Source organism: Myotis nattereri, assembly GCF_964212035.1.
Source record: "Myotis nattereri genome assembly, chromosome: 4".
In the NCBI taxonomy this organism is placed as follows: domain Eukaryota; kingdom Metazoa; phylum Chordata; class Mammalia; order Chiroptera; family Vespertilionidae; genus Myotis; species Myotis nattereri.
The window spans coordinates 4474602-4591662 of record NC_138079.1 but is presented as its reverse complement, the minus strand read 5'-3'; the positions used below and the strand labels follow the sequence as shown (position 1 = coordinate 4591662).

Below are 117061 nucleotides of genomic sequence, written 5' to 3'. Positions count from 1 at the left end.
GTAATGATGTTTACTTTGAATTTATATTAGTTCACACAAACACTCCATCCATGCTTTTGTTCCGGCCCTCCGGTCCAGTTTAAGAACCCATTGTGGCCCTCGAGTCAAAAAGTTTGCCCACCCCTGCCCTAGCCCTTGCCAAGATCAGGAGGCCACTCTAATCAAGGGCCCACTGCCACCTGGACCCTCCCTGGGCCGGCTGCAATCAGCACCACTACATGAATCCACAGCACCAACAAGGAGCACAAACAGTGGACTCAGGGAAGCCTCATTCTGACTGGTCCTCCTTCTAACAGGTGCGGGGCGCTGCCCCAAAGTGTAGACGGAGGGCCACTTGCCAGACACCTTAAGCGCTGAGTTACAATCAAGCTGTGGATTTAATCCGCTCTCGCTTCTATGCGTCATCTGTAAAAAGAGGATAACAGGCTCACCTGCCAGCCTCACAGGGTTCTGTGGGAGGTGCGAGTGAGATCATGTTTGTAAAAACACCATCAGTTGGGAGTGCTGCCTAAGTGCAAGGGGCTGGTTATGAGCAGGTGGTATTTGGCCGGTTTGTACTTGACGAGGAGGAAGAGCCACGTCAGTGAGAGTTCTGGTCTGCTTCTGCCCGCGTCATCCCAGCCTGACTCTGCATCCGCCTTCAGTTTCGGAGGGCTGATCTACTGGAAGCGAGCCTGGTCAGGCAGAAAGATCTGGTATCTAATACGAGACGCTGTCTCATTTACTGACTGCATGCTTTAGGTCAGGTTTCATAGCCCCTGTGAGCTGCTGTTTCTTCATATGTAACATGGAGATTGGATAAAGATAATGACGTGTGTCTCAACCGTCTCTAGGGCGGTTGTATGGTGAAGACAATCCACATGAAAGTGCTGGGGAAACTCCAAGTGTGAATGGTGATGGTCCTTTACTATGATCGGAGCCAAATGAAGCCTCACCTTACAAACTCTGCCTGCTTCACCCTCCTCCCCGCCCGGATCCCTAAGCAGCCTCCATATTCTCGTCCTATCCTTGGTCTAAATTGGGGCACAGCCTCCATGAGCTCAGTCAGTATCAATGCTGGGGTGCCAACGGCAAAGTCAGGACTGGGCCAGAATTGGAGGTGGGGAGAACATGAAATGGAAGTTAAAGATGAGTCTACAAAACAGGGGTGGAGTGGGGCTGTGACCGGGTTGAGTAGAGGAGATACTGGAAAGGTCCAAGGTCAGACCCCAAACCCACAAGGAGAAAGGGGAGAGTTGCAAAGTCAGTGGAGCACATATGAGGTCAGAGTCAGCCAACATTGATAAATGGGTTGGCCCCAAGTCTCCAGCCCTAGGAGTTCCCCAAGCCATGCCTCCAACTGTAATGAATGCTGTAATCTAGTTCAAATGCTTAGGTGGCCCCAGAGCGAGGCCAAGAGTAGAGATTTGGGGCCCTGGGCTAGCTTCACGTCTCAGCCTAAAGCTCTGCCACTTGGCTGGCTGTTTGTTCCTCCTACAGGGACGGCTGTCTTTCCATCTTCACATCAACTCTCCCATCCTTCGGAGACAAGAGAGTCCTGGTGGAAAGCCAGGCGGTGCCAATTCTGACCTCACACTGAGCTGCCCGTTCTCATTCCCAGTCCCTCCTTGCCCCAGCAGTTTCATGGGGGCGGAACAGTTGCTGCAGTCTACGGGCAGGTGAGGTCATTGCCTGCTTCACGTGCTTTGTTTGCACAATGGCCAGGCCAAGTGAGGGGCAAGGTGTGGGCTAGCAGTCACCCTTAGAGGCGTGTACAGTTTACCACGTTCTGGGAGAAGGCTGGTGGGAGCTCCAACAGCCACCTGTGCCACCCAACCAGCCCCACTGATGCTGTTGAGGGGGCCTCTCATGGTTTGTTGTCTGCCCGGTTTACTTGCCACGGTGCCTGATGCAAAAGGCTCAGTGTGCATTTGTAAAGCCTAAACTGCCATCAAGCTGCTGAGTCGAATAAGTAAAAACCAACCGACCAGCCAAACTGACGGGGGCGGGCGAACATTCCCATTATGGTTACCAGATTCAACAAATAAAAATACAGGCCGTCCAGTTAAATTCAAATATCAGATAAACGATAAATAACTTTTTTAGTAAAAGTATACCCTGTGCTATATTTGGCTAAAACTATTAGATGTTCATTTGTGTCTGAAACTCACATTTCCCGGGTTTCCTCTGACAGCTGCAGTTCCTGTGGAATTCCGTGGCCGGGGACCCTTGAAACGCACCGGGACTCTTCACTCTTGGAACGAAGCCCGGGACCCTCCAGTCCTGACGCCAGCAGCTCCACTCCTAGCGCTGGGCCAGGGGCCTAGGGGAGTTCCACAGGAAGGGCCAAGCGTGCTGCATGCTCCTGGGAGCGCCCTGGGCCGCGAGGTGCAGAGCCAGCTCCTGGGAAATACACCTGCAACTGAAGTCAGCCAGCGCATCTGTATGTGGGCGCTGTAGCTACCGAGAGCTTCCTAGAACAGCGGTTCTCAACCTGTGGGTCGCGAACCCTTTGGGAGTGGAACGACCCTTTCACAGGGGTCGCTTAAGACCATCGGAAAACACATATATAATTACATATTGTTTTTGTGATCAATCACTATGCTTTAATTATGTTCAATTTGTAACAATGAAAATACATCCTGCATATCAGATATGTACATGCCGATTCATAACAGTAGCAAAATTACAGTTATGAAGTAGCCACAAAAATAATTTTATGGCTGGAGGTCACCACCACATGAGGAACTGTATTAAAGGGTTGCGGCATTAGGAAGGTTGAGAACCACTGTCCTAGAACCTTCGAATTTGTCTTCGCATTTGATTCCTCCGCATCCCCGAGTAGGGCCAGGCACCTGTGCTGAAGATGGTAAACACTCAGTGACATGGCTGAGTCAGTGCCCGGTAAGCAGAGACCTGAGTGGCGTCCTGGCTGCCAGGCTCTGAGACCAATTGCATCTTTCCTGTTCTTATTAGCACACACTGCTTTATTATCACGGTTGAATATGTTTTCCCAAAAGCCATTGCGTTATGTTTTTTCTATCTATAACAGTATATTAGATTATTGCAGCAAACTTGAAAAGCACAGGTGAAAAAGGAAGAGGAATCGGCAAAGGACGCAATCCCACAGTTGTGTGATAGCTACTACTGACGTGTAGGTGTATGGTATTCCGTTCTTCACATGTATATTGACATGTTATGTTTCAGTCAGCGTGGGCTGCTATAATAAGATGCTATAGGAAGACGTTGGAAAGCTTGTTTTTAAACCTACCAAACAAGAAAACCACAGCCATACAAAACACATTCCAACAGACAATTGTTTCAGACCCATGACCTCTGCTTTACTTGTTCTTTCTGGAAGAAACACTCTCCCGGGACATCATTTCTAATCATTGCTAAGGCCGAAGTAGTGTCAACTTCCTGAGGAGAAAAATATAGGAGCAAACTCCAAGAGTAAATTCCTAAACCATGGAAGAACCACACGCCCGCGACCTCAACAACAGGGACTGCTTTGGGCCTCGATGTTGACCAGCCGTAATGAGAACTGACAAATTGCACGAATAGTAAAACGTATCCAAAGCAAAGCCTGAAATTGGAATTCACTCGTGCTGGGGGACTGAGGAAGCACACCATAAGCCTAATTATTCTAGACGTGTGGCTGCCACCTAGCGGCAGCCATGAACTCTACTCAGGGTGGAAGAATTCCGAGCTCACCTTGCCCAATGGCAAGCACCATTCTCTGCTAGTGCTGACCTCAATTCAAAATCTTTTCCCATTTCTCTGTTAGGGTACCTCCCCCTAGTTCTGCCTTTCAATCAATACAAGGTCACCCATTTACTCTTTCTAATGCCAAACATTTTCCTCCACTTCTCCATGCCACTCACTAGTCCAAGAGAGCCAAGCTCGCTGTGTATCCCAGCGATCTGCACTGTCTCTTTCTGTTTCCTGGCACGGGGTGCAAGGGCTCCTTAGGAGAGAAGCTGCTGGAAGACAGCTGAGAACAGCAGCACGGCCGTTACTTAATGGTGGGATTAATGAGCTAAGCGTCTCTACATTACTATTTCAAGGTTCGCAAATAATAATGCTGGTAATAGCAGCGGTTTGTGGTAAGAATCTATGTAAAAATATTATGTATGTTTTTAATATTTTCAATTAAGGGCGGATATGTATACATGTATATGATATGGGGGGAAGCAAAATGGCCAACAGATAGTTGAGTTGATACAAAACAAATATAAGGACAAAATGACGAGACAGTGGCGAAGCGATGTGGCATATGTCAACATGAGAACCGCTCATTGAAATGTTTAAAGATTGGGCCAGGGGCCAATCCCTCTGGCAGGTCATGTGACTGTCTCTTGGGACGTACCCTCATCAACGTTGAGCATGAACAGATTTTTTTGAGTCTTGACATGTGAAACATGGCAACTCTGATTAGCTGGCATGTATTCCACTCCTATTACAATGCAACATTTTTAACGTTTATTTTCCACAGGTCATTGATCTTACATGTGTAAATTATTCATGTCGGTCCTCTGACAGCTGTCTGCACACATTTAGAAGAAACAGATTTTAATCCAGTTCAAATAAAGAACAGAAACAGTGGGAGCTCTGTGTCCCTGGAAACGATGACTACTAAAGTATGACCTTCACAAACTGGAAACAGAGGAAACGGCTCCCCTTAAAAGTGAAGATTGTGTGTTTGTCTATAAAGTCTACATTGTTCTGTGCACACACACACACACACCCCGCATACACACATACACGCATACAAACACAGGCACCCATGACGCACATGCAGCTCGTCTAGGTCAGTGTTCTGACGGGACTCACAGGCACAGTGACTGACACACTCAGGAAACAGCTGTCCGACACCGGGGGGCTGCATCAGGTCCATTTCCTGCCCCTGACATTTTCACGATAACCCCAGAACTTCTGGAAAACACCAAGGACAGTGCTCACTTTAATACTTTATCACCAGTGGCCTTGGAAAGTGTGCTCCCAAGCGTGTCACCCAAACTGACTCTGCACCTAGTCTCTGACCCAGCATCACCTCAGTGACCTCAGGGATCCTTGCAGAAAGCAGTGGGGCAGACACCTCCGATACCAGCAGTGCCTCACCAGATGCCTGTGCCGCCGGCCACGGACAGGCCACCCACCACCTCGCGTGTATTTAGTACTTGACAGTTTTCTAAGAGGCTTAACAGGATGCAGGAGCCCAGTCACATACATTCCTTTGCTGTTTTAGGAGGCAGGGCCACGATGGTCTCATTTGGTCCTCTAGCACAGTGGTTCTCAACCTGTGGGTCGCGATGCCTTTGGCGGTCGAACCACCCTTTCACAGGGGTCGCCTAAGACCATCCTGCCTATCAGATATTTACACGACGATTCATAACAGTAGCAACATGACAGTTATGAAGTAGCAACGGAAATAATGTTATGGTTGGGTCACCACATGAGGAGCTGTATTTAAAGGGCCAGAAGGTTGAGAACCGCTGCTCCAGCCCATTGCTCCACGGACACAAGTGCCCGGCTGAGAGCTGGGTCAATGCTTGCCAAGTTGAATGAACCTCAAACACTGGCAGAAAGAGGAAAGCTGGTAAGTTGAACACACAAAGCTCTGATTTCTTCTCTAATGAAATCACTTTGAAAAAGAGAAGTGTGGACTCCCAGTCTCATGAACCAGGTCCATCCAGGCAAAGTCTGCAGGAACTGACCGCTGCTTCTGTGAGGCAATGACTTGGGTGGGGGTCATGCCTGCAAGGGCGACAGTGGGGACTTCTGAGGCTCTGCTCATGCCCTTTTTTTGTTCCTGGGGCTGGTTAGATGGGCGTGTTCGGTTTGTGAAAGTTTATAGTTGTACACTTATGTGCGTTTTTCTGTATGTGTATTAGACATAAAAAAAGTTTAGAGAAAAGCAATTCTTTATAGGCAATCCAACCTCAACTAAAAGACCCTCTGAAGCTCATAACAGTTGTGTTTACCCTTGAACATGAATTAATTGCGAGTCTGGGCTGTGGACCAGATATCCTGGCCCTGCCCCTCACTCACTGGGAGAGCTTGGCTGCATTATGTAATATCTCCAAGATTCTGTTCCCTCATCCATGAAGCAGGCAATTAACGCCAACATAACTGAGGTGTTGAGAAGACCAGGCAAGACTGTTCACGCCCAAGGTCTGGCACCTGGCCGGCTCTCAGCAAATGACGGCAGCCCTCTTATGATTGTTGTGATGTACACAGATCTCAGATTCAAGTGTGCAGGACATTCGACTCTTCAGCTGTACCCGGCCTTATTTTTTTAAAAAAAATCCTCATTCCATTGGGTAGCAGAAACTTTCTCTGTCATTTCAGATTTCCTACCCTCATCCAAAATTCAGGTGGCTCACATACACTTTCCCAAACTCTACCTGCTCGACTGTTCCTGCTCCATCTTATGTTGGGCGGCCGTCAGCAGATCCTACCCGCCAGGCTCCTGGGAGTTCTTCAGCGACCCCTGGGTTCCTCTGGGGACCGTGGGGTGCTGTGCGGCTCCTCGCCAGGGTGACGATGCAATGTGAGCCTGTCTAGAGGTGTGCGCACTTCCTGCTCTGGGATCGCCACCACCAGCATTGTATCTGGTCTTCCCCCAGCCCCGCCCCTGCCCACCCTGCCTCAGCCCATGGAAGGGTCAGGAATCCCTGTGTGAGCAGAACAGCCAGGCTGGTGTCTCTCAGACTCCGAAAACCAGAGAGAAGTTTCTCTCTCTCATGTGGTCGTCTAGCCCAGGGGTGGGCAAACTTTTTAACTCAAGGGCCCCAATGGGTTCTTAAACTGGACCGGAGGGCCGGAACAAAAGCATGGATGGAGTGTTTGTGTGAACTAATATAAATTCAAAGTAAACATCATTACATAAACGGGTACGGTCTTTTTTTTTTTTTTAGTTTTATTCATTTCAAACAGACCGGATCTGGCCCGCGGGCTGTAGTTTGCCCACGGCTGGTCTAGCCTGTCACACTGGTGGGCAGCCTGCTGACCAGGACGTTGTGAACATATATATCTGGCCTTGTACTTTTTTAAAAAATATGTTTTTATTAATTGCAGAGGGAGGGAGGGAGGGTGGGGGGGGTGGGGGGAGAGAAACATGGATGGACTGCCTCCTGCATAAATATCGCCTGGTTGATCTTCAGTAAGACATGTAGTCTGCGGTGTGGAAGATTTCATCTGCTTCGCAGAAGGAAAACCTGGAGCTTGCACATACGAACACGGTGCTCTTTCCACCATCCAGGCTTTGTACAATTCAAGACACCTGCTCTTCGGTTCCCCGCAAACATATGGATTGGGATCCGAGGGTTGGACACAACCCCCCCCCCGTAGCATGTTTTACCTTCCTTCCGCCTCAACAAATCTGGAGACTCCTCGGTTCATACACTTTTTTTAATTTTAAATTTTAAAAAGCAGATGCTCACTTAGTCTTATACGTAAACACATTCACATGATAAAATTTAATGAGATTCATTTTTCTTTGAAAAACTAAGAGGAGAATTCAGACATTTGAATTTGAACGTTGTTCTGACTCTTAAATCTCATCATTATTAATCGTGAATGTGAGTCCATCATTTTCTCCTTGGTGAATAATGGAAAAAGTGCTTATTTCCAATGAAGCCCTAGCTGGTTTGGTTCAGTGGATAGAGCATTGGCCTGTGGACTGAAGGCTCCTGGGTTCGATTCTAGTCAAGGGCACATGCTCGGGCTTCGGGCTTGATCCCCAGGAGGGGGCCTGCAGAAGGTTTTCTCTCACCATTGATGTCTCTCTGTCTCCCTCTCCCTTCCTCTCAGAAATCAATAAAAAAAAAATTGAGTAAAAAAGAAGATTCAGAGAATTTCTCAGTAAATGCCTTACTTTAAAATATTCTCTTTACCCTTTTTCCCAAATTGTCTTGATTTTTCAGTCATTTTTGAAATTTTTATAAATGGAATACAAGTTCATTTTTTAAATATTTCTTTTAATGTATTTAGTCTAGATATGTGTCAACAGTAATATCCTGGTGCAGAAGACTGACGCAGACTAGTCAGAGAGAGGTGCCCGCTTGTTCGGTTCTTGAAGAAAACTGGTGTGTGTATTTCTTTTAAGTTTAATCTGTGTAGAAGAGCCAACTAATACTCAAAATTAAAATGTCAAATGGTAGGGGAGAAAGGGGGGGGGATAAAACATTTGCCCCTTTGATTAAAAAATAAATAAAACTGGGTAAAAAAAAAAGTCAAATGGTTAACTCTAAGACTTTTTCCCCCAAGAAAATCTTTTCTTAGTTAAATATATTTAACTCTGTGTTTTTGATAGCTTTATGATTAAAAATAACTTTTATTTAATCAAATATCTAATTTATTATATTTTTTTGTTTAAAATTCTAACCTTTGTGAAAACAGTCAAGTATGCTTATTTGAAATATTGTGTATAAAAAAGAATCAGATGACTAGCATGAACTCACTTTTCTTTTCCCCACAGGCGTGTGGCTTCTGAACTTGAAAAGATACAGAAGTTTAACTGTATCCTTTAAACATAATGTATTGTCCTACATAATTACTTCCTTTCCATTCCAGGTTTAATTCATGACCCTATAGATTATATTAATCCACACCTATATTGTGGAGCTTCAATGAATACTTAAGACATTTGAGAAGTAGCTTGTCTGTAGAAGGTACATGATACTGAATATTTTTGCATGTTCATTGGTGATATTCACGTGTATTTTTGTTTTCTTGTAGTGTCCTTGTCTGGTTATGGTTGTCAGGGTAATGCTGGCCTTATACTTTGAAAGTGTTCCCTCCTTGTATTTTTTGAAAGAGTTTGAGAAGGATTGGTATTAATTCTTCCTTAAATATTTGGTATAATTCACCATTAAAACTGTCTGATCCGGGGCTCTTGTTTGTTGGGAGGTTTTGATTCCTGACTCAATCTCCTTCTTACTAGTATTCCATCTGTTCAGGCTTTGTTTGATTCAGTCTTGGTAGATTGTATGTTTTTGGAATTTATCCATTTCTTCTAGATTGTCCAATATATTGGTATGTAATTATAGTAGTCTCTCACGATCCTTTGTATTGTGTTGTACCACTTGTTCTTTCCTCTTTCATTTATAATTTTATTTATTTGACTTCTCTTTTTTTCTTGGTAAATCTAGCTTAAAGTTTTACTGAGATTTTTATTTCCTCCCTTTCACCAAACCTCCATTCGAACACACACCCACATACTCTTCCCCTCCCCCCTTTTACTCTGGTTTCTTCATCTGTGAGGAACAGACTTGATAAGGCCTGAAGTACCAACTCTATTATGAATCCAAAAGATATTCCCCCCAATGGAGAAATCCTATTTTAATATGAAGTCAGGCTTTCTGAAATTAAAAACACTTGCATAATGAAAAATGTGGGCAAAAACTCCTTGACTAAGCAACTTAGTGTTACTGGAGAATAGTGGTGTCCTAAACCAGATTTATAACAAGAAAAATGAACAGTCTTTTGACTGTAAACCAAACTATTCAGAAAGCTTGCTAGAAGAAGTTAATGAAAAGAGAGTATCAGTGGCATTGAAAAGAACCTCTGAAATTATTCGGGATGTTGATTGTCTTCTATCAAGCTCTAAAAAGTGAAAAATGAAATTATTATAATATATTATTAAATCTTAAGGATGTTTCGAATCACTGGTATAAGAATACTAGAAAACAAAAGAATTGTATATATGACTTCTTGTACAATAATCTGAGAAGTGACATTTAACTTTGGATGTATTTTACCTAACATGTAAATTTAAAATGTGTATTTATAAAATGCTTTATTAATAAAGAACTATTTTGAAATTTTGAACTGTTTCTTATTTCAGGTTTATGAGAAAAAAATTATAAACTTATAGTTTTATCTTGTGAAGCATTGACTATTAATCAAGGATTTTTTTTTAAAATATATTTTATTGAGTTTTTACAGAGAGGAAGGGAGAGAGATAGAGAGTCAGAAACATCAATGAGAGAGAAACATCGACCAGCCGCCTTCTGCACACTCCCCACCGGGGATGCGCCCGCAACCAAGGTACATGCCCTTGACCGGAATCGAACCTGGGACCCCTCAGTCCGCAGGCCGACGCTCCATCCACTGAGCCAAACCGGTTTCGGCTAATCAAGGATTTTTTTAAAAAAATGCAGTATTGTGTGTATTTGTCATTTCCTATTTAGTCTCTCTATTCCAAACATTTTTTTCAAAAAAACTATGAGAAGAGAATTAGATCTTAAAAAAGAAAAGTAGGTAATATTGCTCCAAGCTAAGAACCAATACTTCAGCAATGACTAAATTTCATCTGAACTGTTGTGAACCAGATATGTTCATGTCTTTTGAACAGCTGAAAAGACTTATTTTACTAAGTGTGTGAAACTAAATGAGAAGTGAGCTCACCAAAAGTGATATTATTATACCTTGTCTATTGGGAAAGAATAAAATCATACATCTAAAAAGACTTCAAGAGCCTGGCCAGTGTGATACAATGGATAGTGTCCACCTATGAACCAGGAGGTCACGGTTCAATTCCTGTCAGGTCACATACCCAGGTTGCAGGCTCAATCAATCCCCAGTAGGGAGTGTGCAAGAGGCAGCCAATTAATGATTCTCTCTCATCATTGATGTTTCTCTCCCTCTCCCTTCCTCTCTGAGATCAATAAAAACATTAAACAAATAAAACTAAAAAGATTGGTTCCATCTACTCTAGGGACAACCCTACCTTTGCCTTTTCTCTGTCCGATTACATGAACCTATAAATTCCTCTTTGGACTACACAAGTTTAAGTATATTCCTATTACCAGAAATCAAAGAGTCCTAAAATAAAAGTGACGTGATCACAACTACCAGACTGTTTATCTATGAATCTTAGCCCCAGCGGCACCCCAACTATCAATTGTTATAAAAGTTATTTTCCCTAATATACCTCTAGAAAAGAATGGCTTTGTAATAATTGAAAATGGTTGACTCTAATAGTTGCTGTATGACAATGGTATAATTCACTAGTTTGCAAGTAACTGGGTGATAATATTTGTTCCAAATTTTTTCAGGCATAAAATGTATACATTAGTTTAGTAACATATGTGCAATGAAGATCTAACATTTTGTTTTTTTTTAAAGGAGCTTCCTCTTATCAGGAGCTGACCATTACATTTGTCCCTTAACCCCTATCATGTACAGTTCTGGCAGGAGCTCTGGTTTGCCTTGGTATGTAAAGAAATTGGGAACTAGCAATATTGCATTTCTAACAGTGACCTTGACATTTCTCTCTCTCTGGAACCGAACCTGGGACCCTTCGGTCTGCAGGCCAAAGCTCTATCCGCTCAGCCAAACCAGTCAAGACTCTTTAGATGGAAGTGAAAACAACCTCAAAAAGAATGAGGGAGAGGATTCATTTCCAGAGCATTCACAGATGCCATTTATGCTGCAAGTCTTCCTTCCTGAATTGTTTTCCATTTTCAACTGAGGCGTTATTTTAAAGCAAATAGATGAACTTGGTGAAAGGGAGAAAGAGAGTGAGGAGGGAGCTTGAGAAAGAGAGGCTTTGTAATGACTTCCATGTGAGGACAGCCTGGGACCCCTTTCTCCAACTTCATCTCCTTCCATCCTTTCTGTCCCTTTATGGTTGGAACACATCATAATTCCCCAACTTGTACACTATTTCAAGCCTCTGGGGTCTTGCCCTAACCGGTTTGGCTCAGTGGATAGAGCATTGGCCTGCGGACTGAAGGGTCCTGGGTTCGATTCCGGTCAAGGGCATGTGCCTTGGTTGCGGGCACATCCCCAGTAGGGGGTGTGCAGGAGGCAGTGGATCGATGTTTCTCTCTCATTGATGTTTCTAACTCTCTATCCCTCTCCCTTCCTCTCTGTAAAAAATCAATAAAATATATTAAAAAAAAAAAACCTCTGGGGTCTTACTTGGACTGCTCTGTGTCCATGTAGAGTTCTTTTTTCCTCTTTTTGGTACGGATTCCAAAGCCTCTGCCTTTCTCCTTTCCTTCTTCAAGGGAAAAAGAAGAGAGGAGAAGAGCCCTGGCTGGTTTGGCTCAGTGGATAGAGCGTCAGCCTGCGGACTGAAGGGTCCCAGGTTCGATTCTGGTCAAGGGCATGTACTCTAGGAGAGTCTTTCTAATTACCTTTTCCTGTCTGTGTGAGGTACCCTCCCCTGGGGCCCAGTGCTATCCTGTGCTTATCTCTGTCATGGTTCTAGCCATATTGGATGGAAATAATCACTCTGATCCTCTTTTCTAATTAGAGCGGTTTTCAACCTTCCTAATGCCTCAACCCTTTCATATGGTTCCTCATGTTGTGGTGACAGCAACCATAAAATTATTTTCGTTGCTACTTCATAACTGTAATTTTGCTACTGTAATTTTATGATTATGAATCGTAATGTAAATATCTGATATGCAGGATGTATTTTCATTGTTTGCAACCCACAGGTTGAGAACCACTGGTCAATAGAGGATCCAGAAATTGACCCAAGCCATTATACTTAATTAATATTTGACAAAAGTGGCAAGAACATACAATGGAGTCAAGACAGTCTCTTCAATAAGTGGTGTTGGGAAAATTGGACAGATACATGCAAAAAAATGAAACTAGACCACCAACTTACACCATACACAAAAATAAACTCAAAATGGATAAAGGACTTAAATGTAAGACGGGAAACCATAAAAATACTAGAGGAATCCAAAGGCAACAAAATCTCGGACATATGCCGAAGCAATTTCTTCACTGATACAGCTCCTAGGGCATTGGAAACTAAAGAGAAAATAATTAATTCATTTTCAATGTGCATGAATTCATGCACCAGCCCACTAGTCTCAAATAATAGGCTATAGGGACCTATGAACTAAAAAGGCTAGTTAGTTGCCTCACATACACAAAGATTAGAGGTGAAGGATAATCAGAATAAATATTCCCATTTCCACAGAGGAAGACTGTCAGGCACATAGCAGTTCCTGGTCCGTAGCAATTCTGAAGCCGCCTGGGCAAATGCCGCCAGATCTCCCCACTCTGGACATAGGCAATGTTCCTTGTATAGACCACAGTTCTTTCTCTGGGAGTAGTTCCCAAGTCTATTCCCCGCCCCGAGAAACCTCTGTGGGTTTTGGAATGAATAGGGTTTTTATATTTGATTTCATTCCATCCCATGTGCCAAAAGTCACACCCGTAATTCTTTCAAGCTACGTTCCTCTCTCCAGACAGAATTACTGCTAATTTGGGCATACCAGGCTGCTGTGTGGACATGCCCGTGAGCTTCCCTGGAGCCGTTTGCCAGGCAGTGTGAATTGCTTAGGTGGGCATGCTGCTGGGAGGCAGAGGGTGGACTTCCCGACCTCTCAAGTTCTCCGTTAAGAATGCAGCCCTCGTGAAGGAGTTGCCTGGAGCCTGTTGCTGGCGTTGTGTTGTTCTGCTCTCTGGCCAGAGTCAGACAGAGCAGCTTGAGAAGCAAAGGAGGGTCCTGGTACCTGCCAGCCGTCAGTACCATAAACTCTCATTCTTTGCCACAGCATCAAGCCTCCCAGCCAGGCCCTGCCTCTTCCTCACTCTCTTGCAGGCTGTCACTTGAGTTCAGAAAATCTTGCCAATTGGCCTGGGAACCAAAGGCAGTGGGAGACCCCAAGGGAAGCTGGCTGTCACCAAGCACATACCTTCATGACCGCTGTTACCTGCAAGCAGCCGTCAGAACCAAAGCAAGTGTGTGCACCCAGGAGAGCCTGGGAAGCGGTGTCGGACCCTCTCTCTCTCGGGTCTCTCTCGGACCCGAGTCCCCAGGTTCTCTGGGTCACGGAGTCCCAGCAACTGTCCCTATTGTATGATGTGCCTAGTGCCGTGGTCGGCAAACTCATTAGTCAACAGAGCCAAATATCAACAGTACTTCTTCAAAATAGACTCGCCCAGGCCGAAAACCGACTTCTGCGCATGGGCCACAAAGTTTCAATTGCACTGTACACGCACCCGCACGTGGTATTTTGTGGAAGAGCCACACTCAAGGGGCCAAAGAGCCGCAGTTTGCCGACCATGGGCCTAGCGTCTGCCAGGCACCTGGCAAAAGCTCTGGTTTTCGTGGGCAGCTACGGCTGGCAGGCTATCGGTGTGTCTGAAAGCCCTTTCCTACTGGGAGTGGCCGATGCCTCCACGGCTCACTTCATGCTGATCTCTGAACTGAGTCTCTTAGTGTGAACTTCCTTATAAAGTACAGGATTGATCCTGGGAATACAGGTGAACTCCTTCTAAGTACCACACCTATAACGTGGTCAGTTCCTGCTTGATGAGTGCTCACATAAGGCGATCCCTTGTAAGGGTGATTTAGGCTTTGCTCCCCAAACCAGGCTGAAGAGCATTTTAAAATGATCGATTTCCAGAAGCAGTGCTAGATGTCCCTCATCTCGTAGGTTTGGGATGGAGTCTAGAGCATGTGTCTTAAGCTCTTCAGGCATAACGGTTAGGTCTAGTTAGTCACTGTAAGAAATAATCCCCACAGTTTAGCGGCTTTACACAATGGAAGGGCCTTTTTTTGCTTAAATAACAGCGTGGAGCATGCACACTTGGTTGACAGAGAGCTTTCCTCCACGTGGTGATTCAGGGACCCAGGCTCACTCATCCGTGCCAAAGAGGGAACACAGAACATTGTGACCACGAGGACCGCAGAGCGAACCCATTTCAACAGAAAGCAAACACGAAGGAGCCCGTTTCTTCGTCCTTCCCACACGCCCCACCCGCCTGCAGAGCTCCCATCGCAGGGCCTCCGAGGAAGCCAGTTGACAACGCACGAGCCCTAGCCCAGTCCCAGCATCACAGAGCAGAGACCAGGAGAGAATACAAGCAATAGAACCCCATTTCCCTAAAGGAAATGCTGGAACCAAGAAGAACCTGTCCGCCCCCCACCCCCACCCCACCCCCACCATAACCAGCCGTCTAACCGTGGGTGCCCGGGGCCCCGGCTCAGGGCCAGCCTCTCAGGCTCCAGCTCTCCTCCTGTGTCTGTTGCATCACAGTTGCATGAGGCTCTTGCAGCTACAGGCCTCCTGTCCCTCCCAGGACTGAGAGGAAGGGAATACGGTGAAGGCCCAAGTCCACGCCTCTTACTGGGAAAAGTAAAGGGCTTCCCAGAGCCCCCCAGCAGGTTTCCATGAGTGTCTCCCTGGCCAAGATGGGGTGCTTGGCTTCCCTGGGCCATGGGGTGAGCTAGGACAGGCCTGTGTGCCCGGGGCTGGACCGGGGCTGCCCGGAGCAGCACGGAGGCCCTGCTAGCAGAAGCAGGGGAGGAGCATGGGTGGCGGGGTCACACAGGGGCCAATTTGATCTGATCTGTTTCCTTGCGAAGTTGACAGGATGAAACTGATGTGTGAACTGTGCCAGGGGGCCCTTTTCAAACTGAAAACGTGCAACTTCCCTGCATCATCATTCTATTTCATACGCCTGTTTTCTTAAAGATAGATCCCCTCTCCCCTCCCACCCCACCTTGAGAACTACCAAAGGAAACGGACTATGGTCCGACTCTACTTACCCTCCAACCTCCTCCCTCCCCACGGTCCCCTCTGCTGCTCAGCTCACCACCTCCTGTGACAGCAGCAACCTCCTTCCAAGGGCCGTGAATTCACCAGGACTTTTCTCACCAAGACCTTCGTCACCCAAGGCCTTCTGCTTTTGCAAATTCTCCTTACTAGGAACAGGCTTCCTCCTTTCTGTCACCTCCTCCAAGACGTCCACCCTGACTCCCAACCTATGTGAAAAGTCCCCCCTGCTCCCCCCAGCACACCCTTCACTCCCGTATAGTTTATCGATTTGCATTTATCTGCGAAAGAGTCAGCCTGGTGTCACCTTCAAGGTGTGGGCGTCAGAGCCAGACTCCCCGGATTTAAGCCCTTCCTAGCTGTGTGATCTTGGGCAGGTTACTCTAATGACTTGGTGCCTCCGTTTCCTCGTCTTTAAAATGGAGATATTGATATTTCCTACCTCAGGGGACTGTGAGGAGAGTCACTGTGTGTGAGTATTTGTAACAGTGCCCTGTGCATAGCAGGGGCTACACGAGGGTCCGATATAAAAAGGAAGAGCATCTATTCCCCCAAGTCCCCCCTCTCCATGGAGACACTGGCCTCGCTGTCTCAGGCTGTGGCCGGCACGGTCCCAGGCCCCCTCCTCTCTGAGTGGTCCTGGCTGTGGTTTTGCACCTGTGGGCACTGAGTCTTTGTCGGATGAACGAGGACTTAATGACTCACCGAGCGATGTTCTAAGTGGGCGGGTGGGGGGTCGGGGGGGAGAGAATAACCTGGTGATCAAAGCCAGCACATTGCCAGAGCTGGCCCTTAAAACCCGGACCAGCCTCTGGGGTCTGGAGCACCGCAGCCTCCATGACCAACTGTGGGACCTGCAGGGGCCATCGAGGATTGGGGCTGTCCCCCTCCTGCCTCCCAGCTACCGATCGGCCATCGGCGATGCTGCTCTGGGCGTAGGCGAGGGCCCAGGTGGCCCAGGAAAGGGCAGGGAGGCCCTGGGAGGGAGGGCGCCAGGCCCGGGCTCCAGCCAGGGGAAGGGGACACGCCATGGGGACGGCTGCTCCCTCAGTGGCCTTAGCTCGGTCCTGGGTGCACCCCGGGGGCTGCGGCACCTCTGAAGGGCTTTTCCCGGCCCCACAGGAGGGTGGCCTGGCCAGCTGCACAGCTCTCTCAGACGCCCCGGCTCTTCAGCCATCGGAAAGCTCTTCCACGGGCCGTGGGAGCTTCCTCAGGCCACCGGCTGCTCTGCCTTATCGTCCGGGGCTGGGTCTCGGGGGCCATCGGAAACCCAGTGGCTGGGCCAGGCCCTGGCGGCCCCCCAAGGCCTGCGCCCCCTGCTGCGAGGACTTGCCTCGGCTCCCACAAGCAGGCTGGCATCGGCTCAGCCCCCCGGGCCCACTGGCTTTTCTGGGTCTGTGTGGAGACGGCCTGGGTCCCTCTTCCTGCTCCAGCTGGCAGGGCCCCCCCCTTCCTGCTCCAGCCGGGGGAGGCCCCCCATTCCTGCTACAGCCGGGGGAGGCCCCCTCCCTGCGCAGCTGGGCTGGAGCATCAGGTGGTCTGGGAGCTGCGGGCCTGACATTTCCCAGGAGGGAAACCGCTGGGTCCCGAACCCTGTCCCGTGGAAGGCAGTTCCCGCTGAGCTGTCTGACCGGCTGCCACTCTCCCGCCCACCCACCCCCCCCCCCCGGACCCACACGTGCTCACCCTGTGAAACGTCCTCAGGTGTCAGAACCTTCCAGGGGCCCTGACCTCAGGGAGCGGACTCTGCCCCAACCCAGACCAGGACCACGGGGCCTGCACAGAGGGATGCTGCCCGCATCACGCCCCTTAGGGAGACACCGGCCGGCCGGCCTCTCAGAAGCCATTGCTGCTTGTCTGCTCCTTAGAGGAGAGCTCCTGCCCCCGGGGGTCTGTGCAGAGCCCAGCCACTGGCCGAGAAGGCGGGAGAAGAGCAACAAGCACAAAGGTTTGCCCTGAAGGAGCCCCTCCATCACTCGGAGCTCTTCCCCGAGGCCACCCAGAGCGGAGCCAGCTCCTGGGCCTGCCCCACCCAGCTTCCTGGGGGCCGTCCTCAGCGGGAGCACCCACTCCCCAGGCCCACCCTGAGGGAAGGAGCACCCACTCCCCAGGCCCACCCTGAGGGAAGGAGCACCCACACCCCAGGCCCACCCTGAGGGAAGGGGCACCCACTCCCCAGGCCCACCCTGAGAGAAGGGGCACCCACTCCCCAGGCCCACCCTGAGGGAAGGGGCACCCACTCCCTAGGCCCACCCTGAGGGAAGGAGCACCCACACCCCAGGCCTACCCTGAGGGAAGGGGAACCCTCTCCCCAGGCCCACCCTGAGGGAAGGGGAACCCTCTCCCCAGGCCCACCCTGAGGGAAGGGGCACCCTCTTCCCAGGCCCACCCTGAGGGAAGGGGCACCCACTCCCCCAGGCCCACCCTGAGAGAAGGGGCACCCACTCCCCAGACCCACCCTGAGGGAAGTAGCACCCACTCCCCCAGGCCCACCCTGAGGGAAGGGGCACCCACTCCCCAGGCCTACCCTGAGGGAAGGAGCGCATGGCTTATGGCTGCAGGAGTGGGTCTAGTGCAGTGATGGCGAACCTTTTGAGCTCGGCGTGTCAGCATTTTGAAAACCCTAACTTAACTCTGGTGCCGTGTTCATATAGAAATTTTTTGATATTTGCAACCATAGTAAAACAAAGAGTTATGTTTTTGATATTTATTTTATATATTTAAATGCCATTTAACAAAGAAAAATCAACCCAAAAAATGAGTTCGCGTGTCACCTCTGACACGCGTGTCATAGGTTCGCCATCACTGGTCTAGGCTGAGAGCATGAATGGTCACACCCCCACCTGCAGCCAAATCCCATACAAATGATCGTGTCCTCGCATTAAAAATAAAAGATGAAGGGGTTGAACCAGCCCTCACGATGCTACAGCTTTCTGCGTGGAAGGGAACGCAGAAGCGATCCGGATCCCTGGTGTCCGGGCATCTTTGGTGGCGGGACTCCCTCTGGCCTCTGCTGGAACCTTAAGGAGACGCCCAAGGGGCTGCTGTGAAGTGAGAGAGGGCCCAGAACCCACAGACCCACCTCCTCACCCTCCCCACCGTGCCCGAGGCTCCTACCCCAGAGTCTAGGATCCTCTAAAGCCACCTGAGCGCCACTCACCACCGGGAGCAGTGTGGCCCCGGAGCCGGCGGGCTGGCTCGCACCGCGGCTCGGGGGCCTGGGCACAGCTGAACCCGGGCCTTTTACAGCGGGATTCACACACGGAACAAACGTCCTGCCGGCGCACAGCGTTACCCTCCCTGCCTTAGCTGTAGGCCTGTGGCTCACTGCTCGCCCATTTCTGTCTCCGTGCACGTCAGTCATTTCTCCTGGTTGTGGTGTAGTCCAGCCACACAGCCTGGGGTGGGGACTAAACAGCAGAAATGTGTTGCCGCACCATCTGGAGCACGGAAGTCCAAGGGCAAGATGAGGGTAGGGCTGGTTCCTCCTGAGGCCTCTCTCCTTGGCTTCTAGAGGCCCCTACCCCCCACCCCACCCTGCGTCTTACATGGTCTTCCCTCTGTGCATGTCTGTGTCCAATGTCCTCTTTTTTTTTTAAAAAAAAATATATTTTATTGGTTTTTTTTTTTTTACAGAGAGGAAGAGAGAGGGCTAGAGAGAAACATTGATCAGCCGCCTCCTGCATACCCCCTGCTGGGGATGTGCCTGCAACCAAGGTACATGCCCTTGACCGGAATCGAACCCGGGACCCTTCAGTCCGCAGGCCGACGCTCTATCCACTGAGCCAGACCGGTCAGGGCCAATGTCCTCTTCTTATAAGGACACCAGTCGTGTTGAGATGGGGCCCCCCGGATGACCTCGTTGTAACGTAGCTGCCTCTTTAAAGACCTTATTTCCAAAACACCGTCAGGTGCCCAGGCGCTGGGGACTGGGGCGTCCACACAGGACACTCAGGAGGGCGGGCACCATCCCCCCATAACAAGCGGCCAAACTGCACCCTCAGTGGTTCATTCAAGGCAGGTAGGACGCCATGTGCCTCAGTCCTTATGCCTTTAAAAGCGTTCTCGGGAGCCTTGTTTTTGTTCATTTTCCCTCTGAAACTAGGAAGGCCCTGCTCCTTTGACGTCTCACCCTGCGCGTTGTTGTGGAGAAAGCTTGAGGCCGCCGGACTCCTCTCCAGCTCTCACTGGGACACGGGTGGGGGGGTTGGGGGGGGGGGAGGCCTCTTGGGGCAGCGCCAGCCGGGGGGGGGGGGGGGGGTGCCTCTTGGGGCAGCGCCAGCCAAGCAGCAGGAAGCCTTGCGCCCCGCGAGCGGCCCCAGGCGAGACCCCCCGCAGAACCGTCCACCGGGCCAGCGCAAGGCTGACCCCGCATCTCCAGGAAATAGCATAGTTCTGCTTTTCAGCCGTGAGGTTCCGGTGGCTTGATCCCCAGCAACTGAGGGCTGAGCCGCAGAACCGGCAGATGTGGGCCCCGGGCCACAGTGCAGGTTCCTGGGGTCATCTTAGGACTCAAGGCCATGGGGGGGGGGCGTGACCGGGCGGGCCTGGCTCCTCTCCAGCCGCAGACCCAGCAGCTGGGGGCAGCTCCCGCCAGGCGGGCCTCTCCCCTCCTGCGGCTCAGCAGCAGGCGGCTTCCTGGGGATCCGGGCCCGTGCAGCCTCTCTCAGCTGCAGGTTCTCAACTTCGTTTGCCCCTCAGCTTCCTGGAGGCCCCGAGCTGGCTCTGCGGCTCTGGAACCCTCTCTGAGCACGGAGCGCTGCGCTCCTGTGTGGCTGGCAGTGGACTCGGCAGCCTTTCCCTGGATCCTGCAATCACGGTCGCTTGGGGTCACAGCGGTTTTATTTTACTGCCCAATCCCATCACAGGCGAAGTTGTTGTTTCTCCATTTTTTAATTTTTTATTTTTGGAGGGGGGCGATTTCCTGTAGGAAAAAGAGGTATGTAAATGTTCATGAAATAAACTTTCTTTTTTAAAAAAAAATATATTTTATTGATTTTTTTACAGAGACGAAGGGAGAGAAATAGAGAGTTAGAAACATCGATGAGAGAGAAACATCGATCAGCTGCCTCCTGCATACTCCCCACTGGGAATGTGCCCCCAACCAAGGTACATGCCCTTGACCGGAATCGAACCTGGGACCCTTCAGTCCGCAGGCCGACGCTCTATCCACTGAGCCAAACCGGTCAGGGCTAAACTTTCTTTTTAAAAAAAACTTTCTATCACAGAAGAGATACATCCTCATTCTAAAAATAAAAAAATAGAAAAGTATAAAAAAGAAAAGAACATCACCAAAATATCATGACCCGGAGATAAGACACAATTAATGTTTGGGGTTTCTCTTTCTTTTTAATAGAAAAGAAACTGAAAGAAATACACCAAAACATTAATGACAACACGTAGGTTTCTGCTAAATCTATATAAATGATATACAGAGTACATGATACATGTGTTCCTCTATCTTGAAGTCTTTGTAAATAAATTTTTATTGGTGGCAAAAATATATCATTGAATGATTATGTCAAAATTTATTTAAACATTTCCACACTGCTGGATGGTAAACGAGTTTGTAATGCTTTCTCTTTTGGCAATTATAAATAATGAGAAGAACATCTATTCAAATCTGTGTTTATAGCTCTGAGAATTTCTGCATGATAAATTCCTAGAAGTGGTATTTCTAGGTCTCTTACATATTCCTACAATTTCTCTGGGTATTTCAGTGATTGTATCATCTCACTCTCCTGCCAACTCAGTTTCTTAAACAAAACAAAACTTTTCTAAATTAGTCGCCAAAAATAGTATCGGCAAAGCTCCCTCTTAAAAGTGGGAAACAGAATAAAAATGAACAGATCTTGGCAGGTTGGGACCATAGCTCAGATGTTACAAAAGAAAGCTCTTGGTTTAATGAGTGGCTGACATACAAGATTGAGGTGATGCAACGTAGCCAAAAAGCACAACGGGAATCAAAAAAAAGCTCCCTAACTTAGGTCATAATACTGGAAGTATGGTGTCCAGAAATGGAGGGTGCTAGCGCTCTGCTTGGAGCCAGCACCCGGCCCCACACTGGAAAGGGAACATTGACAGTTGGCCCAGGTTCACAGGGCGATCAGAGCAACCAGACTAGAGCCTGTGTTTCCTTGCTTCTCTCTGCTGGCCTCAGTAGCCACGTGTACATTACGTGACACATCCCCTTGCCCAGAGCTGCCTGAGTGGGGTGGACAGCGGATCCCAGGAGGGTCTTCCAAACCCCTGCGGGGGGATGATGCTGGGAATCGAGAGTCACAGAGCTAAGAGCCACCGTGTGAACTGCAGGCCATAGTGAGGGGGCCTCGGACTCCTCTCCTGATACCCAGCGGCTGCTGCCCCATCCAGGGCTCTGGGAAGGCAGTTCCTCGGACTTTGGTGCGCCCTGGTGGTTGAGGACAAAAACTTCACCTATTCCCCCAAAACCGTCCCTCAGAGCTTCAGGAACAGAGCAAGCAGTTATTACGTACCCCTAAGCATCCTGTCAGTTCAGGCTGTGTTTATACTTCAAGAAACAAGCCATGTGGCTTTATGGCATTTGGAGAAGTTCGTTTTGCCAGCTCCAGGCTTTGGTTTTCTTTGGTGTCGGGAGCGTTGATAAAGTGTTGGCTTTATCCCTCCTCCACTCCCCCAGTTAGTGCATCTACCCCATCCTCCCACGTGCCCTTCCCAATCACATTCGTTTGTTCCCCACAGCAGATCTGACTTGCACCTGATGGAAGGAGAGTCCTCCCTCGCCAGCTCCACGGCCTGTGTGTGCTCCTGGGGCAAGGGACAGCGCCACCTACTGGACAAGAACTCCCGGGCTTGTCTGTCCTACTTAACCCTGTTCTCTGGGCCTAACCTGCCTAGTTGTTCGGAAGTCACATCCCAGAACCTCGCTGACACCCCCTGCATGCCCACTGACATCCCCTAGGAGGCCGGAGGATTAAAACTTCCACCTTCACCTGGATGGGGCTTCTGAGGATTGTTTCCAAAGGGCCCGAAGGCTTTTAATAACACTAGTTGTGATGTGATGACCCACGTCCTGTGTGGTTCAGGGTTTGGGATCTGGAGAAGGGCCGTGCACAAATGACAGAGACGAGACAAGAAATAATAATTTGGAAATATTGGGGGCCAGGCGGGAAGCCCATCGCAAGGGGAAGGACTTCCACTCGTGCCCGGGCCTTGCCAACCTTTTATTCAATGTTGGATACACATCGAGCCCTTAGTCAGGCAGGTAACTGTGGTAACAGACAGACTATCTTAAAAGTCAGTAAATATTAGAAAGATTTACTCTGAGACTATTTGGTCAGGAAATTTCTTGAGCCCCCATTGTCTGGACTAAACAATCGGTGCATAGCTCTGGCCCTGCCAGGGCTCAAGGTTCATCAGCGTTCCAGGCTCCTTGTTTACACTTCTCCGATAGTGAAGACAATGGGTGGCTTCCCACAACTAGTTTCTTAGACAAGACTTTATCCTCCAGGTTTACAAAGGCCATGCCTTTCCATTCGTCCATGTTGGGGCATTTTGAGCGGCCCCCGAGTTTTTCTGAATAGGGCATTATCTTAAAACTAGAGGCCTGGTGCATGAATTCGTGCATGGGTGGGGTCTGGCCAGCCTGCCCAGATAGGGGCCAATCGGGGACAGCCAGCTGGGGGGAGGGGACATGGGAGGTTGGCCAGCCCACCCCTCCCCAGATCGGGGTGGGGGACTGATCGAGCCAGGGTTGGCTGGGGGGAGAGGCCGCAGGAGGTTGGCTGGCTGGCCCCACCCCCAAATGGGGGGGCGGCTATAGGGGCTGGGGCTGGCTGGGGAGAGGGGCCACCGGAGGTTGGCCAGCTGGCCCTGCCCCCATTGAGCCAGTTGGCCAGCCACAGTGCACATCATGGCGACCGGTCATTCTGGTCGTTCCGGTTGTTTCGGTCACTTGGCTTTTATATATATAGATACCTGTGACCCTATGTAGAGCATCTTGAAGAAACACACAGTAAAGCCCGTGGCGATGGCTTTACTTACCCAGGTGCTTCCTGAAACCCCAGGAAGCGAGCCTGGGCTGCTGGGGACCTTGCTGGGCTACAGAGCTGTTCCCTGTGCTCAGCCCACAAGTGAGGGGAGAGGCACACATGGGTCTCTTGTCCCCAGCAGTTGCCTGCTAGCAGGTTGAGGGGTTCCCCACCATCTGCCACAGCCCAGGAGCTGGTAGCTCACGGAGCGGGCAACTCAGTCACTAGGGAGAGAACTAGGCTGTGTCTCATGCAGCAGCAACTGCTCCAAAGGGGATGTTCTCATGCGGGGTGTGTGTACAGATTTGGGGAGACTCACTGAAGTGCCCCAAAGCCTGACTCACAGGAAGAACTCACTAAATATTTGCAGAGTGAATCCAGGGGCAGAGATGGGGGTCAGGGGGCTGGGGTAGGGTGGGGTGGGGGCAGGAATCACGCACTCTCAGACCATAACACACCTTAGAGAACACCTCGCCCGCTGGATGGCAGGTGCTCTGTGAAGCCCGAGTTCTGCAGGGGGGCTGTCAGGGCTGTTCAAATATTTTGTTCCAATTTCATAAAAAAACATTTAAATTGATGATAAAAAGTGTTATTAAAATGCATGTCAAAATTATGGGCATGCTCATATGCATTAACTTATGCTGGCTGGTTAGCTAGCTTCGGGGCTTGTTTTGTTTGATGAGGACCTCAAATTTAAACCGGTTCTGCCCTAATTAAGGAGTGCCCTGCATTGATTAGGGCCATGGTCAGCAAACTGCGGCTCGCGAGCCACATGCAGCTCTTTGGCCCCTTCAGTGTGGCCACGAAGTTTCAATCGCACTGTACGTGTGTGCCCACACATGGCATTTTGTGGAAGAGCCACACTCAAGGGGCCGCAGTTTGCCGACCACTGGGTTAGGCAATTATTGGAAACAAACAACCAAAAATAGAAAAATCAAGAAAGTAAAAGACTGCTAGTATTTGCAAGCATTGACTTGTGCCGATGAGGAACTTTGTGCTATGGTGTGACCAAGATAAATAGGCAGACAGCCTGGCTTCATTTCTCTGTAATAATCCCGGATGCACGTGAAGTTGTTTATACTGTCATGTACATCTTCTTTTGTATTAGAGCTCGAGGGGAAATGGGTGCTGCTAACACATAAATAGAAAAGCCCTCTGCTTTGACCCTCTCGGACCGGGTCAGGTCCTGCTCTCACTCGCCTCCTGCCTCCACTCCCCTCAGGACCAGTCCTCGCAGGGGAGGATGGACGACAGCGAGAGGCGTGAGGAAGGCAGCAGCGGGGAAGGGAGGAGGCGAGGGAAGCATCTGGCCGGGAGCTCTGGGCAGCTCGGGAGCAGCAGGCTGGGCGGCGGGCCCTGAGACATGTGGCTGCCGCAGGTGCTGGGGGGAATGGAGGGCACCTGGGGACAGACACCTGAGAAACGCCTTCAAACAAACGGGGGTTTCCCACCAGGACTTGGGTGTATAGCTCTCCCCTAACACCCAGGTCTCAAGGCTAACGCTGCCTGTTTTCCTCAAAGGGACCAACAGAGGGCGCTGTCACCCAACAAAAACTGCATTCAAGTACCTCTCATGGTTTTCCAACTGCTTAAGGCGCCCCTCCGCCCCCATTCAGTCTATGAAGATTCATCTTTTTGAACAATCCCCGTCCGATTTTATTTTTTAGCTTCATGCTCAGCTGCGATGGAGATGTGTGTTTGTTTTTTACAGCAGGATCTGTGCTGAACAAGTGCGGTGTGGATGAGGTAAGTGGGAAGCATACGCTGACAGTGGGGCAGCGTGGTTTGGCTGCACACAGAATGCACGTGGCTCTGGTGTTCGGGAGGCGACAGAGGCAACACTTCAAGGGTGCAAGGGGATGGGGCGATGGAGGGAGCAGAGCAGCGAGGGCTGTCCGTCCTACGAAACAGAGGGAGTACACACACACACACACAGACATGCACACACGCATACTAGTACATACACGCACACACGCACGCACATACCCCCCACACACGTGCACACACATACACACACCTAAACACACACGTGTGTGCGTGCACACACATACACACCTGCACACACACCCGCGCACACATACACATGCACACGCACATCCGCATACACATACACACACATGCACATGCGCACTCACATACACAAACGCACGCACACATGCACACATACACGCACGCACACACAAATACTCACGTGTGATTTTTCATTTGGACAAAATGGGCAGGGACTTTGGCTCACCACTGCTTTCCTGGGGCTTGCCACGGAGTGGGCACCTATAAATATCTCCAAATCGCAAGGGACACATTTAATATCAAACTTTGTAGAGGCGTTCATTCCACGAGAGGTTCCGTTGATGCAGCACTAAATAATATTTAACTATTTTAATTGCGTTTTTAAAATAAACAGCTCCCTGAGTTGGCGCTCTGTTTGAGGATCACGTAAATGCAGGGGTAAGTCAATAATTCATCGGCCCAGCACCGCCATTCCCCTCAGCTCGCCTGAAAGCCCCATTCATTCTCCGGACCCGCTTCCTTCCTCCTGGGTGTCTGGGCGACTGGTTAGCAGGAGCCTCCTCTGAGCAGAGACGGAGACGGGCCAGCATTTCCTCCTCCGATGGGGTGGGGCCACGCGGGCAAGGGTCCCGCCTTCCGGGGAAGGGGGTTGAGGCACAGTCCCCTCCTCCGATTAGGCCTTGTCCTCCCGGGCCCTCTCCTCCAGGGCAGGCCCCACGGAGGTGGCCGGGTGACCTCCTCTGCCGGGAGCCCATCGCCCCTTTTGGTTCCATGCTCAGAACTGCAGAAGTGACCTTGGCCACCTCGCGTAGCCGCCTGGACTTGGTTTCCCCATCGGGGACCTGAGGTCCAGTTCTGGGAACTCTGCCCCCTCCCATCGCCAGCTTGCTCTGCTCCTGAGACCCACACACGGGGGTGGGGGGGGGGGCGCGGGGTCAGGGGACAGCAGCCCTGAGTGGCGGGCAGTGGCGCTCAGCACAGGGCCTCACCCGCAGGGGCATCACCCAGGCACTGGGCAGAAATGCAGATCCTCAGACCCTGCCTAGGCCTTGGAGCCCCAAGTGGTGGGGCAGGGCCTGCAGGCAGTGATGGTGGAGCCCAGGTCTGCCGCCTGCAATGCTGAGCCCAGCAGCTGCCCTGTGTAGGGGGAAGGCAGAGTCCAGAGACGGGGAGCTCTCGGAGCTTGGGGCACCGGAGGCCAGAGGAGTGTGGTCAGGGCAGGGTGGGAGGCCGGAGAGGAAAGCCTGTGAGATTCCTGGGCAGGGATGAAGCCGGGGCAATGGGGCAGGTGACAGGGTGGGACTGCAGCTAGTGGCAGCAAGTGCAGGCTCTCACCAGGCTTTTATACCCCGCTCTGTTGTTTGTGACCCTGGGCACGTGGCTAAAACTCGTGGCAGTTCAGTGGCAGGCACTGCCGGCCTCGGCCACATGCCCTCCCGCTCCTCCCCCCAACAATGGCTGCTCTTGCCCCTTGGCGAATAAACCTGCTGTGGGTTCTACACTATTCTAGACTGTCCTCGCAGGAATAGACTGTACTTATCCCACGGTGAGCGGCACCGCTGATCAGCACCCTTTCCTGGTCTCCTGTCCCTCACTCCCCAAGTCCGCTTTCTGAGGTCACCTTCCAGCTACACAACTCGCCTCGAGTCCTCAGCTCAAGGTCTTCCTTCAAGCTTTTCCAAGAACGTACCTTCTAGGGTTGACATGAGGGTGAGGGAGTCAGTGCCGAGAGCTGTGCTGGGCCCACAGTAAGAGTGACACGGATTGCCGAAACCGGTTTGGCTCAGTGGATAGAGCGTCGGCCTGCAACTGAGGGGTCCCGGGTTCAATTCCGGTCAAGGGCATGTACCTGGGTTGCGGGCACTTCCCCAGTGGGGGATGTGCAGGAGGCAGCTGATCGATGTTTCTCTCTCATCGATGTTTCTAACTCTCTATCTCTCTCCCTTCTCTCTGTAAAAAATCAATAAAATATATTAAAAAAAAAAAAGAGTGACACGGATTGACGTTGCTGCTGGCGCCCGAGCACCGAGTGTGGAGGCAGGAGCCTGGATTCCAGCCTCATTTGTAGCCAATGGGCGGGGATGAACTCTGACTCCCCTGACTCACACCTCCGAGGGGACCTGAAGGACTCAATCCAAAGTTCCCGTTTCCAGATCTAAGCTCTTTGGGTTCTTGTATGGCCCTCGGAAGGGGGAGAGAGCTGCCTTTCAACAGATGAGGGAACATGATGTTGAATTTCACATTGGTGTCGTGGGACTAAATTCATACCTGAAATATTAGCAATGCTCATGGAGTCTGAAGCTGGAAAAATATACAAAACCCTCTCTAAGAAGAAGAATACTGGCTATGAATGCACAATTAAGTATGGAAGTAATTATTTATTCAGATGAGAGCAGAACTAGCACATTACAACATTTAAAAAACTGACCCTATTGGATTCCTGTGGCTGCCACAAACTGAAAGCAGCAGAAACGTATGTTCTCACAGTTCTGGAGGCCAGAAGTCTGAAATCAGGTGTCAGCAGGGCCGCACCCCACCGGGGGCACCGGGAAAATCCTTTCCTGTGGCTTCCCAGCATGCCTTGGTGCTCCTTGGCCTGTGGCCGCATCACTCCAGTCTCTGCCTCGTGGTCACATTGCCTCCTCTTGTTCTGTTTGACGCCCCCCCCCCCATGTGTCTCTTATACTGATATTTGTCATTGATTAACGCAGGAGAACCTCATCCCCAAATCCTTAACTTTTTCCTACCATGTTTGGTAGGAGAAAGTATGTAAGTATGGCCTCATTTTGACTGACATCTTAATTATGACTGCCAAGACCCTATTTCCACACAAGGTCACATTTGCCTGTCTTTTTCAGGGACACAATTCAGGTGCAGTTGTAATTGTTCATGACACATGATTCAGTATACACCAGGAGAGCCTTCGTTTTGAACTATGAGTCAATGAGAATTGAATCCTCCACTTACGTGTTACCCATCGGGTGACTGCAACCATTCTCTGTGGTCTGACTTCCGGCTCTGGGTATATATTAGGATTGTGATGATTTTCAGGAAGGACGGGCATGTATAATAACATTTAGAAACCCAAATAAACCCCGCCCCTCTGAGAAGGACCACAGAAGAAGGCTGTGATGTCGAAATGAATGTCTCAGGTGGACTCATGCTGCCTCTGAATGGAGGACAAAGAGTGGGTCCTTTATTGTTTTTTTAAAAAAACAACAACATATTTTTATTGATTACAGAGAGAAAAGGAGAGGGAGAGAGAGACAGAAACATCAATGATGAGAGAGTATCATTGATTGATGGGCTGCCTCCTGCACACCCCACACTGGAGATCAAGCCCACAACCCCGGGCACGTGCCCTGACCGGGAATCAAACCTTGACCTCCTGGTTCATAGGTCGACGCTCAACCACAGCTATGCCGACTGGGCCTTGAAGACGTGAAGCAGGGTCAGGATCTTATCACCTTCCTGACTTGCCGTCCATGCTGGGGGTTCAGTCTAGGAGTCCTCAGACCCCCCATCGCTCCTGCTTTACTTTCACGCCCTTTTCTGTGTTTAGGGTCTGGGAACAGACAGGGACTGTTCCACGCGCTGCCCTGACACCCTCCCAGCTGCCAGGATGGGACCCGGCAGAGGCCTGGCCTCGGATCCCAGACCCCTCCTGGCGGCAGGCACTCCAGCTGCCTGGTGATTTCATCTGCATCGCTATTCAGGAGCAAATGGCCCCGCTCCAGGGAAAGTCTTTCCTTTCTGACCAGTGCGCCTGGACGGGCCTTTTTCTCTTCCATACTCGGCGGGAGAAATGAACCTCGCAGATGTTCCTGAAATTCCGGGAGAGTCAGACTCACAGAGGAGATGAGCGAGCGCCTTGGCTTCCCTGCTGGGTTAGCCGTTGCCATGTGGCCTGTGGTCCCGGCGGAGGGAGCAGCTGGGAAACGCATTTGGGAACTGACTTCATGGCTGTGGTCAGAGTTAGAAAGTCCATTTCTACAGCGCCTTCCCTCCCAACTGCGAGGGGGGCTCCCCCACACAAGGGCCCGAAGTAAGAGCATCTCAGTGTCCTCATAAAGTCTGGGGCTTGGCCTCCGGCTCTGGTGGTGGTGGACAGTGGCAGTTCATGGGTGCTCCCTGGGCAAAGAAATCTGTGGAAGTCACTGAGGGACGAAGAAGGCAGGACACTAGCCCTTAAGGACTCGACGAGGGGGATCGAGACAAATAAAAGTTAGTCACAATGGGTCCATGATGACTCTGGGGTCCATCGCCTCGATAGCAGAGGTGATAGAGGCTGGGATTGTGTATTTTGTGGCCGACCCATTTTACCAAACTGGGGTCAAAGGAACTGTCAGACCAGCCAAACAGCGGCCGCCTGTACCCAGGGCGGCGAGGTCACGTCAGCCCCAGGCTCCAGCTCCCGCCTGTGAGTCCCTGGAAGATAAGAGTCCAGAGTCCCCTCTGGTGATGCAGGTGATGCTGCCCTTCCAGGTACGAGCCAGGGGAGGGCGCACCTCCTCAGAGGGAGACTCCGGCCTGCTTGTAGGCAAACAGGAAGAGGAAGAGAGGGCTTGTCTGTTCTCATGAAAGAAAAATCAGAGCTGGACAGTAAAGTGGCCAGAAGAGATTATATTCAGGAAAACTGCCACAGGGGAGAGAGCCCTCAGGATAGAGTAGAGCTCAATTCTGAAAGAAGTGGACTTCATGGCCAGGAAGCAGGGTGGGGGCACTGGATGGGAGATTCCGAACAATGAAACTCAGGGGTCAGGGGGTCCTTGCTGCACTGACCTAAGGCTCCTTGCTGAAGGTGATCAGACCTCCCTGGGGGATTAGGAACCGGATTGGGTACAAGGGGGACCTGATAGTTGAGGCACAGACTCTGAGTAAATGGACTTCGCAGCATTCTAGCCAAAGTTGGACAACGTTGGGACAAACATGGAAGTAACAGAGTCTAGGCCGACGTGAGCAGAGTTCTCACGTTTGCTAACTAACCTTAGGTCAAGGAGAGCCTCTTTGTCAGTCTGCTGTTTCAATTGCCTTCAGCCTGAAATAAGCCTTATGCCCCAGGGCGCACTGGGGGTGGCATATTCAGATCCCTTCATGCTGTCCTCACAGCGGCCTCACAGGTGGGGTCACAGGACGGCTAGCGCTCGAGCTGGGCAACAGACACACTTTAAATAATGTCCTGGCCACAGAGGTGTTCGATTGTCATCCTCGCCAGCACTCCCACTTATATAGACAAAAGTCCACCACCACTTAAAGGATTCAATACAAAGATGTATAGAAAGTGACTAATACATGGCCCCATTTATCTTTAAAATGTACGTGCATGTGCACATATAAAGATATTTGCAATAAATTACACATTTGAAAATGATTAATACCTCTCTCCCCACCCAAGTGTAAACTGTTTGAGTTCAAGGGATAGTGTCAGCTGCAGCCTGGAGACAGGAATGGTGTTCTGGCCAAGTGAACAAAAGAAGAATTTCCAGCAACCAAAGGTATTATATTCCGTCTCCTAACCAGGCCTCGGCTGTACGTGGCTTTCTCAAAAAACCCGACCTCTCTTTCAATCTGGATGATGTAATGCTTTGGAAATGTTTTCAATCTTGTTATTTATAAGTGACCAAGGCCGCAGCTGCTGTGCTGGGAGATCCATCGCTGGGTTCCCATGGAGACCAGTCTTTCTTCGGACAGCTCCCAGCTGATGAGTGCGTGTGGCAGGGACATGGCAGGCAGGCCAGATGCTGGGATGGGGGACTTTGCTTTGAGGACTCCCCATCGGCCTTGCCAAATTTCCCTAGAACTGAACAGCAGTCCTGAACTCTCCCACCCAACCTTCCTTTCCCCCTGCGCTCCTTTTGAAAGCAGAGAGGTCCTCTGTCGGCTTCCAGAGTGAACTAAAGGAGAAGAATCAGTGGGTAGAAATGGAAACAACTGCCAGGCATGTGCACGCAGCCGAGCCTGGGGGAGCCCCCTGAGCCTCCGTGGCCCCAGCGCAGCACGGAACCCCCAAGTGCTCTCTATGTCCCCAAGGGCGCTCGCCAGCTACAGCCTCCGGGGCGAACTTTCTCCCAAGAACTTAGTTGCCATCCACCTTGGAAAAAAGATGGGGAAAGACAGCCACCTGAAACTGAAATTTTTCCGACATGAAAGATGCAATTATTAAGAAAACTGGAAGCCCAGCACACGAAATCACACAGCCCCGCCCACCCGTGCCGGTCTTTGGTTGTTACGGCATCACGGTGTTATGGTCACAGGCCTTTTATTAATATAGATAACCAAATATGTCTTGTACTGGCAATACTGCGTCCAGTTCCAAGGGGAACGGCAGCTCAAGGTACAGATTTAGTTTAGGTTTGGAACAGATTTAAAAAGGGAGGTTTCACAGATTCGTGCTGTGACTTAATGTTATTCTGTAGACACACGTATGCTTATCGTATAAGTCCTTTTTTCACTGAACATGTAACACGAAATATTATGAGCATCTTTCCATGTCAGTAAAAACGCGTCCCATTTTTAATGGTCATGTAGCAGTCTGTTGAGTGGCTGCACCTTCATTTACTCAACACTCCTGCTCCTTGCTGGCTGTCCGTTGGGACTGCTCTTAGCTGGGGGCTGCCTCAGCCCCGCAGGTCTGCCTGTGTGCCTTGGTACATGGCCCCCTCCAGCTTCAGACCAGCCACGGCATGTTCATCCTGCTCACAGTTGGAATGTTTCCTACGTCGCCTCCTGCTGCCAGGTGACAGAAAAGTTAATTTTTGGTCAAGTGTCTTCAACAGGATTGCAGTTTGCTTGCTTTATATAAATGAAGTTCAGAATTAAGCAAGAGCTGGTACATTAGCTCCACCATAGTCACGGACCCAGCTTCTTCTTATTTAATTGCTTCGTTTTCCTTCATCTCCTGGGACAAAGTGGCTGCTTGAGCTCCAGCGGTGACATCCACGTTCTAATCAGCCAGGAAGAGAAAAATGAAGGCCTCAAACATAAGACTCCCTCTTACATCCTGTTGGCCAAACGTTGGTCATAAGGCTACCCCTAGCTACAAGGGAACCTGGGAATGTAATCTATATCTAAGTAGGGGTTATGCCCTGTATGTGTTCTTATGAATAAGGAAGTAGAAGTAGGGGAGAATGGGTACTGGGGGGAGGGGACTAGCAGGCAGCCATAGATCTCAACCTAAACCTGTTTTCTGGTTTCCCGTCTGAGTCCTCCTGCCCCCTGGCTAGTAGTGATCACCAACGTGACTGCTTGTGGGCTGCACATGTGTCTAGGAGGGTGCAAAGAAACTACAGAGGAGTATTATTATCCAGATGTTCATTATTTAAGTCCATAGACAAGGAACTACAGGTCCCTAATAGACTGACCACGTGTGACATTCATCCCCACCCGTCTCTCCTGCCTCACTTTACACCAGCGTGCGTCACTGCCCACTTCCTCCCGCAAGCTGCATTCATGGTCAAAACAGCTTTTATTCAGGACTATTTCAATAGAGGTAAAGAGACCCCAGTAGAGAATCGAGCTCAATTCTGAATATGGACAAGTGGGCTCTATGGCCAAGAAGTGGGGTGGGGGTGGTCAGTGGACCCAGCACATGTTGGATGCTGGGATGCTGGGGCCCAGGGTGTGGTCCAGGCTCCTCTTGGGCCATAAGTCTTATTATGGGCTGAACTGTGTTCCCCCAAAGGTCATGTATTGAAGCTCTAACCCCCCAGTACTTCAGAATGTGACTATTTGGAGAAAGGGCCTTTAAAGAGGTAATTAAATTACAGCAAGGCCTCTAGTGTGGGCCCCAATCTAATCTGACTTATAAAAAGGGGACATTTGGATGTGTACCTATGACTACGAGGGGACACATCAAGAAGGCAGCCACCCACAAACCAAGGAGAGAGGCCTCAGGAAAAACCAGACCTCCCACGCCTTGATCGCAGACGTCAGCATTGTGAGAAAATGAATTTCTGTGTTTTAAGCCACCCAGCCTGTGGCGTCTTGTCTTGGGGGCCCGAGCAGACTAATGCAGCTATTAAGAAGGGAGACCTGCTTGGCATCTCCTGCTTCCCCACTGCTTTCCTGCACCCAGTTCAAACTTTCATCGTCCCCTTTCCTGTGGCTGCAATTCGGTGTTCTCCTGTCGGCCTCCTCCTCTTGGCCGTGAGTCCCTGCAGGGGAGAGACTACGTTTTGGTTACCTTGTGTTTTGAACGCCTGGCACTTGGGCTCCGCTGTGAAGGTTTGGGGGCAGAGCGTCACCAGGCGCCTGTGTGGCCATCTTGCTGAAGGTCCGATCATTCATCCCTTTGCTCAGTCACTCAAAGCGTATTTATTAAAAGACTGCTTGGTGCTCATAAATATTTGTCCGTTCAAAGAATAACTATCGCAACCTAAATTACAGGAATGGGCTACATTCTAGGGAACAAAACACAAAGCATGGCGTTCTTGACCTCTGATTTCCTAAGCTCTTTGTTCCTTGAACTTAGGGAATCAGAGTAGCAAATACATATTGAACTGCAATATGGTAACGCTCTTATGGAGAGAACAAACTACTGTGACCACACAGGCAAGGAGAGTGAATTATGACCATCTGCCACCCCAAGGAGAGTGAGCGAACACGCCTGTGTGTGCCCCATCAGGGTCTTCTCTCAGACTGACGGCTGGGAGTAGGGCTGTTGACTGTACGTCAGGCACAGGGGCAGACTGCATGGCAAGGACTTTGGTGATTCCAACAGGGGGCTTTGAAAGTCTACTTTCTGCAACTTAGTCCATTGCCTAAGGCTAAGCCTTTGAACTGGGCCACGTCCTAGAGAAAGGGAAAAGCAGAGCCAGCTTGCTGGTGACATTTCTATCTCCTCCTTGCTCCAGCATGCGCTGCGAGCCTGCCCAGCTTCTCTTGCCAACCCACCATTTGTCTTCCTTAGGCTTTTGCGTGGGTTGAAGGCTAGCGTATTCTGATGAGGGTGACATTTCTCTGAGCCCCTGGGGTGTGTGAAGGTGTGCAGAATATCTGCCCAATGATCCATGGAAACAAGGTGTGGCTAAGTACAGAGACTTCTGTAGGAAAGCGGTTAAGTAGGTCTTCACCTTGCTCCTTGCCCCTTCCTCTCTCTCTCTCTCTCTCTCTCTCTCTCTCTCTCTCTCCCTCTCCTTTGCTACACCCCCACTCTCCACCCCAAATCAGCAACTTTCACCTGTTGGTGACAGAACCAGAACTGAGGAAGGACACATGGCCCTTACATCACTTCAGGGAAAGCGGGAAAAGGTAAAGGGGTACGAACCCTCTGCCCTCGGCCCAGAGCCCACAGCAGCCGCCACACGCCTCTGTCTCATCCTCCTCTCCTCAGACAGCCGGCCCTCAGGGCTCTCACGAGGACAGAGAGGAGTCCCTGGGCTCTAGGAAGAAAAGTCTGCCTCACCTCTCAGGCCCCACCCGCCCTTGACCTGAGCCAACACTCACCCACATTCCATTGCCCGGGTGGAGGCGACCTCCAGCCTCCTCCACACGCTCCAGCCTTCCTGGGCCCTGGTGTTTTCCATGATTCCCCATGACCTGCTCCTCACCTAACTCAGAACCACCAGGGTAGGTGGTTAAAACCCACTTTCCAGGGCACCACCCCATATCTTCCAGAAGTCAGCATGGAGCCACCCACCAGGTGGGGACCAGATCCCCCAGGCCAGGCTCAGCTGAACCCAGTCTTGTGCCCCCTCAAAACAGTTACAGCCTTCACCCTCGTCAATAGCACTCCCCATGGTGGGCCATCTCAGAGCTCCTTGTACCTTAAACATACACCTAATCCTAACCCTAACCCTAGAACTAACCCTACCCTAGCCCTAAACCTAGCCCTAGCCCTAAGGCTAACCCTAACCCTTATGCTAGCCCTAAACCTAACCCTAAACCTACCACTAGCCCTAACCCTAACTGTAGCCTTAACCCTGACCCTAACATCGTGCCCCAACTGTAGCCCTAACACTAACCCTAACCCTAGCCCTAGCCCTAACCCTAGCCTTAACTCTAACCTTGTGCCCTAGCCCTAGCCCTAACCCTAGCCTTAACTCTAACCTTGTGCCCTAACCTTAGACCTAACCCTAACCCTAACCCTAGCCCTAACCCTAACCCTAACCCTGTGCCCTAGCCCTAACCTTGTGCCAAAGGAATCTCATGTGATCTCCAGTGTTCTCATGCTGTGAGAGTGTCTGGAAACTCACAGACATGCTCTGGAGCAGACTGAACCCTCTGAGAGGCCAGGTCAGGGTGATCCTCTTCATTCTCATTAAAAACTCTCATTATTGCATGTTCTCAGGCACCTTTCTCCTCTGCTTGACTCGGGTTCACACATTCATCCTTAGTCATTGAATTTGGGTCCTCTAGAGAAACAGAACCAATATGGGGTGGGGGAGAGAGATATCAAGAAATTGGCTCATGTAATTATGGTTGTCAGTCTAGAGACTCAGGGAAGAGTCAATGTTGAGGTTCAAGTCCAAAGGCTGTCTGTTGGTAGAATTGGGGGAGGTCAGACTTTGTTTCACTAAGGCCTTCAACGGACTGGGTAAGGCCGTAACCCTAACCCTAACCCCAATCCTAACCCTACCCACCCACATTATTGAGAGCAACCTGCTTTACTCAAAGTCCACTGATGTTAATGTTAATCTGATTTTTTTAAAAACAACCCACACAGATACATCCAGAATGTTTGACCTTGTTTCTGGGCACCATGGCCCAGACAAACTGATAATAAAATTAACCATTCACATGGCCCAGATGTTTGAAAATTATTGTAGATGATTCCTAGAGTTTCTTTTAAGCAAAAAGTCAGTGATTCTAGGGATATTGACATGAAGGCTGACTACTTTTCAAAGTGTGGTCTTTGGACCACTGCTTGTCACAGGTCAACCAAGTGGTCGGGAGATGGTGTGGCAGTTTCAGAAAAAAATAAGTTGATGTACATAAATGTAACAAATTTTGATATGCGAGATAAAATATTATTCCAGGAACACCAGGGCATTTTAATAAGTGTTATACTTTTTAAGGGATCCCAAGGTTTATATTGGTCAGTTGGGCTCATATTCAGTTAAGGATATGGTTGAAGTCAGCTGATGGGCATTAATAAGTTATTTCTTGTGCTTGTTAAACTTGCATTTTTTGTTGTTACTTTTTTGTACGCCATACATCCCAGTTCATAAAATGCATTTAACTCTATAGGCTGGTTCATTAGAACATAAAAGTCATGATAAAAATTAATAAGTAATGTTCTACAACCCAGAATGATGTCAAAAATAACAAAAGGTGAACTCCAGTGCAACTATTGGATTTAATGTGTGTGTTTTCGGACAGGTAAAACCGGTGACAAATATGTACAAGCAACTGTAAGAGAAAGTGCAAAGAGGATGTAGCATGATCAATACCTGAAATTACACTTTATCGATTCTGTATTAGTTCACTCTCCTCCTTCCCATGAGTAGTCTGCTGTGAAACCATCAAATAATGGTTTGGGACTCATCAAAGCCTTGCATAACCTTCAATCAATGCAGAGGACCCTTCCTGGGAGAGTAATTAAACTTTCTAGAACAAGTGTGAAATCATGCATTTCTGGGGAAAATGGATGGTGGTGCTCCTGAATTGAGCAGTCCCTGAAATTCTAGTGACAATGGCCAGGTTAAGTGATACGCCCAGAACTGGAAGCACTTGAACAGAATGGCCAGGGGTGGATGCAAGGAACCAATGGCCTCCATTACCCCAGGACCGAGCAGCTGTCCCCCAGCTGCTGCTGTTTCAAACTGAAGGCAGATGCGTGCCGAGTTCCCTCTGTATGTTGGAAAACATGAGATTTTTGTGGGTACAGCTGCCAGAACATCGCAACTCTCCCCGGAGCTTCGGCTTACTGGTAAAGCCCCCATGGACCTAGAAAACAGATTGCAGACTGCCCAGCAGCAGCAGGAGTGGAAATCCATGCCAGTGATTGGTCTGAAGGCTTCTGCTCCCTTCTGTGAATTGAAAAAATCCTATGCTTTTATCAGGTGAGTCTGATTATGCTGACAATCTACACCTCCCTCTCACAGAAGAGACTGCTGACCCCAGAATAGACACCTGGATGGCTAAGAACTGAGGTGCAGAAATACATTTTCCTCTTATTTTTCACTCCTCTCCTAGGGGCCCTTCCTTTCCCAGCTACACTGTCTGCGCATTGAGGGGAATACATGAGGTTTGCATCCCTTTGCACCTATTTCAGAGGGCACTTCCCCAGGGGATAGGAACAAGCCAGGGAGAGAGGATGGAAGCCGCTCACCATGGCTCCTCGCTCCCCGGAGGGTCTGCGCAGAGGGCCGTGTGGGGAAGCCAGGTGCTCACGGCCACGCATAGGGAAGGCGAGCTGAGACTCAAAGCCAGGTCCTCCCCGACGGGGCCTGGTGCTCTCCGCTGTCGCTCTACCTGGTCAGGGAAGTCCTAGCAGAGGTGGTGGGTTGGAGTTTGCCTGGAAGCCTGAGTGAGATCTGGCCAAGCAAAGACCATTAGTGAATTTTCCTTCAGTGCCTGTGCACTGAGGAGCAGCATTCGCTGCAGTGGATACGTAATGAATCATTCATTGCGAAGCATGCAGATCACTGGTCGAGAAGTCCGCAGAGCAAAGGGGGGGCCTTGACTTACGAGTGTCCCGACTAACGAGTTTTTCGAGATACCAGCTGTCTCTCCGCCGATTTTTTGCATTGAGTTGATAGAGTAATTTGAGTTAACGAGCTCCTTAACGAGCTCGGTCTCAGAACAAATTAAACTTGTAAGTCAAGGCCCCACTGTACTAGTATGTTTTAGCTCTGGCGCTGCCGCCAGCTAGGTGGGTTCCCTTGGGCAGGCTCCGTCTCCTTCCTGGGCCATTCTTTGCTCACACCTAACAGGGCAAAGGACGAGATTATATGGACTGCAGCAGGCTCTGCTTTTCTTAAAATCCTGGGGTGCTCTTGTTGCTCATGGGACCTCTGACACACGTTCCAGCCAGGTGCCTGAAGTCTGGCTGATTTTGCACCCAAATCAATCCCAAATGGGGCCGGCCAAGGATGCGGCCATGGAGCAGGAGCCTCTGGCTGGATTAGTGGGAAGGCGCACAGACAAATGCGGCAAAGGGCCCTGAAAGACAGAGCAGCGTGTCACACCAACTGACGGGAGCCAACGGGCCGAGTGAAGTCATGAGGCGACGCGGCTGGCGGGACTGCAGGTTTGGAATTCAATGCCGTTCGGGCCCGGCCCAGTTTAAGGCTGGGAATAAAGAAATGCATTCGGGACGCCAAGCCCCGATCCGCTCCCTCTGTGGTTCGGGTGGAGTGTCTGGGATGGGCATGACTCATGTGGAAACATTCTGCTCTCATGCCTCCAGAGCTCCTGGAGCAGCCTGTGGCAACCACGAAAGCAGGCAGGACAGGGCTTCTTTGCTGAAACAAATGATTAATTTTCAAGGTGGATGAAAAGTTTCATCAGAGTTATTCATAAATCTGCAGAGCTGTATGCCTTCAGGAATTTCTTCTGTTTCTGCAATCTAGCCTTATTTTCTCAAATGCATCTCCGGGAAATAAAAGAAATTAATGAAATATTTTTTTAAAAATCACTCAAACTCCTAGACTACTCACTGAACACCAACCCCCTGTAGTACCTGCAGCTGAATTCACTGGAGGGAATAGTTTCCCAGCACTTAAAGAGGGAAACTGATTGTTTTCACTGAGCTGAAACCTCTTAATGGGCTTAATGATTCAAATGCTATTTTAATTGCTTAATCGCTAGCAGGAAGCATAATAACGTTTATATTGACCTGATGTTTTCTTTTTTCTAATGATTTTCTCCAGTTCCACTGTGGTTTGGTTTGGTTTTTTTCTATCCCTGCACTCCAGTAGGTAGTGAGTGCCACATGCTGTGCTGGGAAGAGTAAACCATCTCTTTTCATTTTCTCAACCACCATGTGAAACAGGTACCATTAGCCTCATTTTACTAAGCAGGAAACGGAGTCTTAGAATGGTCAAGGTAACATGGCTCGAAAGTTGAGGAGTTGGGACTCAGACTGAGTTTGGGTCTGGAGCCAACGCCAAAATCCATCTGTCCATCCTTCCATCTGTCACCCATTTATCTGACATCCATCCATCCACCCACTCTCCTTCTATTCGTCACCCGCCTATCCATCTGCCTGGCCCCCCAGGAACTGCAAAGGGGGCTGGGACGTGTCTAGGAAGAGAGTCGTGAAATGGGCACACAGGGCACTGTTTCTGCTATGCAAAGTCCTGGAAGCTTCGCTGGGGAGAGAGTGCCTGACAGTGGAGGAGGGATACTGCCTCCTCAGGAAGTACTGGGACCCCCAAATGCAGGAAGGACTTCTAGCCCCTAAATCCCTGAGCCCAGGCAGGCTTTAACTCATTAGTCCCTACAATCCATTAATTGGGTGCATGTTTTCCATTTGCTTATTCTACTGCCAGAAGGCCTCTGTGGAGTGTTTACTATGTGAAAGCTCTAGAATAAGGCTCCGCACAGTAATACACACAGCACTGCTGATCCCCTCAGGGCCTGCAATCTAGCTGAAAAGGCAAGACAAATACGTAGAGAGAATCAAGTCATAACACAATAAAGGCAGTATTGTGAATCACAGGCATAAGCAACACAAATGTCTCATCTCACAGAGCAGGACTGTTGAGCGATTTGAAACTTGAAACTCAGTGGATCATGGATGCCAGTCCAGGACCAGGCTCTTTACATCTTTCTAGAAGTTCTGCCATCTGCATATGTAAACAGGGCAATATTGAGCGGGAGAAAAGACAGGGAAGGTACATTTCCTCTTTTGTATGTCCCTTTCTAAGAGTGAGAAGTCCTTTCCCAAGTACTGCAGAAGGTGTCTCCTCCATTGTGTTACGTCTGTGCCCAAAACAATCTCTGGCAAAAGACGACACCCGCCCTGAGTTAATCCTGCAACTGGGACTCGCTTCCTTGGAAAGAAGAGCGAAAGCAAATCTGTTCCAGGAAGACAGGGAGTAAAGTTGTTACGGTGTCTGCCGTGGAGCTGGTGCTCAGCTCTAAATGCATAGTTCGCACGTGTGGTAGAACAGCAAGAACCTGCTGCAGTGGCATCTGAATAGGCCTGGCAACCCGTCATGAGGAAAGGCTCCTAGCGTCAGAGAGAGCTTTTCAGGGCGACAGTGACCCGCAGGGAGAAACATTTGAGGATGGGTGGGCAATGGAAGGGAGTGTCTGACCGGGGCAGGGAAGTCTACGGGAGCCTGAGGAGGGCTGAGCTCAGGGACACTGGGCGTAGGGATAGTGAGGCCCATCCCAACGTGCGTATCCCATCCTCCCCGGAGTATTTCCGGATGAGGAAAGTAACTTCTGGTCTCCAGGACTCTTGAATTATTCCTTGTGGTTACCCAATGTTCCCAGCTCTCCTGGGATATCTGTTCACATTTCACAGTGAGACCTGGGGCGCAGTTGCTTGGTCGAACACCAGTCTTGATGTTGCTGTGAAGGCATTTTTAAAGATGTAGCTAACTTTCTAATCGGTAGACGTTGAGTGAAGCAGGTTATCCTCCATCATGTGGGTGAGCCTCGTCCAATCAGTTGAAGGCCTGAAGAGAAAAGACTGAGGTCCCTGAAGAGGAAAGAATTCTGCCTCCACAACACCTTCAGACTCATGACTGTCACGCCAGCTCCTGTTGGAATTCCCAGCCTGCTGGGTTACCTGGTTGGTTTCATACTTGTCAGCCTCTGCAATCTCATGAGGAAATTCCTTAAAGTAACACCTCCCTCCCCCCTCTCTCTAGCTGTTATACTACAAGTCTATTGATTTAGAGCTTAGCATCAGCTCCACCCTAATAATGCACCTCTGCTTAACAACAGTCTCCCACTTTGAGGATGCGCTTGGATGTTAGGACCTTGCTTTATAGCTCGGCAAGCTCTTTGAGAAAGCAACACTTGTCTGGCCTCCGTGGTGTGGATGCCGTTTGCCTTGACAGATGACCAGGAGGCCAGCATGGAGACAGGCTCCTGAGTGTCAGAGCTTGCTTCTGCCTTGGGCTTCTTCAGGGTCTGGTTTAAGCTCGTTTGGCCTGCATTGCAGGGTGAACCTCGGTTTCTGAATGAGGAATATGGGTTTGGGCAGACTCGTCCTGGGGAAGTCTTTATGTTAGCGGCTGATGTGTAATTGGCAAGTCACCTGAAAGGGAAAGACTCAGAAGCTTGTCTGTGAATGCTCCAAATCCAATCCAGGTGTCCTGGGTGCCCTCTCCAGGGGGAATGGGAACGCTTTTGTGCAATTGCATTGCCCTCTGTCTGAAGAAAGAAATTATTAGGAAAAACGGAGATGAACTGCATACAGTTTATAAAAGGAGGATTCAGACAGACTCACCTGGATGATGTAACTCTGGTGCTTCCCCAGGAACTTGAGTACCTGCTCCCAGTGGCAGGAACACGCCCAGGGAGCAGTTGGTGCATCACGTTGGAAAGCCATGCAGTAGTCCCTCAGCCCCCCACCCCCATCCCCCACCCCCCACCCCCCACCCCCAGCCTTTAAAGCTCTGCCTGGTGATGCTGGGACTGGGACTCTGCAAATTGCTGTTCTCTTTGTCAACCAGTAGGGGGTGCTGGAAGGCGGGAGGATCCTGGAAGACACTGGTCATTCCTTCTGTTTGCTGTGTTTGTGTCCGCTGAGCAATGGCCTTTAACTAGTTGGTTCCAGGCCAGCATCTTTCTGTCAGCCTCGCTGCACCCTGGCCAAGGTGCCAGCATCAGTTGGCAGTGACCTGTCCTCGGTCATCTGAATCCCAGCTCTGCGGGGTCCCTCCTTCCAGCTTCTAAATTCTAATAACACCAGCCTCTCCCCTTCCAACTCCCAGCTTGCTTCCTGCAGTTACTATCTCTGTGCTCAACCCATTCCTTAGATTAAATTCTCTCAGCTGAAATACCTGGGGTGGTTTCTGTTTCTACTCTGACTACTGACACAAAGGCTTAATTACCAGCCATTAATCCCCTATTACCCAACAAATTCTGTTACACACACACACACACACACACACACACACACACACACTCTTTCCTGTTTATCACACATCTCTGATTAGAATTGTCTTCTCAAGTAGAGCTCCTACAGGGGAACTTGCTGTTCAGTAAACATACACTTACAGTTTTCATTTCGACGCTGTGTTCGTGCCTCAGTCCGACGGCCTTCTTTGGGCCATGGTGACGGACCCCTTCCAGGGACACTGGCACGTAGTTTCCTGCGCTTGCCTAACGAGGGTCAGACCCGAAACTGTGTCATTCCACCACAGCCATGGCGCCCTCACTCTCCCACCATCCTTCTCTGGGGTTCTGCCTCCAGTTCTGCCTCCTATTGGTGCCCAGCATGAAAACAATGTTCTTTAAATGGCAACAGCTAATACTGAATGACCATGTCCCCTTTCTGAAAACACGTGTTCCTTTCTTTTCCTTCTTCTCCAAATAAAACTCACCCGAGAAGGATCTGAGAAAGCCTTCGACATCAGGACATAAATGCCCAATACGGCTACCCTACCTCAAGTCAGGGAGCATTTTTATTTTATTTGCATTTTAAGAAACTTCTAACTTGTTTAGATCAAGGGGATCGAGCCTTGATTTTAGAATCTCACCGCGCTGAGCACAGGGAGGACTTTTCAGTGGGGAGGGGCGGAGAGAGGTGGGTCTCACACCCCACTACGGAGCCTCCTGCTCAGCTCCCTTTACGTTGGCGTGGAGATAAAGACACGTTCAGCCTCACACAGTCCTTCACTGTCCCCTGCCAGACCACAGCTGATCTCCTTTCTGCCAAAGCGCAGCGAGCGCCCCGGGGAGACCGCAGGGCACCTCCACACCTCAGAACAGCTGTCTTTGTAAGGAGGGCCAAGCAAACATTTGCCTCCGGCTGGCAGCCGGTTCCCAGAGCTGACTGCACACGTATTCACATCCTGCTGGACTTTGGGGGCCGCTGAACAAGCAAGCGTCCCCCCACATCTTAGCACATGGGTGTCCCCAGGCATCCTTTGTGAGCTTTCAGAGACAGGCCGTGTGCTAGTGAGACTCCGATCCGAGATGTCTTCCATACTCAGCCCACAGGCGAGAAGTTATGCCCAATCCTAACTCACTCCTTTGAATGAAGGGCATTGCCAGCGCGGGTACAGGATGCCAACCCCAAGGAGGATTTAACCAGGAGCCACGGTTAAAATGCAGGCAATGGGGAGGCACTGAGGGGATAGAAAGGGTCTGTGTTGGGAGGCTGGGGGTCTTGCCTGGGGCCATGCTACAAGCCATTCCTGAACTTGAACAATTGGCTAAATCTTCTCGCACTGTTGTTTCCTCAGCTGGAGTTTTTCAGGTTTCCCTACATGCTCTGTATGGTTTGCTGGGGCCGCCCTCCCAGCGGCACAAATCAGGTGGCTTAACTATAGGAATGTATCGTCTCATAGCTCTGGAGGCTGGATGTCTGAGGTGTGGGTGTCCGCAGAGCTGGCTCCTTCTGAAGACAGGGGTGGGGAGGGGGAAGGGGGGTGAGAGGTGAGGAGGGGGAGGAGGGAGGGGGGAGACTGTACCATGCCTGCTCCTGGCTTCTGGTGGTTTGCCGGCAGCCTTTGGCGATCCCTGACTGGTGCATGCATCACCCCGATCTCTGCCTTCGTCTTCACATGGCATTCTCCCCATGTGCGTGCGTGTCTGTCTCTGTGTCCAAATGTTTCCTCTTTGTAACAACACAGTCGTATCTGGTTAGGGCTCATCCTAATGATCTCATCTTAACATGCTCATCTGCAAGGACTTTATTTCCAAATAAAGTCATCCTCATGGGGGCTGGGGGTTAGGCCTTCAATATCTCTTTGGGGTGGTACATTTCAACTCGTAACTCTCTGACCTCAGATTCCTGCGGGCAGGCCCCGTGAGCCATGAGCTGGCCTCCTGTCTGCGGGCAGCCTGCCGTGAGTCTCCCCCTGCTTCTTTGGAGGGAGGCAGGGGAGCAGATGGAGGCAAATCCCAACGACCCCTTCCAGCTGTGTGACGCCAGGCAAGTCACGTTACCTCTCTGAGCCTCTGTTTCTGCATCTGGGGGTGAGAGGGTTACTGAGAAAAGTAATGAGCTGAATGAAGCAAAGAAGTACTGGGCTGGCACATGGTAAGTGCTGAAAAAATGATAGCTCTTATGTATTCTCCTGGAGTCAAGGAGAGGGCGGGCCAGTGACTTCTAACCCTGGCTGCACATTCGAGTCTTCTCGGTGAGCTTTGTAAATGCTGTTGGTGCCCAGGCCCCACGAGATTTTCTGACTCAATTGGTCTGGGACGGGGCCCAGGCACGGATATATTTAGAAGTTCCCTGGTTGATTTTATTATGCGGCCAAGACTGAGAACCACTAGAATAGATGGAAGGATTGAAAACACCCATGGAAAGTCTCAATGCAGTTGAAAGTCAGAAGAGGTTGACTTGTAGCCACTTGGCCAGAGGGTCCAGGCCGGGGAGCTGCCAGGGAGCGCTTAGAAAACTGGCAAATGGGTGACCTGGATTCAGAGCCATTCCTCGCCTCGGGGTCTCCCTGGTGAGGAGCATCCCCCTGGGACATGCTCAGAACCTTTCCTCCCACGGCTACCTTCCACCACCCGTCTGTCCGCAGGGCCCGGGGACTACCCTTCCTGCCTCAGCTCCAGGTCTGTCAAACAAGCCCCAGTTAGAGTTAGTGTCAGATAACGGCTTGATGTGCTGTCCTCCCAGGGGCGTTTGCCTGGTGCTCAGCACAGAAGCAGAGATCCTCCGGGGCAGAGATTGTGGACAACACGGGGTAGACTTGTAGAATGGGGCTGGCTGAGCATCTCACACCCACCACATGGGAACTGCCTGCTTTGGATAAGCATGGCTCCCAAGCCCTGCAGTCGTCAACTGGAAAGCTTCTATGTTACAGCATAACTCTCACTCCTCCCATCCCCAGCACCAGGTCCTTCCCATGCCTGGACGTGGCCGTGGAGGCAGCTGTCTGGCAGGTGCAGGGGGATAAAGCCCTCTGCTGAGTGAGGAGGCAGCTGGGAGAGGAGGACCACCCCCCCCCCACACCCCCACTCTCTCCAGCTGCTCCGTCACATCAGCTTTATCGTCAGGCCCGGCCTCGCTGAGCTGTGGCCTTCTAACGGGGCCCCTTGTCCGCTTGGCATCAGACACTTGCACTCACCCACCTCCTGCAGGTCCCGGGGTCTCTCACTCCTGCTGGACTCCAGTCCTCCAGTGACTTCTTACTATGCGAGCGAATGAGGAATAGTAAGTGACGTATGTAAATAGAAGCCACCTTAAATGCAAAATCTATAGAACTTAATTTATTATCGCGAAGAGGTGAGGCATGTCCATTGGCTCTTCAGCAGAATTAGTCACAGCGTAGTGAGCAGAGCAAAGGACACGAGGACCCCCTCCACCCTGATCTGCTCCGAGTCCTGCGTTTGGCTCCGCGCCGTCCATGTGTTTGATTTCAACCAATAACAGGTCAGAAGAGTAGCCAGAGACGCTATTCTCTTCGTGCAAAGGAGGATGTCCTGGTTCCATCCGACCATAGCAACTTGGTGGCCTTGGACTTAACTTTGGCTCTTGGAAACGGGGAAATGTGTTTGCTGGATGCTTGTAATTCAGGGAAAGAGCATTTGCTGGACAGGGAAGCGCAGTTGCTCACCCCAGAGTCTCTGAGTCCAGCCTGGTGTTGAGGACCCCGCGGCCTTCTGCTCCTGGTGCCGGGGAGGGGAATGAGTTCCTCTAAGCCGACCACTGGGGTGCAGGGGGTGGGGGGTGGGGATGGTGACTTTTCCGAGCGAGGGCAGGAGCTTTCTGGGTCGGCCTGGCGGGTTCCCACTGCCTCTCAGACAGACTGGATGCCGTTAAGCCCGGATTTCCTGGCAGGCCCGCTGGAGGCTTTTCCAAAAGGCATCCCAGCCTGCGGGGCACAGCCTTTCCCTGTCTCATCTCGACAGGGAGCCCCTGGACACACGCCCCCTGTTTCCAGCTGGTCGCACATGCTTTTTTTTTCACGCTGCAACCAGAAAGCCGGGCCAAGGTGTGACATTTATGAACCCCAGCAACTGGGAGCTGTGCGCGCACGCCGTGCTGCCTGTGATGTGGGGAGTGATGAATGGGCCGTTCTGCTTCCCCTCTGGCATGCCTGCAGCCTATTTACTGCCCGGCCAAGTATAAAACCGCGGGCCCGCTGCGCTCCGTCTCCAGCCCGGCGTCCCCCGAGGAGACCACGCGCCGGAGCCCGGCCATCTTCCCCAGGAGGCTCCTGGCTTGCTGAGAACCATGGTCCGTGGGCACCTGCTGGCTCTGTTTGTCCTCCCTTTTTGCCTGTGTCAAGATGAATACATGGAGGTGAGCGGAAGAGCTAATACCGTGGTGGCCAGAATAGTGCAGAGCCACCAGCAGACCGTCCGTGGTGGCTCCAGGAGGGAGACAGTGAGAGAGCGGAGCCACCCGAGAGCGGGGACTGTGGCTAATAACGCGTCTGCAGACCTAAAGCCCCCGAGGCCAGATGAGCTCCCGCACCCCGAGGTAGATGGCCTAGCCCCGATCACCCCGTTCTGGGGCCAGGTACTCAGCATTCTCTTCTAAGGCTTTCCTGGGAGGGGCTGTCCTGGCTGTGGCTTCAGCTGCGATTCTGAAGGGGGGTGCTTCTGAGACATCTGCTGAGCTGCTGGCGGGTGTCTTTCTGGGGTGCTCTGTGCTCGAGGGAGGCTGTGGGTCTCTGAGAAAGCCAGCCGGGGTTGGTGTGCTGGGACAGAGAGACTGCTTGGTGCCCCGCCAAATAGGACACTGGGGGCCGCCGGCTCCCTGCTCTGCTGTGACCTGGTGTCCCCCTCCCCTGGGTGTGGAAAGAGGAGGCTGACCATGCGGTAGCCACATGGCTGTCCCGCTCATTCGCCGATCATAAGGGAGTTGGGCTTTCTGAATCTGTGCCCAGCAGGGAGAAGCTGCCCTGGAGGTTTTCGCTTTGCTTTGAGAGTTTACGGCGGCCTTTTATGCCGGGCGTGTGATCTGCTTGCTAGCTTTCTAGGTCGCTAAGTTTCTATGTTCAGTCTGTTTCAAAAAGGACCAAAGAGTTAAAATAAACCAAGAGTTAAATCAACAAAAAGGCTACATATTTAAAATGTAAACCTCTTTGTATGAGTGAATGCCTGATAATCGCAGAGGATGGGGTTAATGTCTCAGCGTAAGAGCTCGGCAATAAAGGAACGTCTTTAACTCTTTTTTATTGAATCTTTATTGCTGAGTATTACAGGCAAACCCCTTTTCTCCCTCCAATGGCCCCCTCCACCGGGCTCTCGTCCCACCCCAGGCCTTCACCACCCTATTGTCTGTGTCCATAGGTGATGAATGCATCTGCGCATATAAATTCTTTGGTTAATCTCGTCCCATCCCTCCTCTCCCCCTTCCCTCTGAGATTCGTCAGTCTGTTCCATGTTTCCATACCTCTGGTTCTATTTTATTCATCAGTTTATTTTGTTCATTAGATTCATCTTTAACCCTTTCAGGGTAGTATGGGAGTGAGCTAAATTTTCAGTGTAGTGAATGGCAAATTGGTGGGACTCAATTTATTTTAAACATTAAGGACAGCAAGATTTTAACATTAAGGACAACAGATTTTCAAATGTCTATTTAAAACTATTTAACATATTTTTAACTGAAGTATAATCTATAAAAATAAAAGCATAATATGATAATTAGACCGGCCATCCTTCCAGACGAAGCTGGGGCTGCAAGGAAAGCCCAGGTCCCAGGTACCAGAGGGAAGCCGGTGCCAGCAGTCAGGGGAAGGAAAGCCTACTCTTGCATGAATTTCGTGCATCGGGCCTCTAGTGGATATAGAACATTGTATTTGTTTTAGGTGAACAACATAGGGAAATTTTTATTTACTATCTAAGCACCAAGCTTGCTGAAATCAGATGAGGGGGCAAGGAGAGTTACTTTGAATTATGTGATCTTTGAACAAATAGGTTTCACTACAAGAATTGACTGCTTTGATGCATTTAAATAGGCCCCGAAAGGGACATGCAGTTGCAATCTGATCCCCTCCTACCACAGGTGGAGAAGTTTGGGTTGAGACACCTTATCTGATCAGGGACCAAGTTCACACACAGAACCACCTGCAGACCTAGGACTAACCTGGGACCTTTAACCACACGATTCCGTGGGGCCGTGTCAAGGAAAAATTGCGTTTTTAAGGAGCCGCAGAAGAAACGATGACCTTTAAATACAACCTCTTTTTAAAGGCGTTTTAGAGTTTGTCTCTTGTCTGACAGTCTTTTGGCTGCAGGGTGAGCGATGCTCAGCTGTGTTTTCCATTGTGGGGAAGATATTTTCCCTTTGTCCAAGCCTTGATCTGGACTTTCTATTTCAGTCGATGGGATCTTTGCTGGATTCTTCCTGGCTCTGGCAGGGTGAGCCCCTCGCAGCAGTAGAAAGCAGATGGAGACTGTCATCAGTCATTATTTCTTGGTAACTGATACCCAGCAGGCCACTGAAGTCCAAATTAATTTCTACCCACCCCACCTTCTACCCCCCTGGGCATTTAGCAGGCTGAAATCAGATCAGTCACTTTCTGCCTGTTTTTGAAATCAGGGGCTTTCAAACTCCCCTGCCTCTCCAATATATTTCCAAACAAACCACTAACAGGAGATACTGAGGAGATCTAGTCATTGATATTCTAGACGTTTTCAAAGCAACTCTTCTGCTCATGGATATGGAAACCCACCTGAATTTAGGATTGTCCTGTGTTCTTCTTGTATTTTAATTTTTCTGTCTCCTCATTCATTCTTTCACCAGTCATTTCCTGTGCCTCTACTGTGTGCCAAGCTTTAGGATGGGCATAAACACGCCCGAGGTTCTACTTCTGATCACTTCTGAAGCATTCTAGTGGCGATAAATGAATAGATAATTAAATACCGTGTGGCCAACTCAATGCACAAGAGACAGTTGGGGGAAAAGTGTCGGAGTGGTGGGCACTGAACTGGATCTCAGAGATGAAACAAAAGGATGGCTGTCCATGGGCAAAGAGGGAGGAAGACATGGGATGGTTTCAGAGCCAGGCTGGGGGATGCTGTTGGCCGGCTGAGGAGCTTAGATCATACTTTGCCAGCAAAAGTTTGTTTTTTTTGTTCATAGCAGGGCAGTAAGGTGTCAGGTTTGGGCTCTAGGAAATGACTGTGCCCAAAGGGTCCATGGATGGGAGTGTGCAGAGATGAGGGTGAGCAGACCTGGACTCTTTCCCTGGCATTTGCTTCTCTGCAGCTCTTCCCCATTCACCCGTATCAGTCTCCCCTCCTCGTTCTAGACCTCGCTCCCTCTCCCTCTCTCTCTTCCTACTTCCCCTCTCCTTCTTTCTCGCTCCTCTTACTTGGGTTAAAGAGGAAGCTATGGTCTCCCTTTCCCAGAAGTCACTTACTGTTGGTTGAGTTGACTTCTGAAGAGCTGCTCTGGGGCCTCCACCTTCAAAATGGACAGAACTTGTCTCAGGGACACCTTCCTCCCCTACTGCCCATTTGCATGTGCTTGGTGTTCAAATTGGACCTAATTTTTGGGAAAAGGATTGATAAGCTTAAGAGGGTGATAGACAGTAACTACCTAATTCGCCCTTGCCTAGGAGGAAACATCTTCATTAACATGTTCTGTCCACCTTATTCTACAAGTCCATCGAAAGACTCATGATCATTGCTCCATTTGACTGAGCTTTGAAAGCCAGCCAGCGGGAGGGACATGTGCAATGCTGCAGGAGGGCTCTTCGAATGGTGCCCAAGAGGTAGTGACCGGAAGTCCCGCCCTGTTTTGGTGGCGGCTCTTTGCTCTCAAAGCACCCCAAGCAGCGTAGGCATGCACCCCAGTTTAGTTAGCTCTGATACTGAACAACCCCATCTCCTGGACTTAACTTCTCTTGCCTAGATACTAGACTTTAAAAGCAAAATCTTTCTAAGTCATTATTTCAGGTTTTGAAAAATACTTTTGTATCTTTGTTTGCATCTTAGAGCTGGAAAAAAAACTCATGACCATCTTACTCAATCTTCTAATGTAGTAGAGAGGAAAAATGATGACTGGGGGATAGTGACTTCCCTGAAGTCACACAGAACTGAGATGGGACTTCCAGGCTCCAGTCCAGTCTCCTTTCTGACACTCCCTTTCTGACATTCTCAGTATTTCGATTCTATTCATAAACAAATTGTTCCACATCAGGATTTTACCTCCTTCCACTCCCTTCTTTTCCAAAATCCATTATTGGCACCGGATTTCTTGGAGCTCAAAGAGCCGTATTTTCCCATTAGCAAGATCATAGCAAGAAATGAAGGAATACTTTCTCCTCAGAGTGCATCTCTGGGTTGGAAGGTGGGTGGTGCTGTGGTGTCTGACTTTCCAAGTGTCTGACAGCCCTGGTCTCAGACCAATTACTTTTGCTGATTACCTTTTTCGCCACCAGTTTTACAACAGGTTTTCATGGATTCTCATACCTGTCCATAGTTGGGTCTGGTCGACTGAAAAGTAGACTGAGAGTTAGTTCCAAATGGTAGCGCCTGATCACTCAAGACTTGGGCTCTGAGCTGTTGTGGGGAATTCCTGGGCTACATAAACTGTTCTGCATCGGCCAGGAGTAGCTTGGTGGAAACCTTTAGGAAAAGGAATGAGAGAGTAAGAGAAAAGTCCAAGCCCATTTAAAAAATATTTTTTTTTATTGATTTCAGACAAGAAGGGAAAGGGAGAGAGAGATAGAAACATCAGTGATAAGAGGGAATCATCGATTGGCTCCCTCCTGCATGCCCCACACTGGGGATGGAGCCTGCAATCCAGCATGTGCCCTGACCATGACCTCCTGGTTCATAGGTCAATGCTCAACTACCTTGCCACACCGGGCTAGCATCCAAGCCCATTTTTTATTTAAAAAAAAAAAGTGAAGTCTAAATGTACAGCATTGTGAAGACTTTATCCACTTTTCTGCTTGAATTTCTAATTATAAAATGTGAATTTTACATTTTTCCCCTCCTTCTGTCTCGCCCTCTTTATCTCCCTCTCTCTTCTTTTGAAATTCCTCTTTTTTTATAATGAATCCCTTAGCAACAATATGCTGTTTTCAAGAAACCACTGAATTACAATTGGTGTCTAGGAAAGTTTCCACAAGTATTTGTATGACATAATTAAAAGGCAAGATTCCAGTTTAGATGAGACTCCAGTTTTATAAGCAACTCAAACTCTTTTGCCGATCAATTTCCCCTCGATCTCTAGCTCCTTGAAGTGAAAACACACATTTTAGAAATTTATCTTTAAATAAATAGGCATTTAACTCAGTGTCACATTTGAACACATTTACTCTTCATTAAGAACTCATTAAATATTTGTTCAAGCAATGTGATAATCATTTTAAAGTTCGAAGTGGAATACAAAACAGAACATCATGTTAAATTCTGGAATACAAAACAGAACATCATGTTAAATACTTATTAAGAGGAAGTTAAAGTTGTTTCAAGACAGAGAAATGACTTCTCTGACTTATCTCTATTGATGTTAATATTTACCAACCGAAGTTTAATTTTTTGAAATAAAACTTTGAGTGGTTTCTCAAATGAAACTAAACTTAAAATGAGGTAATTCATAAAAATGTATTGGACTAACGGATACTTCATTTCTGTGATTCCCTGAGGCAATGCAAGTGTGTTCTGGCTGTTTGAAAAGCTAGAGTTACAATTGAGAATTTCTAAGAACTCTTAACCCAATATTACGAACATAGTCTTAATAACTATGTAAAGTTGATAATTCTTTTCTAAAAAATGACTTTATCTGAGGCTAACTGAGGACACCATCAGGCAGCAAGATCCAAACGATCCTGGGAATAACCGGTTTGCAGCGTCTTTTACGCACTTGAAATTAAGGACAGGACATAAGGCAGATTGGAAAGAGCAAGGTGGGGATTGGATTTCAGGATAGTTAATAAGATTACATGCTCTCTTGAGGGTTAATATCCCCTTGGTATTTCGAAGGTACTAGTATGTTAACCTAGTTGCACAAGAACAATCAAGAGGGCTCCCTTAAAACCTTCCACTAAAGAAGTTATAGGCCTGGGGTGTGACTACCCCCCATGACCTGCCCAGTTAGGAATTTAGAGTTTATGATCAGATCACTCTGTGAAGTTACTTTCTAAAGCACCCCTCCACCCTTTTTTGTGCACAGTTTCCCCTTTTGGTCATAAATTAATCCAAAGTATGCTTTGATGGCAACCTTTTGGTCAGCCAATGTGGTCTCACGGAGCAAGGAAGGCTAATTCCTAGGCAGTCTCCGTATCAATGTTGTCTTGTTGACCACTGGGGAGGGGCCAATGCCATAACCACGGGATCTGAGTTGAGGCTGATTTTTTTCGCCCAAAAAAGGGAAGGGGAGGTAAATGGAAGACAGTCAGGTCTGACGGTTTTCATTGGAGGAAAAAGAGCCACTCTGAATCTTCTACCCTGTGAGCTATCATGATCTGAGCGTTGCCTCTGCCTCATTCTTCCGTGTTTGTCATCTAGTATATTTGCACAAACCATGAATAAAAAGGAGTATTAGCAGTTTTCTTACACATGTTCTGTAAAAAGTTGATAATTCTCGTTTGGGACTCATGGACTCAATCTAGCTGCATCCGAGGCTCCTGGGGGAAAAGGGGGGTTTCTGGAGTTTCCTCGTTTGCTGTCATGAGTAGCAGCGAAAGTGTACTTCTAGGGATACTGCCCAACACCCCACCCTCAGCCACCCTCACACTCCTTTTCAAAGAGTGAGTTCTTCTATTGATTCTCTTGGTTCCTTTGCCCTTTGATCTTTGATTCATCTTAGCTACCCCTGACTCCTTTGCCATTGACATCCCCACCCCACCCCATCTTTTCTGATGTTGTTGTGGGTTGTTTGGGGTTAAAATTGCCTAGGGAGCAAGGCCAGAGGAAATTCAAAAGTCCTATTACTTTGCTCTGAAGCTTCTCTTTGTCTCTTTTTAAAGTCTCCATCGCCAGGAGGGCTGCCCCCAGACTGCAGCAAGTGTTGCCATGGAGATTACAGCTTCCGGGGCTACCAAGGGCCGCCTGGACCTCCTGGCCCCCCTGGCATTCCAGGTAAGGATGGGAGAGATGCACCGTGCAGCCCTAATTGCTGACTTTGCCAGAATGGGAGCCAGGGGGTGAACCCAACTAACCGGAGATTGCTCGGGTGTGATCCAAAGTGTGTGCATGGAAAATCCAAAAGAGAGTGGGTAGACTGGGCTTATAGAGACAGTTTAGCTGGAGCAGCATAACCTGTATCCTATTTATGATTCCATTTGAAGCCTGGCGTAGGGAACTACCTGATTTTAATGAGGACAGGCCCTGGCTTCAGATCGCTGCCACAGGGCGGTTCATGTGATGCACTGTATCTAACTTTCAGGGGACTTATGCAGTGAGAGTATGAAGGAGAGGAGATTTCCTGGTCTAGGCTACAGGTATCTCCATGAGGCCATTCACTGAGCTACTCATCCTTCTGTCAGATTCTTAATTCAGTTCAATTCCTCTTCCCCTGGCCTTCAGCCACCCTCAGTTGCCTTTTATGGCTCTCTTGGTCTCAGGGGAACATTTTTGCACTATGTGGAGGCATGGGGAATGCTGTCGAACTCCACCGTGCCTCTCTAGACCCACCATTCATCCACCCCGACTCTACTGAGTGGTGTCCCAGGCATGTGGGGTTTGGATAACTTGCTGGTATCCTCGGCCAGACAGGGAAAGCCCAGGTCCTCTCCATCCTAGAACTTCTAACCCTCTCTGCGGGTTTAGTTGTCTTCCTTCTCTCCAGGTTAATTCCTGGGGTTGGACCTTTCCTCAGGGTTTGGCAAACGTCCTCTTGCTCTTCCCTGATGTACTCCATTGATGCTATCACTATGAAATTAGGGTTAATTTTTTAAAGACGATTGAATGGCTTCTTGAATGTAACCAAATTTAAAATGAGAAAATATCTGCCTGGCCGGCATGGCTAGTTGTTGAGCATCGACCTATGAACCAGGAGGTCACGTTTGGATTCCCAGTCAGGGCACCTGCCCAGGTTGTGGGCTCGACCCCCCAGTGTGGGGCATCCAGGAGGCAGCCGATTGATTATCCTCTCTCATCATTGATGTTTCTATCTCTCTCTTCCTCTCCCTTCCTCTCTGAAATCAATAAAAATATATGTAAAAAATAAAATGAAATGAGAAAATGCCCCGTTAGAATTTAAACTGTGATTCCTGGCATTGAATCACCGTCATTGACCGTCAACGACATCAGGCAGCAGGTACAGCAGTTCGAGGTGAGATATTCAGACTCTTCTAAAATCTTCTCAGGTAAACTCATCTCAGGTGACAGGACAGGCTGGCCTTGGCTAAATGCTCCCCATCAGGAGCAGTTTAGTCATTAACTCACTAAACTATAAACACACTCAAAGTTCATCCATCTGGGAGAATTGCAAGCCTGCTGTGATACCCGGCCAAAGGTCGCAGGCAGAGTCAACAGCAAAAGGGCCCGAAATTCAACAAACGTAAAAAGAAAAGAGCTACAGACATTGTCCCATGGTGGCAAAATAGCGTGAAGAGCTGAAGTTGTTAGCCAAGACTTGCTTTCAAAATTATTCCAATTTTTTATCCAAGATTTTATTTTTTCCCAGTTGTAAAAGAGGTATGTGTCCTTTGAAGAAAACTTAAAAACACACAGAAAGAAATCAGAAAAGTATGTAGAATGACACAAAAATCACTCATGTTCTGTCCATTTAGAAAAAATCACTATAAATATTTTTATGTAATTTGTTCTAGTCTTTTCCCCCTTCAGGTATAACACACATACACATATGTGATATATATTCACACACACACATAGTATCATGTTATCTCTATTATGGATAACCTTTCTACCTAAAAATATAATGAATATTACTAAAGTTACTACTTTTGTTCGTGTTCAGCATTCTTTTTTATGACTATAAAACATCATCTCCCAGTTGTATTTTTTTTTTTAGTTTAGCCCTTCCAGTATTGGGGGACATTTAGGTGGTTTCTAGTCTTTGCTACCATAAATGATGCTTTGGTAATCAGTCTTCTACACATTTTTTTTTTCATAAAAAATGTTTTATAAGAAAAACAGGCTTTGGAGCCTTAAGAGTGTCCTGTTTAAAGGAGACCCCATTTGATGGTGCCTCTACGGCTGTGTCTGGGATTGTTTCAAATGGGGCCCCTTTACAACTGAGTTTGTACATTTGGGGGCTGTGTTTGTATGAGAATAGATGGTGAGCATGCGTGATGGGGCTTTCTCATGTGACGATGTCTGATTGTTTAAGGAAACCATGGAAACAATGGCAATAACGGAGCCACTGGCCATGAAGGGGCCAAAGGCGAGAAAGGAGACAAAGGAGACCTAGGGCCACGAGGGGAGCGAGGACAGCACGGCCCCAAAGGAGAAAAGGGCTACCCGGGGGTTCCACCGGAACTGCAGGTACGTGCCCGGTGCGCCTCCAGGTGACTTCTGCATTGTCTTGGGCCTCCTGGTCCTGGGCAGAAGGCTCAGGCACCAGCGTGGAGGAAATCTAAGTCTCAGTTCGCTCATCTCTCGCGTAGGAGATTTGCGCTGTTCAGAGCGCTTTGCAGCCATTCTTAGGGAGCAGGAAATGTGTGAAGGGTGAAACCCAACTCCCTCAATAGACCAAACTCAAGGCAATCCTGAATGTCAGCTCATCTCCCACTTTCCAAATTTGAAGCTATCCTATATAATAAAAGGCTAATATGCAAATTGACCAAACGGCAGAATGACTGGTCACTATGATGCGCACTGACCACCAGGGGGCAGATGCTCAACGCAGGAGCTGCCCCCTGGTGGTCAGTGCACTCCCACAGGGGGAGCACCACTCAGCCAGAAGCCGGGCTCATGGCTGGTGAGCACAGCGGCGGTGGTAGGAGCCTCTCCCGCCTCCGTGGCAGCACAAAGGAATGTCCAACTGATGGCAGGGAGCAGGCCTAAGCCATCAGTCGAACATCCCCCAAGGGCTCCTGGACTGCGAGAGGGCGCAGGCCAGGGTGAGGGACCCTACCCCCAAGTGCATGAATTTTGTGCACTGGGCCTCTAGTGCTAAATAAAAAGGGTTTTGACAACTCGAATATATAAACTGTCTGAAAGATCAATGGGGGAAAACTTTGCCTTTTATTTGGGCATAGATAGTGGTTGTTTGACCGTGGATAAATTCCATCATTTTTCTGGGCTTTGTAAACTAAGAGGTCTTGTGTGTTACTCTAACTGCTTTTGTGGTTTTGTAACGTTTTAACGAATGTTGCTGAATAATTTTAGCAACCTGGGAGCCACGTGCCAGTAGACATTTACCAATAAAAGGAGTCAGGTGCCACTTGGCAAGATTAAAGTTAACTAATAAGATGGATGTTCTCAAAGCCAACTCTAACCCCAAAGCTGTGAGTGTTTATACCCTGGCTAAGGGCTTCTCAAATCTTTAATATACTAAGGTATATGTAGTATATTTCATCCAAATTTTCTCAATATGATTTGATAATAGAATTTTAACATTTCAAGCAGCATTTTGAAGTCTAACGTTCCTTGAAATGCATGATCAGACTGTTGATATTTACCATCATTTTAGTGGCTACATAGCATAAAAATGTTAGCAATGACCATGATTTATTGAATTCATTTGCCACAGATTAATGTTTGAGTGATTTCCCATCTTGCTGTTACGGATACTGCTGGACTAAACTGACATGTATAAAAACCTACTTCTTTGAAATAAACTGTCTGTTAAGTAACCACCAACCTTCTCCTTAGATCGCCTTCATGGCTTCCCTGGCCACTCACTTCAGCAACCAGAACAGTGGCATCATCTTCAGCAGCGTTGAGACCAACATTGGAAACTTCTTTGATGTCATGACTGGTAGATTTGGGGCCCCAGTGTCAGGTGAGATGTAAAAGTAAATGAATGACTGAATTAATCCCTCCACCAATCAAAAAAAAAGGAAGGGAGAGAGGGAGGAAGGGAGGCAGGGAGGCTGGGAGGGAGGGAGGGTTACATTTTAGATTAGTGCCTCCCAATCCGAGGTTATTGGTTTAGCGTGATCATGTAATTGATTATATTCAATGTTCACTATCAGTTATTTCCCCAGAGTTTCCCAGGCATCTCTTACCAGCTAAACTTTAGCCTCTAACTATTTTCTTGAGACTTATGGCATCAATATTCCCGGGACTTCACATGTTCTGTACTCTGTGGTAACTTGAGCTGCATGCAAAAACCATGGCTTACAGCTCTTTCCCCCCTGTCTCCTGGCATTTGGCCTGAAGAACTCTGTAATAAGTCTGAATTTTTTTTCTCTTATAAGTAACTTAATCATTTTGTTTGACTTACCAAAGAATTCTTGCTTTAACTTCAAAGTCCAATATTTTTCTAGAATAAGTGTTGGTCATTCTGAGTTAACTTCTCCTGCTCTGCATTGTGCCCCTTTGATATGTGGGTTGAAGCCTTCTTTTTGTCCAGAAAAGTTTCTTTGAGTTACTTTTTAAAACATAAATACTGGTTTTTCTTCTCACTGTTGTAGTAAGGCGGGGTGGCAGTGGGAGCAGTCAGACTTGTGTTAAGAAACCTGGTTATAAGGGGTAGATGGTCTAGAGAATATTTTAAAACTATAATGAAGCCAATAAAAAGTCGGTTAGAGTTTATTATAGTCACAGGCCAGCCATTTTAAACAATGTCAGTGATAAAATACTCCCTTTAGGAGTATTTTACAAGCATTCCCCTCCCTGACCCCTCGCAGGGCACCTTAGCACACCACTGGTTGACTTCTTTAAAGGACCCCAATTATGCCTTGCTTGCTTTGTTTTTAACTTTTCTTTGTCTTCTGTGTCTATTATTTTCTGTAATCTTTCAGTGCTCTTCATTTCCATTTCATGTTGCTTGCTTCTTCTCTTTCTATCCTGCATGTTCTTAATTGTATCTTCTTTTTACTTCTTCCAGTTTCTTCTGTCTTGTTTCCATGATTTTTTTTGAAATGTCTTAATGTTAGTCATGATGTCGCGATTTTCAGTTCCCTCTTTTGTCTGGCCATTTATTTCTACCATGAATTCCTGCATAGCTCCATGATCCCTTCATATTTACTTCATTGCTCTATTTTACACTCATGATGGAATAGTTGGTTACATTTTTCATCGACTGCGTAACAACATCTCCTCTCGGTGAGTATTCTTCACCTGTTGGTAATGGTGGCTGCGCTTTTCTAGTTTTTAAAGTGAGCTGGTGGTTGAATGAGTTGGGTTTTCCTAGACCCACTCACTATGTGCAGTCATTTCTGGGTGAGGATGAGCCCAGCAGCCCTCCGGGCTTGGTCCCGCAGTGCTCCCTGCCCTGCTGTCAAGGGACTCACTGCTTTTCTTGTTTCAGTCCCCCTGTGTCTCCTCCGTGTGGCCACACTTCCTCTGCCTCCCGAGTCTGCTCTGCGTCCAGCAAGACTTGGGAACCCAGCCTGGCACTTGCCGCTTCTCCTGTGCGTGGACATCTTACGTTTGCTGGCGGGTTCTAGGATCGGCCACTGCAGGGCTGCTTTCCACACCTTCTGTACCTTATTTAGCAACCTTCCCCCAAAACAGAACTTTTGCTTCATCTCAGCTCTGCTCACCGGAGGAGCTTGTCAGCCTCTGTCCTGCAGAGCGGCCTTTCTCCACCAGGGAGTGTGTTTTTCTTGGCACTGATGGCGATCTGCTGCTATATGGCCTCCGCAAACCCCCTTGCCCCACCCCCTTGACACCTCCATGGGACTTTTAAAGTTTATTGTTTTGTTGTTTTTATTTATTTGTTTTTGTCTCTTGGCTTTGCGAGAAATGGATACCTCTAGGTGTTTCTTTTCAATCCCTTTTGTTTCTCTATATGGTATCCAGAAGGAAAAGACGAAAATTCGGATTGATGCAGTGACCATGTTAGACTTGTTGCAAATGCTTTTAATGTGCGCCTCGATTTATTTTTCTACCCAGCTAAAGTCAGATGTGAATGTCATAGGAAGTGATAGAAGCAATTTTTCAACATGCTTCCATCGGCTTTAAAACGTTTTTTGTGATGTTTCTGCTCTGAAGGTTCAGTTTATAATTTTCCTAGAACTGTTTGTAGCACTATCCGTGCCACAGTTTATATAAATACCCAGATAAGCCCAGTCCATGGTTGCATTGTTTGCAATGGCTTTGTAATGGCAGCTCAAGGGCTTAGTAGTTCTTCAGAACTCTAGTTATCAGATATGATTCTGATAATAGCAGCTGTCATCTGACTCCCATGTTACTGTTCAAGCCTCATTCAATAGATTGCAAAAGACTGTTTTATGATTTTCGTCTTTGGGAGTGATGAGACAAAGAAGGTTGATTTCTGCAGTTACAGTAACATCTGAAACCAGAGTACAAGTGTGTTCTCGGAGGAAACACCATGTGTGGATATAATATATATATTCATTTTTGTATTTTCAACTCTGGGGATTTTATTATTTACCATCCGGTTCCTCAGTCTGCTTTCTCTGAAATGCTTCTGCCATTTATTTATTACAGTAGTCATCATTTTTTTTTCATGAAAACGAAGATCTTTTCCTGTCCTTTGATTCCAGCTTTATCTTCTTAAGGCATTGAAAATTGGTGTGTGTGTGGGGGGGGGGGGGTGTGCGTGTGTGTAATAAGTTTTGTAAAATGTAAAAAACTGGACACATGTACACAACTTTCTTTGAGTTCTCCGCTTTTCACCTGCGGACCACCTGGGAGTATGAATGGACATGGCTGATGAGTATGCTACTTCCTTTAATCCCAGCGCCTTGAGTATGCGAGCCTGCACTAAGTAAAGCATAATCAGACGTCTTTATTTGGTTCCACTTGACTCAGAAGCAGGTGCACCAGCCTGTACCCTTCCAGCTTCCAGCTTTCTTGATTGCACCTTTGGAAAAGAGCCTAAAACGATGCAGGGCTGGTTTTAGATGTCTCCGGGGCTTTCTCTTCCAGAGCCTGCTGTGGGCTGAGTGCTGCATCCCTTCAAAATCCCTCCATTGAACATCCAATGCCCAAAGGGATCACTTTCGGAGGTAGGGCCTTTGGGGTGTGATTAGATCCTGAGGGTGGAGCCCTCCTGAACGAGATTAGTGCCTTCCTGAAACAGGCCCCTCTGCCGAAAGACGATACAAGCAGAAGTCCATGGCTTGGAAGAGGGCTCTCGTCTGACCAGGCGGGCACTGTGGTTGCAGACTTCCGACCTCTGGAACTACGGGAAATAAATGCCTGTGGTTTATAAGCTACTCAGTCTGTGGTATTTTATCACAGCAGTTCGAATAAACTAACATGTGGCCATGAGTTTAAAAATGTAACATGGACATCAGAGAGAGCCCGGTGCTTGACCTTCAGTCATCTTTCCAGAATGCACTCTCAAACCTAGGGCGCTTTGGGGTTGAGATTTTCCTTTTCTCCCTTCTCCCTATGATTGGATTCTCCTTAATTGCCCAGTAAAGGTACTGTGTGTCTACACTGGCATTTCGGCTGTATCAGGTTAAATTAAGGTGCGTTCGATGAGCAGCCCTGAAATCTTACAAAGACATTCGTATCTTTTAAAATATGTTTGCCTTTTCCAGATGAGAAGGATTCCTATTGAGAGGAGCACGGTTATGCTGCTGAGTCCACGTTGCATCTTTCTGCGTATTGTGCATAATTTCACCTACTTACAATGTCTGTTGTGAGAAGTTGTTGGGAGTGTTTCTTTAGGGCTAATGCACATTGATCTGTGTTACAGTATTTCTTACCTTTGGCTAAATCTGTGGCGAGTGTGCTCATCCGCTGTGCTGTTTATTACACGCGTTTATTTTCCTGGGCCACGGAGGCCACGTGTCTGTTGTTCAGGGCTCTGTGCCTTGGCCATGTGAGTCCTGAGGAGGGTGTTGAAGATGGCTAACCTGTACCCGGGAACTTTGTGCTCTGTACTCTGTAACTTTGCCTTAAGCACTTGGTCAGGGGTAAGAGGAGGCAGTGACATACAGCCAAAATGAGGTCAACTCTTTCCTTGAACACACACTGTACACATTGGGAAAGTCTGAAAAAAAAAATTAAAGCAGTTTGAAGCTGAGAGCAGATAAAGAAGCCCGCATGCAAATAAGGGCCCAGAGGAACCCACAGACCACATAGACTACCAACAAAAGAAGTGGGAAGTCATGGGGCATATCTCCCTGCTGTCTCGTGGTCATCCATGTACCATATATTAACATAAATGTGATTCAACACCTGCCTTTTTCAGGCGTGTATTTCTTCACCTTCAGCATGATGAAGCACGAAGACGTTGAGGAAGTGTATGTGTACCTCATGCACAACGGCAACACGGTCTTCAGCATGTACAGGTGGGTGGCATTCTCGATCGTAGGTAATGTCCACGCCACCACTGTTTGCTCAAAGGATGGCCAAGGCCAGGGACTAGATAGGAATCAATAGACCCTGATGTGGACCCTGCCATCACTGAGCGCTCCCACGCACCAGTATACGGCCAGATTCTAACTACTAATTGGAATAAACAAACCTGATGGACTTGGGCATAAACAGGTTAAGAGGCCATGAATTAATTACTAGCAATGCTCGCCATAGCCAGTCATTGGTATTCTTTTCTTAACGCATCATCTCTTTCCTTCCCTCTCATTCTTTCCTTCTGCTTTCCCACTCTCCCACCCCTTTTGCTTAGAGTTTAGCCCCATGGATGGCCTTGTCTACCGTCCCTGTGGGCTGATGGATTGAGAGCTTGGAGTAGGTTTTCTCTCCTGGCCGTGCTGTTGCTCTGATATCTATCTTAGCAACCTGGCACTAGGGCTCCTTGAGGAGGAAATTATTTTTAAAAGAAATATTTCAACTTGCTGTGGTGTAAGCATAGGATGTGGGAAAGAGGCAAAGAGCTAGCATCTTCCCCACATTTAAATTGTTGGTTAGTTATCTACGGAAAACTTTGGGGCTGTTATCATTTCTCTGTTATTTTTTTTTTTAAATATTGATTTCAGAGAGGAAGGGAGAGGGAGAGAGAGATAGAAACATCAACGATGAGAGAGAATCATTGATTGGCTGCCTCCTGCATGCCCCACACTGGGGATCGAGCCCACAACCTGGGCATGTGCCCTGACCGGCAATCGAACTGTAACCTCCTGGTTCATAGGTTGATGCTCAACCACTGAGCCACACCGGCCGTGCTTCCCTGTTATTTTTGATGACTTGTGAGGATTGCACATTTTCTTCTGGAGCCTGGCCACCAGTGGGAGGAGATATCTGAAATGCCAAAAGATAAAAAGATGAGTCATTTAGGTGAAGGTGCTGTAACAAAGAGATACAGCCTATAGTGGCTTGAACACCTTAGGACTCTATTCTTCTTGACCAGGTCCAGAAAGGGAGAAGGAAGGGGTGCGTGGAGGTTGGGAGGTGGGTGTGGGCTCTGCCTGGTTTTTGAAAACATACTCTAGTGAAAGCAGTTCTGCCTTCCATAAAACTGACTTCCAAATTCTCGCGGGTCATTGTTTTTGTCACGGTCCGAAGGAGGAAGGCGCAGCAAGCTTGTGGGAATGTTTAGGCATTCTATTCGGAGACCTGTGCCACATGGTTCCCCGCCTAACTTTACCCAACCAGAGACAGTGAGGATGTCAGCAGCTCCTATGGAGGAGGGGACGTGAAGTCTGGTGAACAGCCAGGCTTCTCTGCCTCTCTGGCTATGAATGATCTGTTGAACCCTTCTTCCCTCCCACGTTTAGAATACATGTCTCCCCCTCCCTCTGCCCCCATGGGAAGTACCCTAAACTGCAGTTAATATATCCAGCTAAGAGCCCACAATCTCAGAAGATGAAGAGTCCTTTTGTTCAAGCTAGTCTCTGGGCTGTTTGTCCCTTTGGGCCCTGATGCTGTCCTCTGGGAGGGTAGTCCTTGTTTGTGTGTCTCCAGAGCCATATCTAAGAGGTGAGTAGGTTCCCCGTGGGGGTCTTTCACAGCCCGTTTCCTGCTCGTGCCAATTTGAAGGCTAAGAGGACTTAGTTGAACATCCCAAAATCTTTTTAGGCCAGTTTTTTGTTCCTTTTTGTGTGTGTGTGTTCAGTAATACCATTTTCTCAGAAAGGTAGGTTTCTGATCTATTTGCTACCAGTCAGTTATCTGTGTTAATAAACCACATCCAATGTTATTTTCTTGACAGTTTTTCAGCCTGTTATTTCCTTGATGTCTTGTTTTCATACCCTTTTCTCTCAACTTAATGGTGGCTACCAGAAGACCTTCAAAAACAATCCATTTAGGTAGAACAGCTAATTTTTTAAAACTTTTTCTATTAAGGTATAATTGACATACAAATTATATTCATTGCAGGTGTACAACATAATGATTCGACTTATGGTATTTCAACTTACGATGGGTTTATTTGGACATAATCTCATCGTGAGTCAAGGAGCATCTGTATTTTAGTTTGGCAGCCCTCCCTCTAATACCAAATTCTAAATTAGCCAGGGTGGACTACACTACTGCAATGTTGGCCCAATGTAAAGGCTTGGCCACTGCGGAAACCCCTTTTTTCCTCATGGGACAGTCCAGAGTGGTTGCTCCAGGTGTGGCAGACGATAGAGAGCTTTCCTCTACCCAGTCTTCAAGCACTCAGGCCTCAACACACAACTTCCAAGGTCATTCTGGTCATTGTCCTCAGCATCCCACACAATCATAATGAGGAAGGATCAAGCAGGGGTGTTCCTGAGAGTTGCACTGGCCAAGTCTAGCGGTGGCACCTGCCATTTCTGTTCCCATGTCCGTGAAAGGACTTACTCCCAGGACTATCCCTAAACGCACGAGAGCTGAGAGAGAAGGGGAGGGCAGGTTTTGGTAAAGAGCAGGCTGCCCACTGCAAAGCCTAAGTAGATGGTGCCTTTTTTCTTTCCAGCTATGAGACAAAGGGGAAATCAGACACGTCCAGCAATCACGCGGTGCTGAAGCTGGCCAAAGGAGATGAGGTTTGGCTGAGGATGGGCAATGGCGCTCTTCACGGGGACCACCAACGCTTCTCCACCTTCGCAGGCTTCCTGCTCTTTGAAACTAAGTGAATAGAGGACTAGACCAGCTCCACTTTGGGGAAAACTTGTAGCTGAGCTGGTATTGTTATGATGTGAGGAACATTAGAGTTAAGGGTTCTACATGTTGTATGTTTATTTTTAAAAAAATTTATTGGTCACATTGTTAATCATGCTACAGATACAGCAATAATGTGGGATGACTCAGGGGTTCAGAAGAATCAAACACAAAACAGTTTTCCCAAGTGACCTTGTCTAAAACACTCACCACCTTTCTCTCTCTTCCCCAGGCATCTAAAAGAGAGTTCCCCTCTTGGTACAGGTTGGAAATACTGGTTCCCATCAGAGAGGTCATTTGCAAAGAGTTTGGGCAGCTCTGTTTTTAATTTAATAGCAGCTGTCAGGAACCCCTGAAGCTTTGATTTCATCATTATAACTTTTCAGCAAATAGGATGCAGTGATTAAGATGGGGCTGAGGCAAGAGCAGGGGCACTTGCTAGGATCGAGGTACCAGAAACACGTGTAAAACCTAGACTGGGAAGCAGCACTTTGATCCAGTGGGTCAGCACTCATGAATAAAGCACAGATCTTTTTTCGTCATTCCTGATAGCTTTTCGATCGCAAAAGTATTCACAATGCCCACACATTCTTGACTCATCCTTTTTTAAAAAAAAACAAAACAAGGATGTTACTGTAACTAAACCCTAACTTCTAATAGTTTGTATTTTTCAAAATAGAATTTTTTCATGATCCAGAGTTGGGTTGACAAGATCTGGTTTATCAGGTTGCCTCTTTTCCACTGTGTTGCTTAGATTACAATAAATCTTTGTAATGCAGTGTAGGTCCACACTGTACCCACATAATCACCTTTTCTCTAGAAATTACCCTCATGAACTTTACACACACTCACAAGTCATGTTGAAGGAGCTGTAGACTTAGTTATATATAGTCAAACTAGTGGATTCAAGATAGGAGACATACACTAAAATCTCTTAGCCTTTTTAAAATAAAAACGCTATGACTTTTTTGATTGCCACGTTTAGCCAATATTCACAGAGCAGCTGTGCCACTTGACTTCCCTAAAAATCTGTTTTCCAAGGATTAAATGAGTCACCAAACCAACATTCATGAGGATGCACCATAGACACATCTGAATATAATACCCAAAGATAGAACCTAAAATTGGTCTATTGCAAGCAAAGACATTATCACTAGAATATGTGTTTACCCTGATGTCGAATCACACTTAAAGTGCACTAGAGAAATGCTATCTGACAGATATCATACAATGAATTCCCTTATAAGTAACGGGCCCTTAATTTATTTTCTGTTACAAATTGGGTTTCCACAGAGGCTTAAACTATGGATTTGCTTTCTATTGATTACCCATCTACAGCTGGAGGTGGAGAAAATTAATTAGGGCTGCTCTGTTAGCTGACAGTGTATTTCATGCTCAGTTCAGCCTTTGACCCTTTTCTTCCCATTTGCAAATATTTTAAAACTCTTCCTGAATCCTCATGTAATGCTACTTAAAATGGAATGGATAGTAGCTAAAATGTGCTTGACTGGAAATGTTTTTGTGATTTTGTATATGTCCCCAATACCTCACCCTTTCCCATGGAATGAGGTTGAAGTTTACTATGAGCCAATGTCATAAATGCCCTGTAACAGTGCACTGGCAACAGATATTCAGATGTTGCCAGCTAAGGGAAGTCCATACCTAAAGCACATACAGTACAAGCCAAGTGCCTGTAGGAAGATACTGGACTGGCTTTCAGTCAAATCGAGGCAAGAAAAATGTAATATGCATTATGTGAATCATAAACACACCTTTGTTAAATGTACTGTTTTATAATGTTCTTAATAAAGTTGAATAGTCATACATTGTAAGTCACCATGATTTGTTAACACAAAGTTAAAATATTTTCATGCAGATGATGTGAAGGGTCGTACAATCACTTCTGTGGGCACAGATCTGGGTCCCTTGTCTACTCCAAACTCCACTTTTCAGTTAGTCCATTGTTACAACTTCAACCTTTTTAAGACATTGCTGTTTAGAGGACCCTTTAATGAAATCTGAATATCTTGAAGGGGAAAGGCTCTTCATCACAACCCAAAGTCTGTCTATGTTGATCCCAGAATTCTAGTCTTCACCTTAGTAGAGACAGACACCTCAGGTTTGGATGTGGCCCAGCAGAAAGCACTTTCAAATAAGTCCCGGGTGTGAAGAAGAGTGATTAGTAAGGAAGGTAGAAGAAAGTGAGGATAATTATCAATGTTTCCCAATTTTACCGACTTCCAGAATTTGAAAGACTGATTTTACAAATCTTCCTGAAACTGAGGCTCTGTAGAGGAGATAGTAGGCAGGTGCCATGGGGAATGTAAAGGTATCACCTAAACAACCAACTTTTAAATATATATATTTTTTATTGATTTCAGAGAGGAAGGGAGAGGGAGAGAGAGATAGAAACATCAATGATGAGGGAGAATCATTGATTGGCTGCCTCCTATACACCCCATTCTGGGGATTAAGGGAATGGAGCCATGACCTCCTGGTTCATAGGTCGATGCTCAACCACTGAGCCACGACGGCTGGGCTAAGCAACCAACTTTTAAATTCTAAAACCCAAGTGAAGGTAAAGTCCATAAATGAAGCATGTGGGTTTCTGCTCGCTGCAGAAATGCGGTCGGTTCAGTGTAGCTGCTCCACAAAGTGGTCAGGTGGGTGATTTCCAGTGTCGAAAGGGCTGCATTTGAACTTTAAACAAGTAGATTATATTGAAGGAATAGTATTGAGCAAACTGCAAACAAAAGCTGAAGTAAAAAAATATTCAAGCAAAGAATAGAATAATTTTATATAATAAAAGCCTAACATGTTAAGTGTCCAGTGGTCTGATCATCCATTCAACCAATCAAAGCATAAAATGCTAATGATATGCTAAGGCCGCTCAACCACTTGCTATGACGTACACTGACCACCAGGGGCAGACGCTCTGACTGGTAGGTTAGCTTGCTGCTGGGGTCTGGCCAATCAGGACTGAGGGAGACAGGCAGGACACGCCCTGGAGTCCTCCCTCAGTCCCTCCCCAGCTGGCCAACCTCCTGCGTCCCTCCCCAGCCCCGATTGTGCACTGTTGGGGTCCCTTGGCCTGGCCTGTGCCCCCTGCAATCTGGGACCCCTCGGGGGATGTCGGAGAGCCGGTTTCAGCCCAATCCTGCAGGCCAAGGCCAAGGGACCCCACTGGTGCATGAATTCATGCACCAGGCCTCTAATCAAATATAAACTGCAAAGGGCATGGCTGGAATTGATAAACATCTACTTTGTGCAAAGATACTGGGCTATTCCAGGAGCTACTCAGCATTTTTTCACCTCCCGTGAGTCTTTAACCTGAGAAGAGAAATATTCTGAGATGCCCTAACTGAAATGACAGCAGGCTGGAGGGTGGGAGGAAGAGGCAAGGAAGGTTCACCAGTGAACAGTCGGGGCTGAAACCAACAGCCTTCCTGAATGCAATGAAACCTTAAATGGACTTCAAGCAGCTATCTGGAAAGAACAGCTGCCCCCAGATGCCACAGCATCCTGCTTACACGCGAACTTTCTGGCCTGTTTCCCACAACCGACACAGAAGCATCAAATACTTCCTCCTTACAAACGACTCCCCTATCCCAGAACTTTCTTTGATTTACCTCTTCCCTGCCACCCCCTTACCTAGAGACAATGTTAATCCTTTCAAAGCAACTTACATCTTTCTTCCTCAAACACGTGGTATAACAGAGCCCTGGCCACCCCAGGACGATGGGCATGTTTGCCTTCTCCATCCAGCCGGCTGCTGATCTAGACTGTGTGATCAGAACCTGGCCCTTTTCTGGCTGGTAAGTAGCTCAGTAAATCCGCTCTTTCAGGAAAACTTTCTGTCTCAAAGCTTTTTGTTAAACAAACCTAATGGAGGAAGATAGGCAAAGGAGAGTAAGTGCCTGGATGACATCATGTAAAGCGTGTTTTAGGAGCCACAGACGGCAACAGGCTAGGGGTTGACAGGAGAGAGAAACAACACCCCACTCACAGCATGACACAGCCGTGGAAAAGGTAGTGTTTTATGGCCAGAGACAAGTTCACTATGTTTGGAGTGTTACTTTTAAAAATATCTTTTTGTTCTTTCCTGACTATAAAGCCTACTGCAGAAATTTTATAAAATACAGAAAAGCATTTACTATAAAAATCATCACACCAAACATAATACTAGTATTTTGAAGTATTTATGTCATTCTTTTCCTGCACATCTTTATGCTTTTTATTTTTTAGGAACACAGTAATAAAACAAATCATTTGACATTATACTTTTTATATATTTTTATATCTTGCTATGGTTTGCCCTAACATCCTGAGAGCTCTCTCAAATGCTATTAAGGAACATTGGATAGAGAGGGACAAGGAAGTGTTAAGTTAGTTAAGCAAGGAAGCCACGAGACCGAGGTGGCTCTAATCCTGTGACATCCTAGGAAGCAAACCAAAATCTAAGCCTGAACTGCCTTTAAGATTACAAAATCCAAACCTGAGAACAGCCAATCACAAACAGCCAAATACGCTTTAAGCCACAGCCCATCAATAATTTCCTTGTTTTGCTTCCACCTTTTTTTTTTTTCTATGAAAGTCTCTCCTCATTGCATGCTGGTAGAGCACGCCTAACCACTTTCAGTTTGACACTCAGGTTGGAATAGACTTCTGCTCTTCTAAATTCTTAAAGCTTTTCATATGCCTCAGGACGTCTTTTAAAGAGGCTATTCTCAGATGAAGGCAACGGGAAGGTGTCTGGGTCAAGGAGGAGGCAACAAAGAGAAAGCTACAAGAACCCCCAAATCATTCCAAAGCTGGTTAAGACGATTTCAAGCTGGCCTAAAAGATCTTGATTACCATTGTGCCAAATCTGGCCTCCACTTCAATCACCTGCCTCAGCGTATATGAGCCCATACTTCGGAAAGGACAAGAGCAGGTTGATTGTGCTGGCATCCACTCCTGGTTCTATTAAAATTCCAGAACAGTCCAATGACCAAGCCGCCTACACACAGGCCATACAGCAGTGGTTCTCAACCTTGGCTGCACATTAGAATCACCTGGGAATCTTTTTAAAATCCTGATTTCTGGGCCTCATCCTCCGGAAATTCTGTTTCTTTGTGATGGGGTGGGGCCACAACATTAGTCACAAAGAAACAGAATTTCCGGAGGATGGGGCCCAGAAATCAGGATTTTAAAAAGATTCCCAGATGATTCTAATGTGCAGCCAAGGTTGAGAACCACTGCCATGCAGAGATGAGAGAAGACCATCTGTAAACGCAGTAGGGCTATTTGCGATGACTTATTTTATTGTACTTTAAAAAGAAAAAAAAGGTTGTGCATTAAAATGAAAAACTCGGATCTGTCATTATCCATAAAAATGGCAGGTGGCAAATCCAAAATATTTTTAGACCTCTCTCATTTGGCCCTGATGAGCACCCCCTTCTGATGTTCTTCTGGTATTACACTTTATACATATTCTGTAGTGTAGTGTGAACTTTTTTTTTTTTGGAAGGCATGTAATCCACAGTTTATAACTCAAAATCGAGCGCATCTAGAAGGGACCTCAAGCCCTTTGTGGATTCAGTCATTCGTGGCTAAGAAGCACAGACAGCGAAGGAGACAATCTGCAGGCCACAGGCGGAAACAGCATCCCTTTTGTTGTTGGTGGTCCTCACCCAGGGTATTTTCCCGTTGATTTTTAGGGGGGGGGGGGGGGGAGAGACAGAGAGGAACATGGTGTGAGACACATGGATTGCTTGCCTCCTGCACACGCTGACCAGGACGGGGATTGAGCCTGCAAACTAGGTCTGCGCCCTGGATCAGAACTGAACTTAGTCCGCGGGCCGAGCTACAGCCACTGAGCAAAACCTGCTAAGGCTTTTTTTTTTTAATTATTATTAATTTACAGCATCGTTCTTAAATAGGTATTCCCTTTTTATTGCTTCAGGAACGGGCAGATATAGGGGCTCAAGTGGCCAAAGGCTGGGTCAGGAAGATGAGCGTAAAAGCGTCCTAAGAGGACAGTGACAGGCCAGAGACCTCAAGGTCAAGCCTGGGGGTCACTTCGGACGTGACTGCGGGACGAAAAGGACAGAGGCTCGGTGGACGCCACGCCCATCCCTCCCGGCGGCGGGGCCCGGGCGCGCCCACTGCGCAGACTCCGGGCCGCGCGCATGCGCAGGGGGCGGCGGCGCACTCGGGGCGGCGCGCCCGGGCCTGGATGTAGAGCCCCCAGGGCCTGTGCTCTCCACCTTCGGAGAGAAACGCGGGTTGTCATGGCGCTGCGGGGCGTCTCGGTGGTGGAGCTGGCGGGCCTGGCCCCCGGCCCGTTCTGCGGGATGGTCCTGGCGGACTTCGGGGCGCAGGTGGTGCGCGTGGACCGGCCGGGCGCCGCGGGCGACGTGAGCCGCCTGTCGCGGGGCAAGCGCTCGCTGGCCGTGGACCTGAAGCGGCGGCGCGGAGCGGCCGTGGTGCGGCGCCTGTGCGCCCGCGCGGACGTGGTGCTGGAGCCCTTCCGCCACGGTGAGCGCCGAGGGCTCCGGCCGGGCCGGGCCAAGCTGAGCTGATGGAGGCTGCGCCCTCGCGCCGTGGCCGCAGGAACCCTCCCGCCCAGCCTCCTGGACCTTCCTGGGGACCGGGTGTCCTTGGTCCCGGGCCCCTTGAGAACCTCTTCGAGACTTGAACCCGGGGGCCTGCCGGGGCCCGCGTCCCCCTACTCCCCTCCCCGACTTCCTCCCGTGTCTCTTCCCGGTCACCCATGTCTGCCGGCCTAGGTCCTGGAGGGTGGGGAGCCCTCTGGGCATCTAACGCAAGTCCTAGGCCCCTCTACCAGGACGGCGGCATAACGGGACATGGCCGTCGGCTGCATTTCGGGGAGACGAGGTGGGGTTGTACCCCCACAGCCCTCCCCTGACCTGGCTGGCCCCCCTGCTGCGGTGCAAGTGCTCCCAGGGCCAGGTCAGCTCCAGTTCATGCTCATTCTCCCCGAGCCGCCTTCTCCATCCCCATCAGTCTCCCGTTCCACCGGCAGGGGGCGCCCCGGTCTCTCACTGCGCACCCCTCTTTCAGAGCCGGGACTGCGGGAAGACAGGTGGTGTGGAGAGGCACTGCCGCCCCACAGGACCCAGCCCAGCCCCCTCCCTGCTATCATGGCATCATCTCCTTCTGCATTATTTTTTAAAAATGTATTTTATTGATTTTTTACAGAGAGGAAAGGAGAGGGATAGAGAGAGTCAGAAACATCGATGAGAGAAACATCGATCACCTGCCTCCTGCACACTCCCCACTGGGGATGTGCCCGCAACCAAGGTGCATGCCCTTGACCGGAATCGAACCTGGGACCCTTCAATCCGCAGGCCTTCGCGCTATCCACTGAGCCAAACCGGTCAGGGCTCCTTCTGCATTATTTATCCCAGTGCATGGGACCGATGTCCACCCACCCAGCTGCCTGCATCAGAAGCCTGTGCTTCACCCGGGACCCCCCATCTCCCTTTCACTGCCCCCATTTTCAGTGAGAGGAACCCGCCGTTGTCCCTCTGGGATGCGTTCTGTCCGCACCTGCTGCAGCCCCCGTGGCGCTGCTGTGACAATCTGCGGAAGGTGCTTCTTGGGTCAGCACCGCTGGGGCCGTTCCAAGTCAGCAATCAGAGTGCTCTTGCTCGAGGACAAACCCGGAGCTGTGCCTGGTGTAGAGCAGGAGGTCGGCGAATGGATGGAATGTCTGTGAGACGCCAGGCACATGGAGATGTGTTAACGCATCTCCCCCACAGCCGGCTTTGAGGATAGCGTCATTAGGGTTATATCACAATTTATAACGCCCCGTCTGAAGATGAAGGGAGTTCAGACTGCTTAAGTAATGTGGCCGGGGCCTGGCAGCTAGGAGGAAAATTGAGCCAGGAGACTTTAGGTGCCAGTTACCTGCATTTTGTGCAGTGGATGTTGTACTTGCTGATTACATAAGAGCTTGGGTGCTCGTGTCGCCAGCCTTTCTTTCCACGGGCATGCACGGAGCCTTTTTGTGAAGGCACCGATGCTAGGAGCTTTAGAGGCCCGGCCGCTGAGCTAACAGGGAAGATGGCATATGCACATGCCCAAAGACACCCCGAGGCCGCAGGTGGCAGGCACCGATGCTGGCATTGAAAAAGAAAAGGTCCTAAAAGGAATAGCAGTGCCCCAAAGGGAGTTGGGGCCCAAACAAAGGCCCAGGGTAACCGTTCGGAGAGAACAAACCACTTCTCGTCACTTGCCGAGGAGAGGATTTGAAATGCTCACTGGAGGCACTGAAGACCCTTGGCTAGGCCCGGAGGGAAATAAGGAAGGAGACAGCATTCTGGGGCAGAAGCCACACATCCCAGAAGTGCTGGCTTCACTCTGGGTTCCAGACTCCTGGTTGCTGTGTAGTTTGGAAATGCTCATGGGGTTTGATTCTGACACCGCTCTCTCTTCCTCCACCTTCATTGAGAATCATTGCCTGAGTCACCATTTTAGACTTATGTGGATATTTGCAAGTAACGCTAATAACATTTGTTGTTAAACCCACAACAAATGTTATTCGTACTACTTGCAAGCATGCTGTCTTATGTTTGCCACAGAAAAGGGAGTACACGCGTCCTCAATCCATGCGCCCTTAAAAAAAAAAGTTGCTTTTAGCCCTAACTGGTTTGGCTCAGCGGATAGAGCGTCGGCCTTCGGACTGAGGGGTCCTGGGTTCGATTCCGGTCAAGAGCATGTGCCTGGGTTGCGGGCACATCCCTAGTCGGGGGTGTGCAGGAAGCAGCTGATTGATGTTTCTCATCGATGTTTCTAACTCTCCCTTTCCCTTCCTCTCTGTAAAAAATCAATTAAAAAAATTATATATATAAAGTTGCTTTTCTCGCCAGGCGTCATGGAGAAGCTCCAGCTGGGCCCCGAGATCCTGCAGAAGGAGAACCCCAGGCTCATCTATGCCAGGCTGAGCGGGTTTGGCCAGTCAGGAAGGTTCGCCACGGCAGCAGGCCATGACATCAACTACTTGGCTCTGTCAGGTATGCTGGGAAACAGGATCGCTCTACACTTTCCATTTTGTTTCCAGACAAGTTCTAAAGTGACACTGATTAATGCAAAGGAGTCTCTAAAGGTGAGCATTTAAATCAGGAAGGACAGTGGTGGTTTCCAAAGCGCTGGCTTGTCTTGGAACAGTCACTCTCAGCCCTTTCCTCTGTCTTCACACATCTGATGGATAATATTCTCTCATTCTGACTGCGCATGTGGAGTCACTTCTCAGGCAAGGCCCTGCCAGGGAGTCAGGGACCGGGTGGTGACAGGGATGGCTGCTCTGTCATTAGAAAATGCTGATGCGGTTTGATTCTGACAGCCCTCTTCCTCCGCCTTCATGGAGAATCATTGCCTGAGTCACCGTTTTAGATTTTTGTAGATGCTGCTCAACTGTTGTTTTCAGGTCGTCATTCCCCTTTATTAGAAATTTTACCCGTGAGAGCATGTCTTAGAATGGCCTGATTCTAGAACAGCCATGGGCAAACTACGGCCCGTTTGAAATGAATAAAACTAAAAACAAAAAGACCGTACCCTTTTATGTAATGATGTTTACTTTGAATTTATATTAGTTCACACAAACACTCCATCCATGCTTTTGTTCCGGCCCTCCGGTCCAGTTTCAGAACCCATTGTGGCCCTCGAGTCAAAAAGTTTGCCCACCCCTGTTCTAGAATGTTAGGATTGTGGGTTGTTGAGTAAATTGTCTCAGAATCTGTGAGTGCACATTTAAAGGTTGAGGAGAGAGTGAGTACAGAATTGGTTTTTCAAGTCTAATTAAGCCCTTTCTTTTTCTAATAAGAATGGAAGTGCGTTATACTTTTGTGAAATCATAAACTAAATTGATAACAATCTTTTTTTTTCTTCTGGAATCATTTTTCTCATTTTGCTCAATAAGTAAAAACTTACAAATAAAATTTTGAAAATGTTCGGTGGAATAAAGTTTTGGAGAAGAAAAAAAACACAAAAGGAGGAACCAGTTGGAGGGAAAGCCTGTTAACTAGTAGGCTGAATATGTTTAGAATTGGAAAAGCATCATGTCCTGGTTTCCACTGACGTCAGCGACTGGAGAGACCGTTACTCCTCCTTTATGTATTTATTTAAAAGGGACATTAACTTTATGGTTAATGCTCTCCGATTTTTTTGTAGGTGTCCTGTCCAGACTTGGCAGCAGCGGTGAGAACCCCTCTGCTCCCCTGAACCTGCTGGCTGACTTTGCTGGTGGCGGCCTCATGTGCGCCCTGGGCATCGTGATGGCTCTCTTTGAACGCACGCGCTCCGGCAGAGGCCAGGTCCTCGACGCCAGCATGGTGAGTGTTCACTGGGGAAATGACAGCCCTGCCAGTTCCCCTAAGTGTGAAATATGGCTGCCTCGCACGTTTTTCTGAACAAGACAAGAGATCAATGAGATCTGAAGATTGAATCCAAGTTACCAAGGACATCTTTAAAAAAAAAAAAATAGCCTCCTATCCTTTACATGAGTCAGAACGTTGTATCTTGGTCATGTGTCTATGGAGTCCAAGTCCATTTTATACAGTTTTCACGACTCACCTGATTCTTGTGTTTTATTAATTTTCCCCGAGCTGTTTCTTGGGATTAGAATATAGTTTTTAAGAAACCCTCATTCAAAACGGGGCTCAGGAAGTCTTCCCTAGCAGAGAAGATTCTTAAGGATGCAAAGGTCAAACGGAGCAGACTGGGCCTTCTTGCGGCACTTTGTAGGGGAGACATTGGCATCATACTGCTTCGGTTTTATGCCGTCTTACCTTGGTCATGTGCCTTGTGCGGCGGTAAGCGAGGCACTGTCTCGTGTGATTCCTTCTACTGCAGTTGCATTTGGAACACGTTGTTATTTTAAAGAGCGGAAAACAGAAGCATGGAAATGTGCCCCAGGTCTCACAGCTGGTTGGTAAGAGCCCAATCAGTGCCACCACATTTGCATCTGGACCAATCTTTAGAGGGAGGATGGGGGATGGACTTGGGGGAGATAAGGCTGGAGGCAGAGAGGTGGTTGCTGGGTTATTGCCAAGAGATGAGAGCAGGTACTAAGTAGCTAGTGGTAGAATGGGTCTGGATTGAAGGGGTATCTGAGATGTGAAATAGCTGGGATTTGGCAGTGCATTGGCAGTGAGGGGAGCGGGAGGAATCGAGGATGGCCCCTTATTTCTGGCATGGGTGACCTGGTGCATGGTGTCACTGGCACCCCGGGGGAGGATTACTGAAGGAAGAGGCAGTGTGGCTCAGTGGTCAGGAGCGCTGAATCTGATGGCTGCCTCCCTCCATCCTGGTGCTGCCATTTCCTAGCTCTGTGATCTTGGGAGAGGGACTTAAGCTCCCGGTGCCTCAGCTCTCTGTAACAATGGCATCTACCACAGAGCAGGTAGAGAATTGAGTGAGTAGCATGTGCAGTGAGTGGACAGCGGCTGGCACTCTGTAAGGATTTTTTGTTGTTATTAAAAAGGAAGGGAATTTGTTTTTGGTGACTTCGGGTTTGCAGTGCCTTGAGATATCCAGATGGCGTATTGAAGTCAGAGACTAGAAACAGGTTTCAGTCATTCGGGAGCACGCGGGGCTGATCTGCTCGGGAGGGGGCAGAGCAGCAGCCAGGGCTAAGTGGGAGGACGGGAGGGAGTGTTGTCATGGAAACAAAGGAAAGAGAAACCTCCAAGAAAAAGGAATGGTCAGGGGCCATATTTGGTGGTAATCGCACGCGTTAGAAGAATCTCATAAATTGCATTTGTCATCGGGTACCTTGTGAAAGCTGTTTCCTCCCAGGACCCCTCATCTCTGGAGCCTTTGCCGCACTTTCTTCTCCTCTCAGGCTCATCACCGGCAGCGCAGCTCTGTAACGGCCTCTGTGCCTTGCGATGCTGCCCTCAGGTGCAGCTCTCATGCCGTTGTGCCCATTGTCCTGTCTCAGCTCCTCGCCCAGTCCAGCGGGCACTAGGAGCAGCAGCCGTGCCAGGCTCACTTTCATGAGGCAAGCGGGAGGCTGGGCGCTTGCTGGGTGTCTGCCCTCCGCAGATGCCCACGGCCCCGGAGTGGGCGTGCTCATCTCATCTGGCACTGGAAGAGCTTCAGGCTCGGAGAGGATGCCTGGGAAGAAGCAAAGGGTCAGAAGCAGCGGGCAGCCTGACACAGAAGCCCCTGCTTTCAGGTGTTGCCCTCTGCTGCCCTCTACTGGTCCGTGTGGCCCAAAAGGCCTGAACTAAGGGTAAACATGGGCCTTGGAAGTTTGTTTTTTTTAATATATTCTATTGATTTTTTTTACAGAGAGGGAGGGAGAGGGATAGAGAGTTAGAAACATCGATGAGAGAGAGACATCGATCAGCTGCCTCCTGCACACCCCCCACTGGGGACACACCCGCAGCCAAGGTACATGCCCTTGACTGGAATTGAACCTGGGACCCTTCAGTCTATAGGCCGACGCTCCATCCACTCAGCCAAACCGGTCAGGGCAAGGGCCTTGGGAGTTTTAAGGAGAATTTTAGGCTAAGTACTTATTTCATAATAATTTAAATAATTTATTAATGACATTTAATTGCTTATTTAATAGTACGTAAATGTGTGTATATATATATGTGTATGTATGTATGTATATATATATGTGTGTGTATATATATATATATATATATATATATATATATATATAATTGTGTGTATCATTGTACGTGTGATATCTAAGATATGTGTAATACAGATTCAAAAAATTGCACTGCCATAGGCTCCTTATACAAACTCCACTATTTGGTGATGTCAAATATCAGAGCCATAAATTCAGGTGTACGTGAGGCGTCAGGTTAAAAAGGAAAACAGATGCATCCTAGTGATAATTGGCATTTGTTTCACAGCTAGTAACTGTGAGAAATTCCATGCTAACAGCTGGAATTGGCCCTTCTGTGGGTAGCTCAGCTCTCAGCTGGAATTGGCCCCTCTCTTGCTACCCTCAGCTCACAGCTGGAATTGGTCCCTCTATTGGTACCCTCAGCTCACAGCTGGAATTGCCCCCCTGTTTGTACCCTCAGCTCACATCTGGAATTGGCCCCCCTGTTGGTACCCTGAGCTCTCAGCTGGAATTGGCCCCCTCCCCTGTTTGTACCCTCAGCTCACAGCTGGAATTGGCCCCCTATTGGTACCCTCAGCTCTCAGCTGGAATTGGTCCCTCTGTTGGTACCCTGAGCTCTCAGCTGGAATTGGCCCCGCTATTGGCAACCTGAGAGGAGGACTCTTTGATGGCTTTCTTCTGGGCAGCCGGAAGCATCAGGGTTGTAAAAGCCACAAGGCTAGGGAAGTATCTTCTCTAAATAGTGCCGTGCATGAAGCCCATGGTAGCCATAACTGAGCACGTGGACCCATTTCTTCTACCCCAGGACTCGGTGGGAAGTGGCATTCCTGAACTAGTTTGCCTGGACTCGGAAAACCCATGTATGTGCCACCCACATTATTGTTAGCAGGCAAACCTGGGAGATATTGCGGGCTTAGTTCCAGACCACTGCAATAAAGTGAATATTAAAATTGAGTCACACGAATTTTTGGTTTCCCAGTTCATATAAAAGATGTTTACACAATACTGTAATCTATTAAGTGTGCAATAGCATTATGTCTAAAAAACAATGTATATACCTTAACTTTTTAAAAAATATATTTTTATTGATTTCAGAGAGGAAGGTAGAGGGAGAGAGAGAAACATCAATGATGAGAGAGAATCAGTGATTGGCTGCCTCCAGCATGCCCCCCACTGAGGATCGAGCCCACAACCCAGGCATGTGCCCTTGACTGGAATTGAACCCGGGACCCTCCAGTCTGCAGGCTGATGCTCTATCCACTGAGCCAAACCAGCTAGGGCCATGCCTTAACTTTTTAATTAAAAAATACTGTATTTGCTAAAAATGCTAACCATCATCTAAGTTTGTTGGGAAAATGGTAACAGTAGCTTTCCCTGATTCTAGGTTGCCACAAATTTTCAGTTTATAAAAACTGCAATACCTAGAACATACAATGGAGTCAAGACAGTCTCTTTAATAAATGGTGCTGGGAAAATTGGACAGATACATGGAAAAAAATGAAACTAGACCACCAACTTACACCATACACAAAAATAAACCCCAAATGGATAAAGGACTTAAACGTAAGATGGGAAACCATAAAAATACTAGCGGAACCCATAGACAGCAAAATCTCAGACATATGCTGAAGCAATTTCTTCACTGATACAGCTACTAAGGCAATGGAAACTAAGGAGAAAATAAACAAATGGGACTACATCAAAATAAAAAGCTTCTGCACAGCAAAAGAAACCATCAACAAAACAACGAGAAAACCCACTGTGTGGGAAAACATATTTGCCAATGTCATATCTGATAAGGGCCTAATCTCCAAAATTTATAGGGAACTCATACAACTTAACAAAAGGAAGATAAACAATCCAATCAAAAAATGGGCAAAGGACCTAAATAGACACCTTTCAAAAGAGGACATTCAGAAAGCCAAGAGACATATGAAAACATGCTCAAAGTCACTAATCATACGAGAGATGCAAATCAAAACGACAATGCGGACCCATCTCACACCTGTCTGAATGGCTATCATCAACAGATCAACAAACGACAAGTGCTGGCGAGGATGCAGATAAAAAGGAACCCTCGTGCACTGCTGGTGGGAATGCAGACTGGTACAGCCACTGTGGAGAACAGTATGGAGTTTCCTCAAAAAACTACAAATGGAACTCCCATTTGACCCAGTGATCCCACTTCTAGGAATATATCCCAAGAAACTAGAAACACCAATCAGAAAGGATATATGCACCCCTATGTTCATAGCAGCTCAATTCACCATAGCTAAGATTTGGAAACAGCCTAAGTGCCCATCAGCAGATGAGTGGATTAAAAAACAGTGGTACATCTACATAATGGAATACTATGCTACGATAAAAAAGAAGGAATTCTTACCATTTGCAACAGCGTGGATGGAACAGGAGAACTTTATACTAAGCAAAATAAGCAAGTCAGAGAAAGATAAATATCACATGATCTCACTCATTTGTGGAATATAATGAACAACATAAACTGATGAACAAAAACAGATCCAGAGACAGAGAAACATGGATCAGACCATCAAACCTCAGAGGGAAGGTAGGGGTGGGCGGGGGTAAGGGGGAGAGATGAACCAAAGGACTTGTATGCATGCATATGAGCCTAACCAATGGACACAGACACCGGGGGGGGGGAGGGGGCATGAGTCGGGGGCTGGGGGGCCTTGGGGGTATAAGGACACATATGTAATACCTTAATCAATAAAGAAATGAAAATCAAATAAATAAAAACTACAATACCTGCGGGGTGCAATACAGTGAGGTGTGCCTGTACTTTGAGACTTTCTAGTGATCATTAAAGGTGAGATAGTAAAAACATAAGTACAGTTCTCTTGGGCTTGGAGTCAAACTAGAATAAGCTAAGTTTTACTTAATGTGATTTATCTTTAGAATGTGATATGTGTTATATATCTGTGTGTATGTGTTTATAGATATTGAGATCAGAAAATGGACTTTAAAAAGTCTTTGTGCTTTCTTTTAGCTTTCTATCCTGATGGTTTTAACATATACCAAAAAGTAGAGAGAATATTCTGTAAATGAACTTCTATGTACCCTCACCCAACTTCAAAAATTATCCGTATTCTGCCAGGCTTATTTGAAAGGGAGAACAAGGTAATAACCTTCTAGTTTTCTGAACAGTATTTTCTGAACTGAATAGTGTAGAAACCCACTGTACCGTAACTTAGATACCAAGGAAGTTGTATAATTAGATATAACCTTGTTAGACCCTTAAGATAAACATTCTTTGCACAACAATTAAAGAACAACCTAAGTAGAAAGTAGCCGTGCTTTACAGTTTATTTACCTGGATTGGTCTTGTGTTCTGTTTCTTTAAAGGTGGAAGGCACGGCATATCTAAGTTCTTTTCTGTGGAAAACTAAAAACCTCGGGCTGTGGGAACAGCCTCGAGGGGAGAACCTGCTAGATGGTGGGGCCCCTTTCTACACAACGTACAGGACGGCCGATGGGGAGTTCATGGCTGTTGGCGCGTTGGAACCCCAGTTCTACCAGCTGCTGGTCAAGGGTGGGTAACTGTCCTGTGCCTCCCGCCCCTTATGGCTGCACTTCAGCCACTCTCTCAGGGCCTTCTGAAGTTCATGATGTCTTTTTACTACATACTCACTTTATGATTAACCTAATCACAGCCATCACTCTACTGTGGGGTATTTCCCCCATCTTTTAAATTGACAGGTAATTTTACAATTTTGTAAAATAGCTCAGATTTAAAAAAATAATGCCCTCTGTTGTGGGAGTTCGGTGTGTTTCTTACATTTTGTGCTCTGTAGTGTTAGATATTTATCTTGCCCTTGTGTGCTGTTATCTAATCTTATCTAGAAATGACCTGCTAGCCATCCTGTCCCTGGATAGATGTCCCTCATGACACCTCAGTGGAGGGTCACCAGAGCACGGAGAGACTGGTGACTGAGATGTGTTGGAATACGTTGCTAGCACTTGATGCTTCTGCAGCTTAACTGTCGTGCAGATTCTTGTCTTGTTGGCATGCTACCACAAGTTAGCAGGAAAATTTGTGATCTCTTCTTTCCTGGTTAAATAATTGAACTGAAGGTTTTTTTTTTGTTCCTGTGCAATGTTTGAATTTAAAGTTTACAGGTAATTTAGGATCTAAGAAGCTTTAGAATATACTCTGAAGTGACGTGACAAACTGGTCACAGTGCATTTCTCCCAACTTTAGAGTCTCACTGTTATGTGTAGCAGCTTTTCAGATGCAATGTCTACTCAAAGTTACTTGTATATAGCTGCAATGACTGTTTTTGCCAGCATTAGAGAGCAATTTATGATCAACTACATTAACTTCACCAACTTAAATATAGTTGAAAAAAACTGTAGAACCGTTTTTAAGCATTACAGAATTTATAAAGTAAGAAATAAAAAAATTCTTTCTTGTCTTTCCACTTGGGGTTAGTTTGGGATGTGGCCTTCTAGTCCTTTTTTTGTGTACATACAAACAAAACTATTTTCTTTTCAATTTATAATGTACATATAATATATGCAATTATATAAAATTATAATTAATAGCCATGTCCTTTTATTCAACAACTAGAGGCCCAATGCACAAAATTCATGCAAGAGTAGGCCTTCCTTTCCCCAGGGGCCGGCACTGGCTTCCCTCTGGCACCTGGGACCTGAGCTGCCCTCTCAGCCCTGGCTTTGTCCGGAAGGTCGTCCGGAAGGACATCTGGTCTAATTAGCATATTACACTTTCATTATAGACATAACAAAGGCATCATTTCTTGTCAATATGAAAGTTCTTCATCCTGCATTTTCAGAGCAGCTTACAGTTAGTTGTTCTTCAACATGGAGAAGGAAAGGGTTATGAAAATTAGAATTATTTGATTAACGTGGCTAAATTTACACAAAATATGCAGAAGAAGAAGGGGCTTTTATTATTATTTCACCCTTAAACTTCCACACTAAAAAACCCTATTTTGTGAGGGCATAAATGACATTTACACCAAACCCTGGTCAAGTGGCGCTTTTGGGTATAATTTAATGAGCACTGGAGTCCTGCGGGGTAGGAGCTTGTCAGTGAAGGAAGCGTGAGCCAGAGGAGCCATCCTTCCTGTGCCTCCCCAGCAGGCGCCTTCATCCTTTCTGCCTGCGCGGGTGGGCCCTCCACGGCCCTTTATGCTCAAGAGCAAAGTCTGCGTGCCCCACCGGTGACCGGCCGGCGGTAACCCCTGTCCTATTTGCTGAAGGAACAGCGCAGTGAGCCTTGGATACTTTACAACTTTTTGGTTCCTTGTTCACAGTGTTTTTCAGGGGATAATGAATCAACTCTCACTGTCCTCCCAGAACTCTTTCATTTGATTACATACAGAGAAATGAATACTATTCATAAAATTGCGATCTTGAATTTGATCATTTATTGTCAGGCCTCTTCCTGGAAAACAGGTGGACAGGTGTAAATTGTCTAAATTTTATCTTCTGTAGGGTTGGGAGCATCATGTACATTACGAGGTTACCGTGGTTCAATCTGACAGATAATAACATCATGAGGAAATTTCTTCTTGAAATTATTGTTGAACGTGACCCCCCCCCCCCCCCCGCCTTACCTCCCTAGGCTACTTTTGATGGAGTGTAAATAGTAAATCCCTGGCGCGGAAAGTCTGTTCTGATTCCTGCCGCTCCTACTGCTTCTGTCCTCTCCAGCCTTGGGCTCCAGCTGCGGGCGGAGTTTGAATTTCCTCTCTTGGCCCATTTGAGAAACCTTTATAGAACATCCTGTTTGGGCATGTAAGCTTAAAGCTCTTTTTTGTTTTTTATAATCGTCCCACCCAAAGCATCATAATTTATGAAATTGTGTTTTTCCTCTCAGGTCTCGGGCTAAAATCCGACGAACTTCCCAATCAGATGAGCATGGCTGACTGGCCAGAGATGAAGAAGAAATTTGCAGCCGCATTTGCCACCAAGACAAAGGCGGAGTGGTGCCGGGTCTTTGATGGCACAGACGCGTGCGTGACTCCGGTTCTGACTTTCGAAGAGGTTGCCCATCATGCTCACAACAAGGAGCGGGGCTCGTTCATCACGGATGGGGAGCAGGGCGTGAGTCCCCGCCCCGCGCCTCTGCTGTCACACACCCCAGCCACCCCTTGTTTGGACAGGGATCCACTGATAGGAGAACACACTGAAGAGATACTTAAAGAGTTTGGGTTCAGCCAGGAAGAGATCGATCAGCTTTACTCAGATAAAGTTATTGAAGGTCATAAGCTGAGAGCTAGCCTCTAAAGTCCCTCAGCGCAAGTGAGTCTGAATACTGGTATATAGAATGATACCTACAGATGTGTGCGTGGGAACATGAGCGGACAGGCCCGCAGCGTTCCAGCTGTTCTGATTCAGAAACAGTAATGATCCGTCCTGAAAATGACTACCACCAAGTGGCTTTTGATTTAGGAATGTTTTTAATTTACCTATACTAATTATGGCACTTTCTACCTTGACAGATTATATTTGTTGATATTAAAACACTTAAATATTTATAATATACTTTAGAATTTTTTATTAAATAAAGCTTTTCTGCCCTAAATTTTACTTGTGAACTTTTAAGTCTGAAAAACTTTCAAGAAAGTCCTATGAAGTAGCACTTAAATAGCTTATTGTGACTCACTGAAATGTTTTTGGTTCTGTTTACCAAAACGAACGTCTTTAGGTAGAAAAGTCTGATCCTTCTAATCTGATAAGGAAGCTATTCAGCCAGCCTTGAAACATCCTTCGGCTCGCCCACCCCTGCCTCTAGACCACCCTCCCGAGAGCCTGCTTCCCCGCGTGGTCGCGTCAGCGTCAGCCACCCGTGGCCTGACTCAGTCACCGGCACTGCCATCCACCTGCCGGGCCTCGCAGACTTCTTCCTTTCACCCGTTTCTGGCTCCCAGTCCCATCGCGTCTCCCTCTGCCCCTGTAGGTCCTGGCTAACCCCTCACTTCCCTTAGGCCACTGCCCAGATGCCACTTTACAGGAGTCCTTTCCTGACCCCTGTCTGAAGTCACAGTCACGTTATCCCTCACTGCCCGCCCCCCCCCCACCCCGCCCCAGTTTGACTTTTCTTCACAGCACACATCACTGCTAATCCCAGCCCTCACTCCCTCTGAAGCACTGCATGCTAGACGGGAAGCTCTATACGGGATCTGTAGGGTTTATTCATGCTAAACCCCCTGCTCCTAGGACGGTGCCCAGCCCATGGTGGACACAGGGAATATGTATTAAAGGAATGCAAGTCAGTAGCGATGTGCAGCCAGTCCCACCTCCACAGCCCTGGTGCCCGGCGCCCTGCCCACTGCTTACTCAGTCCCGCCCTGTCACTGCTCCCCTGGACTGGGGCACAGCTTCCTATTCACTTCGACTTCCAGTGTCATTGCCTTCGTTTATTTCCATCGTGGTTTTGACGCCAGGCTGGTCTTCTCAGGCCTGGAAAAGTAGTCTTCAGTGATCCTTTTTTCTTATGGGATAAAATACGAACTCATTCATATAGCACATCAACCCTTTATTTGTCATAAGACTTCTACCTAGTTGTCCGGTCCCATCCATGCCCCTCCCCTCCCCAGCACTTTATCTTGGACTGCCCAGCGTTTCTGAATGTGCTTCATTCCTTTCCATCGCTGCACCATTTTCTAGGACTCAACAATGCTCCTGCTCCCTTTTGCTCCAGCACGATGGCCTAGCAAACTCAGACTTGGCTCAGACACAGTCTTCCTAGTGCAGCTTCCTTCATTTCTCAACCCTACGGTGGTTTTGTATAGTGATTATGAACTTTGGAGCAGAAAGGCCTTGGGTTCGAATCTCACTCTATCAGTTGTGATGTCGGAGACGATGACTTTGCCGTGCCTGGAACACCCTAGGTGCTAGGTGTTAGCTCCTAGTCTTAGGAACTCCGGTGACGTTCCCACTACACGTTGTACATATCTCCAAAGATAGTATTTGTTTTTAGTGTAGTTTACATACCTCTTCACTAGGCCACGAACTCCTAGCATACCAAGGAATCATATGGAGATACTGTTAAAACAGATATCTGGATCCCAACCCTAGAGATTGGAATGCAGTGGGTCCAGGGCGGGACCCAAGAACTTGCATTTTTCCGAACTTTCTTATATTGCTTCCAAGTCAAAGGCCACACTTTGAGTAGCACCGTTCTAATGGATATGAACCAAGTAATTTTTACCTTTTTACTGTCATAAGGTGCTAAAAAACCTGTTGAATAGATTAGTGAGGAAAAGGATAAAAATAAGTTGGCAAAAACTTGTAAATAAACAGATGGGCTGGCTTAGAGTATTGATTTCTGTGATTGATTAACTTTGTATAAAATGTTGAATGAAAAGTTTCTTGTAGGGTGTGAACTTTTAGTGAATAAATGTATATAAATAAAGTCACTAGCTTTTGTTAGTGACCCATACTTTTCTTCTGAAGAGTATAAGGCCTTGTGCAGAAAATGCTATACTTTCTCTTTTTTCTAGTCATCTTTTGGCAAACTGTAAATTTAGAAATAGGCAAGGGGGCAGGTAAGAGGATGGAAATTCTAGTGAAAGAGGGATTACATTTGTTTTACTTAATTTGAAAAATTAAATTTATTGGGTACATTGGTTAATATTATATAAATTCAGGTTACAAGATCATAATTGGACATCTGTGTACTCTACTGTGTGCTCCCCACCCGAAGTCTAGTTTCCTTCCATTGCCATACATCTGACCCTCTTACCACTTCACCTTCCCCTCCCCCCTTTCCCCTGGGATAACCGTCATTCTGTTGTCTGAATCCGAGTTTGTTTTTGTTTTATTAGTTGGTTACTTTTTGTTTTATATGTCACATATGAGTGAATCATAAAGTTTTTGTTCTTTTTCATCTGACGTATTTTACTTAGCATAATCGTCTCAAGATCCATCCATGTTGTTGCAAATGGCAATATTTTGTCTTTTTATGACTGAGTAGTATCCCATTGTGCATATGTACCACATCTTCTTTCTCTAATCATCCCTCAGTTGACACTTAGGTTGTTTCCCTGTCTTGGCTATTGTAAATAATGCTGCAGTGAACAGAGGGGTATATTTACAAATAAGTGTTTTCACATTTTGGGGCAAATACTAGAAGAGGAATTACTGGGTCATATGATAGTTCTATTACTAATTTTTGAGAGGCCTTTATACTGTTTTCTATAGTGGCTGTACAAATTTACATTCCCATAGGCAGTGGTTCTCAACCTTCCTAATGCCGCCACCCTTTAGTACAGTTCCTCATGTTGTGGTGACCCCCAATTTCATTGTTACAAATTGAACATAATTAAAGCATGGTGATTAATCACAAAAACAATATGTAATGATATATGTGTTTTCCGATGGTCTTAAGCGACTCCTGTGAATGGGTTGTTCGACCCCCAAAGGGGTCGCGACCCACAGGTTGAGAACCGCTGTTTAAACCATTTTTAGAGCCATTCCTATATGATCATGGTTCACCTGCACTCAGACTTTTCATTTGAACTCAGGTTCCAGCAAGGAAAATAAGACCCACTCCGGTCTTTAAAACAGAGGAAATGTGAGATAGAGAATAAAGAGGTGAATAAAGAGCTGAAAAGCCAAGAGGACGATGAGTCAACCCAGATATGAGCAACACTGGGAGTCCGCGACCACGCCCATGTCTGCAGGGACGAAGGTAGTGTTATCAGGTGGAAACTGGACCCGAGTGGAGATGCAGCCGCCGCCAGAGACCTCTCAGAAAGGAGAAAGGGCGCAAAGGGTGGGATTTCTCCCCTTCTCCCGCCTCTGTCTTTTCAGCAGTGCCTCCATTGCTCAAATCTGCTTCATAGCCAGGGAGCCATGGGACCTGGGAATGTAGTTTCTTCAGGTACAGAGCATGGAGGGAAGGGCAGGCAATGGACCTGAGCAAATAGGCAGCTGACTGGCACTACAAAGTGTAGTGTATACGCGTCATTCCATCAGTTCTGTAGCAACTACTTACTGAGAACCCACTATAGGTGTCCGGGACCTTGCTAGCAGCTGGGGATACCACAAGAAGCAACATGGTCCTGATCAGAGACTGAGGAGAAATAGAATAAACACACAACCATTGAATTATAAAGTGTGTTGAGTGCAACGCAGGAAACCATCACAGTGCTGACAGCGAGTGATTTCGAGGAGAGGTACAGCCTTCTGCCCTTTTAAGTCTGTTAAGTGACTCTTCAGGTGTGCGTGCAGGAAACTTGTGCTCAGGAAAGAACAGAATATTTATATCTAGAAAAAGTTTTAAAAAGATCTTTTGACTTAGCATCTGCATTTAGGTCTTTATTGTCCCAAAGCTGTGTGTGTGAGATTGTAACAGAATGGGTGTGTGTTGGGGAGAGAGAGAGAGAGAGAGAGAGAGAGAGAGAGAGAGAGAGAGAGAGAAAAGAAAGAGAAAGAGATAAATAGAAACAGAGAGGGAGAGAGCCAGAGACAGTGGGAGAGAGAAACAGAGGGAGAGGGAACAGCGCGAAGGAAGATTCCTTCAGGAAAACATCCTAAGGAGCCAGAGGGCTCAGGGCAGCTAAGCTCCGTCCGGCAGGCTTTCTAGGCCCCACCTCCCTTCCCTCTCATCATAACTTGTGATCTGAGAGGCATGAAAGAATCTGAGCCCTTCCCCCAGGCTAACCCTCTCCCTGGGCTGCTCAGCCAGGCTCCAAGTCAAAACCAGCTCACCAGTCGGAGGGGCCACGCAGGAGGTGGCGGGCTTGCAGGCAGGTTCCTCACCCAGTGGCCATGGGCAGCAACAGTGGACAGCCGGGCACGCACACCTACAGATCCCTCGCCGAGGACGGCCCCTTGGCCGCTGGGGAGCAGCCCAGAAGACCCACAGGCCGGCTCATCATGCACAGCATGGCCATGTTCGGCCGGGAGTTCTGCTACGCCGTGGAGGCGGCCTACGTGACCCCCGTCCTGCTCAGCGTGGGCCTTCCCAAGAGCCTGTACAGCGTGGTGTGGCTCCTGAGCCCCATCCTGGGCTTCCTGCTGCAGCCTGTGGTGGGGTCGGCCAGTGACTACTGCCGGGCCGGGTGGGGCCGCCGCAGACCCTACATCCTCGCCCTGGGCATCATGATGCTCTTGGGCATGGCTCTGTACCTCAACGGGGACACCGTGGTATCAGGTCAGTGCGCTGCTGCAGGCGGGCAGGCCGGGAAAGGGTCCTACTGTGTAACTCAGTAGGAGTATTTGGGTTTCTCTATGGGACACTTAACAATTGCTTAGAACCGTCATCTCTCCTAGGTTCCCATGAACTTCCAACTTGGAATGACCCACATTCTGTGCTTGAGGAGGTTTTACTTTCAGAAACATTAGGATGCATTATTGTTGGTTTGGTGCGTGTGTGTGTGTGTGTGTGTGTGTGTGTGTGTGTTTTAAAATAGGATTAAATTTGTATCTACTTTATCAAACTTAATGTTTTCACATATTTATTAATTGCCATGTTTGGAACCCATTACATGTTATTTAGTGCTTTGCCCATTTAACCAGCTATAAATATTTGCAATAAATTACCTGTGTGTCCAAATAAGGGTTAATCCTGTTCAGAGCTTTATGCGGAGCTGCTTAGTGGGTGCAGGGCATCCGTCTGCAGCTCCAGGGGACATTTTGGCAAATTCTGGACAAAACAGATGTGATGGTGAGCACTTTTTCTAGCCATTAATCAACCACCAATTAATCACTAATTAGTCAGTAATTGGTGGTAGTGGATAAAAAGTTGCACTGAAAAAAGGATCATAAATGAAAAAATAGCATACATGTTTAGGCCTTTAACTCCCAGGCAAGCAGAATGTATAATAATGAGGCAGGATAATTAGTTATCTTTCATATATATTTAAAAGAGGGCATAAGTACATAAAGGTAGGGTATTTCTGGAAGAATCACAAGAAAACCCGATAAGACTGTTGCCTCCAGGGAGGGGGACTAAAGGACTGGCGGGGAGAAGTGGAGGATAGGCTTACTTTCTGCTATCATTTAAAAAACGTGCATATATTACATATTATTCCTAAAAAATTAACTGAAAGCAAAAAAAATTGTTCAGATTGGATGAATAAAGTGTGACATATCCATAGAATAAATATTATTTAGCTGTTAAAAATTGGGAAATTGATCTTCATTAATTGGAATGTGAAGACAGGGAGAGAGTTGGTTATAAATGAGATAAATGAGCATGAGTCAGGGCTTCTCAAAGCCTGATCCTCCAACTGCAGCATCACTGGGGCTCTTGAGATGCAAATCCTCAGGCTCTACCTCACACCTACTGAGGAATCATGGGAGAACCATGGAGACTCATGGGAGATGGAGTCCAACCATCCAATCTATTAACAAGTCAACCAAGCGCTGATTAAGTGTGCTAAAGTTTGTAAAGCACCGCATTAAGGCACACATGTACACTTTTCTCTGTATGTGTGTAAGCGCATAAAGGGGCGTGGGAAGGCGGGCCACCACTGGCGCTAGGATCTGAAGCATTTCCCCAGGTTTTCTATATCGTTGAAATGGTTTACAATAAGCATGCACAATTTTTAAAACCGCTCTAAAGAGATATGAATAACATACCACAAAAGTCACCATTTTAAAGTGTACAATGAAGTACTTTTTAGTATATTGGCAAGGTTGTGCAACCATCACCCTATCTAATCCCACAACATTTTCATCATCCCACAAGGAAACCCAGTAAGCATTAGCAGTCACACCCCATCCTCTTCTCCCCACAGTAAAGGCAACCACTCAATCAGCTTTCTGTCTCTAACGACTTGCCTTTTCTGGCCCTTTATTGGAATAATTCTTAAAACCCAAACAAAATAGTAAAGTTTTTATTTGGAAAACCAAACAAAATGAAAGCAAAGGGAGATCATTTGGTGCCAGGAGGTTTGGGTGGGAATAAAAATGCTAGTCATTTCAAACCAGCTTTAGGTGCCCACTGTCTATTTCTCTTCTAGCGCTGGTTGCTGACCCACGGAGGAAGCTGATCTGGGCCATAACCATCACCATGATGGGTGTGGTTCTCTTTGACTTTGCTGCGGACTTCATTGACGGGCCCATCAAAGCCTACTTGTTTGATGTCTGCTCTCACCAGGACAAGGAGAGGGGCCTCCACTACCACGCCCTCTTCACAGGTAGAGAATATTCCAGAAAGTCTCTTCTCCAGCTCCCAGGCAGACAGGCCCTTCCACTGAAGCCATCCCGTTTCTCTGCACGTTGAGTTTTTTGAATGAATGGATCACTTGATGGAATGCTCCCATCACGCGGGGCTCTGCTCCCAGCGTATTTCTCTAACAAAGTCAGCTTGTGACCAGGCTGCGGAGTTTTGCAAAGGAAGTTTACATAAGAGCCTTCTGAGAGCCATCTGTGGAGACATTTACAACCGAGATGAAAAGAGGCCTTGTGCACTTTACTTTTTGGTTGCTTAAAAAAAAAAAAAATCAGTAATTTAGCATCAGCATTACTTCAGAGCTTGTTAAAAATGCAGTTTCCTGCCCCCTGCCCCCTCCAGTTATTTTGATTCAGTGGGTTTGGGGTAGGGGCCCAGAAATGTGCATTTTAAAATATATATATATATATATAATTGATTTTTTTACAGAGAGGAAAGGAGAGGAATAGAGAGTTAGAAACATTGATGAAAGAGAAACATCGATCAACTGTCTCATGCACTTCCCCTACTGGGGATGTGCCCGCAACCAAGGTACATGCCCTTGACCAGAATCAAACCTGGGACCCTTCAGTCCGCAGGCTGACGCTGTATCCACTGAGCCAAACCAGTTAGCGCAGAAATGTGCATTTTTTTAAAAAATATATTTTAATTGATTTTTTACAGAGAGGAAGGGAGAGGGATAGAGAGTTAGAAACATCGATGAGAGAGAAACATTGACCAACTGCCTCCTGCACACCTCCTACCGGGGATGTGCCCGCAACCAAGGTATATGCCCTTGACCGGAATCGAACCTGGGACCCTTGAGTCTGCAGGCTGACGCTCTATCCACTGAGCCAAACCGGCTTTGGCTAGAAATATGCATTTTTAATAAGTACCCCAGATGATTCTGTGGCAAGTATTCCAAGAACCATGTTTAAAAAACAGAAATAGAAACAAACCAAGCAAATGAAAATCCCCTGGGAGATTTCTTAGTTCCATAAAGAACTGGCATTTCCTCTACCTCCTGGCTTGAAAGAAGCCATGGCAGGAGGACAGCGGGGCTGTTCCCGGGGCTGTTGCTGGCCTCCTGTGGTTGCTGTGGGTCATTCACGTAGAGCTGTGCTACTAATATTCAGCATGCACTTATAGGACTGTTCTAGGGTTAGGGTTCTACCTGAGGCTGCAGCATCATCCCGGCCCAGGAGGATTTTTATATCTACCAGTCTACCTTATTTGATCTACTCTACCAATCCACCTTATTTGATCGACTTCCTAGCCCAGCCAATCTATTTATTTCTTATTTTGATATATTCTCTCTCCTCTCATGGCCAGTAGGTCCCAGTGAGAAGCAGGATCCCGTGTTCTGTTGTCTCCATAGCGAAGAGCAGTGCCCACACAGGGAAGCCATTGGGTCAATATTTGTTGTCGACCACATGGTTGAATGTTTGAATGTCTGAGCACTTGGCTGCCCAAGACAGAGTGCAGTTCCTCTCGCTTCGGGGAAGGTGGGGGAGCAGAAGTCTATTCCTGTCTGTCACTGGCCCTGACCATCCTGTCTACAGCAGAGAGATTCAACTGCATGCTCCTGATTTAAATCCCATAATTCCTTCTGCTCTATCATAATGCCCTGAATTTAATTACAGCAAAGTCATGGGAGACTTGTTGGCTTTTGAACATGACACATTGATAATTATATTGCTCTAATATTTGGCAATGTGGCTGCCACTTCCCAGTTTACGACAGTGTTAGTCTTGGCCAAACAATCTCTGCTTTGCTGCCTCTGATATTCGAAGATTGAACCTCTATATTTTGATTACTTTTTCAAGGCTAACACATGATAGTGCTTCTATGAGTTTGAGAAAATATTTGGAGGTTTTCTGCTGATATTGGTATAAGGTGTAGTCTCAGCAAATATGTATAATTTTGATATATTAACTTGGTTTGGGATCTTACTACATCTTATCTGAGCTTTGTATTTATCCCTTAACTGTTTTTCAGCCTATAACTTCCTCCTATTTTAATTGAACCACTACACAGCTTCCAGATTCATTTTCCTAATAGACATATCTGACTGGGGCTTAAGTGATAATCCCAGAGATCTACCTTATTTGTGAACATCTCTCCTATCACCCATGAACTACAGTATGGCTTGTTTTGTGCATACAGACCTGCATAGTGATGGATACATATAAATGTATCTGTTAATGTTTACTCCTGGACATGGGCTCACTGAATGCAACGGCGGATAGGATCACCCATGTTATATAAAATGCTTTTTTGTCTTTCTGTGCTCTCTCCCTCTTTGCAAAGTGTGACTAGGTGAATTCGGTTGGGTTAAATGTGGCTGTGACCCCACCACGTGGCTTGCTCTGAGTGGCAGGCCACATTGAAAGATGGAGTGAAAACAACAAGCAGCGCACTGCCACCCTGCCCTGCCTTGCACACATACAGGACCTCCTAGTTTGCATGAGCGTGGTGGAGAGATGGCTACAGCATTCTGCATGAAACAAGCATTTGTGAGAAAGCCAGGTTCAGTATCAGGGCCCATTTTGACTCCCACCAACACTAAGATATCATTCCTCCAGGGAAGCCAGTCATCTGAGTAAATTGAAATTCTTTTTATTTATTTCAGAGCTATAGTCCAGGCCTAACAATTCCAAGAGCTTTGCAAATAAGTGTCAAAAGGTTCATTGCCAAAATATCTACTAGCATATTTCTGACTTTTTAAAAAATATATTTTTTTATTGATTTTTTGAACAGAGAGGAAGCGAGAGGGAAAGAGAGTTAGAAACATCCATCAGCTGCCTCCTGCACACCTCCTACCGGGGATGTGCCCGCAACCAAGGTACATGCCCTTGACTGGAATCGAACCTGGGACCTTTCAGTCCGCAGGCCGATGCTCTATCCACTGAGCCAAACCGGTCAGGGCATGACATTTTTTTTTTTTTTTTTTAAGAAAAGACTCTGGTCCCAGGAGGACATTTTCATCCTCCGGCTTCTTCTGTCTCCTATATTTAAAGGTAACGCTACCTGGTCTCCATGCCTGGCCCACTAGTATGTGGCAGCCATGGTGGGCCTCAGGGTTCCACCCTCATCCTCTCACCCAGCCTTCACCTCTGGGTGCACTTGAGACTGTGAAACCCACACTTACCAATAGGAAATTCCTCCTTTTGTCAAAATGCTTCTAATCAAGGATATTTCTGCTAAATTGAGCCCAAGGCCTTGCCATCCTCGGCAGTGGGCTCCATCCAGTAGTGGGAGGCTGGGATGAAGAATAATGGAAAAGGCCTTCCAGGTTCAAATCCTGGCTCCTCCTCTTGACTGCTGAGTGGCCTCAGTATTTCCGAGCTTTTGTTTCCTCACAGGGTTGTGAATCTTCACACAATGTTAGTGATTGATATTCTGGCAAAGGATCTCAGGCCTGGAGCAAGGAACCATTTAAAAGGAGTCAATGCCAAATGTTAATATGTATTTCGTTTCCTCCAGGCCCACCAGGCTTGCAGTAGTTTTATTTGTAATGATTCAGTGAGGGACTGGCCGCATAGACATCTTTGGAAGTAGAATGGGTAATCGGTGAGGCTCAGCCTCTTTAAACTTCTGTTTTTCAGTACTTTAGAGTATGCATGAGGTTGGCTCTGGTCTGAGTTTGACAGCTGGACCCCTTGTGGGCCCTTCTTTGTAAGGCTCTTATCTACTGTGGCAGCAGATGTCCTTTGGATGCTCCAGCCAATGGCCGGTGATCTATTCCAGGGCCCCGAGGAGGTTGATGTTGTCAATAGAGATAAACTCTGTCTGGATATAGATGTGAGGGTTGGTGTTAGCCTTTGTTGGGGCTAAAATGACTGGGATTTCTATAAAGACCATCTTTGAAGATAAAATCCTTAGTTTAAGGAGTGGAAGCAAGCAGGAAAGCCTCCAATGAATCCCACAGCCCCCTACTGGCTTTTATCATGCCTGGCAGTGTGAGTAAAGCTTAAATATTTGGACAATGTCTGCAGTGGTCCACTACTCCTTCAGGGTATGTTCTGTCAGCACTTTCAGCTGCACCCCACAGTAGCTTTGGGACAAACAAAACAGGTTTGCTTCTTTTGTCTTCCCACCCCATCCCCACTTACCCAACCCGGCCCCAAAGAGAATGGAGGATTGGAAATTCTAAGTTATTTGTAGCATGTGTCAGGTTTTCCTTAACTGATTAGTGAGTGAACCAACAGGGAAGACATAAAGAACAGTTTTCCCAAATTCTTGAAATGTGTGTGTGTATGTGTGTGTGTGTGTGTGTGTGTGTGTGTGTGTGTGTTAGGTGATTTTGCCCAATTGTAGGCGAAAGAAAGTGTTCTGAGCATGTGTTAAGTAGGTGAGGCTAAGCTATGATCCATATTATAGCAACTTACTACATTTTCAGTCCATGAGGGTTTATTGGGTGATAACTCCATTGTAGGTGAAGGAGCATCCTCAGTCTCTTTTGCTTCGGGGTGAGGCTTCAGAGTTAGGGTTTCTGGAGGAAGTCAGCTGCTCACTGGGTTTCGATCTTGGTTCTGCCACTATATGTGCTAGTGTTTTACGGTATTATCATGCTAACCCACAGGAAACTCAGACAAGCAGGATCACCGCCCCCTTCCTCCCAGTAGGATGCCATCGTCACATGATGAGAAAGCACACAGGTGGGAATGGGAACCGGGCATAATTCCAAACCCCTTCTTTTCACGCTGTCACCCACCACTTAACCACTGTAGCCTGTGGCTTTCTCATCTAATTCAACTTCTCAAGCTCCAGACCTCCTTCTACCTCTAGAGCTTTGGGATTCATTGATGTATTGGACTTTTATGAACTTCATTGCTAATTAAGAGGAATCTTGTGATAGTTATTAATAGTCAACATCATCTTGTTACCATGAACTAAGCACCAAAAATAAACTCTTCAGAACTCCTCTATACTATTTCAGTACCCAGCTCACAATTCTAAGTTCTTATTTATTACAGTTTTCTTAAAATAGTTGTTTACTTATCTGCTCCTCCCACTTGGAATTGCCTTCTTATTTATGGTTATATCCCCAGAAACTAGTAGAGTCCTTTACATATTTTTCAGTGCTCTGTAAATGTTTACTGAACCATACTCAACCAGTAGACACAAAACTGACTAGGGAATCCTCCAATGATAGAACTCAACTGATCTAATATAAGTCCATTATTATAAATCCATCATTATACTTATATGCATAAACTAATCACCATTCCATTGAACAGTGGATGATTTATTTTACATATCAATTCTTTCAAATGAGCCGGTGTCTTCTATTCTGTATTTCCTCTGCTCAGTGGAACAATAAATTTGAAGGAGAGAAGAAGAATAGAAGGATTAAGTGACATTTAACAACCATTGATCTGGTTGCAAGTGAGAAATAGTTTGAAAAAAGGAATGTGTAAGTTTTTCTTAGTGTTAATTAAGGTCAGAGGTTCTCACTGGGGGTTATTTTGCCCGTAGGGGACATTAGGTAATGTCTGAAGACATTTTTGATAGTCATAACTGGTGGGGAGGGTTGGAGAGGTGGTGGGGAGAGGCCAGAGAGGCTGCTAACACCTTATAATACACACCACAGCCCTGCACAGGAGAATTATCCAGCAGCAAATGTCAGTAGTGCCAAGACTAAGAAACCCTAATTTAGATAGACCCTTGAATAATGCTTTGCACTTAATGCATTTTTGGTTGACTGCTTGGCTTATCACATGACCTCTGGCACCCTGGGCATACCCACAATTGGGTAAAGAGAGTCATTGTCTCATGGTGACCTAGAGGTGCCACAAATCCCAGAACTGCCCTCTGAATCAGCAACAGATTGTGGCTGCCTCAAGGACCTCCCCTTCCTCTCAGGTCCTGGGCACCTACCACCCACAACAGGTCACCGTATGTGTCGTTTATCTGTTTATGTGTATGCCCATCAGCAATAACTATATCATATGTTCCTGTTAGTAGAGAATGTATGTTTTACTTCATTGCCCACTATTGGCCACAATTTCCCATAATTCCACACTAATACACGTTGGTACTCAAGGCATGGCAATGATACTTTATGTCTGTAATTCAGTGGTTAAACAGTTGGTCATCTGTAACTATCCTCTATGGCAAATTGCAACTAACCAGAATGTGAAGTGACCAGACTTGTACACTCTGCCACCATTCTTGGATCTTTGCAAACTTTCATCACCTTAGAAAGCTAGTTAATAGGTAAATGATAATAGAAATAATTATTTTTATTGCTGTTAGAAAGCAGTTTTCTTTGGGGATCTTTAAAGTCAGGCATATCCGTTTGTAAGCGTAAGAGTCTGGTTTGGAAATGCCATAAGAATTCGGACAGTGGCAATATTTACTATGCACTTGGCTAAGTCTGGCACCATTTTCTAGTTATGACTCTTCTAGTAGGTTACTCTTTCACTCTTATCCCCATATTCTGAGTGAAGAAGTCCAAGGTCACAGCACGCGCATGCAAGAGCCAAGCCTTGAGCCCACCCACCCTTCCTGGTTGCAGGTGTCTTAGCCTCTCCCTGTGGCCTCTGCAGTCATCACCAGGCACCCATGCTGTCCTCAGGGAGCTTTCCCCCTGAAGGGAAGGGCGGGCACCATGGAAAGGGAAGCCGGTTTGCTAAATATGCTGATACAGCTCTCCTTGCTTTCTAGGTTTTGGAGGTGCCCTAGGCTACCTTTTGGGTGCCATCGACTGGGCCCACCTGAAACTGGGAAGAGTGCTAGGTACGGAGTTCCAGGTCATGTTCTTCTTCTCCGCCTTGGTCCTCACTCTGTGTTTCATCATTCATCTGTGCAGCATCCCTGAAGCCCCACTTAGAGACACTGCAAAGGACAGTCTCCTGCAGCAAGCCCCCCAGGACCCGCCATTGTCATCAGACAAAACGTACGAGTATGGGTCTATTGAGAAGGTTAAAAACGGTTACGTACACTCAGAGCTGACGGTGCAGGGAGAAAAAACCAAAAATCCTGCTGAACAGGTAACGATGCAAATTCCTTTTTCTTTACTTGAGGAAAAATATTCTCGTTCTTGCCAGTCTCATTTTTTTTTTTTAATTATGCTTTGTCTTTGTTTTGTTTATTTGATGTGAAGGGTTTTGTGAAGTGTAATTGGATCCCCAACCCCCAGTAGCCATTATCCCTTAGACGGAAACTTCGTACTTCAAAGAAAAGTGTGCGCGTTTTTCTCTTTTCAGAACATCTCACGAGGGGAGATGAAGCCAGGTGCAAAATGCCAGGCCGTACATATCTTAGGCCACAGAAATGTCTTCAGTTCTTAGATGAGGGTTGTAAATGTGTTTCTGCAAATGACAGTATCTCAGGGTTGGTGACTATTGAATTTGTTTTTCATGAGCTGATTAGATATTCCTATTAGTCCACTCCTAGTGAACTACTCAATGAATTAATTAGCTTAAAATTTTTAAAGAAAACTCTATAAAATGCCAGAGAGATGGAACCAGGTTAAAAGGAAAAAAAAATGGTCAAGGAGAAGAGACTAGACCTATGCTGACCAACTAGAGTAGCTAGTGGTCCATGGGGCTATTTACATTAAAATTCATTAAAATCGAATACAATGAAAGCTTCAGTTCCTTAGTTGCATTAGCCACATTTCGAATGCTCCATGGGCCCATGCGGCTAGCAGCTGCTGTATAGGATGCTGCAGCTATAGAACATGTCCATCACTGTAGCAAGCTCTGTATCCCCCTTCAAGCTGAGTTTGAATACCAATACCTCAGGGACAGAGAGCGAAGGATTCCCTCACTGGCCAAGAGGTTGTGGAAGGCCTGGCTGTAAACCCTGGCTTCCGTAGCTGGCTGACCTGTGCTCTCCATTCAGAAAATGACCGTCAGCACTTGCTGGGGGCAGCCTAACCCTTAGGAGCATAGGTGTCCAGAGCCCGCCTCTCCCACCTCTGCAATGTATGACCTGGGCATTTACATTCACGTAAAATGAGAAAGGCGTTTTACCTCCTACAGGGGTTTGTGCGGATAATATGAGACTATCCATGCAAAGTCACTTAGAATGGTTCCTCCCACATGCAAGGCGTTAGGTGTCGATGCTGTATAAGCCTGGTGGGGTGCTGAGTGCCCTCAGCACAAGTCGGGGACAGACCAGACCTGCACTCGCACAGATTTCCAAGCACGCTCAGTGGGTCTCCTCTCCTCCAGGAGCTCAACTTCTCTTGCTGGGGCAGGAGCTTTGGGACAACAGGTTAGGTTTTCAGTTTGGGCTCCTGAGTGAGTCCGTGTATAGGAGACCCTTGTTAAGTTAAACAAGATGTAAGCTCGTTTCTCTCTCTTATGAAGGCCCAGGTGGGCGGGCTAGGCTATCCTACTCATTCCACCAGGGACCCGGATCCTTCTGTTTTGTTGCTTGCATTTTCAACATGGAACTTTTATCTCGAGGTCCAAGATGGCTTCTGTTATCATTATTACATCTACCTTCCTGCCAGCAGGAAAGAAGGAAGGGACACAACTCAGAAGTTGCAAACATCACTTCTGCTTCTGTACTGTTGACCAGAACTTAGTCAGTGGCCACACTGAGCTGCAAGTGGCACGGAGGCTATAGCCATGACTCGGAGACCATAGTGCACTCCGCCACCCCGGGGCCCAGGGCTTCCTCGCTGGTATTGTGATGTGGAGTCTTCACGTGGAGTTACTTCACGTCTGCCTTGTGTGCCGACTCGCCTGTGTTTTCCTTACCGCGTGGTGAGGGAACTCCCTGAGGGCGGGTGGCCTCAGTCCATTTCCCCATTATTTTTTCTTTTAAGGTTATCTTTCAACCGTAGTTGACATACAACCTCACTGTATTCGTTTCAGGGTACCACATAGTGCCTGGACATGTATCTGCCTTAGGAAGTGATCGCCCTGTTGCAAGGCACAGCGCAGAGAACAGAGTCATTTTCTCGTCCTTGACCTTTACCTCCGCGCCTGGCACGTAGGAAGCTGGCAACTAGTGTTCTGTTAGTTGTGTGTTGGATGAATGCAGCAGAAACGGCCATCTGAAGTATGGATCTTGCTGGAATTTGTTTGGGTGAATAATGAGAGTTATCAGAATCGGCCCAATTGTGTACACAGATCATTCTTCAGCCGCTGTTAACGAAAGCCTACCCCAGCTGGACATCAGGACGGACCCTGCCCCTGCCTCAGAGTTGTCACCCATCAAAGGGCAACTACATGTTGTCTTACCGTAATACATGCATAATTTGGAATAATTTTCAATTTATAGAAAAGTGGCAGAGAGGAGAGAGAGTTCCTTATCTTGAGGTCTACTCTGCACCAGTTTCTCCCTGATGTTAGCACCTTACGCAACCATTTGTCAAAACTAAGATGTTAGCGCTGGTCCAGTGCTGTTAAGTAAAGAGCAGACATTTCTGTCTCATCGGTTTTTCCATTAATGTCATTTTCTGTTCCACTATCCAATCCAGGATGCCACACTGCATTTAGCTAAGTGATTTATAATGCTTGAAACTGTGTTTTCTTTCAGAGGTATTTCAAGGAGATATATTTGCTACTTGTAGTCACTAGGAAACCTCATTTCCATCTATTCAATTACGTATATGGATGAAAGTGGTGAGTCTTAGCAGCTAGTTATAAAAGCCTGTAAATGGTTTTCTCAAGATTAAGTGCTTTGTTCTATTCTTTAGCTTAGTATTTTTCAAAAATTAATACAAAAGTAAATTTCAGCATTGCTTGGGTTTGAATTGGCAAACTCTTTACTTGTGTCAGGTCTTACAAAAGAGGCCTTGCCTCTGAACACATCTGTGTTGGCATTAGGTGTATCAACCTGCCTTCTACCGTGCCTCCCTGATAGGGGAATGCAATGCAGGGACTGGTCATCCCTTCCACCAACAGCTCCTACTTTAGCATGAGTGTAGTGTTTCCAGCACAGGAAGGACACAGGAGGAACTGAAAGCTTATTGGGATGAGGCCTTCATTTTATCTTGACCTCACAGCAAACAGAGAAGACATGACAGTGTTGGTCCCTTGAGACCTGGTGAGCCCACCCTTCCCCACCCCAGGCTGCGCAGGGAGCACGGACACCCCCTGCCCATTCATTGCTAACAGATCAGGACTCCGGGATTCCCAGTTAGACTGGAGCTCCCTCGTGTAGTTCTGTAAGGCAACATGAGAATCATGGGCTATCTATCTATGCAATGGAACCCATATAATCATCAAAATATGTGTGTGTTTTTGAGCAATTATTTAAAACACTAGAGGCTTGGTGCATAAAAACTCATGCACTGGGGGAGGGGGGTCCCTCAGCCCGGCCTGCCCCCTCTCATAGTCTGGGAGCCTTCAGGGGATGTCCTATTGACTGCTTAGGCCCGCTCCCCGAGCTGCAGTCTGGCCTCCCTCTGCAGGAGGCAACCAGGCTGATCAGGTTAAGGCACTGCCCCCATCACCCCGCTGCTGCTGCTGCCACTGCTGGCCACCGCCACAGCTGCCTGCCCTTGGACCTCGCAGCCACTGTGGCTTTGTCTGGAAGGACGTCCAGAAGGACATCCAGAAGGACATTCACCTGCAATGCCTCCACGCCATTATTACCCCCTTCACTGTCTCAATGGGCTTCTTTGGACTGGACTCTTGTGAGGTTCTCTTCCCCGCTGATGGCTCTGTGCCTTTCCACTTACGAATCCATCCACCCAATCTCCAGTGGACAGGGGCACACAATACATGCAGGATACTCATTCCCAGGGGCTCAGACCACTGAAAGGGCTTTGCCAAGGGAGCTGATGAGTCAGAGAATAAGATGCCAGCTGAATTGTCATTCTGAGTTGAAATAGTCAAGGAGCTTTGAATATGCATATTCCCATCTTTTGCAGAAATATTAGACACAGCCTGAAAGCTCATTTATTTTTGGAAGAAAGGAAATATTAGGCTAACAATGAAAGCAGGCTGAAAAGCATGTATAAGGCAGATGCATAAATTAATGTTTGGAATGAGGTGGAATGCTTGCTGGCCAGATTCACTTTATAAAATTTTGCATTTTGGGAAGACAGGAAGGAAAGTGAAGATAAGTCACTCAGTTGTGTCTCAGTCTATACCTTTAGCTGCTTCTTCCTATGGTCAAGGGAAAGGTAGTAATTCAGCCTGAGTTTCTGCTGTGCTCACCATTGATTTTGACAGGCACCATATGTCACATTTAGAAAGCAGTTATTTTTCCTAAGTCCCAGGGCAGGCCTATACTTTTATTTATTTATTTTTTAATATATTTTATTGATTTTTTACAGAGAGGAAGGGAGAGGGACAGAGTGTTAGAAACATCGATGAGAGAGAAACATCAATCAGCTGCCTCCTGCACACCCCCTACTGGGGATGTGCTTACAACCAAGGTACATGCCCTTGACTGGAACCAAACCCGGGACCCTTCAGTCCACAGGCCGATGCTCTATCCACTGAGCCAAACCAGTTAGGACAGGTCTATACTTTTAAATACTGAGTAAATATAAGCAAATCAGTTCAGTCATGTCAGTAGACTAAAAACTATAAAATTGATGAATTAAAAAATCAATTTATACAACATACCTACCATGAGTAAATGCAGTTTTCTGCAACAAGGAACTAAAAGCATTATCATTATAAGGTCAAGAGCTGTAAACACATGGTACTATTCCCGTTAAAACAGAAAATCTCAGGAGACCGTCTTATAAATAAACTAGCCAAGATCCAATTTCATTGTGTCAAGCTTCAAATAAATAAAAATCTGACAAGAAAGACCCCAGCACGGTTGATGCTTATACTCTCGGGGTCTTCAGGGCAGCTGACTGCTTCCTGAGGTTTCTTTCTTCTCTTATATGACAAGATGTTAAAGGCTGTTTTATTCTTTGTATTTCATAGTTCAAATTTTTTTTATTCTCTCAAGGCTCCTTCTGACCAAAAAACTGGAGCCTCTGGTTTTTACAGAATAGTTGTCTAAATTAAAGAATTTGGGGCATATGTATCCATTGTGCATGTATGTATGTGTGTGTGTGTGTGTGTGTGTTCTACAGAGTTCTCACTTCTGACCCAACATGGGGATTAATTTGCATGTGTTGGCTGGTGGTGGGAGCCACAGAAATAAACTGGTAGGAGGTACCCGGCCAAGAGCAGGGAGCCAGTTGGCTCTCTGTGTTTGTCTTCTGTTGCTACAGAACAAATTAACATAAACTTAGCAGCTTAAAACCACACCAGCATACTCTCTCAGTTCTATACGTTAGACGTCTGGGTGGGCTCAACTGGATTCTCTGCCCAGGGCCTCACAAGGCTAAAATAAAGTGTCAGTGGAGCTGTATTCTCAACTTAGAGGCTCAACTGGGGATGAATAGGCTTCTGAGCTCACTCAGGTAGAATCCAGTTCCGTGTGGTTGTAGGACTGAGGTCCCTGTTATCTTGCTGGAGTCACTCTCATCCCCCAGGCAGCAGTTCCCAACCTGTGGGTCACGACCCCTTTGGCAGTCGAACAACCCTTTCACAGGGGTAGCCTAAGACCATCCTGCATATCAGATATTTACATGACGATTCATAACAGTAGCAACATTACAGTTATGAAGTAGCAGCGAAAATAATTTTAAGGTTGGGTCACAACATGAGGAACCGTATTTAAAGGGCCAGAGGGTTGAGAACCACTGCTCTGGAGGCTACTCTCAGTTTTTCTACATGGCTCCCTTTATCTTCAAAACTAGCACTTTTCCTGCTTTGAACTCTGACTTCCCCTTCTGCTCCCAGTCAGAAAAAAACTCCCTGCCTTTAAAAAGGGCTCATGTGATTTGGTTAGGGTCACCCAGATGATCTCCCTTTTGACGAACTCAAAGTCAACTGATTAGTAACCTTAATTATATCTGCAAAATCCCTTTGGTATCTAAACAATACAAAATCACAAGGCAACACCAGGAGATAGAAATCATGGGCCTCTTAGAATTATCTACCACATTTTCAGAGTCAGGAAATCTAAGACTTATGTTAGTCTGTGAGCTCTGTCCCCATGCAGTTGTTCTATCATTCAAAGATAGGATGCTAGATGTCTCTTGCATCTTAGTCCAAAGCAAGCTCCATTTCCAGCCCCTGTCCCCTCAGGTCCTCAAAGCCACATTCTGGGACTGCAACTGCTAAGCATCTACACATACTTAACATCTCCTAGAGACCACTCTGTGGAATCTTAGTGCCATGCCCAGAAAGTGTGACCCTGTGTGATGGCGGACTGACAGATATGTAACGTGGCTGTGTGCTCTGGCTCCCACAGCTGGCTGCGTGTCTGCACACAAGGTCACACCTGCTTTATGTTTATTCCAGATTCAGAGGACAATGACCATGAAGTCACTGCTGAGGGCACTGGTGAACATGCCTTCCCACTACCGCTGCCTTTGCATCAGCCACCTCATTGGATGGACCGCCTTCCTGTCCAACATGCTGTTTTTCACAGATTTCATGGGCCGGGTAATGAACACGTCTGTGTACATACTCATTGACTTGCGCATCAATCTTTCACTCAGTACCTGTGGGCCTTCTCCCGGGCTAGCCTCTAAGATGAGCACATAAGAGTGTAGGAAAGAGTACTTTTAAGGGGCTGGCTTACAGACAGGTTCTAGGGGCAAGTTACTACATCCTAGACAACTGGAGGATACTATGAGACCAGTACTTGGTCAAAACAGCAAATAAGAGTCAATCACTGTGAGCTGTAGCAGTCAAGGCAGGCTTAATGACGGAGGTGCAGTATGAGCTGGGCCTTGAAGGGTGAATTGGAGTTGGAGAAAGAGGAGGGGGAGAAAATACTCCCAGCAGGAATAGGAATGGCACTTGTGGAGATGAGTCAGAAGCCTATTGGCTGTACCAAAAGTGGTGGGCAGGGTAGCCCAAGTTGGGTGGGGCCAGAAGTTGGGTGGAAGGAGGGGTGGTAATGATCCAGAGAGGAGATGTTTAGACTTGATGCAGTAGCGTTAGGGCTTCCTGAAGGGCCTTGCCTAGAGGTGTGAATGGATGAAATGGGGGCTGTGGTCATGGATGAGCTCTGTGCCCTAGGAAGCAGCCCTTGGGCAGGGCCATCTTGCTCCCTAGGGATGGAGGAACAGAGTGTACGAAGAGGGGTCCCTACCACCCTGCATTAGTTGTTCAAGCCCAAATCTCTCTTTCAGATCGTGTACCATGGGAATCCCTACAGTGCACACAACTCCACCGAGTTTCTCATCTACGAAAGAGGGGTTGAGGTCGGGTGTTGGGGCTTGTGCATCAACGCAGTGTTTTCCTCACTCTATTCTTGTAAGTCAACTCCTCCTATGGTGTCTTCTAAGGACTCTGGTCTAGCAGAATGTTGGATTTTATATTTCTATATTTATTATTATTATCATTATTATTATTATTTGCTTTTTAAAATACCAGATTTTTGATAAATATATAGAGAGCAGGGAAAACTATTCCTTTAGAAAGGACCACATGAAATCTTTTTTCATAGGGGATTCTCATTTTCCTCAGTGACTACTTTGTCCTTATAATCAGTGTGTCCCTGATCAAGGTCCCCTGGAAAATAAAAGGAAATCTTGTAAACAAGATGGCAAAGTGTTGGATGGACCAGGGGTAGAGTCCAGCAGAGTCTCAATTACCAACAAGCCTGGGTTCTACTGGAGTGAGATCGTGGCGGAGGTTCATAGATACGCTTATTAGATTTGTAGATGACACAAAATAGGATGGATGGGTACTATGCTAGGTGACAAAAAGAACATGTAAAATGACCTTCGCTCAGACAAGCAGGGTGGTATGTTACAGGAGCACTGTTCCATATTGAGGACAATGGCTTCCTTCTCAGGTCCCAGCTTTCCATGGGGTTTGGAGCCTATTAAACCTCCCCCCTCCCGCCCGCTGGCCCCCCTTCCCCCCACCCCACGCCACCCCACTGCCCCACTTAGCTGAGTTTCAGCTGTCAGGGGCACCGAAAAACAAAGGCATTTCTGCAATGGGTTTTCAATAAGTCCAAACTGCTGTGCTCCAGTGCTGGGCATCACACAGGCTCCTTTTGTGCTGGCTAATGGGTATGGAAATCTCTGAACTTGTATACATTTAACTAAGTGAAAACTCCGTTCAATAAAAATCTATGCAGGCCCCATTTGGAGTGGGAGTTTGGGAGCTCCTCTGGCATGGTCGGGGGGAATAGCTTGTCCCCTATGCAGAGCTCTAGGCTTTGGACAAGCCCTGGGGACAGCAGGGGCCCAGAGCAGGTAAGGGAGGGTTGGCGATGGGGGCAATCCCTGTTACCATGCCCAGGGCATCCTTCTGTCACTGAATTGTGCTTCTTGTGGGGGAATGGGGTACAGGCATCTAATGACCCCCAGTCTGGAGTTCAGCCTCTGACTAGCCTCGGCACAGCAGGAAACCTGCTTTGAGGTCAAGAACCTCTCTTCAAAACGTAGCAAACTGGGAAAGGGCACCTCACATAAACACATAAGGAATTCATGAGCCCAAATAGCAGAAAGCCATCGAGTTAATTACCTTTAAATGTGTTATAACCAAATAGTGGTGGCATAAAGCTAACATTTCCCACGCACACCCTCTTTTTCCCCTCAGAGCATGTGAACTAAGAGAATTCCGGGAGGAAGATTTTGAGCACTGGAATAGAATCAGGGAGTGATAGATACAGGGTCTCATAATCCATCTCAGTGCCTATGTGCTTTCCAGAGGTGGGGGCTATTCACTACCCCCCTCATTCTTGTAAGAGGAACACATTTCCCACAAGTAACCACCATTTTAATTTTGTGTCAATTTTAACCTTTTTTTAAATCAAATAATTCCTGCTAGGTATTATTACTCTAGTGTGAGTTACTGTATGAATTTCATGGCATTTGAAAATTTAAAAGCATATTATTTTTAGGCCCTTTCTATTTACAATCCCTATACAAAATAAACTATTACTTGAATAGTTTACCAAAGTTATCTGAAATATATAAAGTGTTAAGTATAAATCTATGGGATTCCTATCATTGTAAATTAGAACTCAAATTTTATGTATAAAATACCAATTAGCCCTGCCCAAGGATCTTCAGGGGCTCTCATGTCCATGGGATAAAGTCAGAGTCCTGAGCTTGACATTCCAGGAGTCAGGCCTGGCTCCCACCTTGACCTCCGTCACTCCCACACAGATGAACTAGCCTCGTGACTCACCACAGAGACCTTCTCATCTCTGTGCATTTGCCACTGCTTTTGTTTCCTTTTCTAAATGAACCGCTCTTCCCACCTCCCCACCTTGGCAACTCCTAATGATGCTTTTAAACCCAGCTCCCATGTAACCTCCTCTGTGAACTCTCTCACATCTTTCCCCTGCGCCCCAACCCACCCTCAGCAGAATCAGTCATTCCCTTCAGTTCCAGAGCATACACACAATCCTCTATCTGGGGCTCATCATGAACCGTCAGATGCAAATCCAGAATTTCTACCAGGATGGAGCTTGGCAGGGCAGCCTGGCTGCTGCGGTGGGAACTGGGGCATGGTGATAAGTGGCTTGTTTTCAAGCTCATTGCATAGCAAGCACTCTTAGACCAATGAGAATAGCAGCATTGAGTATCAAAATATAGCCAACTGTTCATATCATACACTGCTATTCATAGCTGCTGCTTAAACCTATCATTTACCTTCCGGCCCCACCAGAGGCACAGTGGCCACTACCAGGTGTCAGGCCCAGTGGGCCTGGGGATCAGCATTGCCCTTATACATTTCTGATTCCTCATCCTGAGTAAAGCCTTTTGTGCCAGACTTACAGTCTTTGTACTGAAGTTGCTCATGTTTCCAATATCTCTTTATCCTTCTCTGCTTTCCCCCTTGGATAAAGAACAGTCTCCTAATGAATATTAATAGTAGCTGTAAGATACTGAGGCACCTTAGATGACATTTCCTGCATAAATACAATCATTAAGCAAACAGGAACAGACATGGCTCTATACTGCTGTCATTCTCAGCCTTGACAACAGTCCTCGAGGTATGGTACACATTCAACAGGGGAAGCAATGCCACACTCTTGTCCTTTTCAGAGCTCCATCCTCCATGGATGACCTACAATCATGTTCAGGTTCATAATTGATTCAAATGTAATGTAGATTAGGGTTATTGTCTATGCAATTGTAAGTCCAATAATTATTTGGAAAGATATGGAAATCTCACTCCTGAATAGGCTCATTTCAGGTGTCTATCATTGATCCCCTGGGTTCACGTGTTCCATTATAGAGGGGCAGGGAAAGATAGGAATGTATATATTAAAGACAACTGATTGGAAAAGGGAAATAAACATTGTTAGGGATTTTCCATGGTGGGAAACAATGTAAAACATTCTAAAGCAGAATTTCCAAATTTTAAAAATGAACTGTACCGCAGTACCTGAACGGGCAAGCCAAGGTTACCTGCTGGGAGGGAACCCAAGAATCAACGAAATAACGGTAGCCACCATTAACTGAATGTCTTCTGTGTGCTCAGTGTTGGGCTGGGAGAGTTCACAGACATTTTATCTCGTTTGTGCTGACAACAACCCCCAAGAAAGACTTTATGAGTCCCCCTTTTCAGATGAGGAAGCTGAGGTTTTGAGAAGTTAAGGAAGCTGTCCGCAGAGAGTGGGGAGCCGGCGGTGGGTTGGCAAGTCAGGCGAGGTGTCTGCAGACAATGCACGTCTTCTGCTTCCTTCGCAGGCGTGCAGACGGCATCAGGAGGGGTGAGGAAGCGAATGGCCTGGATCGTTCTGTAAAATCTGGCTGTTTTCACTTCCTCCAACCTGACTTTGGGCCGTGGGGCCAAGGGCGGCCTGGGTTGTTATTTAGGGCCTGTTAGGCGAGACCCCTGTAAAGCAGAATGACCCCCACTTCTCTTCCCTGTCCCGCAGCCCCAGGTCCATGGCCAAGGCCAACGTTGCCCACCTCTTCTGCGTCCTGCTGTCTGCTGAACAGTGCCTGGTCCTTGTGTGGGAAAGGAAGTCAACCTAGCAAGCAATTTCTGGGGTTTTATTCAAGGGTTTAAAACTGATTTCACAAGCCTGCTGCTGTCAAGCACAGATGAGGAGGTTCTTTTGTTCGAGACTCAGTATCAAGAAAAAGGCTCCTAAGAAAAGTGAATCTTCAAAAGAAGGGATTGTGTGAAACGATCAGTGTTGCGAGGCGCTGCCCGCTGTAATCTCTCCCTCTTCCTCCCACAGACTTCCAGAAAGCTCTGGTGTCCTACATTGGATTAAAGGGTCTTTACTTCATGGGGTACCTGCTGTTCGGCCTGGGGACAGGATTTATCGGGCTCTTCCCGAATGTCTACTCCACCCTGGCACTGTGCGCCTCGTTTGGCGTGATGTCCAGCACCCTGTACACCGTGCCCTTCAACCTCATGGCCGAGTACCACCGCGAGGAGCAGGAGGAGCAGGTGCGTGTGTACCTCTGCGCAGGGGGACTCCAGGCTCACCTGAAAACGGGGGGGTTTGGTAGGAAAGTGTAAGGCAGAGCTGGAAAATAAGGATTCTCGAAACAGCAGCACTAAAATGCCAGCCAGATATAATGATGGTCTGGCCAAGCCATGGCCACCTGCCCAGCCCACCCCTCCTCCTCCTCCTCACTCTGAAGCCCTGTCACACAGAGACAAGGGAAGGGGAACCCGGGCTTTCTGACAGCTGCCTCTCATGTCCACTGCACCTGGGACATTTCTGGGTCCCCAGCCACTGCAGAAGTGCATGGTACGGTTTCTGGGGTTCTTGGCTGAGGGTAGCACGTTCCTAAGCAACAGTTTCCTTGGAAGTCCCGCTGTTGGTAAGCAGGCCCTGTGTGCATGGAGGGAAGCTGGTCCCAGGCCATCACTCCCACCAGCAGCCTCGAGGGAGGCCTGCCCCACCTCCACCTTGGACCTGAGGCCAGAGGGCAAGCCCCTAACCTGCCTAAGAGAACACGAGGTTGGGGATTTCTGCTCTAAGGTGATCACATCTTACAGACACATGCAACTTGTTCCCCATGAAAGTAGGCTTGCAGTTCCTTAGCTGGAGCCGTGATGCAAAAGCTGGAGGCAACGCGGAGTTTAATCCAGCACAGCCTGAAACCACAGAGTCCCTGAAGGCACGCCCATGTGCTGCAGCTCGGGCTGTCTTTTCCTTTATTTGACCTGGCGAAGGCCGCAGCAGGCAGAGAGCGCCTGGAGTTAAAACCTTTCAAACCAGCGTTCCGCCCTCATCCCCTGGCAGACACGTTCCCAACGTTTCAGGCAGGTGGGGTCGCTATTAAAGAGGCAGCTGCCATGGGGACTGTCCCTCCGAGGAGAGCGGTCGTGGTTCTAGGGCAGAAACGCAAAGCTTTGCACTCAGAGAAACCCGGTCAAATCCCGCCTCCTCAACTTGGCAGCTGCGTGACACGGGATGTTGTTCGCTGATTTATTAAATGTCACTTACAGGCAGGTCCCAGGGGAGACATATACACACGGTTCAACCATCCCAGGGATACACAGAGAGCGCACCCCTCCCTCCACTCTTTTCCTGCCTCCGCTCACCCCTACATGTAACCACGCTTAGGTTTTTGTTTATATTTCCAGTATTTTTAAGTGAAAATTAAGCAATATGAATCCCTTTCCTTACTTTCCCTTTATATTCGAAGGATAATATGCATTTGAGGGGCACAATGTATTTTTGGTCTTAACAGTATAGGAATTATCAAACTCTCAGAGCCTCCATTTTCTAACCAATCAAATGGGAACAATATACCCACCTTCTAGGGTTGTTAGGTATCAAATGAAACAAGATAGTGTAGATAATCTGCCTAGCATACTGCCTAACTAGCACCCGCAAAGACTCAAAAGACACGATAGTATTATTCTTATTATTCTCATGGGGATCATGATAATATGTACATCTGGGAGGTGGTGGAGTATGAAACGAAGTGACATGTGAAAGAGCCTTACACAACACCTAGCACATGACAGACACCCAACGGATGGCAAATTATCAAACAATTCAGACCAAATATCAAATATTAGTCAAGTATTAATATACTAACCAAATCAACCATATTCTGAAAGGTTGAATTCCTCTTTGATGTTGCCTCTCCTATGTATATCTGTGATTCAACAGCCTCCTAACAATGTTTGCATTTGTAGCACTGATGAAGGGAAGAGTGGGGTAATTGATTGTTTTCACTACATTGTACTTACTGACTTTTAGGAAGAGATGATTTTACTTACCTTTATTAACCATTTAACTGCCATAGGTGCTAATGGTGGAACTGAGGGCTTTCTGACAGCCTTAGGGAAGGGGGTGAAGAATCTCGGCCACCTGAAATCAGGGCTTGGCAAACTACGTCCGTCTCCTTGCCAAATGTGGTCAGCCACCTGCTTTTGTACAGCCAGTGAACAGAGAGTTCTTTAAAACTTTTTAAATGATTTTTACAATAAATCAACAGAAAGATAGTATTCAGTGACAAGTGAAAATAACAGGAAACTCAAGTCCCCATGTCCGTGAGGTTGCGCTGGAAGGCAACTGGCTTACCAGCTGTAGCTGCTTTCCTCGGCCACGGCAGAGGGTTGAGTAGCCGCCACCCAGCAGGAGCGTTTACTGTCTGGCTCTTTACAGAAAGGCTGCCGGCGTCAGCCCTGGCGCGTTCCGTGTAGCTCACACGCTGTCCCGTGTTTCCCTTGCAGAAGCAGAAGGCCCGGGCAGGGGCCCCGGACAGCAGCGGCCGCGGGCAGGGCCTGGACTGCGCCACCCTCACCTGCATGGTCCAGCTGGCCCAGATCCTGGTCGGAGGGGGCCTGGGCTTCCTGGTCAACATGGCCGGGAGCGTGGTCGTCGTGGTGATCTCGGCCTCGCTGGTGGCGCTGATGGGCTGCTGCTTTGTGGCTCTCTTTGTGAGATACGTGCAGTAGGTCAATAAAGAGACGCTGTCCCCCACCTCAGGCGCAGGGGCGCGCCCGGCAGGAAATCAGTCTCTCCTTCTGGGGTCTGCCCGCTGCAGGCTCGGGGCTATGACTGCGGCTGCAGTGATGTGCCCGCCCACTCTCACCCAGCTCCCCGCACAGCGGTCCCCACATTGGAGGCACCCCTTGTCCCGGGAGAGACTGGACTACCTCTCCATCAGGCGAGGCACCCACACGCCCCTTTCTCGCTGTGTCTCAGGGCAGGGTGGAGAGGTGGGCTGTTTTCCATGGGGCCTCTCAGGTCTTGAGGAAACCTGAGAAGCAGATGAATTCACACACAACTCCTGGATTTATTCTAGGGTGTGTGTGTGTGTGTGTGTGTGTGTGTGTGTGTGTGTTTTCAGAATTTATTTTTATTGCTGAGACTATTACAGATTGGGGGCTCATATTTTCTTTTCATCAAATTCACCAGTACTCAAAATACTGCTGGTGACGGAGTTTACGACAGTAGCCTGCTCGTATGTAATTCATATGAAACTCGCTCATAGTGAGATCATGTTCCCGCAGGACAGGACAGCCTGGGCAAGTCTGCCTGCACAGCTCCTGCGGAGGACTCGCCGCTCAGGGCAGCTCATGTCGTGGACACAGTGGAAATAGTTCGCGCTAGTCTGCACCTGTTCCATCCTCTGGAGACCGTGGGAAAGCCTTTTGCAAACAGCCTCCCTCTCCTGTGGTCTCCTCTCCAAGTGAGGATCTCCTCCAGCCACGCCCCTGCCCTCCCCTCCCCTCCCCTCCCCTCCCCTCCCTTCCCCTTCTGCCCATGGGCCAGGGCAGCAACAGCCTTGAGAGGCAGCATCGAGGGCTGCCTGGACAGACCAGGGGCTTTAGGGCTGGGCTGGGGAGTCCTGGCTTTGCTGCTCTGCATCAAACCACTGAATGTCCCCCAGGCACCTGCTCATCTGCACGTTGGGGGTGATAATTCCAACCTCGGGGAGTTGTGGCCATTAATGACATGTGACACTTGGAGCATGCTCACGGCCCCTCTGAACGCTCCACCAGCGCTCACGCGGCAGCCTGGGAGTGGGTGTGTGGCTGACCTCCAGTTCACAGCGGAGGAAACTGAGGCAGACAGGCAGTATGTACCTCACCTGCAGCTACGCAGCTCGTAGGTGGCCAAGCTGGGCTTCGAACCCAGGCACTCGGGCTCTGCGCTTTCCTCTCAGAGCCTGGAGGCTGGCGATTGGCCTGCGCTGGATGAATGACAGCTATTGCCACGGCTGTGGAAGGCTCCCATCCTGTGCCCCATGCCTCCATCTGCCCTTCCGCCGTAAGTGTTTGTCTACGCTCCAGCTGTGCCTGAGCAGGGCGGAATGGAGACTGGCCCAATGGCCTTTACAGGTTAAAAAATATCCGTGGATCCTTTTCCTGCCCCGGTAGAGCCCGGTAGAGTAGTCATTGCCTCAGATGAACTTCTAACTTACCAAACCCTGAGAGCTGGCAGGAATGTGGAGAAAGGCAACGAGCTGCTTGTGAGGAGAGACGCTGGGATCTGCCCTATGGCGTCCATCCCCAGGTGTGTGGGAGGGTGGGTGGGCTCAGCGGCGTGGGCAGGCGCCTTTGGGGTAGTGATGCTGAGGAGAGGACGTGTGCTCTGGTTGGTCCGTGGAAGGCTTGGGGTTCTTTCACACCCCCGCAGGGCCCAGAGCAAGGCCTACTAATGGAGGCCCTGAATCCACAGCCACCCCTTCTCCTTGCACCCCTAGCTCTGTCCAGCACCCCGAGAGCCCTGGGGTGCACTTTGGCATCGGCACATCCATAGCCTTCCCACCCCCCATCCCCCACCACACCTGCAAACAGCCACCCTCAACCACCCCTCACACCGCAGGGTGCAGACTCAGTGCCGTGGTCACCCTCCGGGGGATGGACTAGGAAAGGACCCACCATGGCCTTGTAGGTCGTCTCAGGCCGTTCCCATGGGGATTCTGAGGTTCAGGCGCTGGAGCATAGTCTAGAATGCAGGCAGGGCCCAGGCCCCAGGTCGCCCTGTGGATTCCTTGCCACGGGGGAGGGTGCTGGGGGAGGGGAGGGGAGAGCAGAGTACTCCAGTAATCAAACCCCGGGTCTAAGGGCAGTACGGCCTCAGAGCGTAGCCAGAGAGCGGACCCTTGTCCTTGTGCAGCAGCCTCCCGCTCCCTCCCAGGTTCCCGTGGTCTCAAACCGCAGCTCCTAGCTCACCCTCCTCCTCCTCTCGCTGCTGCTCGGGCTTCCAGGTGGCGGCTGCAATTGTCTTGATTGCCTCCTTTTCTAATTGCCTCCTTTTTGTTTAAGAGCCACTCTCTGCTGCTACTGGGTTAGCACACCTGTGGCGGGCAGTGCTGGGTGTGGGCATCTGGGACAGCCCTGTGACCTGGCCCTTCTAGGCCGTGTGCGGGGGGGGGGGGGGCTTACACCAAAGGGGGCACCCCCTTCCCAACACTCACACTTGCGACCTGCAGGACCCACGGCAGGAAGCCAGCGCCAGGCACTCCAGGTTCCGGCAGTTTATTCCATTTTCTCCAGGTCCCCAGGTATTTCCACACCGAGGGGGGCTGTCTCCCCCCGCTCCCCCCCAGCATGCTGTTGTTCCCCTGAGCCTCTGAGCCTGGCTGTCCTCTCCACAGGCTGCCTCTCACAGCCTGCCGCCAACCAGCCCCTGCGCGCTGTTGGTACATTCACTCCCAAGTGAGGTCATTCTTCTGGGGGAGTCACATGTCAAGCTACTGGGTCTTCCCCAGTCTTCCTTCCTCCCGCTCCCCTTCACATCACCCCACTTGGAGAAGCAAGGCCAGGCTGACTGAGTGGAGCCTGGGGTGAATATGCAGAGGAGCCCACGTGACCCCGCGCTGGGCATGACAAAAGCAGCAGCAACAAGCCGCCGTTCTTGTTGTGCCGACCCGGCCTGCGCCTCTGCAAGTGCAAATGGCATCACTCCCTGAATTCAGCGGGTAGCTCCTCACCTGTTCTCCAGGGCTGTTCTGGTGTTTGCCTGAAGACTTTGAAATGAATGATTGGCCAGCTGGGAGGGTGTGTCTTACCTGGACCCCCAAGAAGTCAAACTTAGTCACCTCTGGCCAATCACAGGGCATGCGCTTTATTACACATGAAGCTCTTTTCAGATGGACACTGAATGGGCTGCTGCGATGAGGAAGGGAGCTAGAGCATTCTCTCTCTCTCTCTCTCTCTCTCTCTCTCTCTCACACACACACACACACAGTAACATGTCTACTCAGACCTCTTCAAGTTGCTCCTGGGCACAGCTCCCCGTCCGCAGGGCACAGATTGGGGGGCACAGTGTCTCCAGGCACCCAAGGGGCTCTGGGGAGAATCCGGAGCCCTGGCTTCCTACTGTCAGTGCACTCACCTCCTGCTGTTAAGTGAGCCGAGAGCCCCCTTTTCCTTAGAGGCAGTAGCTTGAGGAGGCCTCTATCCAGCCCCTCTAGTCACCCGGCCTCCACTCCCCGCCTCCGAGATGCACTCCCCAGCCATGGCTCTGCTCTGGATACAAGTGTTTTGCCCCAAGCCATTGGAGGGCAGAGGTCCCGCAGAGTGGAGATGGGGATGGTAAAGGACACCACAGCCCCTGGGGTGCCTCTCTCACGGTGCTTTTCTCCTGAGGGCAGAGACTGTCACTCCTTTCTCCCAACTCAAAAGTTTCTTGGTGCCCGCAAAGCCACGCAGATCAGACCTCCGCCCCGTGGCAGTCTCCGGGCCGAGGCAGAGGAAAGGTTTTGGGGTGGGCACCCCTGGCTGCATGTGCCTAGAGGACCCTTTCGAGGGCTCCAGAAAAGTCGCTGGAACAAATGCGCTGGATTGTCTGCTCCATTTGGTTGAGCCCCATTCCTCGCGCCCCGAGCTCTCCACAGTCCTGATGCCTTGTCCCTGCCCGGCGCTGGCCCGGGAGGCGAGGAGAGGTGCCCGTGGGAGGGCCGGAGGGCGGTGGCCTGGCCCCGGGTGAGGCTGACTCGGCCCCTCCGCCAGATTCCTCTCCACCCGGTTCCGAAGTCTCCCCGCTCTGAGCCAGCCCCGGCACCCCCGCCCCCAGCAGGCACCCCGCCCTCTCTCCTCGCTCCTCCGCCGGCTCAGCAGGCAGAGCTGCTGGGCAGCGGGTCGTAGCGCCCGCCGCTGTAGACCACCACCCCCGGCGGGTAGGGGCGCAGGTCGGGCTCCGCGAGGGGACGCAAGGGCGCCAGGGTGGGCAGCGCCGGGTCCTCGGGCTCCGGCTTGGAGGTGGCGGTGAAGGGGCGCGTGCTGGTGAGCGATGGTGACGCCAAGCGCCACAGCCAGGCCTTGAGCGCCTGGCGGAACTCGCGGCGCGCCAGGCAGTAGAGCACGGGGTTGAGGCAGCTGTTGGCGTGCGCCAGGCACACGCTCACCGGGAAGGCGTACACCTGGCACAGGAAGTAGCCCCGGCTGAAGGGCACGGCGTCCAGCTTGATGAGGACGCCCCAGGCCGTGAGCGCCTGGTTGGGCAGCCAGCACAGGAAGAAGGCGAGGACCAGCAGGCTCACGGACCTGGTGACCTTGGACCGTCTCCGGGCGCTGGCGGCTGCCAGGCCGCCCCCGGCCGCCGGGGCCCCTCCCGGGGTCCCCGCCACGCGGCGGCCGGAGAGGAAGCGCACCAGCAGCAGGTAGCACAGGCTGGTGACGCCCAGCGGCAGCAGGAAGCCCAGCAGCACCTTCTGCAGGTGGTAGAGGCCCAGCCAGAACTGCCGGCCGCCGCCCGGCGCCCGGTCGGGGAAGCGCACCAGGCACAGCTCCTCGCCCAGCACCCGGACGGTGGTGGCGAACAGGGCGTTGGGCAGCGAGGCCAGCACGGCCGCGGCCCAGATCAGCGCGCACAGCGCCTGGGCCGAGAAGCAGCCCCGGCCGGGGCCTCGGTTCCGGCCCCCGTGGCTCCGGAGGGCCGAGGCCACGGAGCGGTAGCGCGCCACGCTCATGGAGGTGAGGAAGAAGACGCTGGCGTACATGTTCACGGACGTCGCGAGGGACACGAGCTTACACATGGCCTGGCCGAAGGGCCACCTGAAGTCCAGCGCGTTCTCCACCGCCCAGAAGGGCAGGGTGAGCACGAACTGGAGGTCCGTCAGCGCCAGGTGGGTGACGAAGAGGTTGATGGAGGACTGGCGCCAGCCCCGCCGGCTCCGCATCAGGTGGAGCACCAGCAGGTTGCCCGCCAGCCCCAGCGCGCACACCACCCAGTACGCCGCGCTCAGCAGGACGCGCGCCCGGGCCTCGGCGTCCGCGCGCCCGGCCCCGCCGCCGCCCCCCGGGGGGTGCCCGGGCGCCGCGCCTTCGGGCGCCTCCAGCCCCAGCTCCCACCACGGATCCTGGCGCGGCAGCGACGCGTTGGCGCTCGCGTTGGCCTCCCGCAGAAGGTGCGGGATCCGCTGGGCGAGTCCCGCGAGCTCGTCCCCGCCGGCCGCCGCGCTCATGGTGGCCCTCGTGGCAGCAGCGGCCCCGGCGTGTGCAGGTGCCCCTAGGTCATGTTCCGGGGGACAAGCCCCGACCGAGGGCGTCCGGCTCGCCCGGGGCTCCGGTACGGGGCGGGGGCGCAGGGCGGGCAGGGAGCTCTCGGAGCTGGGGCGCGCGGACCTGGGCGCGGGAGATGCGCTCCGCTCGGCTCCGGAGGGAGTCGGCGAGCAGAGGAGGGTCGCAGCTCCTAAGGCCAGCGGCGAGGGTTCTGGGGCCGAGACCGGAGTCTCCGGGGTCCCCGCTGTCACTTGGGCACTAGCGCACAGCCCATCCGGTTATTGGGGGCCCGCGCCTTCTCTTTCAAATACCTTTGTGGGTTTCTCCTGCAGCTCCGAGGAGGTTTCTGTCCTTTGGGG

General features: G+C 48.4%; 4 protein-coding genes across 4 annotated transcripts; 3 read left to right on the top strand and 1 right to left on the bottom strand.

Moving 5' to 3' along the window:
* Window positions 1-46802: 46802 nt before the first annotated feature.
* Window positions 46803-64587, top strand: C1QTNF3 (C1q and TNF related 3; the record flags this gene model as incomplete). Its single annotated transcript, XM_081089668.1, has 6 exons — window positions 46803-47090; window positions 53503-53614; window positions 55830-55984; window positions 57317-57446; window positions 61782-61881; window positions 64428-64587. 6 exons carry the CDS (start codon window positions 46803-46805, stop codon window positions 64585-64587), a joined length of 945 nt encoding a protein of 314 aa, XP_080945794.1.
* Window positions 64588-70786: 6199 nt separating this feature from the next.
* Window positions 70787-83773, top strand: AMACR (alpha-methylacyl-CoA racemase). The gene is made up of 5 exons (XM_081088604.1): window positions 70787-71131; window positions 73489-73632; window positions 74789-74949; window positions 80568-80754; window positions 83068-83773. Exons 1-5 carry the CDS (start codon window positions 70885-70887, stop codon window positions 83475-83477), a joined length of 1149 nt encoding a protein of 382 aa, XP_080944730.1. The 5' UTR covers window positions 70787-70884; the 3' UTR covers window positions 83478-83773.
* Window positions 83774-86747: 2974 nt separating this feature from the next.
* On the top strand, window positions 86748-111256 carry SLC45A2 (solute carrier family 45 member 2). The gene is made up of 7 exons (XM_081088576.1): window positions 86748-88353; window positions 90167-90343; window positions 97030-97355; window positions 103647-103790; window positions 104486-104609; window positions 108514-108728; window positions 110979-111256. Exons 1-7 carry the CDS (start codon window positions 87969-87971, stop codon window positions 111201-111203), a joined length of 1596 nt encoding a protein of 531 aa, XP_080944702.1. The 5' UTR covers window positions 86748-87968; the 3' UTR covers window positions 111204-111256.
* A 4056-nt stretch (window positions 111257-115312) lies between these two features.
* Window positions 115313-116686, bottom strand: RXFP3 (relaxin family peptide receptor 3; the record flags this gene model as incomplete). The annotated part of the gene is made up of 1 exon (XM_081090517.1): window positions 115313-116686. The coding sequence occupies exon 1, from the start codon at window positions 116663-116665 to the stop codon at window positions 115313-115315; it is 1353 nt and encodes a 450-aa protein (XP_080946643.1). The 5' UTR covers window positions 116666-116686.
* Between the last annotated feature and the right edge of the window lie 375 nt (window positions 116687-117061).

Excerpts from the sequence above, each read along its gene's own strand:
- AMACR (XM_081088604.1), top strand. The coding sequence starts at position 70,885 with ATGGCGCTGCGGGGCGTCTCGGTGGTGGAGCTGGCGGGCCTGGCCCCC. Across the intron at positions 71,132-73,488 it reads GCTGGAGCCCTTCCGCCACG|GCGTCATGGAGAAGCTCCAG; the intron begins GTGAGCGCCGAG and ends TTTTCTCGCCAG. Across the intron at positions 80,755-83,067 it reads CTACCAGCTGCTGGTCAAGG|GTCTCGGGCTAAAATCCGAC; the intron begins GTGGGTAACTGT and ends TTTTCCTCTCAG.
- SLC45A2 (XM_081088576.1), top strand. The coding sequence starts at position 87,969 with ATGGGCAGCAACAGTGGACAGCCGGGCACGCACACCTACAGATCCCTC. Across the intron at positions 88,354-90,166 it reads CGGGGACACCGTGGTATCAG|CGCTGGTTGCTGACCCACGG; the intron begins GTCAGTGCGCTG and ends TTTCTCTTCTAG. Across the intron at positions 108,729-110,978 it reads GCGAGGAGCAGGAGGAGCAG|AAGCAGAAGGCCCGGGCAGG; the intron begins GTGCGTGTGTAC and ends TTTCCCTTGCAG.